Here is a 138001-nt window from a genome sequence, read left to right as displayed (position 1 = left end):
AACCTTATATCTGTTGAAATCTTGTAATTGAGATGTTATAGTCGCTTTCGTTGGTTGGTTGCCATGTCTCGTCGGTGCCGTGTATCGCTTCTTTAATTGTTGCCAAAAAAATTGTTGTGAACGTGATCACCACCTTGGTAAATATGGGTGATTTATACTCGGAACCAACTTTGATTAATCCATCCTCCTCTCGCCAGTTGGTTTAAGATTTATTTATACAATACAATGCCCAAATCAGAAAGAAATAAAAAAAGAATAAGAATATCTTTACAGAAAGGGTAAATTGTTAGGTGCTGTATGGATGAATTGTCAAGGTGATTTTATGAAATCAAAGGTCAGAAAGGTATGGCATACATGCAAAAGATGCGATTGTTACGGTGTATACTGTTTACATCATAAATGTGTGTCAAACAAGTCTAATTAATCTGATATGACTCTTGCAAAGGTTTAATCTAGGAAATTAATTAAATAAAAAATCTTGACACTGGGATATTTCAGGAGTATTCCTCATCAAAGGTCAGCTATATTGGTCCCCACAAGCCAATTTTGTCAGAATGACTAAGCATGAGTTGTTTAAATGTTTTTTTTTTAACCTTTCTTAATGTTGATTTTGAAATTTAAACATCAATCCATGGATTGGCAGCGAATAGGCGTCAGTTGAGAATACACGATGAAAGATCAAACTTTTATGTGTGATACATTTCTGAGTAGGTGCTTATAATTGTAACTCTACAGTGGCCCAGAAATAGTGTACAAATACAAACATACTAGTTATGGCTCATGGCCATATTTTGTTGGCTCTAGGCCCCCCTGGTCTTTTTTGTTAATATATGGAGGGGCTACCCTTTACAAAAGGTTCGAAACAAAATAATCAGAAAGTGATGTGAGAGAAACAAATATTGGCATCCCACCATTTTATTACTACGTGGGATGCATTTGTCTCTTGATTATTGCTGTCCCATTCATTCTCCATCTTCTTTTAAAGTTGATGACCGTTTTAGTATGTCTGCTGTGACAAATTGACACCACTTGATTGCATTTAGCAGTTAGTTCGAACCTGATTTTGGTTTAAATGAAAAAAAATTGAACACTCATTTTAACCTTGATGCTAATAACATAAACTTGAAAAAAAATGATATTAATTTAATTTTTAAATTAATTATTGTAAAATTCAACAATTTTTGTTGACATGATAATTTATGATTGAATACTTTACGTTGTCATGTATTCTAATTAAATTCAAAATTTTAAAAAATATCAATTAAATCTCAACATAAATGAACAATAGCTAAGGATTTTAAAGATAAGAATAATTTTTAGACAGATGCGTGCTAGTTTTTTTAAAGTAATCATTTTGTTAAATCACTGATGTCTTATAGACATTTGCAATGAACATAAAAAGGGATTAAAATTTTAGGTTCACATTTTGTTAGATATAAAAAGGGACAAAATAGCGAGGTAATGGATGAAATTTACAGTTAAATATACTCATTTAGAACATTATTAAAATATATTTTTTAATTATTGAGATTTTCATCTAAGCACATAAAGTGAAAATGAAAGCATTTAGGTGCATGATATGTAATATGCCTCAAACAAAGGGTTTTTTTTTTAGCAAGTTGATGTGATATGTTGTAAGATGAGATTTCTTTTTTGTGAATAAGATGAGAATGCTTTAACCTTATGTTTGTGCCTGTAGGATTAGGATTCTTACTTTTTTTCTGCTTTTTTTTTATTTTTATTTAAATAAAAATAAAAAAAAATACTAAATTATCATGCTTGTATATCTACCATTTGAGTTTCTAACAATTATTTTAATAATTATATATCTAATTTGACTTGTAGATGAATATGCAAGTATACGTTTCATACTTGCTTGAGTAATAATAACGAAAATCTCCAATATAATCGGGATTCTTACCTTTTTTAGTGCAAATTATGTTTCATAGTTAGTAATTTTTTGTATTTTTGCTTAAATAAAAATGAAAAAAAATATTAATTGTAAGATATAGTTATTATAAAGAATCTTTGTCCATATTAAGAATAATTGATTGCTTTCTCTTGACACGTTTTTTTTTATTGTTTTGGTTAGTATAATAAAAATTGCTAAAAGAAAGAAATAGCCACAAAAGAAAACTTTTTTTTTTTTGCATTTTTCATTATTTAGAATATCCAAGAAATTTATAAGAAAAAAAGCTTGAAGGCTAAAAGCGGAAGAATAAGAGGCCAATAAGAAAGAACTAAGCCCGAAATAAGCCCAAACAACTTTGCAAGAAAGCAGAGATTCTCGCTTCCATTTTCATTGCAAAATAGATTACTTCTATACTAAGTATCTTCGCGAACAAAACAATTATATATTATGATTATTATTATTATTTTATTTTAACAAAAAAGTATATGTTAAATATTAATTTAAATAAAATTTTATTAAGAAAGACATTTAATACAAAAAATTATAAATAAATTAATGAGTGCATATCATGCTTTAAAATTTTTAATCAAATTAAACTTAAATAAATGAGTTAAATTATGTTTTTTAAGTCAAACTTAAATTTTAAACCCTCAATTTATCTATACATCTAATAGCGTTAAAATGAGCAGGATTTAGTAAAATATTTTAATAACTGTTTTTATACTTACATTTAAAATAATACTTATATTATCATCGAGTATGAATTTAATCTTAGTTTTGAGTTTGACTTATTTAAAAAATTCAAATACTAGTTATGAAATATAATAAATATATTACGTATGTAAGAATATAATTGCGTAGTATAATATTCATATTGTATAAAAATGCATAATCTTATTTAATGTATAAATATTTTATCTATTACAATTAATTTTATGAGTTTTATTAAATTTTGATTTAATTGTCATTTTTTAATATGACGGAAGACGGGGCTTTAAAATATGATATTTTTCATAAGACTATTTTTTAACATAAAAATTACTTTGGCAAAATTCAGCTTTCATGACTTGTTGAGAAAGTGCTTTATATATATATATATAACATGAAAGAAAAAAATAAAATTTAATATTTTGATTCTTTAAGATTTATACAATACACTAATTTAATTTTTTTGAATACATAAAATTAATTTTTATTTTGAATAATGACTTACTAAATTAAAATTTTGATATCATTTAAAGAATTTATTTAATATCATAATTCTAAGATATTTAAATTGATATTAAAAAAAATTAAAATATAAAATAAAATAACAAGACACGATTGAGTGAGTATAAAATGCAAATGAAGTGAAATTGTTAGCTGAAAGCAGAAGCAGTGCAGTGAATTCGAAACCTAAATCCTAAATTGCAGAGTGAAGAGTGGTATCTATCGATCATCTATGGATGCTGCAAAAGTTAGAGAGCTAAAGCAATTCATAGAGGCATGCAAATCCAATCCTTCACTTCTCCACAGCCCTTCTCTTTCCTTCTTCAAGTCTTATCTTCTCAGGTTTCATTCTCTTCTCTTCTCTTCTCTTCTCTTCCCTTCTTTCAACTCTCTAACTATTAACTAACTCTTCTCCCTTTCTATCTTCTCCAGCCTCGGTGCTCGCATCCCTCCCCAGCCCAAAACGGTGCTTTTCGCATTCTGCCCATTTACCATTATTTTCTTCTTCTTACTTCTATACCAAACAATCAATTTAGGGATTTTCTGTTATTACTCACCCTAAATCTGATTATATCCAGGAACCAGAGGATTATGATGAGAAGAAGCCGCATCCTTATTCATTCGCACAAGATGAACATGACATTGTAGAATCTGATATAGAGTTGGATGATGCTGATGTTGTTGAACCTGATAATGACCCTCCTCAAAAGGTTTCTTATGTTATGTTATATGTATTGAATGAAGTCACTGTCACTGTCATGCCCAAGTAACGGAATTTAAATTTGATGGCAGATGGGTGATCTTTCTGCTGAAGTAACGGATGAACAGAGGGATGCTGCACAAATAGCAAAATCAAAAGCAGTTGATGCTATATCACAAGGCAATGCCTTTCAAGTTTGAACCATTATGAGTATTTTCAAAATTTCTCAATTCTTTTTTTTTTTTTTTCTTGGACATTCTTTTAATTCTTCGATGTTTTTACAGGTATGTTGGACAAAGCACTGGACCAACTGACAGAAGCCATTTTGTTGAATCCGCATTCAGCTATACTTTATGCTACTAGAGGTACTCTCTCTATGTGTGCCCGTGCGTGTACACATTCATGCGCATGAATGTGTGTTGTGGAATCAAATGTCTTTGATAAATTCCTCTCAGTATTTATTTTCTAGCTTTTATTGCGCGTTTTAGCTTCTGCATCATTCCTTGAAAACCTTAATTTCTTGATTTCAGCTAGTGTTTTTATGAAATTGAAGAAACCAAATGCTGCTATCCGCGATGCTGACACTGCCGTGAAGGTTGATTTATTCCTATCTTGGTTTGTAGAAAGCATGGCATAAAAGGAATTTCTGTGCCACGAATGTGTGTTCTCAAAGATATATTATTTGTTCCAGATTAATCCGGATTCGGCTAAAGGATTCAAAATACGAGGAATGTCAAGGGCTATGTTGGGACTATGGGAAGAAGCAGCAGGTGACCTTCGTGTGGCTTCAAAGTTAGATTACGATGAAGAGATTGCGATGGCACTTAAAAAGGTAATTTGCTTACTTTCTACAGATGGAACCTGAAGGAGGAATACTTTTTTATTTCGTAATTATATCTTTTGACTGGACAGGTTGAACCTAATGCGCACAAAATTGCGGAGCATAGGAGAAAATATGAACGGTTAAGAAAGCAAAAGGAGCATAAAAGAGTTCAATCAGTTCATATTAAGAAGGAGCAACAAACTGAAGCCTCAGTAAGTATAGTGTATAGTTTCCATGATTGAACAATCTTTGTTATAGTTAGGCTTTTTACTGGGTGACATATTAAGGATTAATTAATCAGCATCATTTGTAGAAAAAAAAAATTGTTGGTAATTTGGATCATTACCTTTTCTTACTTGGGTCTTCGCTGGAATTTGTTACTTTATGAAATAGAATTTAAGCAGAAGCATATAATTTCATCTTAGTTTAGTAGTCTGGTTATGTTCTAGTCTCCTTATAGTTGATTTTATCTCATACTATTATCATTCAAGGCTAAATTGGATTTACTTTCTCCAGGCTACTATTCATGTCATCATTGAGATGTAGGATACGACAAAACCTAATTTCCTATGAATTCATACTTCTATTGTAGTTGTCCAATTTCATTATTTCCTATCATGATGAGAATGCAATGTGTAGTGTTGGAAAGTTGTTGGCTTCGTCTGCACTTTAGTAACAATGCTACAAGATTATCGAGTTATAGCTGAAAATTCTTTTGTACTTTTTTCAGGTTGAAGAAGCATTATCTGTTTTAAAAGATGGTGAGTCTTTGTATTTTTGTCTGCCTGAATGTATCAAAATTTGCACTATCTTTTCGTTGATTTGCTTATCTTTTGGGTAAAGCAAAAAATAGAAGTGGTGCACCATACTTCATTTTCTGGTTCTATTCCTGCATCATACTCTTCCTGTGGTTCTGATAAAAGGGTTAGTGTGCAGATTTTTTCATAATTCCTCAATTGTATTAGAATTTAGAGCCTTAAAACTTCATTATTTTGGTTGTGGGGTTCAATTTTCAAGATAATGACTAGTGTTGGATCTTTTTTGGATATTCAGATATACGTTTACTCTATTCCCAGCAAATGTTGCATAAAAAATTCTTCATTAGAAAAAAACTTGCCTTGCTTCAGGCATTTCATTCATCGTTTATTAGCAATTTATTGTCATTTATATAGGCATTTTGGCCTGTTTTCTTTGTTGGTTTATGGAAACGCGTGTCTGTTGGCTTGAATTTTGTTTAGCACAAACCTTGCTTGGTTATGTGATTTGAAGAGTAGTTTGCAAATTGGGCCCAACTTTATGGTTATGGGATGTAGAGAGGAAAGATGTTGTATTGCCAAATTGAACTAAAAATTCAGTTCTATTAAACAAAATCCTAACAAGATATAGAAAAACTATACTTTTGACTCTTGCGGATCATTCCCAACATATTGGCTGATATTTTTTTTATTCCTAAAGAGTTATCTATTTTGCCATTGTCTTTATTTTCCATGTGTCCATTCCCCTTTTCCTTTGATCCATCAAGTTAAAAGATATTTTTGAGGTCCATATATTGCAATTCATTGGAATTTAAATTGAGATGTGGGTGATTTATATTATTAATTCAATGACATTACGTTTGTGGCATTCTAAAGGGCAAGTCATTGCTATTCACTCTACTGATGAAATGGAGTCGAAGCTGAGTGCTGCGTCAAAGACATCACGCTTGGTGATCCTGTATTTTACTGCAACATGGTGTGGCCCTTGCCGTTTCATCTCGCCTATTTATACAAGCTTGGCTGAAAAGTACCCAAAAGTGGTTTTCCTGAAAGTTGACATAGATGAGGCAAGGAATGTTGCTGCCCGCTGGAATATTAGCAGTGTTCCTACATTTTTCTTTGTTAAAAATGGCAAGGAGATTGACAGTGTGGTGGGGGCGGACAAAAGTACACTTGAAAGGAAGATTGAGCAACATGCTGGCCTTCTTTAAGTGAACACCTTATAAGAACCCTGAACATTAACATTTCCTTGCTGTTTCTTCTGTTTACATGTCCATAATGTCATACATAGGCAAAGATTAATCGAGAGTTTCAATGTATTATGGCTTGTTTTTCCTGTCTGATTGCACATAGAAAATGTTAATGTTGATTTGGTGAAGTTTCACATTTTCAAGCTGATTTTAGGTTTATGATGACTGTAGTGGGGGGACAGAAGTACTCAACTTTGTTGACGAGTACCTCTTTGGAAAGTTGTGGGTGGGTCAGTTTCACTTTTTTTTTTTAATTTTGAAGCCAGGCCATTCTGAAGCTTAACTCTTGTGTATGTGACTTGAGGATGCAAGATATGGTAATTGATAGGACTATTTTAACATGACTCACTCTTGAACTGTCGCAAAGTTACATCTTTTCCTGCCATAGCACACGTTCACTTATGATGGTGTTTTGTTCTTCCAAGAACAATTAACTGTGGTATTTTCATAAACGTGATGTAAGCATTGTCAATTTGCCATTCACTCTTTCAGTTTAGGACAGAAAAGTATAAGCTACAATCTTCAACAGAATATGATGAGTTCTCATGAGTATCATAGCAATAATACCAGAAAAAACGTGATTGTTATGACCTTAAGCTTTTTAGCAGGCCGGGACTTCTATTAACTAATAGGTCATCCAAATATATAAAAGGGTGTAAATGATTCATTTTCTCTCATTCTTAGAGTAAAATCTCAAAACCAAATAGAAGAACAGCCTGTAAAGAACACCCCAAGCTAGCAGGATGATGATGTCATACCATATATTTTCCATTGAAATGCCCATTGTGGACAGCACATCTTCTCCTACTAAGCAGTTTTCAGGAAGGCTGGTATTATGATGTTTGCTGTACTTCACGTCTCCTAATGGTCCAGGGGATAATTCTGCTATGTTTCCTGTGTAGCAGCCACGGTCATTCTTGAATTCATTGGTCAGCAATGCCTCAAATGGGTATTTGATTGCAGAAAGATAGTGGAGCCACTTCCAGTAAATGGGTATCTGGGTTCGCTTGAGGAAGAAACCACAGGTCAAAAAGAAGAGTGCTGTTGTGGCTATGACTACTGCATACCCTGTGATGTAGCTAGGCACAAGTGCACTAACAAGCATCACATATGCATTGGTGGTGATAAGTGAGGCATAAAGTATTAGCCAGAATTTCAAGAGACTGCTTTTCAAGTGGAGCATCAGTTTGGTTATTGCAGCAAATGTGAGGCCTTGAACAGCGAAAAATGGGAGATAAACAATGAGGGAAGAAATGACATATGAAGAAGCACGGTAAGCATTGTGGGAAGTCTCCCTGATGAAGATGAACCTTTCCATGATAAAAGATGGGACTGCATCATTGGAAGAAAAGAAAACAAGGCACACTGCAAAGATATAGAAATTGAGAAGCCTATTGATGTCTTTGAAAGTAGTATCACTCAGATTTCCAAAAATGGTGGACAAGATAACTGCCATAACAGTTAACACAATCTCACGGGAGAGGAAGAGTTCCGGTGTGCGAATTACATTGAGTGCTGTTCTCCATGAGAGCACTACAACCTCACGTAACCATGGGTTTGCATATTTGGATCCAAAGCTTGGCTCATCAAGCACTTCCTCAGTCTCAAACTCTTCATATGAAGTTGCTGAGTAGTCCAAAGACTGGTTAAACACTGCAGGAGTTTTGGGCCGATAAGGTTCCTGATATGCTGCAGAATATTGGTTGGAAACTACGCTTCTTGATCCTGACATGGGTGTTTTCCCTGGTGTCCATCCTGGAGTTCTTGCTGGAGTCCATGATGGTTGGCGACGCGGGGTTCCTACTACCCCATGGTAAAGCCAGACGGAGAAATCTTTGGCTGAGAAATCTTTGTAGAACTGAGAAGCCAAACGTGGGTATACACCACTGGTCATGGTCCTTGGTGTGTGACTGTGAACACTTTTCCTTTCAAGGGAGTTATCAAAATTCTCTTCATCGTTGTCCTCATCATGATAACTAAATTGTGCTGAATCTGGTTGTTGTGTTCCAGCGGTAAATCCTTGGCTGCGTAGGCTTATCATGTGCTTAGATGCAGGATGATTCCTTCTGTAGGGTGTTCTTGGAGTTCTTAGAACAGGTGTCGTTGCTACTGGGTCAGGTTTGAGGCCATCACGTTGGTATTGGACTAGAGGGTCAAGCCCAACCGTTGCTTGATCAAATTCACTTATAACATCTAGGAGATACTCAATGCTGTTTTCTCCATCTGGTACAGGCCTTCCAAATCCTGACATGTGAGCCTGAAGTGCATCTGGCCTTCCCATGTATATCAGTCTTCCCCTATAACCCATTCAATGCAATAGCAAATCTAGTAACGATCAATTTATTTTTGGACATGAATAAAATTGAGCATACAATGAATCTATTTGATTACATTGCTCCTATTATATGAGACTTTTTTTTATCAATTATCATAAAATTTATTGGAATAAGCTAAAAAAGGCTTTAAAAAAATTATGACACTGATATACTAATTTTTAAGTTTAAATAAACTCTCCAGTTCTTCCTAGCGCTTCTAATCTCTACCAAAATCCAATCTGCTCATTAGACCCAAGTGGATGTCGTGAATATATTATTCTAGTTCATCCATGTAAAATAACAGAAGGAGTTCCTCTTTTTTGACATATTAATCATATACCTATCATGCAACTTCAAGCTAAGGCCTTGGATTCAAAATGTGGACCTATGCCAGGAGTCCCAGAATGGTTTTCCTGTAAGTTTCTGAAATACAGTTATAACTTATTATCATTTCATAAACATGTTCAACATCTTATTTGGTCTACCCGTAAGTTTCAGATGGTCAATGTAATGAAGTTTACATATTCCCCATTTCAGGCTCATCAGTCAGTCAGATAAACATTATGTATGAGTTAGCTTATCAACTATAAGAATATATATAGGCTCTTTAATTTTCACCTTGCAAGGACGGTGATCTTGTCCAGAAGCATTTGAATTCTATATGAAGGCTGGTGTATGGTCATAAGGACAATGCTTCCACCCCGAGCTATGTCTTTAACCTTTTCTACCACACTGTAAGCACTTGTAGAATCAAGGCCTGAGGTAGGTTCGTCAAGAAACAGAAGTGATGGCTTATGGATAATGTCTACACCTATAGATACTCTTCTTCGTTCCCCTCCTGACACTCCTCTCCTTCCCTCGTCACCTATGTAGGTATGTGTAGCACTCTGAACAGTCATAGAGTCATTAATCTGTCATTTTATGTGTGTCGGTGTAAGTATGTTAGACAAAGGTTTATCTATACCTGTAAGCCTAGTTTATCAATGAGCTCGTAAACCCTCTTCTTCTTTTCATCCCTGGATATGGAGGGTGGAAGCCTAACTTCAGCTGCAAACAAGAATGTTTCAAAGACTGTCAACATAGGGAAGAGCTGGTCATCTTGCATCACATATGACGACACCCTTTTCATGTAGCTTGTAGTAACCTGCATGATAATAGAGCATATTCTTAAACTAAATCGAAAAGAAAAGTGAAAATATGACTTTTTTTTGGGTGAAAAGTACAAATTAAATCTATTTGAAAACACAGTAGGAGTTCAATATTTACTGGCTTTCCATCAATTCGAACTGATCCTTCTAGACTCCCTTTTGCAATTCGGCCAGCCAAGGCATCAAGAAAGGTGGATTTTCCAGCACCACTAGGCCCCATGATTGCCATAATTTCACTCTTTATTGCCTGGCCAGTGATATCATGAAGAAGATATGTTTTTTTGTTGATCTTAACTCCATCCTTCTGCTGCTGCTTTATGATACTATAAGAGAGGTTACTGAATTCTAGGCCATACCCAGGAATGGACTTCTGGGGTCTCAGTTGATTCACATTTCTTCCCATTCCTGGCTTGTCCAAAACCATTAGACTCTCTAGACTTTTATTTCTATCTTTTCTATCTAGCCTTGCCATTGCAATGTACTTAGCAAGCACTTTTGCCCCTCTCTGATTGGTGGTGTTAAGGGACTTTAAAGCGCTAAAGTTGAGATGTGAATGGTATAAAAGCAATGGGAGGTATGAAATACAGACAAAAGGTGGCGGTTAAAATGAAAGTATTTGAATGAGATGGAGAGTGGTGACTTGTGAATGATATTGAAGGAGAACAAAGCTTCAGACGGCAGACTTTGGAAGAGTCCATTTCCGTTTCCCCTTGGGTTTGTCGTTAAATTTGCTTTGGTTGTACCGAAGAATGGCTTAGTTTTGTTTCACTCGGCACTAGAGACGCCTTTAGCTTCCATTAATTGTTGCTTCTCATAAACTTTAATGGTAGCATTTGGAGCTGGCAAGGCGCGCAAGTAGCATGTTTTTCAACACTAATAATTAACAAAGAAAGAGGACAAAACTAGCATGTTTGTCATGCACGTAATCTATTTATAAAATATATAGAAGACTTTAAAATTGATGATAGGTTAAAAAATTGTTATGTCAAGTATATCTTGCTTTTATGCTACATTTATAAAATCTAAAACTATTCTTAATTTCTTTTCTGTTATCCTTCTAATTTATTTCACCATAGTTTACTTGACGCACTTAAATATTTGTTCAATACTTTTCATTCTATTTCATCGATCTCTTATTCTAATTTTAATCTTACAAATATCTTTTCAACAATTTATGTTGTTGACACTTCATTTTATAAATATCTTTTCTTTTTGTTAGTTACTCTTCTTAATGATATATAATATATTAATACATGATTTTATAAATACATGAAAGATTTAATTTTTACAGTTAGCTACGAGCACTTTAAATTTATGGAATCCAATAATCCATGGTAAGTTAGTGTGGAAAAAATATTATTAATCAATTTTCTTTTGAAAAATCTTATTAAATATTGTTTTAGTTTGATATAATAAACTTATAATTTGCAACATATGTTGCATTGTGTCTTCTTTTTAAAATTCAATATTTTTAACTTGATAATTTTTGTTCTATGTGTACAATATACACGATACTCAATCATAATAATAAGCATTATAAGGAAAATTTTAAGAAGCTTTTGATCAAGTAAAACCATAACATTATTTTGATTGAACATAATAGTAACGCATTAATAGTATTAATTATGATTTTATGTTTATATCTTATTTGCTTATTATTTTATATGCTTCAATAAATTAAAAACATCAACTTTTTTTTATATTTTATAATATTTATGCAACACACGTGTTTATATCTAATTTAATAATAAACTTGAAACAAAATGCATTGAATTTCAAGATTTACTCAAAATTTAGTTCAGCATTAACACGACCAAAAAAAAAAAAAATCAGCAATATTTTTATAAGGAAAAATCACTAATAAGTTCTTCACTTGCCTATAAGCATAGGCACATACAAGTCCCATAAAAGATGAAAAGGGTATAAAATATAAGTTGTGCAACTGTGTAATATTAGTGAGGGAAACAACAATAAACTTTGAGTAAATGCGGACTTATTGGAGCATAAAGTGGAATGTTAAGTACAGGTACAAAAGGATTCATGGAGTCTTAGTGCCCACTTTTGATTCAGGTTATTACTTTATGAGAGGACGCATAAACATTTGGAAAAATCTCACAGCTAACGAGTGAGGGAAGAGAGAGATTATCAATGATGAAAGGTGAAGAAATTAAGAGAATTAAAAGCCGGCTATAAGTAGAAGCTAGCCGGCAATCTTAGAGAGATCAGTTCAGTACACATTCCTTTTGGAGCATTCTCTTTGTTTTCTCAATCCACCAAATCAATGGACTAATCTCTACACTCATATACTAACATACAAATTTGGTGGCTACACTAACTATATATAATGGGTCACTTCCCTGTACAAATTGTGAAGCATCACTTTGTTCTTCAATTTCAGGTTCTGAAAGGACAAATTTAAGTTAGGCACCTACCCGAGGTGTTGGAACGGTTCAAACTGATCATAGTTTCAATCAATATGGCTTGACTCTGTGATCTGATTGAGCCGCGCCAATATCGCGTGCCTTTTGTTCTAATTTTTCCTTTTTAGTAGTCAAACTTCATCGTTATGTTTGAATTATATAGTCTATCAAGAAGTTCTTAGTGGCATACTCCGTAAAAACATCTGATTCAATCCCTCTAAATGCATTGGTGGAATATTTGGTTTCAATGTTTACGGCAAAATATTGAGATACATTAATTTCCTCTTATGTTTTATAGTTATGAATAATCTGCATGAAGTGTGATATCAGGTTTGCAATCAAACCTCACATTATTTTAAACTTATGCTAATTTAGTCACTGAACAATGAATATCTAGGAATTAGTACTGCAAATTGGTTCTAATTTTTTAATATCAAGTATCAACCATAAAATTTCATAATAATTAATTTTAAATTAATGTGCAAATCGATTTCATAAAATAAAAGGATCAATATTAAGTAACTGTTAACAGTAAAATCATTTTAACATAGAGATCTAGTTATAAGATTTTAGGAATAAGGTAGAATTAAAGGGTTATTATGTATAGAATATGTTAAAGTATCGTAATTAGGAAAGGGAGAAACAATGGTGCCTGTGGGGACATTTCGGCAGAAAATTCTGAGTATCTAATCTCATGTTTATCTTGAGAAGATGGCAGCGCAAAATCATTATTTAAATGTTCCAAAGGCCGGTTCCCTCTAATTAGTTCCACATTCATGAATCATGGTTCATGCACTAGGGAAATAGATTACTATGATTCATCAACACCAGCATAGGATATTGTCTTCCTCAGCTGAATATCATGGGATGGATTCAAAGTACTATCATATTCGGGGCATGCAGCTGAAGGCAGAGGGCAATGCAATGCATGCAGAACCATTCGCCACTGACAGAGTGTCTTTGCAATATCTTAACCTCCATCACTTGCTTCACCCCATCAAGCGAGTAATTGGTTCTTTCAGTTGTTTTTGCTTCTGACGATTCTCTTCTGGGGGCTTGGTTGAGTTGCTTTGATGAAAATCTTAATATTGAATAAAATCACAACTTTCAATTGCTCAATGCCTTTTCAATTTATAAATATGCAGTTGCAGATATGCTATTAATCACTCTGCAGTCCCGATTGATCCAAGCCCACTTAAGTAATTTTTTGGGGATCATTCATTCTTAAATATTGATATCAATATTCCAACTCTTATCTTGAACTTTGACGACTGAAAACTAGTGGTGCAATCATAAACTCCCCCTTCTCTTGATTTTGATTATTGCCAGCGACCAGATTGAATATGTAAGAAAGGAATATCCATATATATAAGTAATATAAGTAACGCAAAATCTAAAACAAAAAACAGTTTTAAAAACAACTACTTCTGAAGATAAAGCCAATTTGAATACTATAATAAAAATTCGACGAGGTACAGCAATTAATGTTTTAGTCTATGAAATCAAGAAAGTGTTTTGGAAAACAATAATCATACAAACAGAAGAGTGTGGGAGCATCTGAATGCAAAAACCGTACGGAAAGAACGGGAAATGCAAGCATAAGTGCTCAATCATCACTTTCGGCAACGTAAAGGGCTGAATACGCTATTCATCAAGCAATACGCATCAGTAACGCTAACCATTGCCTTTTCTTCCCTTTTCATAAATTCCTAAATTTAAACGTAATCAGTGTGACTAAAATAAAAATAAAAACATACACATTCGGCAGAATAACAGATCCATGAAACACTGCTAAAGAACCAACTCTGTCTCTTTCCGATGTGTGATACAGTACTACTAACATGCTTTTATAGATTCGTCGGAGGAGGAGGAGGATCGGAAACCCTAAGCAGGTCAGATTTGGGCCGTACTTGGGCCTATTAGAGGGCCAGGTTATGAACTAGATCTCATGTGTTTCTCGAAGAAATGCTGTTGCTAAAAAATAAAAAAAAAAAGAAATAGCAATACTATTTTATAAAATTTTGACAAAGTGGCGGCACTGAATTGGGATAATGTATAGGAAGATTTCATTCTGTGGATTTTTCCTTCTTCACCGTCATCTTCATGAATACGTGTACGTCTTGAACACAAATGTATTCTAGTATTGCATTCAAATGCACATTATGTCAAAACTTTAGGACTTGTTATACATATAATAAAATAGCAATACAAATTGCCATGTTGAAGATATCATCGACATTCCACGTTACAGTCTACGGGTTAAATGTTAGTATTATCTAGAGAAGAGGTTATAGACGGATCGTTGAGCAGCTTATCTTCATCAATGGGAGAAATTGACCCTCTTTCGTCCCAAGAATATATTCTTTTGTTTATAAATATATCCATCGTTTATCAATAAAGATTAGTTTGAGTGACAAACAGTTTGATATTTTAATCAAAGTCTTTAATTAGAATTTTTGTGTATATAAAAAATCTTTAGTAATAGACTCACCTACTACACCTAATTGCACGATTCGAATTAGATGTAAATTAAACTAGATGAGAAAAAAAAAATCTATCATTTGATATAACATACAATTTACAATTTCTAAAATAGTTTTAATAGAACATTCCATTGTAAATAAATAAAAACACAGTTCCTTCGAATATTCAGCATAGCTATTCATGTTGGAAAAAAAAAAGTACTTATTAATGGTTCATTTGTCATTGTAATTAAACTAATTTCTTGTTTCACATAGAGCTAGAGATGTTGGTAGTTTTATCATATGGTCTATCATAACATCACTTAAGTTATCGCTCACCAAGTGTAAGAGCCATTTGAACTCAACCGCATTCTTATTGACATAATTTCCTTTCGGTTCTTTGTTCTTATTCTTCTTTCTCCTCGTTAAAGACGTTTGTGTGTTCACAACATTTTAAAGAAGTGAACTTCTCAAACTTGTGGTTGAAACATTTCTCACTGTTGGATGGGTCACATATTAAATCATAATACAGCATGTACGCCTACGGACGAGGACGTTGTTTGAAGGAGTGAATGAAGTGTGACCAGAATGGAAATATTAATATGTACTTAAAATAATATCTATAGACTTACTGAGGCCCGCCTTCAGCCTGATATAATGCCAGTTAGCCCAAACCCATTAATATTTTCATTTTTTCAATAAAGAACCAACAAATCTGTCCTAGCACATTTATGAATATTCGAGTTGACGAGTAAGGAATTAAAAATATAAAATGAAAACGATCTGATCCACCAAAAAGAATAATTAACAATAATAATAACAACAACTTATAATATTATTAAAATCATATGTATTACCTTCAATGTTACAAGATGATCATTTCCTCCCACGACCTGTGACTCAAATTGATGTTTAAAATTATTCACAGATTTGCACGTTTAGTTTTAAATTAAATTAAATTGATTTTAAATCATTAAAGTTTTTGGACATACGTACATATATTAATTTAAATAATATATTCTTATTAAAATATATTTCTACATTAAAAAACTAAGAATTAATTTTCTCTCTATAAAATAATAAACAAGTGGATAACCACCGACATGGAAAGTAATTGATTGGGAAAAAAATAATATATACTTTCAATATGAGATTAGGTTAGGGCCATGGTTAAGAGAAAATTTTCCCATATAGTGTAATATTAAAAGTTTGCAATGCATCTCCACTTTTTTTCATTAAAAACATGTATCTAGTAATTCCTCATCTATTGTCCTACAATGATGGGCAGAATTGTTGGCAAAACTTTTATCAAGCGGTAAACATAACAAAAGTTGCATACAAGATTCCAAGATACCTTCTAGAATTATAAAATCGCAAGAGATTTCATATTATAGCCATACTCTATTCAAATCTACAACTATCATCCAATTAGTCAATATCTAAGCTTCATATGCCTAGGTGTATCTTAAAAAAAGAAACTGCAACATTTCAATTAAAATTTTTCTCATCACATTTTCTATCTGGGAAGAGGGCAGAGGATCAAGACAAACGGGGTAACCGTCAGTGATACTGTACAATTCTATACAATGAAAACCAAAAACAAAAAACACTGCGTGGATATAAAATCAAAGAATAAAACGATGCTACACACACTGAGCAGGCAAGCTAGTTAAAAATAAAAGGAATATGAAAAACAAAATAAAATCAATGAATGAATATCAACTAACAGAGAGCAAAAATGATTTACGGTATACAGCTTACTACCAAAGGAGACACCGTTTTTTCGGCATGAATTGCTTTCAACAAAGACATGAACTTCAAAAGGTTATCTTTGGAGAACCACTCAAGCTTCAATTTAAGAGGGCCTTGATCTGTGTTTCCATGATTGACAGCATCAAGGTTCGTTTGGGTAGGCTGATGGCATTCTGCCAGTGGACATGTCAGGCCTAAAGTCACATAGCAGCTGTCACTAACCTCAAAGACCTGGAAAGAGTAACATTAAACAATAAGCCAAGCAATAAATGGTCAATCAAAAGGGCGGGAAGGGAAAAAGAAGACAAAAGAACAAGCCAATGCTCCAAACTATTTTTTGTGGTGTGTTTGGGATATACAGTATACTTACCATCTCAGTAATGTCAGCAATGGAGCAACATAAATCAATCCTGAAATATGGAGAGACAGATGCATCTGAAGAAAATGAGTACAGCTGCTTAACATCTTCAATGCATAAAAGCACATACCCTCCAACCACAAACAACGATCTTGAGAGCCATGATTCCTCTGTAAGTTTAAAACTAAAGACAACTTTATGTCTGTAAATGTAAACTTGATAATTAATAAAAGAATACAAAAATTTCAAGATTTCCAATACTAGTACAGTTAAAAATAAAAGATAGTTTCCAAAACTTCAACGGGTGACAGTAGTAAAGGTAAACTTGAAGAAAACTCCTGCCATAAGTGGTTTCACATAATCTACCAACTGAACAGATTCTTCCTACGTCTAAAAACAATTTCTCACAATAATACTATTTCACATCTAGTTTTGGGAGACTTTTTAATAAAATATCATCTTCAAATTTCATAGCTGTATATTAATCTTGAAGAAGGCTTGTAACTTCACAAAAAAAGAGAAGAAAAAATTGACCAGTCATTGTCATTAAAATAGAATATAAAAGAAATATTACACCGTAAAATGACAAGAGAGAAGCATACCACTGCCATTGTTACAACAGACGAGCACCATTGCATACTGATATATGCTCACATTTGAACCATTACATACTTGGTTGTCAAACAACTCAACCTGGACCTGCTCCAAACTGCCATTTAAATTTCCAAAACCCCAGTCTATTATAGCAGCAAGAATCGAAAAAAGTAGAACAATAAATTCATAAATAATATCTGTAGAGCAAGTAGTAATATCAATACTTGCATAAAGCACTTTTTATAAACAAAAATATAAGGAAAAAGGTTAATCACCTTTTAATTGAGCATCTACCATTTCCACCACATGAATCATATACTTGTATGGTACATAGTAACTCTCTTGATTTCTCAATGCTTCTTGTTACAAAAAGGTATGTTTCCCCACCCTCAAAAGTTACCCTGACAAGCCAAAAGAATTACGTTAAGAAAGTTACTGTTTTCTTTAGTCCATGTAAGTGTACAAGTTCACTAACCTTAGCACTTGAAGTCCCATTCCAACAAGCACCTCACAAACTTCTTTGTTCTTGCGGCAACTTAATACATTCAAAAGTGTTCCTGGATGACATATTCAAGAGCGCTTTTAAGTTTGAACAGCTATAAAAGCAAAAACCAATGGAGAAAGCTTTCTGGATCTATTTTGTTGAATTAATAAGAGAGGGTTAAAAGTGATGTTCATTTTGCAAGATACAAAACATCAATAAAAACATTAGTAACTTGATGAGCATGAAATGCCATTGTTTGCAGTCAGAAGAAATGAAATTAAGCCTTTCATGGGCTCGTTTAGTTTAGAATTTTTGTAGAATTGATTTTAAAAGAATATATTTGTGATTTGGGAATGACTTTTTAAATTCATTTTAAAAGAACTGTTTTCGTTTGAATAAGATTAATTAAAATGAGTTTTATAGATAAAAATTAACAAAAAGAAAGTAATGTTGTAACCTTGAAACAAATAAAGAGAGAAATAAATTAGCATATTGTGGTAAATTATCAATGTATGTTTCAACATTCCTAAAGTTGCCTGGAGTTGTCACAAATTAATTCTGACAGAAGCAGTATCAAGTCTGTTTGCAGCCAAACATGATAAATGTTATGAAACCTCATTTTAGCAAAACACATAAGGCAGTTTGAGCCACCTAAAATCCAAAACAGGCACTAAAGCATGTTAACATCCAGAGCAGAAAAGGGGATATTCATATTTTACAGAAATTAATATGATAAACATGGATAAAAGGAGCTATACAAATGTACTAAAAACAAAAGAAATAATTGACTTCCTCTTGCTGACAAAACAAAAATGAGCGTTATGGACTAACCTGACCCATCAGGAGCAACATTGATCAGCAGCACATAGAGCTTCTTATGGCTGCTCAGCAATACTGCAACTTCTCTACATGAGGGAAAAATACATAAGCCATTACAGGAATGTGAAAAAATTTAAGAGCAGGAACAATAATCAGCACAACATGGATAGCAATACTTCCAGTAATAATTACTTTTTTCCCTATGTATATCGCAAGACTGTTTCATTTTATAAGAAACATCAATTGTGAAATGTGCTTTAGAAATTTTCACAATAATTTTTATCTATATGATTCTGCTTAGAGATAAAAATTAAGAAAACTAATGCAAATATTTAACAAATATCAATGAAAAATTCATACCTTTTCACTTCATCTAACATTAAAAAGGATTAAGTTTTACTCTGATTGCCAGCTAAAGCACAATCAGTTTCACATAATTAATAAAAACTATGATATTATCCACTATTCCTTTCAAATCAAAATAGAATTAAAAAGCAAGAATAAGTTTTTTTATGCCAAAAGGTTAAGTATTGAGATATTTAAAGGATGGCTTTAAGCCATTTTTTATGAAATTCTAATATCCTTTCAATTAAGATTAGGTTAACAATCCATTTTCTTTTTACAAAAAATAAATATAAATCCTTCTATACTTTGGACCTTTACACTTAACTAAACCACCTTCTGCATAAGAAAAGGGCCATAGTAGATAATAGAAAAGAAGTTTCTATATAAACACTTTAGAGAAGGAAGGACAATTAGACAAATCCAGATATTTTAGTAACTCCTTGTAGACACTGTTGAAACTTGTATATTACCAACAGTAAATCATAGGAAACGACCTCCATCAGTTGGTATCAAGGAAAAACTGGCCAATTTATAAGAAAGATTAGAAACAGATAGGTACCATGTATAAATAATAGAAGTGAGAATGTGCATGGTTAAACGTGGTAATTAGGCAACAAAATATTCTCAGAATTCAGTGAAATGACCAACTGAGGATTTCCTAATTTCATTTTGCAGATGAGTTGCTCACCATGGGAAAAGAACACCAAAAGTTTAAAAAGTAGACACAACAATTCTTAATAGTATTTGACTACAGTTACAGAAATAACAAAAGAGACCCAAGCAAACAAAACTGCTTAAGATGAAGTTATTCTCCATTTGATTCCTTCCATCAAATTCAGTTACATGCTACTGATGCTAATGAATCAAATCAATTGCTAATTACCTTTCTTTATAGCTCATCTCCCTCTGAAGGATACAACTACAGCGCATGCAATGACTACAGATCTCACTGGCTTCAGAGTCAGCAATACTTGTATTGAAATATGTCATAATAAAATCTTCATTCGCTTGAGTAAAGCAAGTATGCCCAGAAAATTCATTGAGATCAGCAATGTCCAATTCTCGTTTTAAATTTGTGGAAATCTGTGCTTGACTCATTTGCAGTTGTTCATGATCCCATGCATGACCATCTGAATTCTCTTCTAATATTGAAATAACTCTCTTCTTGGCCTTTTTTCTAGTTTTTCTTTTCTCCAACAAATTACTGTCTTGACTTTCAGCATTGTCAGCACTAGCAGCAAAATCAATTGAATGCTGATTCGAAGTTTGGTCACTGGATGAACCAAACAAGCAAATGCCATTTTCTCTTGCATGAAGAATTCCTTGTCTTGGGTTGTAAAATTTTTCCTTGAATTGATTTTGAGATATGTGATCTTCAACACTCCCATTGACATAACTTGGGAAATCATCAATTTTAGGCCCTGATGGCTCAAATTCACTGCAATCAACTTCACTACAGCTTGTGTTACTATCAGAAGATGCCACAGAAAAGGAATCTGCAGACAGCTGCAAAATTTCCTCCACCAAGTGTTGCCGGCGATGGAGAAGATCTTCTTGAAAATGAGGAGGGGATGTGGGGCATGCAGATGAACACTGAGACCCAGATCTATCATTAATGGTAGTCAGTGGTGAGATGTTCATACTTTCAGCCATTTTATGCAGTCCTTGAGTGACAATGGTATCAGAATGAGAACTTTTAGATTGTGAGAGTGAATTAATTCCCTCAAGAGAAATGGATTTAAGACGCTCCATGTTAACTCCTCCTCCCAAATCAGAAAATAAGGCCCCACCACTAGCATTGCCAAGTGAACCTCTATAGTCAAAGTACTGCTGTCTATGAAAACCAGCAGATGTTTCTACAAAAGAACTATCAGATTCTAAAATATTCATGCTACTGTCATCTCCTGAAGCTAGGACAGACTCTGAAGCATATCTTGAGACTTCACCATGTTGCTCCTGATTTGTCTTGCTTCTGATGTAATTTTCTTTCCGATGATGCAATGTAGCTCCACCTTCTTTCCTGGTTTCGACCAATTTATTAGAACCAATATCCATCCAGTCTTTAAACTCCCGTAGCCAAAGAATAGAACGCTCTTTCTTCATATGTTCAACTCTATTTCTCAAATCTACTATCTCAGATTCATCATCAGATAAATTAGGATCCTCTTTATTTTTAATTTCATTCGTGCATGACACAGACTCCTCATCAGAACATATGCTAGTCATCTCTTCATTCTCAATACAGGCAAGACGAGACATCTTTCTCTGCTTGAAAAAAAAAGAGAATATATGATGTTTCATCTGTCTGTAGAACAAAAAGAAAATTACTAGATTTTTCAACAATGCAATAGGTACATGTCCAGATGAATTTGGCCTCTCATGTTCAATATTCAGAAATGAATAATCTGTAGTTCTTCAATTTTACAAATACATAACCAATTTCACTAATTACATACCCTTCTAACATTGCCCCCTTCCACTATAGCCTCTTCCTTTGCAGGCACATAAATCCCAAAACTGGCAGGTTGCTTATGCATACTGGCAATAATTATTTGTCTCTTCCAAAAGTCGCCAGTGTTCATATCTTTCTCATCTAACTTCAACTAATCAAAACAAAAAGAACAAATGTAAGTTTAGCAAGAGGAAAGAATAAAATCCAAATGAAGAACCAGAACAATAACAATAGTCTAATCCCACTAGAAAAAAAAAAGATAGAAATGTGAAGATAATATTTCACTGAAATGCTGCAAACTTTAGAAATTAAAAGATATTCGAAAATGAAATTGAGTACAGTAAAATATAGAATCCCATAATATCACTCACACCAAATATATCAACAATCGTAACCTCAAATGAGAGCATGCTGCACAAAGCAACGAACAAATAGAGAGAGATGGACAGAGATAGTTACAGACAGAGTGAAAGCAGAAATATAACCTTACCCTTTCTGGGTTGGTGAAGAAGCTGAATACTTGTGCTCTATACCATCGAGCACAGCATAAAGGATTTCCTTCCAACCACAAGCTTTTAAGATATGGAAGCCCCGCAAGAAACTCTAGCTCTGAAAAATTGGAAATAATATTGTAGGAAACATCAAGTCCTTCAATCGACTTCAAATTCTCAATCCCACGCAAAGTAGTTAGAGCATTGTTCCTCAAAACTAGTTTAACAATATGACAGGAAACCTGCACGATCCAACAAAATTGGTATGTGGGTCCAGAGCTAATTCAAAATGAGAGGCATACAATTGAATCAAAAGATATTAAGAACTTCCTACAAATAATTTGCTTTTATTGCATTTTAGTATACAATGTAACTAGCCAACATCAATAGATGAGTTTTCAATTAGATTGCATATCGAGTTCTGAGAACAATAAACTTGAAGTCACAAGTAAAATTCATTGAAACACATACTAAGAGGATAAGAAAATAAGATGAATAAAGGAAGTAAAAACATAAAATGAATCAATCTTTCTCACAATTTAAAATCAACTAATGCACCTCAACATTTTTAGCAGTTCTCTTATTTAACTTCTCCATGTGAGAGATAGTTTTGTTCATTTTACTTTTACACTTTAATTCATCTTATTTTCTTTTATTAGTTTATCCAAACTGACTCATACAGTTTAACCCCAATACAGATTATAATAAGTTTCACTCAAAGCTGAATTCCACATAGTCAATGGTCCGGTCATGATCATGCTAGAAACATTCAGACTAATCCTCAAATGCTCTAAAAATAAAACGCATTAAATCCCACTAGATCAATTTTTTTGTATCTAAGTAAACCACAGGAATAGCAGAATAGTGATTATCAAAGACAGACAAGTCAATCCAAGCTTAATGGGTCATGCTTAGCTGATCTCACACCATTCTAGCTTCCACTTATACCATTACTAGATTGCTCATCGCAGGATCAGCAGCAGCTCAATACTGTATTTTTAATCTCAACGTAATTACATGAAGAACCCATCTTCAATTTAGGAAATTAAACTAAAAAAATTCCATTTGGGGTCCCATCAGTTGAAAATCACTAGTGTGCTGTTTGAGATAAGGACATTCTTCAGACTGCGCCAAATAGCCTAAGCTTTGGGGATATTTGATCCTAGACACCTTACAGAAAACCATATCCAAGGTGACTGATATTCTCCACCAAGGCGGCCCGAGGTAAAATCTTGTGACAACCAAGAAAAGAAGAATAAAATTATTTATATTCAAGTTCACAATCCCTTAAAATCTCAGACTCATAATATCACGAGCCCAATCTAAGTAACTAGAATAACCTGAATAGAATTAGTTCAGTTGGCTTTACTCTTAACAATTCCATGAATGACAACTTTAACAGATCTACCCAAATTTTCAAACCAAAACTCCAACAGTTTTGTGTCCTAGCATTTGAAAAATTACTTCAGATTCAGAAAATTCAAAACAACCCAAGTAAAATAATGAATATTTAACCATATACCTGGCTGAAGGGTGCAAACGTTCTCAGGTGATTGAAACCAAGGTCCAAATGCTTCAACTTCGTACACTTATGCAGATTATCTACCTTTGCAAACTTGTTCCTGCTAAGGTCGAGCGTTTCAACAGCAGGAAGAAGCTGCAAAGACTCGTCCATGAGAACCAAACCATTACATGCACAAGAAACAAACGACAAGCGGTTCCACTGCGGAGAATTCTTTATCTCCGTTATCCTGCTAGCAAATACATGCCGCAGAGCATCCTAAAGAAAAACACACAATTCCAATACTCACTTCACTCACCACTAAATAGCAAATAAAGCAGTTGAAAAATCAAAAGCTCAACAAGCAATCGAAACTCACGGTGGAGTTGTGACAAATGATCTTCTCCAGAGTATGCCTAAGCTCGAGCAAACCTTTGGCGGCGGAAGTTGACAAGTCGCAACCCCTGAGCTCCAGAACCTTCAACCTCCCAAATGGCAAGAAGGAGAGGGGTGTTGGATCCCTAACGGGATGAAGCAACACCGAAACGACCTTCAGGGAGGTAAGAAGGCGCAGGATCCTCCGGAGCTGTTCCAGCGCGCGGTGATCGCCGAGGTCGGACACGTAGGCTCGGAGGTAGTCGACGGGAGCGCCGGCGAGGAGGCTCTCGAGCTCGTGCAGTGCTTCCAACCTCGATTGCACGTAGTGAAGCCCTGCCGGATTTAGCTTCAACACCAAGGCTCCTTCGATTAGAGGACCAGCCTGTTCCTCCACGAACTGCACCAGCTTCTCCAGGTACCGATCTCCGGTGACAATCGCCATTTTCGATCTATGAGGTTGCTGCGTACGCGTTTCAACGCCTAATTAGGGTTTTCTGAGAGAAGCCAGCAATCTTGGGCGACTCCATGGAAAAGCGCGTGAACACTGAAACGGAGGAACAGAGAGAGACGCAGGAGAAGAACACGAAGATGAGGAATAAAGAGAGAATATGGAGACGAAGATGGCAATTCAGAGGAGGGAGAGCGAGAAAGGTGGTTTGGTATTGGGAGGGATGGGCGGAAGAGAAACGGCCATGGGTACGGATGAAGCGTTTGAGAGAGAGTGTGACGATTTTATATTTTATTATTTGTAATTAGAGTTTAGTGCAAAGGAAGAAGCACATATACTCGAGGCGAGTGAATTGTTATGATTGAGTTTGGTGTTTGAATATGGAAAATTTTTCATAAGAATAATATTAATGTGACGAAAGCATAGGACTAAAATGACACGTGCCCTGCATCTAGATGCCTTTGTGCCTGTTTTCGTAACTGATCTGTCAGTTTTTCACCAGTTTAAACTCTCGATGAAGGACAAGCGTAGGAGGGAACCCACTGCCCAATGTACAAATATTCTATTATTTTTCCTTAGATAATTAATTTCTTGCTTTCAATGAAGTGTCTTGTTAGTTAAGTCTTTCATCTTTCACAAGTAATTATCGTGCTTAATGCGGTGAAGAACTGTTTAATGTTTATATAGTCCACCACCACACCAATTATGCATTCAACTGGCAAAACTGTTCACTACGTGTCTTCAAGTTAAGAGAACACCAATTTATGAAACCAAAAACTTTTAAAAACAAAACACTGTTTATGTGAAAGTGAAATATTTAATTCTTACTATCATCTCATTGATTTATAATCTCTTTTTCTTCTCTTATCTCCAGGACACTCACCTAACCATATGCTCCTTAAATATTCAACAATGTTTTTCCCCATGTCATATGCCAATTCACGATAAGAGGGAAACACATCAATACAAAATCTTATCCTTAGAAACCGAGTAATTATGACAAACGGACAGAGGAATTAAGGGGAATCTCTCTCAAAATTAATTTTTGATCATCTATACAAGATTGAATTGTCCTAATCTCTCTTGAAATACTTGGAATTTATATTATACCTAAAAAAAACAATTTAGATTCTACACACGTCATATAATATGCACAACTATATATTTTTTAAAAGAAAAATTTTCTTAATCTAAATTATATATAAATTTAAAAATTATTACACTCAATTTAATTTTTTTATTTTATTTACATTTAACTGTTAATAAAATAATAAATTATAATTCAATAAATAAAAGTTAAATTAAATATAAGAGTTTTTAAATATATATTAATATGAAAAAAATTTGTTCTGTTTTTTAAACTTACAACAGAAAATATTATTTATTAATTAAAGTTGGAAAGTTAAAAGAAAACAAACTTTTTTAAGTTAATGTTTTGTTTATATTGAACAACTTTAATCGGTCTTATTGTATAAGAAATTGTTATTTTGCATTTATCCGTCAGAAAAATAACCAGTTCATTCTTTCCCTGAAGAATACGTCTGCTTGAGCTTTTAAACAGGTTTGCGGATCAAAGTCTGAGCACAAATAAAAAAAGATGTAACATCGAATGTTAACTTTGTAACTCAATATCTCATGGTATTGTCGCCTTGATTTGGCTTATAGACGGAACTGAATTAGCTCTGCATTCCCCACTTAGCTTTAGTTTTCTAAGGGTCGAAGGTTCCTTCAAGCGTTCGTGCACGTTAATGGTTCAGTCATACATGCCGAAAAGGCTGAGGGACATATATGACTTCCCACATGCCCTTTTTAGGTGCATAATGTGACTTGGTATAATAATTATCAATTAATATTAAGATGTCTATGTTGGTCAGAAAGATGTCCCTTGAATCACTTTTAAGGTTGAATTAGACCTGATTCATTTTTAATATGGTATAAAAAGAGATTTATTTTTTTGTCTACTTCGGATAAGAAAGCTTCCTCATTGAGACTTCTATTCTAAATACATGTCCCCAAAATGGGAAAGAACTTACACAGAGAAAAGAAAAAGGGAAACATTCAAATTTAGAGCAGTCCTGCGGAATTAACGTCTATTTACTTATTTTAGTAAACAAATGTTTCAACTGAAGGACATGCAATTCGTTTTCTCCTAGGAGCTAGGGAACATAAGACCAAAAAGTAAGCTACTTAATAATTCAGGTTATGAGGAAAATTGCTGGGCCAAGCTCCAAAATTACCTTCAACATTCTTCATTATGGCATGAGGTTCATAGGTGAACAGCACAGTACCAAGGAAAACCACAAAATTATAGAATTCAAAAGCATTGTCATGCTACCTTAGAGACTTACCTTATCTGGAATTTCTGGTGAACAGAATACTATGGGTTTTGAAGGGTCATCTTTTTGACTGTGAGTAAACTGAAGCAAGCATAGGTAAAAATTTTCTAAACTAGTTTCATTAGATTAAAATTTCTATTTCAATTACAGTGGAAAAATTTCAGTGTATATATACAAACAAGCTACTTCAATCCACCTTTGCACCACCAGCTAACGACTCTTCTCTTCCTCAACTTCTTGAAGCAGTGCTTCTAGCTCCGCTTCTGTTAGGGACTCTAAACGCTTCTGCAGATTCAATAGAGGCAATATTATTCAGTGACATGTTATATTCAGAAACAATGTGAGAACACAACTTGTTGCAGACCCAAGTTTCAAGATTCAGCCATGTGTTCAGAAAGAAATATTTTACTATATGACATTTTTTGAGATGTCTAGATGTGTTTCAGACTATCTGTCTCTCAAGCTCAGTATAAAAGAGAAAAGTAAAAGTAATACTTTATCATATGGAATGCAGCTGCACCCAATTTGAAAATTTTCAACCATATCCACTGGCATTAAGTAAAGAACTTATTCACTTAACATGTAAAGAAAAATTTGAAAAGTGTTGTAAATAAAATTGGGCATCTATCCAACTCATTTTAGTCCTAGACATTCTAAAGAACAGCTTCCCCAACAATGAAAAGATATCATAGCCGGTGCAAATAGAGAGCGGCTGTTGGACAAGAAGTTGGGCAACCTCATATTATCCTAACCAATTTTAGGACTCACTACTTTGTTTATAGCGCCCATGTGGTAGCAACAATATATTGTCCTTACATAATTTTTTTAAGCCTCTCAATTTCTGACAATTTAAGCACCGATGAATTATCTTATTTCATTCATATTTTTTAAAAAGAAAAAAGGTACAATAACATAGCGATTTGACCAATTTTCAAGATGATGAAAAGAATTTAGGAAAAGGACAAATTGACCCCAAAGCATCATAGTCAATACACAGACATGCACTTGCAGTTCTTGTGGTAAATCAAAAAAATAATAAGCTTCAAAGATTTGGCTCCTCTAAAATGAAAAGGAACCTTGTTAATACTACTTTACCTGCATCACTTTGTCTTCATAGTCACGTAATTGTTGTACATATGTCATATCCTTGTTTGAAACTCTGAAGATATATGTTGAGATCCACCCAACGGTGAGGCCCAAAACCAGCACCAACTGTACTACATTTCCGGCTTGTAGTGAATCAACTCCAACAAACTGCAAAAAATATTCAAGAACAGTTACATGAATTAATCGCAGCACATAAATGTCTGTATGGTATCCATTACATTATGGACAAACAATTACAAGAATGTACACTGATTTAATTGTAAAAAATCTTGACAATGTACTGTCTCATTTACGAATCAGAATAAGCTAAGTGCTAAGATGTTGAAGGGTAAAAAAATATAAGAAACTGAAAAGGGAAACATGCATATTACAATAATTGTGTAAGAGAAAAATGCACGGTACCTCCAATCCACTTTTTAAGCCAATGCCAAGTAAAGTAATTCCAAGTCCAATTAATAGGACATCTTTCCTTGTGTATCCAAATGGTGTCTTCTATAATATCCAAAAAATAATATGCATCAGGTATCTCATTTTGTTATATCCCTGAGATAGCAAGGTTGATAAAGCAAGCTGAGAATTTCAGTGCAAGTATATGCCAGATGACAACAATAAGTAGTCATTCTATTTTCCATTGTTTAATTGAACCTATTTACACAACCAAAACACTAATTAATTACTACTTGACTGGTTGTAATTTTCAGAAGACAAAAACATAACATATCAAACAATAAGGAAGCTAATCCATCAAATCAAACTGTTATACATATAATTACCAACGAGAGAAGTTTCTAAAGAGAATAATTATACTCATTTCCACCACCTGAAAATGTGGAAAAATCTTCCTCATCTTCCAACCTTCATCAAAAGTAGCCATTCTTCTATTAGTTTATGGTTCTTAAAGTGTAAGTTTGAAATCGACCATGGCACTAAACATATCACCGTAAAAAAAGTAATTCCCCTTCCAAAAGGAAAAAATAGTGGATTTATGGCACCAAGCAACAAGCAATTAGAATATGCATTTGGGGTTTGGCAACCATGTTTTCTATAAACTTCTAAAGATTTCAAGTTTCATGGTCAGAATATAAGGGGATAGCAATGTCAAGTCAAAAGCCATTCGCTAATAGTATCTGAGTACGACAAAATCATCACATCAGCGTTACCTCTTTCTCATCAGATTGTTCATCCGTATTTCCATTTGAGTTCGGAGAATTACTACTTCTAGGAATATATAATCTCTCTTTCTTCGAAAACTTCCAACTAAATCTCTTTTCTGGTAAAGGAAAACTCCTCTTTCCATTCAAGCACTGGGGACTGAGTGTTCCTAAACATTTAGAAGAAATAGGAACAAGAAATGAAACTAAACTGAGAAATCGAATAAACAGCAAGTGCAATATTCAGGAAAGAAAAGAAGTATATCCACGTTAATGAAGCCGACAAAATCACGCAAGTAGTTCAGTAATTAACGGACCTTTGTTAAAAAGTGTACAAGATTTTACTCCAGGTTGCAAGAAGGGCAAAGAAGAAATACCCACATGGGAAATTGCACATTTTTGGAATAAAAGGGTACAATTTGCATTTTGATGTGGAACACAAGCCATCGCTGAAGAAAAGAGGAATCAGTTGCCGTAGCAAACTTTCAAAACATAGAACCTTAAACGAGTCTCCTAGGAATTATGGTCGGAAGTGATAAGCACAAAGACGTTGCAGAAGGAATACCTGTGGAAGGAAGCAGGGACGAGTGGAGAACGATGATTCGTTGGAGATGAGACGTTGAATTGTTCAAGTTAATTCTCCAAAAATGTCGTTAATTTCTGCTCCTCCATACGTGTCGTTTAATCATTGGGTTGGGTCCCTCTCTACGCTTGTAACGCTAGAAACTAATATGGAAAGATATTTTGTAAGACTGTTGATCTGTCCAATATTTTATATTTTTATAGAATAAGATATAATAAAATAATTAAAAGGAAATAATTTTTTGTATCACTTCAGATAAAAGGGTATCAAAAATTAAATTTTTAATATATTTTATTTTTAATTAAAGAATATTGATTAGTATTTGTTATATTTTAATGTTAAATCGAATACTAAATTTAAATAATAGATCAAACAAAAAATATAAATATAATAGGTTAAATTTAAAAAATTAAAAATTAATTATTTAAATAAATACAAAAATACGTTTTATAATATAATCTAATAAATATAATATTTTTATTATATAAAATATATTAATATCAAAACAAATTTAAACAAAGTCACAATTCCAAACATTTAGAATTTTTTGGGCGAGAAGCAAGTATTTTTAAAATATTTAATTCAAATACTGGATTTTTTTCTATCACTTGTTAGTTAAATTTCGCCTTTAATTTAAAAAATATTTAATGTGACAAGTATTTCTAATTACTTGTAAACAAAATTATGCTAATATTATTTCAAATTGGAGACAAATTTTTAAAAATATTTACTAAAAGTTAAGTGCTTAGCATGCTATGTGCTGTCTTTATACATAAAAAAATGCCAGTGATATGATTACAAATGGAAAGAATTAAATAACTTTGTTGAGTTTTTCTTTTCAACCATAATTAATCAGTAGATATTTGGAATAAATTTTGTTTTAATGGTTATTATTCCAAATTGTATCAATGTCATTTATAACCTTATGATATGATGATTGTATAACTTCTCAAAAAATAATTTAACGATATTCTAACGAAATATTGTAATTTGATTTCAATAAAAATCTCAAAGTTGATTGATTCATCTATTATTTGCCAACTAAACATTTTATTAATGTTTAGTGTTTGACCATTTTTTTTTCTTAGCTTGAAAATAATACCTAAAAATTGGTTTGTTATTGTTTGAAAGCTCTTGCAATTGAATATCCCTCCTGTGCTTCCCTTCTTCCTTGCTCCAAAAAGTGCTAGGAAAGTTATGCTGAATCTTAAAAATGATTCATATCAGTTAAATAAATTTGTCATGCACGAGCAAACAATCAATCCCTATATAAGGTGCTCAAAGAGGGAGAAAAAATTTATATAAAGAACCTGTCTTCAAAGTAAATATATATGTATATATCACTAATTTAATTTTAAGTACATCATATTTTAATTCAAAAAGTTTAAAAGTGAATACTTTGATCCGTTCACTTCAAAAGGAAACTTGTCACTTGCACAATTTTCTTTATAAACATTTGTGGGTTTCACTTGCACAATTCTCGATCTATCTGGTCTTGAAAATTTCCTCCTCTCTGTTGTTGCAATCAAATATAGTCGGTGGATACTTGCATTTGAGATTATAAATGTTCATTCCGATCATGAAAAAATGCTTGCTTGTAGAAATGAGCAAGGAACGCTAGTAGTTTAACGGTGTATGAACTGTTTGTCTTTGCTAATGTTGATGTCAACCATTTAAGCAACAACCGAACCAATGCTTGGAAATCATTCCTTCTGTTCGATAGGACTAGAGCAGAAAAGCCATCAAATCAAACATTCAACCCCTTTGGACAACTAATTATTGGCTAAGTCCAAATTGAAATTGCAATCATTTAGTTGTCCTACTTAAGATTCTCCATTTGTGAGTTAAGCAAGAAAATTTAATACCACTGACTCTGTTTACCAACTTGTTTTAATCAAATTTTATGCCCAATGACTTTGGTTTTAATCACCTACTCTCCCGAGAAACTTGTTACATGAAAACATCATTTAAAATATTGATCCTTATATTATAAAATTTTATGAAAAGAAGGTATCAAATGCCAAAATGATTGATTTTCTCTCAATTATTCTTTAAGATTTGACAAACCAGAGACTGTATCTAATTAGTTGCGTGTTCGACTAATTATGCACAGGAAAATATTAATAGAGGAGCTTATGACAAACCAGAGAAATGTCCGCGCACTTAATATAATATGAGTTCATGGGAATATATTGCAAGCTAGCATTGGATAATGACTAGATACCAATCAAAAGATTTGACGTTCGCCATCAAATGCAGATGTTCCTTTCATATCATCCAAAATGAAGTGCATGTGTAAATATTAGAAGATATTAGGTGAACCCTTTGTTAATGATATAAAATGCAAGAAATTACTTGGTACCATATCTAATCATTAGTTTGGTAGTGTCCTTAAGTGAGGTTATCTATTTCCGGTAGCCTTTTCTTCATCCCTCCCCATGTGCACCCCAATAAACTAGTCTTCAATCCTTTAAACCAGAAAGACACTCATAAATACAAAATTAGACTAAAAGAAAAGTTAAGTGCATTTGATTTTTCCATGCACTGAAGTCAAAATAGGCCAAATTTGCCAGGTTGGCCATATTTCCTTCATTTGTGGCTTTTTTCCAACCTTGAATTAAAAAACATGACGATCTTTAAAGTGACACATTAGATTATATGCTTTAAAGGCGCAAAGACATACCAACTTTCCCTTAACTACAAATCTGCATAAAAACTTGGCTACTGCCAGATGGAAAACTTTGTTTTAAACATATATAACTTGGAGTATGACAAACTTCAATATTAAAAAAATAAAACTAAAATATCATAATAAAGATATGCCAACTGATTACCCAACGAAGGACCTTCAGCCAGAAAAAGACAATCAACTATTTCTCTTTCTTTCTTTCTTAACTGCCAGGTTGCTTCCCCAATAAATACAGTAACATTCTAAGCACTGTCAAGTATCAACCTTCTCAGCTCTAACTTGCCAGCATTTCTAGGGGAAAATAACAAATTTTCAAATCCCTTGTCTCTCTCTGAGAAATGGGCAATGCAGTTTCATGCACTCCTTCCTTGATACCCAATGGGGTCTTCAAGGTCTTATTCTTAGATGGGAGACTAGAGGCCTACACAAAACCAATGAGAGCTGCAGAACTCATGTTAGAATGCCCTGGACAATTTGTTTGTGACTCTAGCTACCTCAAAGTGGGTCACCGTATTCATGGGCTTCTAGCTGATGAAGAGCTTGAAAGGCGCAAATTTTACTTCCTTCTACCAATGGAGCTGTTGTACTCTGTGCTAACCCATGAAGAAATGAGCTCTCTTAATTACAAAGCATCCAGAGCAATGAAGCATGGAAGTTTTAACAATTTGGCCAAGATTTTTCCGGTGTTTAGTGAGTTTTGCATGTTCCCCTCGGAGCTAAAGAGATTAGAATGTGATAATCAGGTGGTAAGGGAGCCAGAACCAGTGGAAAGGTACTCTAAGCAGAGATCTTGGAAACCTGCACTTGAGACCATTGATGAAACTCCATGAAGGCCTTAAATGAAGATAAATGTTCTTTTTTCTCAATTTTCTTCATTTGTATTTGGTAGAAATTTTTCAATTTTTTAAAATTTTTTTTGTAACCTCACGTTAGAACTAGTCCATATGATTTGCATCTTGCACTACTAGCATGGATGGTATATATACTAAATGAAATATGTAAATCCTTCCCTGCAATCTCCATAGCTTGTTTATGGATCAATTAAAGGAATTTTTTTTCTCAGGAGAGTAGCAAAATATTGTGGCTGTGTGGAAGTGATAGTAGCATATTTGTGATTATCTGAAAATGTTTTGTCAAACCAAACATGACCAAAATTTGAGATCTTGAATTAAACTTAACATATTTAAATAGTGGACATACTGAAACGAAGTTGTTAACAAACCACTGTAGAGTGGTGAGTGCTGATCACAGTTTATGTAGTTTATGTAATTCAGTCTTGACATTTCATTTCTAATACTATGCTAAAGTTTTGAACATTAAAATTAGGCATGTATTACCCGATAATTTGCTTACTGAAATAGATTCATGACCCTTCTGTATTACTTTCAACAGAACTAAAATAAGGCTTCCTAAACTACGATTCTTCTACATAAAATTTGGACTATTGTAACTAGTAAGAGTTAGAGAGGAACCTAGCAAGTACCCCTGTGTTCTGCTGTTGTCCATTCTGTGCATGTTGAGTTGTTATCCTTCTTTCATTTCTTGTTAAGGATTAATTATCAACAAGAATCTCTCAAAGACTATAATTTTATTTTTATTGTTTGAATTTTTGAATATTAATTAGTCAATTAATTAGCTCTGTTCTTTGTTAATTACTCAATTTTAATAAATAGAGTATAATTTAATTATTCAAACTTGAATTTAATCAAAATGTTTAATGAATTCTAACTTTTAAATGATTAATAAATATAATTTTTAAGTATTATAAAAGAATTATATAATAATACATTATTTATATTTTTTAAAACAAAAATTGATTTCTCAAACTTAAAATGTCTTTTAAATTTAACATGTTTAACAAAATGTGTCCTTTAAAAAAACTTATTTAATAAATAAGCTCAAGTAAACCATATCTAATTCAAAATTGGTCAACTTCATGACCTGTTCATACCTTTATTTCCTACACTAAGAATGATGTTCCTTTTTTTTAGTAATATTCAAAACTATGATAGGGTTTTTTTTGGGTCAAGAAGATTTTGTATTTAAAAAGCATAAAAAATTCCAAACTTTAAAGTCCATTGTAAAAGTTCTATTCATTTCATTTATAGAAACCGCAGAGCAACAAGGGAGAAGAAATGAAAGCGACATTGACATATTTGATCCAGCTGTTAAACAACATTGCTTAACATTTTGCTTGAGCAAATGCATGCTTAACGTTGAGTCAAAGCCATATTAATTGCACTGTCAACTATGTATAAAAAATTTATTGTTATTCAGCAAGATACTGATACTTTATTTGTTTAAAATCTTATTATCTAAACTCATGTTCAGTCTTTCGTAATTTGAGTATAATTACATAATTTAAAGTAACCCTTTTTTTATTCACAAGATTGATATAATGGATGTTACCCAAAAAAGACTGATTTAAGGATATTTGAAAGAATTTATAAATATTTTATAAAATAATTTATAACTTTAAGATTTTTTTCAGTAATTCTTTTAGTAGTTTATTAAAATAAATTACCTTTTACTTATTACAATAATTTTATGGTCAATTATACCCTTAATTAAGTTATAATAAGAATTTATTGAATAAATATTTAATAATTTATATATTTCAAATTTACTTTTAATAAAAGTATCTTATTACTTAACATTTATTTTACCACGTGATATGAATTTAAGCTAAATATTTTTTAGTTTTATTAGCTTTAAACTTTAGAGCTAAAAAAAAGTAGCTAATAATATTAAAATTTTATTAAAAACATATTTTTTATATTTTTATAATTTTAATATAATAATTGTATTTTTTTTAATAAAATTTTTTATTTACAAATGCTTTAACTCAATTTTAAGATAAATATATTATTTGATATTACGTTTATGCCAATTCAAAATAAACACATACAAAACAGTTTAAATTTGTTTAAAATTTATTTGAAGCTTTTTTAAAATTTAAATTTACTTCTTAGACCTAAAAAATGTCAATTGTGTGTGAATGTATATATATTTTGAGCATATAATATGAATAATAATGAAAAATATAATAAATTTATAGTTGGATAGTATTAATTGATAGCCCTTAAGTTAATAATCAAAACCTTATATGAGACTATACAAAAAGTAGTTTGTCATTAATCTGACATCAATTGATTTCAATTATACATAAATGATTAAAAATAAAGATATATTACTTAAATAGTTTGTTTAAATAACTATGTGTAGAGGATTAACGATTGAGAAGCTCCATTCCTCATTTGATTGTTCAAATAAAAGGACAGAATTCAACAATAAATTAAATAAACAGAAAAGGAAAAGTAAAGCCTGAACTGTAAAGGCAAAAGCTTATTTGGTGTGATAGGCATCAATTAAGCAAGGAATTACATTTTTTTAAAAAAATATATATATATATATAACATATATGGAAAACAACTTTTATAGTTTTTACCAAAATTTTAATTTTGAATATGAAAGAAGCAATCCCTTTCAAACTTCCTATTTGAAAACTACGTGGTCCCTTTTAAATAAAGTTCAAAGTCACTTTTGTTTGGACATTGATTTTTATTCATCAACCACAAGCAGTTTCCAATCCATATTATTCGATTGGGCTTGATTTGATTTTTTATTTATTTATTTTTGCACAATCGAAGTATATGATTGACATTTAACATCGATCACCCATTTGTCTGTGATTATGTTAATATATCAGCTTAAATATACTTTAAATTATCACAATTTACTTCCTTTTTTTTTTTCATCTCTTCCTGCTCTTCATGATTATCACATCATAAAATGTTATATTATTCTTTATGAAAATGTACATAGTAAAAGCCAAACCATGCCATTGGCACGTAAATCACAGGCATAAGAATGGTAATAATAGACTAATCAAATAAACAACCAACCAAACAATCCTAAAAAAATTGTAACAAAAAAAAATCCTAAAAAATGAACCATTTTCCCTTTTTTGTCTTTAATTTATTAGAAAAAAAAAAAGAATCAAAATTCAAACTCGATCTTATCCAGCACCGCCGCTACAGATCCCGGTGAGCGAAACCGGAAATCTCCCACAAAGACTCCCCGCCGTCGATGCTCCGTCGTCGACAACCGCCGGCGGAAGAACCCTCCCGTCGGCAAACAACGCCCGTCCATGGTTCCTCTGCGGATCCATCACCATTCCTTCAAGCTCCGCCGCCGTGCCGTAAAACGCGCCGTCGCCGAACCGCCGCTCCACCGCGAGAAACTCACCCAGCGAAGCGGGCCTCGCATCGCCATCCCTACACAACCGCCACCACTTCCTCCGCCGCTCCGCCACCACGATCACCGTGTTGGCCTTCTTCTTGGACTTGGCAGTCCTCTCAGAGCCACCCACGGCTACGGAGGCGGCCGCGGAATGTGGGTCCTGGTTCTGAGATGGCGCTCTGAAAGCAATGGCTGGGAAGCTCACACCCATGAGAGTACCCAGTGTGGTGCTTCTATCATGGAAGAATGATCCCGTGGACTATCAAAAACCCAAAAAAAAAAAAAAATCTAATTAATTCATAAAAAGATGAAACTTTAAGAAATTTGAGAATTGGGTTTGGTTTTGGTGATACCTCGGTGTCAAGATCAGAGGAGGAAATGGATGAGTTGGTGGGTGAAGATGGTGGTGGCACCAATTCAGTAGCTGGATCTAGCATTGTTGTGTGTGTGGGAACTTCGGAATTAGGAAGGAAGCAAAATTTGTTGGGTTGTGGAGTTGTGTGAAAAAAAATATAGTTGCTTATTAATAGTGGTTCTATATTGAGTTTGTGGTTTGTGCTGTGATTACAGTTTGTGACTACAAATGATAGAAAAAAGAGGACAGAAAGGGAGAGAAGGGCTCAAAGACGATTGTGTTTGAAATTGAAATGATTGTTGCTACTTGCGACCCAGCTGGTTTATGCCCTTAAAATCCTATGGTTTTGAATTACCCAAATTAGATGAGAATAAAAAAATATAGAAATCAAATAGATTGAATGAAGTATAAATAGTTTTAAAAAATAGTTTAGAATTTTATGCATTATTCTAATTTATGAAATAAATTATTATTTACAAATAATTTATTAAATAAGTGCTTAATTAAACACTATTTTCAAATACATTCTTAATCTCATTATAAAACTAAATTATTATAAAAAAATATTCTATCACCTTTTTTATATAAATAAAATATATTTATTATTGTATTACAAAACAACTAAACAATATTATATCAATTTTATTTTATATTATTTCACTTAATTAAGCCCTGAAAAGTCTATCATCTTTTGAAGAAGGACAAAATTAAGGCACAGTAATAGGTGATGTTGTTTTCAAATTAAAGTTTATACTTTATTTCAGTATTGTTTTTTCGTAATAACTAAAATTGATAATAATTATTGAAATAAAATATTAATTTCAACGGGAGAACAGTAATAATATTTGTTGTATCTAAGTTTTTATTTCAATAAATGTCGTGTAGGAAGTCTTGGTCTTTTTAATTTAATATTTATCACTGTGACCGTCAATCAATGGGAGCCAGAGTCATTTTTTGAACTTTTGAAATCCTTATTTTAAGAAAGAAGAGAACAAGGTAAAATGGATTAAATCACTCATACATACATACATATATGATTAATTTTAAAAAGTTATGCGATTTTTAAAGTATTATATCATTTTTATGTTTTAATTGTAATTATTTATGATAAAATTTAATAGTTAAATTTTTTATTTAATATTTTTTATGTGTGCATAAAAATTAAGTTACTCTAGTAAATAATTTTTTACTTAATAAACATTTTGGTCACCGTAAATTCTTGCATTTTGAATTTTAGTTTTTCTCTTTGCTTTCAGTCCATTTTTTTTCTCACTTTTTTGTTTAAAATCCTTGTCTATTGTATTTAAACCCCACTTTTTTGGTATTTTATTTTTAATCCCTTGATTCTCTATAGTATGTAATAGTAAAAAGGAACTAAAAAACGTAAAAGCCAAAACTGAAAAAATTTACAAGGACCCAAAAGTTATTGGCTATAAATTTATATATTTACAAACGTATGGTTTATTTAAAATTTAATATACAAAATAACTAACATATATTAGTATTACATTACTCACCAATTATCTTATAAGCTTTGATTCGTTTTCTTTTAAAAATCATTTGTTTACTCATTCTCCTCTCCACGTTAGTTCAATATGTTTATTTGATTTTCTTTCTTAATTTGTTTATAAACTCAAATTTTAATTATTCAAATAACAGATAACTTTTACTTGATTTATCAGGAAAAACAATGGTAATGATGAAACTTACCCAAACTAATGGTGATCGCTTCCTTCTCATTCCACAGCTTACTCCTCCTTCCTTTGTCGCTCAACTTTTTAGATTCTTGTGGGTTAAATTTGATTAAAGATGGAAGATAAGTCAAATTACACTGGTAAGATGCCTGAGAATTGTCGGGAAATGATGGTTAACTTCCTTTTCTTTTTCTCTTTCTATATAATAGAATTTCCTTTTCTTTTAACTATTGATCAGAATAGTTAAATGCAATAAGTGATAATTGTGTGATGGAAAGGAAAACATTCGTCATTCAATTGACTCGTTCACTTGTTCCTCATTCCTCTCTCTCACTATTAAATCCATATCCTTTTATATCATGAAGATTAACCAAATGCAGTAATTGAAAGAATTAGATCTTGTCATCGTTGAACTGTCGACCATGATGATGATGCCATGATTTTATTTTTCCAGCCATTAGTATTTTTTTTATGCAAGATAATTTTACTCAAAAAAGTTAATTAGTTCAAAAAAATATTTAAAAGACTAAAATTATAGGAATAAAAAGCTCAATCAAGCCTACGTTTTAACATTCATAAATTAATGTTTGTTATAACATGGAAATATAAACTGGATTTTGTCTCAAAGTTTTCAATCTCCTTTGTTTTAAAAATAAAGTGAGCTACCAAATTGAATTTAAGGCAAAGTTAAGTGGAATTTGTGGCATAATGTAATGGGTGAACCGAACAAACATGTGTTGTGTTGTGAGCCTTATCAGCTGTTGGAAGCAAGCAAGAGGTGCCTCCAATCTTAACGTTCTCTGTCTCTCTCACCACTATCCAAAACGACAACACACCCCTTTGGCGTTTAACTAGAATAACTCCCAACAGTTCTAAATTTGATTAACACTAGAATCAGTATGAAAACAAAACAGCCGCAGCCACAGGAACATGGCATCTAGATTACGAAAGAATTAAATACACAAGGTTCTGAGGCCTACCACTGCACATCACCCTTTAAATACTCCTCACACACACACACTTCTTGGTGTAGTAATTTCGACTATACTCGTGGGTTTGTGGGTCATCTTTTACTTTACAATTCATTTTAGCTTGCAAATTCACGTGAAAAGTTTCAGTGCAAGGAGCACTCATTCATTTTGAACAAAAAGTTCATTATTTTAGAGGGCAAGGAAAGGTCTTCTTCATTAAAATTGATTAGTGATAATTAACATCTTAAAAATGTATTGGATCCTTTCACTTGAAGACTTTATCCTACGTTTGTTTCTGAGATTTTAGTGTATGAAAAAAAAAAAAAACTGTCTTAAGAAACTTCCACGTTAACTCTGCAGTTTGCACTGTATCTTAAACAAGTGAAAAGAAAATAAAAGAAAAAAGAAAAGTAAGGGGGAAAAAATTAAAATTGTTTAGATATATTGTTTGAATCAATTGAAAATGAAGAAGAAAATGATAATTAATTTTATATTCACTGTTTGGTAATTTAATGACATTAATTAGTAATATTTTTTTTTATCCATGGTTGCTAATATTTAAACAAGACATTATTCATTTAATTAATTTGATTTGAACTAAGTAACAGTGTCATAATTAACAAAAATTAGTAGAGAAGTATCTAATAAATTTTATTAAACAGTTCCAGTCACTCAAATAATAAATATTATACAGTTTTTTTTAATTATATTAAACACTTCTATTTTTATTTCCTTAAGCATTGGTCAACATTTTGTGAAATTCACTAGTATAACTATTCTTGATATCTGGAACTACTGCATGTTGAAAAATATTCTCCACTAAATATACCTCTATTAACTAAAAATATTATATTATGACAAAACCTCGACCATGACATTTCCATATCAGCCAAGAATGTCATGAACATGTCTCGAAAGCAACATATAGAATTAATATAGTCGATTGATACAATGATATTTATCGAGGTCCACTAATATGGCTGATAAAGCAGCAAGTAGGTCATCTTGTCTTGGACCGATTCAAAGTTCTAAATCCCACAAGCGAAAATAGAATTTTACAACGCATAAGTTAAGACCCCTAAGAACTGAGTTGAAGAAACCTCTGTGCCATTGGATGCTTGGCTTCAGAGAGTTTATCAGGCTTGAGAACTTCAACAATTTCACCATCAACAAGCAAACAGACTATGTCAGCAATCCTCTGGATTTGTTTGATGCTATGAGAGACCATGATCACTGTTATGCTCCGATTCTTGTTCAGCTTCATCAGGGCATCCTCTATGTTTTCCGTGGATATTGGATCCAACGCACTAGTTGGCTCATCCAGCAGCAAAACCTTAAAAAAAAAAGTTCCAAATAAAAAACATAAATACAAACACAAACTATATATATATATACACTACAGTGTTGTTGTTACCTCTGGTGAATTAGCTAAGGTCCTGGCAAGTGCTACTCTTTGAGCTTGACCCACAGAGAGTTCAGCCCCGGATTTATCCATGAAAGAAGCATCTAGGTCCGCCATTATCAGCAACTTGCGCACCTCATCATCGGTTAGCTTTTTCCCTCTCAGTTGTGGTCCATATCTCACATTGTCTGCAACCGTGCCTGAATAAGAGATACCCTCCCACGTTAGTGCCACGTTCAATTCAAAACAAAAACGAAAAACTCAGAAGAATTCTAAATTTCTTCCAAATCGTAGGGTCTAATTAAGATTACTGAGTTGAAAGAAAAGGGTGTATGAAAATGAATAAAAGTTGTGACCTTCGAAGAGAGCAGGGAGCTGAAAGAGCATCCCAACCTTACGACGGAGGGAGAGAACGTCGTGATCGCAGATGTCGGCGCCGTCGAGGAAGACGGAGGAGGAGGGTGGCTCCCAGAGACGGTTCAAGGCCCTTAACAGCGTTGACTTGCCGCTTCCACTGGGACCTATGACACCCACGATGACACCTTTGGGGATGTCAACGTTAATGCCTTTGAGAATGAGAACACCATCATCAGAAACTCTGGTCAGATTTCTTATCTTGAATTTGGGCTTTGCGAGGTCCGTGCCATTTCCATTGGCGTAGCCATCCACATCCAATAAGTGCTCTGTGCAATCATCTGTCAAAAACAACAAACCAGTGAGTGAGGGTAAGTTGAAATGAAATGAAATGAAGAATTGGGTTCTAAGGTGAAGATGTTTGTGATTGAATGGTTGAAGGTTTACCTAAGGGAGAAGACATAGTTTGATGTGAGGCAGAGAGAATGAGAATGAGAATAAAAAGGATGAGATGGCATATGAATGAATGAATTGGTGAGAGCAGAAACAACCTGCCCCGGTCAAGCCAGATTCTAACCCCCACTTCAACACTAGATGAGTTCTCCCCTGCATCTGCAACACTCATTCTTTTATTGTTATTTTAATATTGCTCAAATATAGATTTTGTTTTTATTTACATATTTTTATTGCAACAGCAACTTTATCTGATGTTTTTAAGATAGTTAACTGTTTAAAAACACTAATTTAAATATACCACCTTTGAATAAATTACCATAAAATATTTTTTATTAATATAATTGCTTATATGTTATGAAGGTCCAAGTCCAAGAAGTAATTGGGCTAGCCCAAAAGGTAAGACTTAAGATGATGAATTTCTTGAAAAAAAGAAAAAGATGATGAGTTAAGTATGCTGAGTTGGCAGGTTCCTAGTGGTGAAAGGGGCAGAAGAAACGTGGCAATGACAAGGCAGCAATAAGAACATGATTGTAATTCCAGAAATGCCCCTGCGTTTTGCATCCTCTCCCAAATCGTTTTGCGCACTGAGATTGTAACCCTTACGACACAGTAATAACAAACAATGCAGAACGCGAAGCTCTTCTTCCTCTCTTTCTCTCTCCTCACTCTCTCTCTCTCCGTCGCCGCACGCCCCTTCGTCCTCGTTCTCTCTCAAGAAGACTTCAAAGACGACGCTCCCTCCGATCCCGATTCTGCCGCCGAGTGGGACGAGTTCGGCGACTCTGACACCCACAAATCCGAAGACGACCTCGACCCTGGCTCATGGCGCCCAATCTTCGAACCTTCCTCCGGAGACCCCCAACCGTTATCAGAATCCGAGGCCATGTATTACTCCGCCGTCGAGAAGCTATTGTCCGCCGACGCCACCGTCATCGAGGAAGGCGCCGGGGAGATCGAAACTGCTGCTGAATCTGGCTACCCGCCCGCGCAATCGGTGTTAGGGTTTTTGTGGGGAATGGGGCTTTTGAGAGAGAGAAGCAAGGGAAAGGCCTTTCTCTACCACCATTTCGCCGCTGAAGGTGGCAATATGCAGTCGAAGATGGCTTTGGCTTATACGTACACGCGCCAAGATGTGAGTGAGTTCGATGTTTTTCTTCTTTTCCCGTTTATGGTTTCTCTTTACTGTAACTAGATCTGCGAATGTGGAATCGTGAAATTGGACCGTTGATGTTGGTGGCAGATGTTTGAAAAAGCTGTTAAACTCTATGCTGAATTGGCTGAAGTTGCGGTGAATAGTTTTTTGATTTCGAAAGATTCGCCGGTTATTGAACCCGTTAGGCTTCACAATGGAGCTGAGGAGAACAAGGAAGCGCTTAGAAAATCCAAGGGGGAAGAGGATGATGACTTTCAGATACTGGAGTATCAGGCACAGAAAGGGAATGCTGCTGCCATGTATAAAGTTGGTCTCTTTTATTATTTTGGATTGAGGGGATTGAGGCGTGATCATTCGAAGGCGCTCTCTTGGTTTTTGAAGGCTGTGGAGAAGGGAGAGCCGCGCTCTATGGAGCTTCTTGGAGAGATCTATGCTAGGGGAGCTGGTGTTGAAAGAAACTACACCAAAGCCTTTGAGTGGCTCACGCTTGCTTCTAGACACCGCTTGTATTCTGCTTATAATGGGATGGGCTATTTGTATGTCAAAGGCTATGGCGTCGACAAGAAGAATTACACTAAAGTAAGATTGTGTTTATTTGTCATTGTTGGGCTACCCTGTGTGTGGGAGTATGTGTTTGTGATTTTATGTAGGTTTATGTTTACTTACGATAATATCTTTTATGAATTACAGGCTAAAGAGTATTTTGAAAAGGCTGCTGACAATGAAGAGGTTGGCGGACACTATAACCTGGGTGTCATGTATCTCAAGGGGATTGGAGTGAAAAGAGATGTTAAGTTGGCATGTACGTACTTTGTGGTGGCTGCCAACCATGGTCAACCAAAGGCATTCTACCAGCTGGCTAAGATTTTCCATATTGGTGTTGGGTTCAAGAAGAATATTCCCTTGGTATGTTGATTCATTCATTATTTACTTCTCTGTTTTATTGAGTGCTGTGAAAACCATCGGTTAATGTTTGCAAGAGCCTGATGTCTATATGATTCTCTAATGTTAATTTTAATATAATGTATTTCAGAATGTGTAAAAGATATATTTAATGGAAAATTTCCTATTGTCAGTGTATTCCTATCAAATAATGTTTATGATTACTGCAATTTTGTGCTGAATTGCTGATGATCCTATTATTTGTTGTGCTACCCTGGAACTGGTAGATCTGTGTGGTTCATTAGTCTACTAGTATAAAAAATTGAACCTGACATAATTATTTTTCAATGTTAGTATGTTACTGAATCCTGTTTTGATATGTTGTGGAATTGATTATTGTAATATGGTTATGTTATGTTCTATTTATTGTTCAAGATTGTGCCTGTATTACATACCAATGAAAAGGACTTGTACTACTTTCTTAGATAATAGTTTTTTAAACTGTCTAAACTAAGAATTCAATGTTTGAGTGCATGAGGATTTTCTTCCTTATCCTTTTTCTTTTAATTCTTACTTGGCTCACCCATTATATTTATTGGTTAGTGTAATATTTCAAATATTTGAAATTTTGTTCTACTTAGTTCTTGCAAGTTCTGTGTGAGTGGTGCATATCATCACATAACTGATAAGCTACAGGTAGTTTTTACTTTGCTTGTGTTCTTGAATACATCCCCTATATGTTATACAACAATGCCTCATGTTTTTATTTCAGGTGATACCATTTTAGATTCCATGTATAATTCATTAGAATAAAGCACAATGACTATTACGGAAACTTGATTTTTGAGTACTAGTCTAGAATTAAGTTCATGAAAAGTCTCTGCTGTCAAATTTATTTGCTAACTTTTAATTTTTGTGGTCTTAGGCTACTGCATTGTACAAACTAGTTGCAGAGCGGGGTCCATGGAGTTCTTTGTCTAGATGGGCTCTAGAATCATACTTAAAAGGTGATGTTGGCAAGGCATTTATGCTCTATTCAAGAATGGCTGAGATGGGCTATGAGGTGGCACAAAGTAATGCTGCTTGGATTCTTGACAAATATGGGGAACGAAGCATGTGCATGGGTGAATCTGGATTTTGCACTGATGCAGAAAGGCATCAGCGGGCACATTCTCTGTGGTGGCAAGCCTCTGAGCAGGGTAATGAACATGCTGCTTTACTCATTGGAGATGCGTATTACTATGGTCGGGTATGTGGTTTTGGGATGAATTAGGCATGTGCATGCTGTGAATTCAATTTAGGCCATTGTGCTCTCTTTCCCTACATCTTTTAACTTTCTTATGTTTTCCTTTTTCCTTCTGTCAGGGTACTGCCAGGGATTATGATCGAGCTGCTGAGGCCTACATGCATGCAAAATCACAATTCAATGCACAAGCCATGTTCAATCTTGGCTACATGCATGAGCATGGCCAAGGACTTCCATTTGATTTTCATCTAGCAAAGCGTTACTATGATGAGGCTTTAGAGCATGATCCTGCAGCGAAGTTGCCAGTTACACTTGCTCTTACAAGCTTGTGGGTTCGTAAGAACTATGCAGACAGTTTCTTGGTGAGTTTCTTTGGTATGCCTGCTGCAATACTGCATAGTTACAATCAATGAATGGAACTATGTTAATTCACTGAAAGAGAATGAAATGTTAATTTTCTTACCCTTCAGGAGCCTCATTAGTGTCATTATCTTAAACTTGTGATCTGTAACTGTGTTTCTTCAATTTTTTTCCATAATATTTCAGATTTTCCATTGTTCTTTAGTCCAGACCCTGATGGCAGTGTGCTTATTGTTTCTATTAGGTTCATATGATTGATTCATTGCCAGAAGTCTATCCTAAATTGGAAGCTTGGGTGGAGAATGTGCTTTTGGAGGAAGGAAATGCTACAATTCTCACTCTCTTTGCATGCCTGCTAACTGTGCTCTATCTCCGTGAGAGGCAGCGCAGGCAAGCTGCTGTTGTAGCTGCAGAGGGGGCCCAGCCAAATCGCCCTAACGAACTAGGCGTTCCCGCACCCATGTAGTTCATGGCACCGCTAGTTTTCACAAGGTACAAGAAGACTCTCGATGGTGTCGATGTCATGTGCTATATATTTTACAAGGTGTCAGGTTTTCCTTCCTTTTAGGTGGAAACAGTTTTCTAGCTGTAGGCCAAATTGTACCATAGTGAAACTTATAGTGGTGGAAATAAGTGCATTTGTAGATAACTAGATATTCATTTGTAAGCTAGGAACACGCATTTCACACCTGTTCGTTTACCCCAAGAAATGAGAGCCGAAGATGCATACAGTGTTGTAAGATTTTGTATCTCTTACGGTAGACATAAGAGAACTTACTAACCAGCACAGAACCTCATTTGAGTGTTAAAGATGTTACTTTAGCCCAAATTTTTCTGCTTGCGATTGGCATGATTTCAATCACAAAAATAAATAAACGGAATAATAAATTGATCACAACTTTCCACATCGGGAGACAAGGATCCATTCTGATAAATAAATCGTGCGTTTATTGTAGTAGCATACGGTGACGCCCACAAAAGATCAGTAAAGTAAATAAAATCCTGGGCATACGTAATCTGTGCAATTCATCTATATATTTACACTATATATTTACAATATTCGAGGTTCAAATCTTGGTTTGTCCCAATTTTTTTCTTCCTGGTTCCAATACTGCACGTAAATTGCAGTCATTGCTAAACAGTCGCTATCAAAACAAATCTAAATATTTAGATTCAAAATCCAGTATAATGGGAGCCCTGGAAGATTACAAAAAAGGGACTAGGCATGCTATGCACACGGGCACATTCTATCTTACCAAAATATAGTTGCGTTTTCAAGGGTACATATGGTACGACTTTTCCTCTTAGGAGAAGAAACGATGTATCATGAATCTCCCACTATTTTGGTGTCAAATATTCTGAAGTGCCGACTGCCCCAGGCCTCGGTTTTTGAGATATAGTATGACTTGAGACAAATAAAAACCCATGGTGGATTTCTTGGAGTATCCTTCACCCCAGTACTATCATCACATTCAGCTACTCCAAGCAATCTGTTAAGCTTCATTGTCAACTTGTAAATGCCTGGATAACCATCAAAAAGGGTCTCCTGTCATGTATCAACAGAAAAAGGATCAGCCAAGCATAATGCTGACAACAAATAAACAACATATAAAATAATAAGGCAAAATTCTAGTAATGGTAGAATGGAACATTGAGTAAAAGCTATACGTGCATATAGTAATTGGTGCCAAAAACAGCAAATTAAACGGAGGAAAGTAAAAATTTGTTCTGACCCCATCCTCAGCAACTACAAAAGCATGGATCCTCGCTGTTGGATCCTCTAGGGTTAGCCGCATTCTGTATATCCCAGCAGGAGAGCAGAGACTGTCTGCTTGGCATGGCATTGCTGCTACCACACGAACAAGGCACTTGAATTTAGCTGTCACCTTCAACACATGAATTGAGTCATCAAAATTAAAAGTATTAGTGATGTTGACAGATGTAAGGAGCACTTAGAAGAACTTATAGAAAGCTTACGAAAAGAACTTGTGATTCTCATAAGCTTTTTAAGTTTTATTTCAATAAACTTAATACAATTTATCAAAATAAGTTTTTTAAGCTTATTTTCATGATCAAATAAGGTCATGAACTCCCGTGTGAAAAAAAGCTTATTGAATAAGCATTTAAACTGTTTATCCAAATGCACCTAAAATTAATAGGAGTTTAGAGAGGAGTGTGGGCACAAGTGAAGGAAATGAAGTATAGTACCTCTGAATGAGTGAGGACATCCATTAAAGTAACAGGTGTTGCAAGATCATGATTAACCTCTGCAAGGATAATGCAGTGTTATCTCGTAAGAAAAGCTTAAATTTATAATTTTCAATAATCAGAGACCAATATTAGTGCAATATGTGTGAAATACCTGTAATACATGACGGCACAGAGAAGCTGCAAGAAGGTATTCTTCTAGATTTCAAGGATATCCGCTCATCAGACAATCTAGAACATAAGACAAATATATCAGTTCACTGATCTAATACATCCACCAAACCATATTGTTGTGAGTCAACTAAACTAGCAAACACCTTTGGCGTTCTCCAATGAGACAGTCCTCATTAGATGTATATCGAAGCTTCGTAAAAGAGGTAAAAACACCACGCCACAGTCCAGAATGCACCTCAAGACGTATATTGACAAACTTGACCCATTTACCAACGTTTAGAAGGTGGAAATGATTGTTCTCAATACCTAAATCAAAAGTTATCCTCAAGATGGATCCAACAGTAGGAAAAGTACATAATAAATCCCTTGGCAGAGACAAAGGTTCCAGTTGTAATGGGAGCGAATCATTAATTTCATCTTCTAGCCTGCACTTCCAAAACAAGTAAATAAATTTTCTATTAAGATACTACTGTAATTTTGTAAATTAAAATATTATATACAAGCATAAAACTAGATGTCCATTGGCATCAAGTCTAATGATTACCTAGAGGCTAGAACAAAAAATTAAGGACCTACTAGCAAAGGATCAATGTGTTGCCCATTATGTCCATATAACAAATGATCATACAAACGCGCTGCATCAAATATTCTACTACACTAACAAGAGCCTTCTATGCTCATCTTTATGTCAATATCCTAACCTTGCGAAATCTTATTATAATCAGGTTTCCTGCTTGGGATTTAGATTAAAGACATAAATGTAAGGATAATTTTGAGACATTGATGATCCCAAATTGTTAAGAGTTTATTTTATAGAGTTAATCATAAGAATTTTCCTCAAAATCACCTACTTTACACCCAAAATCAGTTTTACTCACTGGACAAGTAAGTTATGATAGTGAGATAAGGCTTAGTTGCTGTTGACAAGAAAGCAATGAGTCATTTCATTATATTCAGTTCTTGGGAGTTTAAATCAATCTCATCCAAAGCAGGCCAGGGGCCCTGTTTAAGGTCCATGTTTCTCTCTTCATATGACAGGAAACTCGAATGAGGATTCTTTCCACTTTTATGCTACACAATGCACAACATTGAAGGAAATACTTTGCCTCAAACGTGATTCTATATGGTGAGGAATCTAAACCAAATAGCTCAAAGACAATTAAGTGAAATAAGCATTAATCCAATCTAAAGATGGACAGTTATAAGGTAGCCTTTGGCAGACAAACAGAGTTGGATTAGTTTTGTTCTGTTCAGCTTGGTTTCACCCTTCAAGTCAAATAAAAGTTGTCATTTTTTAACCTATAGCTAGCTTTTCGGTTCTGTATCAAACATAAGTTTTCTATTCCATCTTTAAACTTATAGCTAGCTTTTCAGTTCACCTAGAATTTCAGTTTTCAATTAAATTATCTGTTAGTTTTGCTAAACACACCCTTTATCCAACAGAATTCTTGGTAGGTCATTTCCTCTTAAACATCTGTAAAAACTACATTTCCCAGTCAGCCTAGAACAAAAGAGGAGAGGATTGGAGAAGATAAATTGCATAATCAGAGGGAAGAAAAAGGTTGTCATTTATTTTTCTGTATAGAGATCACTAAATCGCCAATAACCATTATGACATTTTTGTGCATTCGTCAAGTTACTGGTGAGTACTAGAAAATATCATTGCTTCAGTTAAAAGAAATTTTCTGCAAGAGACTTGATCACAATTCTATCCAAATTCAGCATGTATATTTGGGGAAAAGGAAATGAACTCACAATGGAAAAGTAAATTTGTATCAACTCACTTTGACCATATGGCATTTGGTGGGGTATCACTACCATCCCAAGCATACATAAACCATTGATCTTTTGCAGCCCCGCAGCAATGAAGTATCTTATAGTGCAAAAGAAAGTAAGCATTTGAAGGAGGATCAGCACAAGGATCAACATCTTCAAATGTAACAACTAAAATGTAAGACTTAAAAAGCTCATATATTGAAATTATTGATCTTTAAAACTCAATCATGCAAAATATTAGAACTAAAACACAGCTGAATTACCTTGCATGCCAAATTGATGTGATTTCCTTCCTTGATTTCTCCTAACATAGGAAAATTACTCGGATCTACAGACATCGAAACTTAGGATCAAAGTAGCAAACTAGATGATGAAGTCGACAATAAACCAAAAACTACAGAACCACTTAATTAGAAAACGATCAAACATACATTGATTCCATTAGAGATAATTCTTGATCAAGCTAATCAGCAAAACAAATTCATAAACACATGCTAAACACCTTAATTAAATACTAATTACTTTATAATAAACATCAACTTAATCCTGCCAAAAGCAGCCCAGCTCAAAGTAGCATTGCCTGACAAGCAAGTATTACCCACCACCAAGCCATCCTACAGGCCAAGGCAGAACGCAACCTACCTCAAAAACGTTTCTCTTCAGTTCAATTCCTTGTTCATACCAAGGATTCAGATTTCATAATGAACACTTTAGGCAACGTCTAAGGCAAAGGCTTCATAATTAATTCAAGAATAGTTATTGAATAGTAACACAAGATTATACACTGATCAAGTTCTTTCTACCACAAGTTACAACTGTGTGTATGTATGCATGTGCCAATTAAGTTTAGACTAGACTACATAATTAAAGATAAATAAAGTGAATACAAGTTATATCAGAACAGAAGTCATAGAATACCATCCTGAAGCCGAAGATTGACCAGCCATTTTCTAAGCTTATCTATGAACCCCTTGTCCTCATCTCTGGGGTGAAATTTAGAAGAAACTTGATATGGGGCAAAATCATCACCATCTTCCCCTTTATATAAAGCAAAAGAGGAGAATTTTTTGTTGAAAACGGCATTTACTTCCCCACCATGTGCTTTTACCTACAATAGATAAAAGAAAGAATTTCAAAGAAAAAAGACACAAGTTTAGTTTATCTACACTAGACAAAGTTTATTTCCATTCAATTTGCAGAGCAGGAAGCAAATGAACATAGAGCTGGCATTCAATGAATTTTCAGTTTTATACAGAATTATGAAATAAATGTGCATATAAATCAAGTGATCAACGTTAAAGCCTCTTTAATCTTTATAATGTACAGGACCAAATGATATATTTTAGAACCACCAAAACAGGAAACCACAGCAAAACACATCTCTACATAAAGAGATTACTATCAACTAATACCGCAACATGACAAAGCTGAATTACATCCCCAGCAGCAGCAACATGAGGAAGTCTTTCAGCATTTTCAGCAAAAATGTTAACAGCCATGCCGGTTTCATGATGTGTTTCATCAATTATTCGTACGGAACAGCAGTAATCTGCACAAAGTTATTTATACAGGATTAGCAACAGTAGCAGAAGATAATACACGCCTATAACTAGGAGAGACCTCAAGCCAAAAGTAAAAAACATACCTCTGAACATTAAGTGTTCATTAAAATTAGTACCCATAAAGACAGAAGATCATGATAAGAAACATGTCAACATTGTTAAAAAAATAAAATGTAAATGAAATAAGGAGTGAAACTGGCTCAGAACACACTTTCACGAAAATATTCATCAATCTACTACCAAGGAAGTAAATGGCAGCCGTAAGCCCGGCCTTTTAATCATCATTGCCAGTGAAACTCGGAAAAATCCAAACTTCGAGAGTTGAAATGAAAAAAATAAAATAAAAAAAATAGGGAAAGTCGAAAATTACCAGTGCCTCTAGTTGGCCTTGGGAAGCCGAACTCAAGAATGACGGCAATCATGTTAACTTTCTGGTTGATAGATGAATACGCATCTCGAAGTCGCAAAAACTTGTAATCATCCCCCATTCCCATTCTCTCTATTTCTCAATTAAGGTTTTGATTTTAGTCAAAGCAAATCAATTTAAATCCTCTCCTCCGAAGTATAATATCCATATTAATATAAAATAAAATTACAACTGTACAAACTACGAAGTTCTCAACCACCAGCGGTTCCACTATACGCCCTGTTAGCCACCGCCCAAAACCACAGCAGAGAGCGCGTGCTGGCCTAGGGTTTTGTGGATGAAGAGTGAAGACAGAAGTTTTGGGAAAGTTTGTTAGTGAGTCACGTGAGTGATTAAAAGTGTATTTTAATCTCAATCATTTATTTGAAACTGATGGTTGATATTCAATCCCCTTGCTCTCAGGTATAAGAACTCGTTCGCACCGAATACATTCCCCCTCTCCCTATGTTCACGGTATTCTCTCGACTAAATTTTGGATGATAAAATTTAACTTACCTTCTTTTACACTTTTACGAGAGAAATAATAATAATTATTATTAATTTTATATTAATAAAGTTAATAATTTAATTTTAAAAAAATTTAATATTTTATAATTTATAAAATAATAAAGAAATTACAACTATTTATATAAAGAAGTATAAAATACTTTTTTAAATTTATTGATACCGCAATAAACATTATTTTAGATTTTATTTTAATATTTATTTTATAATAATTAATATAAAATATAAAATTTTATTAAAGATATTTTTAACATATAATTTTATTTAACTAATATAAATAACAAAAATGTCATCAAATGTAATCTAATCAATTATTTTTAGGGGAATATAATATATAATATAATTGTTTGTACATATATTTTGGGTGCTATTTTACTTTTGAGTTTATTCATAAATGTGCATTGGTGAAATAAAAGTTATGATTTTGTTAAATTGAAATAATGTCTCTTTTAATCAATAATTATGACCGTATTATACCCTTTAAATTACACCATTCACACTTAAGACACTAAATTCAAACTTCACAACTAGTAAAATTCTAATTAATATTTTTTAAAATATAAAAAAAAAAAACCAATGCGAATCATAAAAACCAAGTATATCCAAAGTAAATCAACCGTATTTTAACACTTCCAAATTTTAAAATAAACATGTACACTATGCTGGTGTATTCACTTTCTCCCTTAACATTTTGAAGTTTAAAAGTAAATATATATTTTAAACCTTAAGGTATCTCAACATTATTTTTAATAAAATTTTGTTATTTATTATTTCTTTAATCGGTGCATTAAAGACGTGATTAGTGACAATATTTTAAAGTAATATACTCCCTATACTTGATGAACGAGCCTTTGTATCAAACACATCAAAACGTAGTAAAGATTTTCCACTGAAGACCTTGACGGAAAACCATTGACTATGTCCCCGCGGCCATCCTCATTTTCCCACCGTTGGAACTAATCCAACACTTCCACTGGTTAAACTTCGTAACCCACTATTTGTCATAAATAGCATTACTCATGTGTTCTTCCACTGATTTCAGTGGAATATATTCCCAGTGAAAACTGTTAATTTTCCAAATTGAAAGTTTACGGCGCATTTAATAAACAATGGGACCAAGTCGTTCTTGCGCTAACAAGAATTTAATTTTTTGGAAGCACAATCCAGTTAGCACATTTTAAAAGCCTACAAGAGGACACTGCCATGAAATTGGTTAAGGGGAGAAAAGAAAGGAAGAAATGAAAAAGTGACTCGAATCCTTAAAGTTTTTCTAACAGAAGGCAGGAAAAGGACGAAGAGCTTTCTTCTCAATGTTCCAAATGAGAAGAACAATTGATATTGGCAAACTGACAAACTGTGTTTAACAAAAACAAAAGACATTTAAATTATTTTTTGGCGCGAAGCCATAATACAATGCCAAGTTAAGAAGCTACAATCGAAGAGCATTCTCCTGAGATATCATCCTATTTGAAAGCGATAAATTTTAATCCAACATAAATAAATAGATAATTATTCAAACAATTAAATGGCAAAGTCCGGTCACACGGGACAAAATATAGCTAGCGGAAGGCATATATGATAACAATAAAGCATGTCATTTTTTACTGGCCACGAACAAGCCCCACATTTGCTCTCTAGACACACCCCTTCTCTTCTTTGCTATCCATCTTTCGACAATTTCATTGTAATCTTCCTGAAAGCAATGAATCCAGCAGGCAGTGCTTTTAGCTTAAAGAGAAACCAATTCCTTAAAATAAACATCAGTAAATCATCTTAAAAACATGAGAAACCTACCTCGCCGAAGTCATCAATAAAATCGTCCTTCTTGTTCTCAAGGGCACTTAACTCCCGCTGTAGTGTTTTAACGAACTAAACCACACAAGTAATAAAGTTATTTGAACTTTCGAACCACAAAAATGCAAAAATACCAAGCAAGGTATAACATACGGTCAGACAAACCTGATCTGTTCGATCCTCAGCAATGACATCATCAAATCCAGCATCCTCGAGCATCTGTAGATGATTTAGAATACAAGGATGTTGTCAAGCAAAAGAAATGTTAACTCGTACAATTTCGGTTGAAACCAAAGGGTGAAAGAGAAGCAAGATGATGTCACTAATAGCAAAGGCACCATACCTGCCTATACGCTTTCGTGTCATGTATATAATATCCTCCTTTTTTTATGTACTCAGCAAATTCTGAAGATGGACTTCCAGCACTTTTGCAGTAATCTGTAATTAGAAGCTTGCCTCCAGGCTTCAACCACTTGTAAAATGATCTAAATAATGTTGGTTTATCCTGCATTGATCCAGAGTAATGTTTGTTTCTTCTCAGCACATCACATTTGATAGGGTATTTCATGGTACTTCAAATAAATAACCTAGATACTTTCAGTGGCATACACCTACTATCCTTTCAATGCTATTAATCTTTACACAATTAGAAGGATAGTTCCTTACTTTGATGTGTAACATGGCATCACGACTGTAGATCACATCAAATGTATTCTCAGGATATGTTTTTTTACAGCAATCCTCACAAGCAAATTCAACAGCATATTTCAGTCCAATAGCACGTTCAATAGCAAGAGAAATCATATTTATGGAGAGGTCAATGCCAACGACCTCAACATCAAAATTTTTAGCCATGTAGAAGTCACCTCCCCCAACACCACAACCAACATCAAGAACTTTCTGACCAGGCTGTAGTCCCAGCTTTGCCACAAATTCCTTTGTCGTTTCTACCCAAGCAATAAGCAACTCATCGTAAGTTAGAAACACAAAAGACAACTATGCTGAACACACAGCACATAACCTTACATATTCTGACCAGTACAATAAAGACTTCAAAGTATAAAGAAAAAATTCCCGAAAATGGTACAACATATTAAGCAGTCTAACAACAATATATACTGCCTCTATTTTTATTTCTGTCCAGAGAAAAAATTATAGACTAAAAAACCTAATCATTTTGTTAGAACTAATTGGTAAACTTATTTATTTATCCTTTATTAATGGATTTCTTTTTTACTCTTAAACTACTCAAATATATAAATATTTAAATAAAAAAAGGGCACTAGTGGAAAAATAGAAATAATTAGGAACAAAAGCCTTCTCTTATTAGACAGATAAATAAGAACAAGGTAATATTATCTTAATTAGAATAATATTAAGGGACAAAGAACGGTGGGAAACAAGTTTGACTAGAAAAAAACAATACTCATATACTATGGGCAAAAGCAATAAAACATATAAATATCAACTAATATGTTAATGACGATTGAAGGAAGTAACAAAGGTGTAGAATTACATATTCCCATAAAAATTTAGATTAAATGTAAATTATATTAAATTAAGGGAGTGATGAAATGCCACTTTGCAAAAGTTTATGAAATAGCCCAAATTTAAAACTAAAAAAAATGTAGAGCTGTCCCAGTCACCAAAATCCTCCACCACTGACCAAAGGAACTACTTATTCAGAACGAAAAGGTAGGAAATATTGGCTAATCTCTTTCTTGCACATACTATGCTTGCTTTTACAAATCCAAAACCAATCTAACACCATGTTCCTAGGCAAGAGAGGTGTAACTCATAAGACCTTGTAGTAATGGAGTAACGAATCACTACATACCAAGTCAGCCAATTATGTATGGTGGGTAAAATCCTCCCATGCCAATTCTAAGAAAAAGGAAAGATCTATGTGATAGCAAGATATAACTATAATATAAGAAGGAAGGAAAATATGAAGGCATACCAAGTCCACCAGTGCTCACAAAGCCTGGGCCATAAATCCCCTCATATCGTAAAATACTCTTATGGCTATATTCAACTCTATCTAAGAACTTCTGGAAACCCCTATCATCTTGTGACCTAACCTTCTGCCATATCCAGCAAATCTGAGAAACAGACATTATTGTACACATATATAGTCAGTCAATTGGATAAGCAGAAATTGGAGATTAGAATTAACATAAATGGAAACAATTTTTGTTACTTGGTTTTGATTCTTCTTATTTCGGACATAAGCTCCAATGCATTTACAGCCCACAAGAGAAAGTTCAAAGGAGTTCGCAGTATCATCACTCATATTGGACTCTTTAAATACCTGATTGAAAAAAAAAAGGGGGGGGGGGTTGTTGACAGATCAAAGGCATCAAAGCAAAGTTTTAGACAAGGTTGTTTGCACTGTAAATTACAGACAGCACTTCATCAACGTCATGTGTACTTAGAAGTTAGAACAGCAAAATCATGAAACTTCAACATAAGGCATCAAAGACTTTTTTGCAGCCCAGCTCAATTAAGTTGCTAGCATGTGCAACTATATTTTATTTTATTTTTCTATAAAAAAATCTCTAGGAAGTAAACTGAACTATGATTACTTACAACAACTCAGCACTTGTAATCCAGTGAGTACTTTTACACTTCCCAAACATTTTCAGAAAGAAAATTTAATTTGAAATGAATTTAACATGAGACAAAGAAACTAACTAAGGGGCTGTTTGGTTTCAGGAAATGTTTTCTGTTTTCTGTTTTCATTTTCTATTTTCATTCTGTTTTCTGTTTTTAAATATTAGTACAGGAAACATTGAAAACAACTTTTTTATGTTTCCACTGTTTCCTATACAAATCTTAGAAAACATGAAACAAAATGAAAACAAAGTGTCAGTTTTGTAATTAAAAGTGAAAAATGAAAATGAAAACAGAAAATATTTCCGCAAACCAAACATGACCTAAAATTTCGGAGAGTAACTCATGACCTTTGGTCTATATTACAATCACAAAAGCACTCCCATTAAATGGTTCAATTATGCTTTTAAGATGCTTTATTTAATCTAAAGGTTCTATCTCCATAAAATAGAAATCATACACTCCAAATGAGCCCAAAGTTGATGTCAATCTCATTTTCAATCAAACAATTATTTGGCACAGACTTCGGGAGAGATGTAACTACACTTCAAAGAACAAACCTTGGTGTAAAATCTGGGTTCTCGGTAGTGTGTAGGGTTGTATTTTCTCTTGGAATCTCCAGATTGGTGGAAACAAGATTCTCTGAAGAATATATATCCACCATCTTTCAACCATTTCATCATCCTTTCAGCTAAATTCTCAACCTGAAGCATCAAGGGTTAGGAGAGGGTAACTTCAGCAGGTCCAAATTGAAAACAAAATCATGAAAATTTAGAAAAATTGTACTCACTAACATAAACAAAACTGACCTCGTTATCTGAAAGATACATAAGTAACCAATTTGAGAAAATCACATCAATTGATCCTTCAGAAATATGCAAGTTTGGAGATGTAACATCTGCACACAAAAATTTGACATTCTTGTGGTGTCCATTGATGCTTTCATTCTGCAAATCATAGAGATGATGAGTGATTCAGGTAACTTCACTATATGTGTGTGTATTAAATTGTAATGCATTAACCATATTAATTATCACAATGACAAAACATTGCAAGACCTTCTTGATTGCACTCTCAATGAAGTCTACAGCAAGCAACTGACCAGCTTTCTCAGCCAATTCACCAGTAAATCTTCCAATACCTGCTCCAAGCTCAATAACCGATTTTCCTTCATATGCTGGTAATAGGGAAAGCACCTGTGTAAATAAAAATAGAATTGATGAGTTGCAAAAGCACTGACTCTGCCAAAAGAAAGAAAGAAAAGGATTTGAGGGGGAGGGGGAGAAGAAAGATAAAATATACTAAGAAGGATACATAAAGAAAATTGCAATCCTCTTTTGCTGCATGGAATATCAAGGAAAAAATTTACTAATGTGAAAAGGATGGATCTAAACTAAAGATGTGCTAGAGGAGAGGCCACTTTTCCTGAAAAGACAAAAATAGAACTCTACACTGCAAGGTGAAGATTTTCAACATGGGGGAAAGACACAACACAATACTACAGTAGTGTGTTAACGTAAAGTATATCGGTATACAACAAAGAATATACTGGGTATAACAAGTGCTCTGCATATTTGAACGACCACTCTTTTTGTTAGAGCCAACAGATCTTCCTAATCAAATCTTATACAATTCAAGTTGAAGGTGAACATAATTGAACATTTTTCACATTTATAATTATCTTTCAAGGAAAGAAAAACACTGTTAAGAAATTTAGTCAAACTATAACTTAAGGTTACCACATACACATATAAAGTATTAAGGGAATAGATTAATTGACACTGTTGTTTATTAAAACCACCCTCATATCATTAAACAGCTTTTGATTAGATAGCTTATATACAAAATCCATAGTTTGACTCAAGTTCCTATAGTATATATCATACTAATAAATGTTCAGATTGATCCAAAACAGCTATGTACTTTATTTATCACATCCAAACTATAGAAAAACATACTTCCAAATATATGTAAATATGAGCCATTTAATTACAATCATATTGATGTTCAATTTCTCAAAATGTTACTCAAATGATCAACGCAATAAATAGTTAAAATTTTCAATTAGATCAATAGAAATTACTTACTATACAAAGTTATTGGTTGGTCAAAGAATATAAAGTCTTACAGCAGTGTGAAAAAAAAATAGATCCTCCCGTATATATTAATATATGCATACACCAGTGGAACACATACAAGAATCTATATACTAACCCAAGATTACAACAGCAGCAACTTTCAAATCAGAGATGTTAGAACGCACGTGTAATAAGAAAATAATTTCAGTGACAATTTTATGAAGTAGGTAAAACAATCAGAGAGCCAAGATAACTAATTTATCTGAGTAAATTACTACTTGAATCCCTAACTCTGTAACCTTTTTTTAGTATTGTCCCTGACTTAATAATGATTTCATTTTAGTCTCTAAATTATTGAAAAATCTGTAACATTAGTCCCTGTCATTAGTAAATGTAATAGCATTTAACAAATATGTTCAGGTGGTACATTAAATGTCAATTTAGCATGTTAACTATCAATGACGACAATACTGGAGGCTTGACAATAGATATCAATGGAGATTCAGGGAAATGTAGAAGAAAATAACAACTTTAGAATTCTGTGAAGGGGGTGAATTTAAACATAAATTTTAATAATTACCCTCTTAAGAATCACGCGATGCCTTTAGAATATGACATGTCACTTGATGTGTTAAGTTGAATTTTACGTGCCAGATACATGATTCTGTTGATTCTTATTAATGTTGGCCGGTTGTAAGAACTAATTTGAAAATTTATTTAAACAAGTTAATGACTAAAATCAAGTATTATTAAATTAAGAATGAAACTGAAAAGAATAAGTAAGAGGCTAAAGTAATGATTTACTCTAATTTATTTATTTTAAAAATTTAAAAATATGATTGACATCCAATATCAATTTGATGGAAAAAAAAAAAAAAGCCATCTCCATTTATTGGATGGTCGATTAAGAGAGGGAGAAAAAAGCATGAATTTTTCAGGTCGCACGACATTTGTGAAAGAAAAATGTGACACCCTCTTTCTATCTCAGCTTACAAAACCTTCTTCTCGAGTGTAATTTCTTCGCAGTTTTAAATCTAACCATTAAAATATATTATTTAATAAAATTTAAAATTATCTTGACATAATTTTAATGGATGGGATCTAATGCAGTGAAAAGGGATACCGGATTATGTAGCGGATACCGGATCTATTACGTTAGAAAGAAAAAAAAACACGAGACGAGATGCATTGGTATATTCATTAAAGCAGAGAAAAGCTAAGGATGCAATTCGAAGAAAAAGAAGGGAGCGAAGCGAGTGAAAATGGAAATGAAGATGCGACCTCAGGTCTCTCTTCCTTGTCGAGATCAGCGGCTTTGGAATCGAGCATCATTGCCTCGACGGACAGATCAGCGGAATGCTGAATCCAATAAGATTTCTGAACGGAACGCTCATCCGATTCTGCAAAAGAACAATTCAATTGAATCTAATGCAGGTTGAAATAGAAATGGAAGAAGGAAAAAGAAGGCAAACCTGAAGCCATGACGAAAAATGGTTTGGTTGGGTTGCAGAGAGAAGAAAAATGAAAAACAAGCGTTGGCTTAACTTCCTTCAATAGCGAGACGAGACCTTGTGAAACTCCTGGATCTACGGTTGTTCGCTCTTCCTCTCTGCTGCATTACCCTCACTCTCCCCTTTTTCCTCTCTGCCTGCTTTCTCTATGACTCCACCTTCGCCTCCGTTTATATACACCCGCTTCTCGGGTTCTCCAACACTCAACTTCGCCCTTCATTTGTGAATAATTTATTTATTTCACTAATATAAATTAAGAGTTTCATTATTTAAATCATTCAAACAATAATATTGTCTTTTTGTTTTATTATTTATTTTATGTGTATGTGTTTTAATAATTTTTGCTTTTTCTTTTAACTAAAAGTATTTTTGAATGGAAGCAATTCTCTTCATGTTAAGTAAAATTACTATGAAGGCAAGGTTTTTCTCAACACAACTGCATTTGTTTAGCGATGTAAACTCGTGTTTAATGACACGCATTAAAAAAATAAAATATAATATTTAATATTATAAGTCTATTAAATTTTATAATATTTTATTATTTTAAAAAAATAAATCAGAAGTTATGAGTTGTTAGAAACAGTGATTGTAATAAAGTGTGTGTAATAAACCAAATTAGTGAAGAGAGAGATTGAAAAAAAAAAGAATAAAGTGTGTTCATTAACTTTTTATTTTTTATAGTATGTACAAATAAATCGTTAAAAGGGATAATTTTTAATAGTTTCACATAAAAAAATATTAGTTTCTAACTATAATCTAAATAATACCTTTGAGGAGAAAAAAAAATAAATATATATATTAGACGCACCTCTCCTTTTTCTCTCTCATGAATTTATGTACGGTTACAGTAGAACTGTCTTTTGCTAAAAAGAAAAATAAATAAAAAGGCCAAAGTAGAAGGGCCTGATAAGAATCTTAGCTGAATCTGTGTGGGATCTCATTGCATCAATAATCTTCCGCCACGTGTCTTCGTGTCCCATCAGACATAGTATTAATAATTATTTGTTCTTCCTTCACTTAAAAAAAAAAATAGTATTATTATTTATAAATTGATGTTTGGTTCAGCTTTTTTTATATATATAGAACAAATGTCCTTTTAGGTTTTATTAGGAGTGTATGAAAAACTCAAACTTGGACACAACAAAATTTACAGATTGAATAACCTTTTATTACTTACCTTATAAGTTTTTATAAATCTGAAAATTTTTCAAAATATTCGTTTATTAGTTTATAAATTTTAATTACTTATTCTATAATTTTTATTTTTCAAGTTGTAATACCAAAATAAGTAATATAATACTATCGTTTTAGACAAAGTTTCATGATTCATCCGTCGATCGAGGTACAAAAGACACGAAAATTTTGGCTGGCTTTAAACAATCAATCTTAACTCGTGTGATATAAAATAAACCTAATTTAACTCCTAAAATAATTGAGATTTGTCAGCTACTGCTGCGGACAGTGTCTGTGGATCTGATATGTGGATAGCATAAAAGTGATACACTTTTCCAAAGTTGCATCTACCAATCTTTTATTATGCATCGCGATGCTGGGTTACGTGGGAAATCATTAGGTCAAATATTGTTTAAAATAAGAAACCCTAATTTATTATTGCAGATGAAGTGATTTCAAAGGTACTTTAATGTTTTTGGTCAAGAAGACGAACCCACTCTGAAAAGCATAGCATATTTTGTTTTGTTACGCTGATTAAATTATTGTTAGCAAAATAATATCAAATGATCGATATTATATGTAATTCCGTATAATTTTTCATATCATGTTTTCTAAAAGTTTATTTGTTAATTAAAAGGGATGACAAAAATAATTTCAGTTGTATAAAATATATTTATTTAGATTAAAGGATTGATGTATAAAATCAAATTTGTTTTTACACCAACTGCATTTTGTTTTTAGCAAATTTGGCAATAGCTGTATAGTTTATATTTTCTTTGTAATGAAATAACTGAACATAATTAAAATATTTGGTATTGAGAGATTCTTATACATTTGAATGAATTGTATTTTGACAAAAACGACAAGGGGTTTCAGATTCAGATCCTGGAAATAGAAAAAGTTGGGCATGTTATGCAGTTCTGGCATGAGTCCGAGATATCATTGTCATGTTGTCGCCCCACCGCTATGCCGCGCGTCCCGTGGTCTCTCTCATCGTCTTTGTCGTAATCTCTTCAATAATTGAGAGTGCAACACGCCAATATCCCACGGAACTTTACTGTCTTCTGACGCGTAATGCAAATGGTGTTTGCTTTTTTGGGGTATATCGAGAAATTTTACATGTTGGCCCAATGTTTTTAATTATGTGACTCTGCGCAGTGTTAGGACAAGCTCTTTTTTCCATTTGGGATTAACTACAGATAAATAAAAACCATAGCAGAGAAGGCCCAACGACGGATGATAGTGCACTCACTCCTTGGGTTGCCCAATTGAAAAACAAGTCTATTAAAGTTTCAACCCGAAAACAAAACAGTACAGAAGCCTTGTGAGACTAGTTTCTTCCTTTAACCATGGTGACATTATACCAGAACTTCTAAAATCAAAGGGGGTTGGGAAAAATTTGCTTTTCCATTGAAGGTTTTGCTTGCAAGTTGAAAATTGCAAGTGGTGGGAACTAAAACCGAAGTAAAATTATAGGAATCAAAAACTAAAATTCTATAATATGTGAACCTAAAGTAAATTGGAGGTAAAACTGCATTTAAGAATAAAAAATTGTATGTAAATAAATTTTTTATGCCACATTCCATTTATCATAGAAGGGATTTAATTTATCTAAAATGAGAGGTTTACTTTAAAGAGTAAAATGAAGTTATAACTTTGAAATGATTTAAAAAAATTTTAAATCATCATGAACTTCAAAACTGCTTATTTTAAAGAAAAACGTTGAGAGAAATGCAAGAAAATCTATTAATGCATAAAGGTCAGGTAGTTGAACTTAGCTACTGCACCGATTCGCAGAAATTAACTAGCTAAATAAATTGCTAACCCACAAGCTGGAATATATATATATATATATATATCAAGCGTTCCAAACATGAAGTAGAGGATGTATGACATGAGCTAGGAGCGAAATGTTTGATAAAAAATAAAAATGCATAAAACTTTAGAAGTAGAGACAATGAATGAGCTGATGCAACAGGGATTTCGCACCTTTTCCTGCACAATATGGCAATTTAGTCAAATATCCTCTGTACAATTTCGAGAAACTTAATTTGCAACAACGTGATAAGAAATTGATTGTCACTGTAAAGAAACACGTGTTGAATTGGAAATGCCGAGGTCCTGTAAAAGAAAGACTAGCCATTGTGACTCACAAGTAACTTGTGCCTCCAATAGTTGATTGCTTCTTACTTTTCTATGATCTCATTGAAGTTCCTAAAAGAAGGCATAATCCTATTGCTATAATAAGTTTAGTATTCTTCTTTGTGTATATGAACATATAAATAGTCTGCACCTCGTGAATTTATTAAACAAAACCTTTGAATGCTGTCTAACTTTATTTTGCGGGATAAGAGATTACTCCCTTTTGATGATGATTGATGTCAAAACAAAATACAAATTTGTTTAAAATGTAGAAGTTATGCACATATCAAGACTTGCTTTATATGACAATCATTCTACTCAATTTTAAAGAGCCAACTCTTAAATGTTTAGCCTAATTGGATGTCTTGAGTGACAATAATATAGTTGGCTGCACCACAGTGACAATAATATAGGGGAGCATTATCATTGTATGTACTTTTTAAAATAATGCTGACAACTTGGTCATGATCGTGATAATTTTGGTCGCGAAACTGTAAGGTTTAGGTGTGCATCATTTTGTACGTGTCAGTTTACTATAACTTCTGAAAATTTTGGTGATGAATTATTAGAAGCTGATAACAAGTTTTTTTTTTTATAAGAAAAACACTTTTAACTTCCGATGGCAGTAATACAAAAATGCTGTAATTATATTAAGATTTTTACGCTTAGATTAATCTCGTCTTCAATCTTTCAAACATCTCTGGAGTCCCAACTTACACGATGCAGAAATAGCTTCAGACGCAACATTTTTCTCTCGGGCCACAACTTCATGTTTGAATAAATTATTAAAATAAAGTATTTAAATAATATCTGAAAAAGTATTGGACAGACTTGAACTATGAATTTTTTCAGATGGATGCAAAGCATAATAGGTATTGTTGCAGTCACACTTCGGCTATGGTACTTTTTATTATCTGACCCACCCTGCATGAGACTACAATAAGAAATTTCACATCAATACATTATATAATTAAACATTAAAATTTAGCTGAAAAATGTGGAAAGAAAATATACTACTCTGATTAAAATAAAATAAATTGATCTTACTCTATTTGTTTTAGAAGATATATATATATATATATATATAAGGTAGCATTAAACTTTTTTCACTTCATTATCTCTTTTTTATGACATTATTCGTTGTACATTTTTTTTTCTTCTACTTTTTTCTACATAGTTCTCTCCCTTCCTTCATCCATTTCACACTCATTATCATTTTTTCAAGAATTAAAGGGCAGTTTAATCAGATAGAATTCTTAATAATTTAAAAAAAAATAGTTTGTCACAAAAAAAAAAACAGCTTTTCAGACGGCCTGTTAAGATTTCCCCCCCAAAATCCTAAACTTAACGGGTAGAAAACTTCTGAAGCACTTATAGAACTGTGGAATGAGTAATAAAACCAATCCAATAAAAGTACTATGCTTACCGCATTCGATCATCAGCTAAATTAATTATATCCGTCAATTTGACTTTCAGCCGAATTTTCTGAAAAGAAGTTGTGAATTACACTATGTAGCATTCGCAATTTCAATTTGCTTTTCAAATAATACGAAAGTATAGCTTCTTTAGAGAAAAAGTTCATTGGGATTGAGAGGCTGATAAGCTTATAGAAGACAAAAATTAATGATTTGAGGATTCAGAATTTCGGGGTTTGTTTGATATTTACATTTATATGATCACCTCGACAATTACTCCTTTGATTAATCCAAGTCTTTAGCCGCCCATTTTGATCATTTTCCACTGCTGAATTCAGAAAGTTAAAGAATGAGTAAGTAATTTTGCCCGTAGAGGGACCCATACATGTACCATTATGGCCATTTTGATTTATATATATCTTTTAGGGACAATGCTGTTCCTCTTTCAACTTTCAAGAGGGAAGGGACAACATGCATGGTTGCGACTGCTTGCTAGAATTCCAAATTCGTCTTGGATCCAAGTCATGCATGCATGTAGCTTTCACTTTTTAACTGTCTCCACGATGATTTCTGTGAAGTTAGTCTACTTTTTTTTTATATATTCTCTTATGTTTATTTATATGATTGAAGTCCAATTAGTTACCGTGATTTGCAGATTCTAAAATACCAGGAACACTGTCAAAATCCAGGTGAATTTAATTATTTTCTTTTTGAGAGTTAAAACACTAATTATGTTGCGCACCGGTTATTCTAGAAATAAACATTACACCCTTTGGACCATTAAACACGTAAATCAACTAAAAGATACTGCTGAATAAATCTTACTGGAAGATTTTATGAATTAATGAGTGTAAAGTGCATGTATAATAATGTTGAACAAAAAATTGTAGACAAAGAAGTCTCACGTAATATGAAAATAAACAGGTTGAGTAACACATTTATAAAAAATGCATATAATTTGATAAAGATTTTGTATTGAGTGTAATACTCGATTTAATTATGTAATTTGATGGAGATATATTATAATCTTTTTGATATTTAAACCCTCTCAAATTTCCCAACAAGCACCATTTGTCATACAATATAGGCCTTCGTAACCGCGGATAATGCAACCTTTCAAACAGTGAAAGAGTAAAACAGGGTATTGCCAAGAGAGGTCCATCCAACTCCCGCGCGCATTGAATTATTTGATTCAAATTGAAAAGATATAAATTATAATTCAGAGACTGCGAGTGCGTATGTAGTTTGTAAGGGTTGATTCTGACAGAATTCCAAGTGCACCGAGTTTTCAGAGTAGGACTCAGAATATATCTTCTAATTAAAGCTGGGATAAGTCTCAACACTCAAGGTACTTTTTATACAAGATTTGGTGAATTGCCATTCATGCAGATCCTCAAGGCTAAAAGTTTGGAAAGGACTTATAATTAATTCTGATGAGAAGTGGTGATGTGGTTGCCAGCTAGGCCTTTAACCTGTTATGTGGGTAACTAGGAATGGCGAGATCAAGGTTTGGATGGAGATATATACAAGCTATGTTATAAACTCTAAGAATTAACTATGCACAAATGAAAATTATACAAATTAAAATAGAAGTTACAATAAATAAGTGGAATAACCAAGGGACAGAGAAAAATTGTTGGGCAAAGTTTATTATGAAAATAAACAATATATGGACTTAGTTGATGCCTCTTGTTGACCGGGATCATTAATGAGAAGGTTTCTTTTGTTTTAAATTATCTTCTTAAATATAATGATATATTAAAAAAAGCATAGTAAGCAAATAAAAAAATAAATTTTTTAACTTGTATAACTTTGTACAGGACAAACTCTAATAAATATACTATCTAATGAGGAGAGAATAAAAAAAAAATTTTTTTAGTAAAATCATAATAAAATAATTAATACAGATTGGTTAAGTGGTGTACAGGTTAAAAAATTCCATAAAAAAAATTATTGAAATAAAATATTTTTAAGTTTTTAAATATTTAAAATATAATATAACAAATATAAAAATAACAATATATAATATTATATACGGTAATTGAATTAATTTAGGAACAAACATCCACCAATGACCAAACCAACAAACATGTAAGAGAAAAAGTGAAAAGGTAGAGCAGAGTAGAACCAAGAACAAACGTGACAAACCCACAAAGCATTGTCCAGGGCTTGGCCGACACAACACGAGTTAGTGGGAGACATTTGAAACGTTACCCACAGCTTTCTCTTTCTCAATCACAAAACTACATACAGTATCTTCCTTCCTTCCATCTGATAAAGACAAGACCACCTTGTTTGTTTTCTTTTGTAAAATATTTTTGCATGTATAATGCCATCTCTTTCTCTGTGTCATTGCGTGATTCGGCATTTCCTCCACTCACTAAGTCTATTTGCCTTCTCCCATACAAGTGCGTGCATAGTTTAGATTTTTCTGGTCATTTGTGCGTGTGTCTGAGTATAAATATATCATCTTCTAGAGATCGGTGTTTCAAAGTTTATATCTCCCAAGTCCAATATATTTTTAAGATACTACTTTTATACCCTTCACCATTTTCTATTAATTCAAATCAATGTTTGCAAAAATATTAAAATTCTGAACTTTATCTGTCATGTTATAGGAACAAATATATTGTCCTTTTTTTAATGTTGTAGTTGAAGTTTGCATTTTAAACAAGTCATATACATTATTCAGCAGTCCTATAGAATTGAAAAAATTATTATTATTATTATTTTAGATTACCTTATTGTCATTAGATTTTGTGTGAAACTAAATATAGCTATATTCAGTGCTGTTTCATCTATACAATGCTTCCAATATTTGTCAATGTAAAACCTGTAGTATTTTAAATATCTTTATAAAAAGCAACAATTACTTTTTAATTATATATGCCGGAAAGTTAGGTAAGGTACTTGTTTTAATAATTTGTTTTTAAAATAGTTTTCTACAATTTATTTTTTTAATATATCACTTTTCTCAGTTTATATTTTTTTATTAGATTCTTATCTGATATTTTTCTATTTTTTTACTCTTGTATTATTAAAAAAAAAGGTTGTGAAAAACATGAATAAAAATTTAACTTATCTTGGATTAATAATCATAGAAGTGAGGTGACAATGGTAACGCTTAAAAAACAATGGTAATATTTTTTTGTAGGTTTTGGTTTTTCAAAGACTCTCTTGCATCTGTTTTTTTATCGCTTTACTCTCTCATTACTTCTCCCGTAGTGTGTGCCAATACAATTTTAATGGCATTCATTAGGGAAAGTTTAAAGTTGTTTCTTTGTATCAATCCCTTGATTCATGCTCAAATAAAAGCTTTTAATTTGTTCCTTAGACGCTGAGGGATTTGGCTTGCTAGGAACAGATGGATTGGACATCATCAACCGTGACCCACTGAAATGAGAATGATCATGGGAGTGGATCAAGACCAGGCATATAATTTTCTGCGTGACTATATAACTAGTTTCGAACACTTTGTCGTTTACCCATCCCGCAACTATATGCGTTTTTGGTCTTTATTAATGCTGGTGAGAAAAAGGTTAAATCTACCCTGCTTTTGCTAGCTTATATTGACTTGTTTTATTTTGTCGTTCATATCTATTGCTCAGGGCATACATAGTTGTTCTTTTCCGAAATGTTTTAGATTTCTAGCGGAATGGACACGAATGTTTATATATAGGACACAAGATACTAGGTTCGTGATAATATTAGACGCATGCATACAGACATACAAGTTTATAGAGAATATATGAACATATGAAAGTGTCTTCCATTACAACTATGTTCAATTATTTATTCATTTGGCTATATATAGGCCCACCATATCGAAACGATAATTTAATTACTTTAATTGATTGTTATATCTTCCTACTACTTGAAACAATGAAGCTCAATTATATACAATATGTGGCCTTGCTTTTAATCATAGGACGTCATTTGGTATATGCACCATTGAATTATAATTATAATTATAATTATAATTATATATATATATATATATTATTTTAATTATTTGGTTCAGGGAATGACAAGATCAACATATAACGCAATTGGATTTCCGGAGAATATTGCAGTCTATGGTTCTTTGAATGAGTGTCTGCAATATGGATTCTAAATATAGACCTGTGCTGTATAACTATCAGTAACTGAGAAAAACTTGATAGAATAAAAACTTTAATAGATGCATGCACGTACTTGTGTGATTTTGCATCCACACATACTGTGTTCCCATATTTAATGATCAGAGGAGACAGAGACGTTTATCTAAGAGTCTGAGTCCGATAGCTCTATTAGCTATATTCTTTATTCTGAATGTGAAGCTTGATTAGTATTTTGAATTGAACCACACAAGAATCTTCAAGGGACCATTCATAGAGCACTGTCTACTTTCCATGCCTGCAAGGATGTGGACTATTCACAAAGTGACTGAATCTTGGGGAGTATATGTCAAACTCAAGAAAGGTGAATACTTTTGTTCCACTGTCTATATGTACGTGCTGCGTCATCTACTACTCATTTCAGGGAAGAAGTTTAAACAATGATGTGACTCTAGAAGATTACACATCACACACCAAAAAACCCTGATTTCTTTTTTAAAATAACTAAATTCAAATATCCATTAATTTAAAAAGTGCTATTTATTTTTATCATCGAAAAAGTGCGTTTGGATCAGATAATTTAAAAAATAATAATTACTTTTTAAATATTGTTAGAGAATTTTTGAAAAAAAATATTCAAATAGTTATCTCATTACAAAGTATAATCAGAAAAGGATGCAGTAACCCCAATTAGTTGATCAAGTAGAATAAGTAAGGATCTTGCAATAACTTGTAAAAGGACAACTAAAATTGAATGATAACAATATTAAAATATTAAAAAGTAATAATTAATGAATTTTTTTCATAATTGTATTAATTTGAATTGAAGGTCTACTACGATGATTTTTGAATTGAAATCCCACAGAAGAAGAAAAAAAATTCATAATTTTTAATAAAAATATCCAAATATAATACTTCAGACTATACCACTTATTTATCGTTTTGTTTACACATATTATCAGAGTTTTATATAACGGAGATTAAATAGTTATTAGGATTATTATGAATTTATATTTATAGTAAAATATATTATATTAATAATTGATGTAGTCAAGGTATATACATATCCAATTTTCATAGTAGTACAATTTTTATTAATATAATACACTATATTGTCATTAGTATAAAATTACAATATGTATATTAATAGTTTAATTTTTGTTATGTAAAATTTTACATTTGAGAGCACATCAAACGATAAATTATTAACAAATACATTTTTATAATATTAAAAATAATATATTAAAGTGAAATATACTCCAGACTAAAAGTGTATTACATGATGTTAAAAAACTAGTGATGCTAATTGTCTAATTAATGTGATATTTAAAAATGGATTAATGTATTGGATAATAATACAAAATAGAGAAAACTAAGATCCAATGGTATAAAATATTTATTTTATCAGTGTATTTTAAATTATTATGTTCAAATCCTATTGCTAACATTTTCAGTTTTTATTTTAAAAAATCTAATTAAATTTAATTAAACCAAACTAGTCAACGGTTAGCCTGAATATAAATATGATAATTTTTACAGTATCTTAATTAATCAAGAGAGTATTTTATATCTTCTCACACTTGAAATAGTTATCACCATTACTTTTATGATTGATAGATAATAAAATTAATAATGTTAAAAAATATATAAATATCTTTTAATTTCTAAAATTAATACTTTTAAATTTAAAGCACCATATCAATCATATATATATATATATATATATATATATATATATATTATATCATAATATCATCAAGGTGGTTTTTTTTACTATACAGAACTTAATTCCAATGGTTTCTATTCTGTAAGTCACTATTTTCTCCTTGTGAAAGTTTAGCTCCAAACTTTCATTAAACTTTTCTTATTAATTAAGGTATTAATCTCAAATTAGGGACTAGACTCATATCAATAAAAATTTAATAGTTTAAATATATTGAGCTTTAATTTGTTCTAAAATAAACGTCAATTAACAAAAGAGGGTCACGTTACAAAAAAATTAGTAGGGCAAGATTGAGAATAAATATTAAATATAATAATTTGTTTATGACATACTTCTTTTTACTGCCAATCTTTTATAAAATAGATTAATGATTGACTATATTTAATCTCAAAAGATAACAACGGGTATTTAAATTAAAATGGATGGAAAATTTGATTCAGATAGATGAAAAATAATATCAAATTTTATTTATGTTATAATTTAGAACGGCAATAAAGTTCTGTTCTTCTTCATATTACCTTTTTAACAATGTAATTTCGAGAATGCGAGTAGACCAATTTGTGAAAACAGACACATTTATATATGTTAAGATCTTTCTATCTTAGTTTCTTTGCAATTGAGCATTCTGATAACAAGATTACATACTAGATAATCAGAGTATTAAGAATGAACTGAAATAACTCTTATTTTCAATATATATATATATATATATATATTGTGATTCACAAACCCATATAATCGCACAATTACGTGGGTAAGAAAATAACAGATTATTAATTCAACCTGTTTTCATAAAATTAAATCTACCAATTATTAGAAATTTAAACTCAAAAATCTAACAGGTACTTCTTGTGACCTAGATCATAAAATTAACGCTAATGCAATTATATTTCTCTCAACAAACAATATATTTTCTGGTTGTACACCAAAAAGAATGAAAAAAAACACATTCTATAAAAGTTACAATTTCTGTAGTTGAGTGAACATCTTGCTATTTTTTATATTGAAGGAATAATTCCAAATTAAAAACATGTGGTGCACATCATAAGGTATCAAATGAAAACAACAGAAAGTTTAGAAAATTGAAAGAAAGGGAAATAAAGTGAAGAGATATTTATGTCACTTAAATGTTCTTTGTTAAGTTTTACTTTCCCTGTTTTAAAATTGAAGATGGGGAAAATCTTTTACTAATTCATTACGCAAAAATGTTTTAAAAATCAAAGAATAAAAAGAAGTAAGTAATCGATGAAAGCATTTCATGCCACGGTGCAGTGTTAGTTACTTTGTTTACACATTTTCATTTTAAAAAGACAAATAAATAAACTCATGCCGTATAGTATTTTCTTATAAATTTTTGTAGATTTTAAAAATGTTTTATTTAAATTTATCTCATGTCTCTAAAGAATTCAATAATTAATTTCTCTAAATAAATTGTGTATTACATTATGTGGAAAACATAAATAAAAATATAAAACGTATTAAATATTTTTCTTTTCTAACTAAGAAGACACGTAGAAATAAAGATACGCTAGTTCCATTCTAAATGAATCCCAATCATGCAGTGCGACTCGCTGTCTGTATATAATTTATAAACATAGAAACGCTAATTTCTATTTCACCTAAACTTGTGTAATTGAGGATATTACACCCAAAACTAACGTGTATTCGATAAAATTTCGATTCTACTAACGTCGCTAGTAACATGATTGAGTGGTGGTGCAGTAGAGGGTGAGTTCGACGCTTGGCAAGTGGTTTTTGTTCGATGCTCATTGATCACTGTCTTGGATGGTAGCTGTTAGCAATGATTCGTGCAAGCAACGTCGTCACTAGCTAGTGCTAGAATGTGGCATAGTGTTTCATGAGAAAGCATATAAGAAATGGGCCCTTTCCCCTTATAAAGAAACACTGGGTCACTAGCCCTGGCTTCATTACATTGTGTAAGTTTTTAAGTAGGAATTAATTGGAAGACATTAACTGATCTTATATATGCTTTGGCTTCTATTTATCTAGCTCACAAGGGGTTTGAAAAGATGTCATGCAAAGCACCAAACAGATAGGAAGACTGAAAAGGAAAGGTGTCACAAAAAGGCAACGTATGTTAAAATAAAGAATAGTGATGAGAAGAAAGGAGTGAGAAAAAAGAAGAAGAAACTTGAGATTGTGAATGTTGTCTCCCAATATTCCAAACAAGTCCACATCAAATCAAACCCCAATCTTGTAATGGGGGGTCGCTTTTTGCACTACGTTCGTATATTTCCAAACGCATCAGATAAAAAGCTCCACCCTCAACTTAATTTATTTCACATTTGGAATGATCCTTTTCTACTGTTTAAAAGCTTCTACCAAGGATAAATCAACGTGCAAGTAGACTCAAAGCAACGTTGCCCATGTAACACACGTTTCTTGCTAAACTATTAGTAAATCTTAAATCCATCTTTTTCTAATATTATAAATATTTTTAGGGTTACATTTTTATTTAAAATATTATAATGCATTGTTGATTTTTAATGTCAAATTTTACTGTATAATTTATTATAATAAACTCAAATTTTAATTAAAGAATAACACTAAAAGTATATATAATATTACAATTAAGTTTTTTCTTTTTTCTAATTTGTATATATATCATTATACACAACAAAAGTTTATATATAATAATTTTTTTAATCAGAAATTAGATAACTTAATACAATTCAATGCATTGATATTATTATAAGGTTACATTTTTCAATAAAATTTACTATTTACTAAATTTTATAATTACATTTAATATTGCACGTAATAAAAAATATATCTTAAACTTATCATAGGATGTGGTAAAATGAACGATGTGGGAGGTTCTACTTGAATTTATCCTTTGTTTTCCTCTGATGTTGTCAAATAATAAAATTTCAACAAAGTTTTGATTGCTTTCTTTTGCTACTTGGCGTGACGAGTGATACAGAATCTGAGGAGTTTTTGAGTTTGAAAATTAACGAGATAGCCATTTTATAAATTAGCTAGAAACATGATTTTACATTTCACTAAGGAAGGACAATTCATTAAAAAGAACGAAAATAAAAAATGAAAACTCATCCGTCAATTCCTCCTATTCAATTATGTGATGCTTTTCTATTTCGTTGAACATCTGTTCTCTTTCTCTAAGAAGAGCTTTGCATGGATGCCACATGTAATCTTCACAATCGTCCATCTTTTTCATTCACTCATAACCCGAGCAAGATGTAGTACACCAGCGTTATGGGCAATGCAATCAACATCCCAAAAATAACACTGCATTTAGTTCACCAAACTAATTAGTTTCATCTCCATAATTGCATCAGTTATTAAACAGAAATGAGTTTTCCTATCATGTGTATTAAGAAAAGAAATTTTATAGTTATTTGATATATTAAAAAGTTAAAAATGTTCTTTATTTCATATTTCTTACTTTGTTCAAAACACATATTAGGAAAACAGTACAAACTATAATTACACTTACCCTGTGCTGAGAATATCAGGATGTACATTGTATTCCTTCGCAAAGACAAATGGGACTATTCCTTGGGGAAGAGCTGCCTGCATATTTTGACAATCGAATTTCAGACAGGAAAATTAACAAACTTGTCAACTACGGTTTAATATGTTTGTTGTACAATCACAAACTCTAAAAAGATATTTTCCAATATTGAGATCATCTTTTGGGAGTGTGTAAGTTTTGTTCTTGCTTGTTCTTGTCTTTTTTGAGGTTTAATAATATTCACATGCCAATGCTTTCTTTTTATGAGAAGCAAGAAAAAGTTAAAACAAAAAAAATATGTAATAAAAGTTTAATTATAAAATAAAAATGATTTTTCCCTCATTTATAATACCAAACAGAAGGTTAAACCAATCAACACCTATAGTTATTTTGACCAATAAAATAGCTTATGTTGGCAGAGCTATAAGCTATATGAGCATATTTTAATCGAATGTGGTGGAATTTTTTGACCTTAGGTAATTTCAATATTGTATTGGTAGTGTTAGAAGGGAGCAGAAAAGAAAGAGAGAGGAAAACCTGAACAATGGCAACGTGTAAGAGAACGCCTCTGAGTCCAACAGCTATGGAAGCAGCTGCCATGACAGCTGGACCTGTAAGGAATCTCACGGCCATAGAAAAAGCTGCTACGGAATTTCCACATGCTATGATCCTTGGTTGCAAAGCCATGAACAGACCTATCATTCACATCAAAAGCACCCATCATAAGTAAAAGCAAATCAAAATCAAATCAAATCAAAATCAAAGCATGCCCCATCATCAGCATCACACCACCACCCTAACTCACACTGTTAGTCAATCGTGAAAGACCTTTCATCATCATCTCCACCAACACAAGCTTAGCAAAAACCAAAAAGTTATCATAAAAGCACCCTCATAATTTCATAACACGAGACTGTTTACTCACTTTGCTTTTTACACACTTGCCGCTTTCTTTTTATTAAACAAAGCATTTAAAAACAATAATCAAAGTTAACATGGAATCGGAAAAGATTTTGTGTTCCCTCTTTTTCTTTTTCAAGCAAACAAAGGTCAGAACAAGTTAATTCCCACTTTTCATATTTTTTTATAATAATTAATTAAACTAGTATATTTTCTAAGACAAGAAGGAAGATCTATGTCTATACTGACCAAGACTGAACATGGCCATGCCAAGCCCTGCATCTGACAATATAGAAATAGACTTTGCAATTATTGCAGGCATTTCAATATTCCACCTGCAAACAACACCCGACCAAAACATAAATCAATAAAAATAAATGAATTAAAATACCCAAAACAAGAATGAACAGTAAAGAACTAAAATGAATTGAAAGAAAAAGACCTGGTACCTGAAGGAAACGAGGGACCAAGTTAGGCCAATTAAGCTGGAGTAAGTGTTAGGGTTTCTGATAAGTTTTCTCCAAACCATGATCAATATAAGCCTTGTCATTACACTAGCTGGAGGCATAGCTGTTGGCTTAACGCTTCCAATTTTTTCACCTTCGTGCTGATTCTCAATTCCTCTGTTTCCAAAGCTGAAATCATCCTTCTCTAAATACTCCTCTTGACCATCTCTATGACCCTCCACTAATTACCAAAACCAATCAACCACATTAACAACCAAATAAGAAAAAACACATAAAATTTCTTTTTTTTTTAATTGAAAACAAAAACCTTTTCCGGGAGATACATTCAACTTCACTTCTTTCTGATCATGAACTCCGTATTCATGGCCGCCGAACACATCCGAAACTGGAGAAGCACTTGAACTCCAAACAAACATATGAAGATCCTTATTCCCATCCTCGGGTTTCTGCGGTGCTTGACCATTGACCCTCTTTGCATTGGCAGCAACATTTTTAGACGCGGTAGGAGAGAACATGCCTGGGTTGGGCGCAGGGTAGTGTCCTGTTCCTGAAGCAGAGTAATGGTACCTCGGCTTCCCATTCCCACCTGCGGAAACATCCTCGTCATAATTGGAAGGCCTCGGAGTTGGTCCTCTTGAAGCAGAGAGACCGTAAACATCGGAAGCACCGAAGTTAGAGTTACGACCCCCAGCCATCATGGAATAGAAATCGGTGTGGTTGAAACTAGACCCACGTGGGGTTGGGTTTCGAGAGGATTGCAGAGAGTAAATCTCTGCATTGGTGAGGTTAGAAGGGCGAGGGGTTGTTGAAGAAAGACCCTGAGACCTTCTAGAGAAGATATCAGATCTTGAAGCATTGGATTTTCTCACTGTGACATGAAGTTTACCGTCTTCTTTGATTTCAGCCTCGGTTTCTAACTGTTGTCTTCCATCGAGTGACATCACATCAGAGTCAACATGAATGGAGACAATGGTACCAGCAGTGTCTGGGAACTGCTCAGAGATCAGCATTCTGGCGCCTCTGTACTCGAACATGAACAGCATCAGGGTGTACCAGATGATGCATTGAAGGACCACAATTTGGACCATTAGACTCCCAGAGAACTCACCGTACATTCCTTTGAGCAAAGGGATTCCCATCACTAACGTGTTTGGGAGAGTGGAAATGGAGAACAGGGTTATCGTCCATTCCAAACAACCCCTTTTGCTCACGTTCGTCCAAACGGCGAGGACCACCAAGACGATGATTTTTTGGAGTGTGTCGGCGGCAATGAAACGGAGATTCATTTGGTAGGGGTTGTTGGAGGCGATGAAGTGGAAAGAAAGGAGAGGGACTGCGAACAGAGCAACGAAGCGGTTGATGCCAGAGCATTGGTCGGGGGAGAAGATTTTCCACCATTTTACTGAACCGTAGGCCAATATCATGGCCACGTAAAGTGGCACCATTGCGGTCATCACGTGATAGAAGTCCGTTAACGTTATCATTTTTGGCTTGTTTTCTGAATGCTTTGTGGGATGAGAGAAAGAAACAGAGGGTTAAAGGAGATGTAGATGGGAAGAGGAGGGGTTGTGATGATGGGAGAGCATGTGTTTTGGGTTTTGAGGAAGTGGGTAATAAGCAGAAAACAGAAAAAATGTTTTTTCAGCTTTGAGAGTTGCGAACTAGCTTACTTGCACTTGCAGTCCCCAAAGCAGAGAGGTTTTTTTTTTTTAATTTTCTTTTGTTTCTGAAAAAAAAAAAATGGTTTGTTTTTTTGCCTTTTGTTTTGAACTGTGTTTGGATTTGGGGTTTGGAGAGGAGTGGGGGTGGTAGTATTTGATGAGTCGTAGACTTGGGGTTTGAGGCTCTACCTTGTATGGGACTTGTTGAGTCTGTCACAAAAGCCTAAAAGGCATGGAAAAAGCATTTTGGCTTGAGGTGGCATGGGTGTGTCTCCAAGTACTTGTTTTGGAGAGAGCCTTTTAAGCTTTGCAAACAGCCTCTGCCTCTTCCCCCCTTTTTTAGCTCTTTCTCTTTGGATTCACTGTTTCTTCCTCATGAGCTGTAGTTTAGTACAGCCCATGCCCCTGCCTAAATCACACCCTCTTCCTGTCCATTCCACTTCTCTTTTTTCTTTAATCTTTAAATTATTATTTTTGTAAAAGATATTATACCTAACTAGTAACTACCCACCTTTCTATTTAAATCTTCATTTGACACCAATAATATGCTATACAAATGTTTTGGTCAAGAGACAAAAATACTTAGTAATTGAACGAAATTATACATGTTACGTAGGGAACTAAAGATATACAAATGTAGGATGAAAAGAATTGAAAGTGGCACTGAATGGGGATACGGACAAAAGAATCCATTTTGGAAAAAAGTATAGATTAATCGAGAGGGGAGGATATACTAGTAGTGCTATAGGACAAATGCATGAGATGAAGAGGGTAGAAACCATCACGTGGCCCTAAATTGTCCCTTCCCAACCGTATCTAATAGGGCTTGCCATTGCCAAGAGCTTTGGGTTCGTTTCGTTAGGTGGGATTACAGGCCACCCCTTAAGGCTGATCCTGTGAAATGGAAAGCAATTTCATGTTCCGTGTTTCTTGGAGAAAAAAAAATAATCAACTGCAATAGTAAGTGTAATTTTTTAGGGGTGAAAATAACAATTATGGGTAACCAATTTCAAGTGCTTCAGAGATTGGAAAGTATTAATATAAATGACTGGTTATGATTTTTGCAGGATAGAGATGGAAAGAAATATCAGGTGCAGTTTGAGATATTGGACGAGTGTTTATATTATTTTTTATGTTTGATTATCCTTTTGCGTCTCTTTTTAATGGGAATGAACAGAACATTTGTAGCTCAAACCCAATATTGGTAATGTTTTATCCGTGTTAAACATCCTTCGTCTAAAACACGTAAGATTGTCTATGAATAAATTGAACATAACAAGGGTTAGAGAGAATTTCCTTTATGGTATAAGTATTAACAAAGTTTATTAATTCCTTCTTCACAGGCACAGCATATTGAAAACAAAAGTCTTCTTAGCATTAATACTCTTAGTAAGAAAGACATAACAAGGGTTAGAGAGAATTTCCTTTATGGAATAAATTTCATTTGCTATGGATTTGACAGTCACTCTGTACATATTGCTAAATTTTAATATGTTCAACAGAGAAACCACCGAAGTGGATACAATTTCTCATAGTAAAATATTTTTCACATACAAACGATCAATAGTCAAACCTTTATCAACCTGCTTAAAAGATTGAGTTATCCACGAATTTGGATTATCTGCAATCATGCATCCTTCTACAGCAATTCAAAAATGATAAAGTATTATAATATTTTATTTAGTCAATAACACATTTATCTGTAGGTAAATTTTTGGCCGAAAGTAACTGCACCTTGCAAAGGATCTTATTTTTGTTATCAATCGAGGTGAGGCTCTATTGGTAAGTAAAATATAATGTTAATTTTACATAAAGATTAAAGCACATTGGAAGACTCACATGCCACATAATTATTATTTTTTTGTTGCATGCATATATTTAACAAGCCCAAATGATGGATACAAAAATATAATGTTAATTCCGTGTAAAGATTAAAAATTTAGAATTTTCAGACTGACTAATCCATAAACAAACGTTAAGTATAAGAAATAGATGAAATTTTAAACCTAAAAGTAAATAAAATAAATTGAAAATCAATGTTAGGGATTAACTTTTGGTGAAGAACCTTTGCTAATTACTCTAACTCAATGTTTGAGCCACTTGTTTTAGTGTTTCTTGGGGAGGGGGAGATCTAATAAACCAAATTATAAATAGTACCATACAGAGATAATACTTTTAAAACCTTACACATATAGATATATAGTAAACTCTATTTATTTATTTTAAAAAAAGAAAGGATTCTGAGACTGGTTCAGAACTGTTTATTTGAATCTTTAAAGCTGTCAAGTGTGAGAACCAAAAACAAAATAGTTTTATAACGGAGTTCAAAACCATCTTTGATTCCGGGCAATTTTTATTAAATTGTACGTATATATTAAACTTCTGCCAATTGCAGAAGCTGAAACAACTCAAACAAGCAAATTGGTTGGTACTTTTCATTAAGATACTGAGCAACTGAGGCATTTGTTAAATGATAATGTCTACGTACGAAAAGGTATAAAAGATAATACTGGTCTGAAGCAGCATATGCTGAGTTCCCATCATTATGTTTCTCCCAATTAGCTTGACCTTTCGTAAAACATCATCATACTAAAATATTACATTACTGATCACTGGAATATTTGCAGAATCATGCCTCCTGCAATTAATGGAGCCGATATCAAATTACATACTTCATTAATTATCTTGGCAAACTAACAAAGGAAATGACGTTTAACATATGTAGTATATGATTACAGTAATGTCTTTTATACGAACGTAATATTTTTCTTTCCCAGATGTAAATCACAAGCTAAGAATATTTTTCTTTTGTTCTCTCCTCACAACTGTTCTTCTTCTTTTTTTCCCTTTCAATTGCTTGGTCTTCCCATTACCCTTCCATAATTTCCATGTAGCATATTACGGCTATACAGACTTTAATTATGAGTCTATTTAACTGGTGAATAGGATGTACAGGAATGCTTGGTATGTTTCATGTCACAATTGTCTTTACTTTTATATGATATAATTACTCTCACAAAGAAAAACACAATTACCCATAAACTTTTTTATCCCTCATATTTTTATATGAAAAATATTTGTAAGTATTCTCAAAATTTTTATTCTGACTAATATATCATTCTAAAAATTCAATAATTCCTTAATCAATGTCTAATAGTTCTTCCAAGATTTTTATTCAAGTTCTGGCATCTCATACAAGACATCATTCATCAATAAACTGCCACCCCATGGAGGTGGGTTTTATTTGATAAACATGTAAACCGAAGTCTAGACTTAGTGCATGGCAAACTATACAATCACTCACCATCTTGCACGCAACCTATGAATGTGAGAGATCTTCACAGTAATTAATCCTTTACCCAACAGAGCATGAATGTGATGTCGCATTTGTATCAGATTCAAACCAGAGCTAACCGCTGAAATTTTTTTAATAGCAAAAGTAGTAATAAGACTCGAACGGAACAGAGCAAAATAGTAATATAATTAAATAATAGTGATAGTCGTAAGTTGAATAATAATGCATGAGTTAGACAGTAATATACGAATTGTCTTGTATTAATAGTAAAAAGGAAACAACACTTTCTGTAATTGTATTGCCGAATTTTGTTCAGAGGATTTTTAACCTTGTAAGAGAAAAATATACATATACAAGAAACAGAACAGAAAATGTCATAAATTCATAGTATGAAAGGCAACACTAACAGAGTAACAGTGAAAAGAGAATGTTACTGGTAAAGCATACAACCTTTGCCCTGCTTTTTAAAAATACGCTTAAACAAATTATCTAAAACCTTTTTTAAAATAAATAAACCAATTTGTTAATTGTTAGGCTCCTAAAAATATCATGAATTTTTTTAGTGCATAATCTACGATGAAGTTAAATAATTTTTTAATTGCCTCTTAATGTTCCATCAAGCAACACTTATAGATTAGGCTATTAGCAACTACAACACAATTTGTAGGAATAGGCATGATGAAAATCGAGAAGATTTCTTTTTAATTCAATTAAAATTTAAAATTACATTTTCTTCCCATTCAAACAAAAAAACGAATGGTATAGATTTTAAAATGTCAAAATATAAAAACAACTTGAAAGTTTTAGAATATAAAAGTTTGTGATTTGATATAAAAAGGATATGAATTTGAAAATATCCATTAAGAAAAGAAAAAAGAATAGTCCCTCTCCTAGAAGTGATAACTGGAGCATGCGTGGAAGTTAATGATGGGCGTGTCAGTCATACAATTCATAGATATTCAAAACCCCAAACACCATGCTTAGCTGCACGCACTGCCATGCCTTTTTATGTTTCCTAAGAGCATAAAAGGAATGCATGCATTTTATTTCTTTTTTATTATCTCTAAACTTGTTTGTCCTATTTACCTCTCCATTCCTTCAATCAATGTGTAATTTCTTTTTATTAAAAGTACAATAAATTTAGGAGTAAATTTGTTTATTGAGGATTAGGCATAATATTTGATATGATTCTGTTTCGATAGGTCCCAATAAGATGATCACGACCTGAGTAAGGATAGAATTTGTTACAGAGTTGATGTTTAAGTCAACATTTGCACCAGTGAAGTAATAGTGGTGAAACAACATGTATACAGAGTTCGAATACAGGTGATGCAGGATCAATGTATTATAACAGTTCCTGTGATGAAAACAAAACAATAAATGGTCCAACATTATGTGATTTTGACAACTTACCTTATGACATGCAGCTATTAGTGCTTTGGTGACCTTAATTGGATCTTAAATCCGATTGAATTGTGCATTTGTGTTGCCCTAATTAAGCATGTGTCCTTGAGTTTTGGACTTTCTAAATTGACCCAAAACAATATTATAAAATTCAAATATGTGAATTTGTTTATTATTCTTGATATGTTGTTTTTAATTATTTCCTTATATAAGTTAACCATCTCGTTGTTGGCTTTGAATATAAAACATCTAACTAAGAAATATTTTTGTATTGCATGGATATTGATAAAAATAAAATAATTTCCATGCATGGAACATTTTATGAGTGCTTTAAATCAATTTTCCACTTCTGTTCTCACAGACTTCCTTAGTTTTGCAGATAAAATATAGAAAAGTAAGATAATGTAATCATTCGGATGCAAAAAATGAAGAGATCTATAAGACAAAAGAAGCAAGCAATGGGATAAATTCTCTTGCACATGAGCTTCATTTTGTGGCAAGGAAATGAATTTGCGTTGGTGGGCAAGAAAAGCATTTAAGATAAAAAGCTAAGCATAAAGCTACTTCCATTTAAATCAAAGTTGTACAATTTCATTGGTTTAGAAAGAGTATAAACAAGTTGCTTTGTTGGGCAATGAAGCATATATGTGTGGATTCACATCGAATTTCAAACACATTATCCAATATTGACTTTGCTTAGGATTTCGTAAGGGATGCTTGATTAGTCGATTTCATCTAGATCACACGTCTCTTTTTGATCTTGGAAGAGTTTAAGAAACATGGGGAAGCTTATTTACCGATGTAAATTAAATAACCACTTCGTAAAGTATTCCAATTTATATTAACTAAACATTCGATTGAATTTATTTATTCAAATAAATAAACAAATTTATAAATTTAAGTACAAGTTATTTAAACATAACATTAATAATTTATAAATAACCCCTACATGTGTGAATCACTTAAATAATGATAATTTTATTTATTGAATATATATATATATATTTTTTTTAATTTTGAAGAATAATGTTTTAAATAAATAATCATAATTTTATTGAACTCAAACTTCATAATTATTTTTCTTAATTTCTAATATGATCCAATCTATTCAATCATATATATGTGTAAGAGAAAAGCTGGCACTGCAAACCATATCTCATCCCTTAGCTGCGTATTCATTCGCGAACTTCTCCTATCACATTGGCCAAACAAATAATTGTGACTTCAAATGATGACTATCAATTTGAGCTCTTCTTCTGTGTTCTTCTAATTGATTCCTCTTAAACAATATACGATTTCTTTGTATCAAATTTTATTTATATAGTGACCAGAAAAAGTTGTCTGTATTTTCATTCTCCCCATTTCATATCATTCTTCAACCTAATTAGAATTAATTAAAAATAAAACGAGATGCTCTCAACTTTCAGCTTATTAAGAAAATAATTAATATAAAATATTTTTTAACAACAAAGGAAAAAAGTTGTACGAAGTGTTTCGATAAGCAACTTAAAACCTGTCAAAATCTAAATATAAATCAATCATAACATTGTTGTTATTGTTTTCTTATACCTAACAGTTATATATAATATTAAATTAATATGGTATAATTATTTGAATTGGTAACTAATATAGCATTTGTGAAAGTTTTAGACAATTCAAAAACAGCTTTTAAGTATCTAATTTGAAGAAGTGTTTGACAACATGCACCTTCTGGATCATGCATTCATGCTAATGATTAATCATTTTATCTAAATAAATCACGGTATATTGTTTGAATTAAAGTCGATTAGGCAACGAGCATAAAATCAACAATATCATTGTAAGAAGGCAGAAGTTAACGTCGTCTCATATGGGGTTTCCATTTCATCCCTTTTCAAAACTCACAAAAAAAATTTTCCTTTTTTTCTGTGTGTGTATTAATGGCGTTCACACTCAAAGTTTAAGACTAATCTCTTTTAAAAATAAACATCACCCAAATAACTAATAAGTATAAATTTTCTCAGCACAAAATATTTTTTATATACATATGAAAAATCAAATTGATGTATGCTCTTAACAAATTGTGTTAGGCCATGTTGGTTCTCGTTAGGAATGGAAATAGGTCAAATTATTCAACAAAGCCTACAACTTAATTTTTTTAAAGCCTAACTCAGTTTAACCTTTTTAATTAATATACTTAATTTAAACTTTTTAAAAAATTTAATTAATTAAATAAGTCAGGCTTAACTTAAAAAAAAAGCTTATTAAGCCTATTAAAAATGACCTATTTAAAATTCATAAAATTTATAATAATATATTAAGTAATTTTATATAAAAATAATATAATAATATATTAAATCAATTAAATTTTAAAATAATAAAATCTTAATCTTTTTTTATTAAAGTTAAAGAATATTTCTACTACATATTCTTTAAGAGAGAGAGTCCTGCTTGTTAGAGTTTTTTGCATATCCTATATGAAAAATATTGTTATTCATACATGTTAAATTTTTGTTTATTATATTTGTTAATTTTAGGTCTAAAACTTATTTAGTTATATTGTATTTGTTGATTTAATGTGTAAGACTTTAATACTATTAATTTGCTTAATGATTTATAAATTGATGTTCATATTATTGTATCTTTTGTATATGTAGTGATTTACTTATTTAAATTAAATATATGATTTGAACATGATAAATAGGAATATGTAATTTTATTATACATATTTAAAATGTTGAATAATTTTTTTAAATAATTTATTTAACTTTATGACTTTTAAAACACATACTTATTTAAATGATTTAATAATATAACTTAATGATTTACTTAATGTTTCGATACAAAGTGGACCGTTAAAAAAGCTAATAGGATAAATTAAGTTTTTAAAAAGGTTAATATGGACTTAATAAAAAATCTATAATAGATAATAGGTTATATTTATACTTTAAAATTATTAATCAGGCTAAGACTATTTATGCAAAGTCTAATCTAACTTATTTCCATTCTTAATTTCAGTTCACGTCATTCAAATATCACCTCTTATGGACCATCATTTGAGAATTAAACATGGCTTAGAACATGGAAAAATATACAAGAAATAATATAAACTTGCTCTTACAATCAACAACATGATACATTAATTGATAGGCAGTCTCGCCCAAAAAACAAATTAACCTAGAGAGAAGCAGCCGAGTCCCCGAGAAAAAATGAACAAACAATTGCATCCCCCTAGTGCACTACAAATATGGGATAAAAAATGAATAAATATATAAGCAACCACACTCATAATATTGTTACGCATACTTCATAAAACCCTTGTATGCATGAAGCAGCTATATATATAAATATATCAAACAAATCACATACCCTTAGCGCCAGGAAGATCAATCCATTCCAATTGGATTTCAACTTCACCACATTCCACGTGTCGCAATCTAAGGACAACATCTTGCACAACTTTGCCATCGTTAAAAGTGATGCAGCTCTCTTCTGCTAGGCAATTTTGCCTGCTTGGTTGTATTCTTGTAATTATAGTACCTGTTGGGAGGTCTTCTAAATTCATCTTTAAGGCCTCTATGTATGGTGAGATGTCTAATTCTGCATCACCCATTTTGTCATCTTTGGTGAAAGTGTCGTGGTCATACACAGTCTGCAGTTAATTACTCAACCAATTAATTAGAATTTAACATGATTAAGAAAATTAATTTGACATAAGTAGATAACTAATTAAATAACAGAGGCAAAAGACATAAACCATTAATATTTATAGGCTTACCAATACGATTGAGTGAAGGTGATCCGTGACAGAAAGCGTAAGGTCTTCATTCCACTCAGGATTAACATCCTTTTTAATCACACGAGTCTTGAGTCTCTGAAATGCAAGTTACATGCAATTGAACATAATTAAAAAAAGAGAAGTGTGAAGTCCGGCTCTTATAATTCTCTTGCCTACAAAAAGAAAGTGACATATACATTATCTTCTTTTTTCGTTTCATTTTTCTCTCTTACTAAAACATGTATCACTCTGTTAAAAAATAACGCTAAAAACTCACAACTTTCACGTAAGTTTGATCTTCTTTGTTATTGTACTTTAACATTGAAAAGATTCATGAAAGGAAAATAGAAAAACCTGCTTGCCCATCTTAACAACGACGTAAGGATCGCTGGTACTGACATCTCGAACGGCGAGGTTGACGCCACGCTTGATGTGAATCCTTAGAAGGCCAAGGAGGTCTTCCATGCTGGGTGAGTCTCCCATTCTTTATCTCCCTCTCTCTCTCCCTTTAATATCCCACAAATCAAACTTAAGTAATTCTTCTTAAATAATTCTTCTTTTCACAGACTATTTGGTTGTTTCACTCTTGAGAAAGAGAGGGAGAGAGAAGGGGCTTCAGGATGGGATTATTGAAGATACAAGTTAGCTAAGCTTCTTTTGTTTTGTAGAATACAAGAAGTTCGTAGTTGCATGCCACCATCAACGTGTACGATACTCCTTTCTACTCTCAGCTAATAACGCTCTTTACCCTCCATTTTTGTCGCCACACTCAAAAACCATTAGTTTTATCTGTGTTTAATTACCTCCATAAAAAGAATAAACGAACTTGGAAATAATTTGATTTGATGTTTATGCTCAGAACTCGTTAAAAGTTCTTTGTTTGAAACTCATTAAAAAGAAACAGACTTAATTTTATTTTAATATTTACATTTTTTTTTTTGTTTTATGATGAGTTAACGAGGGATACAACCATTTAAACTCAAACTAAAAAAATGCGTAACATTTATGAAAATTTAAAAAACTAAATCACGTCTTTCTATAACATCTTAAATTATAAATGAATTAATTTAACTTTAAAATCCGTCAAACGATATGTCTGCATGTATTGAAATTTACTTGAAAATGGTAAGAAAAGAATGGTACGAAACAGTTTCCATTTGCAAATTAACATATAAAAGGAAAGAAAATTTTGCACCATTTGGGAAGAATCTTTCTAAGGTAATTCTTTTACTTACATTTTCTTTTATATTTAAAATATATTTTAAAATGTATATAATTAAAATAAAGTATATATATAACTTTTAATTATTTGAATGATACATTATTAAATGTGCGTTTGAGTTGATGTCAAATAATGTGCTCCATAGACTAAGAGGTTCTTGAATTTGCTTTGGCAGTTATGAATTCTCTGTGTTTTTTTTTTGGGCGGTGGCAGTTTTGAAATGAATTGCATGTACCGTAAAACAGAGGTTGAGACCCGGCCCGGCCCGGCCCATGAGCAGTGCAAACCAACAATCAGAAGAAAGAAAAAGTGTTCCCGCGCGAGCGAGTAGATTGAATTGGGAATTGGGAATTGTTTGTGATGGAATTGGAACCATGGGAAGCCCTCGACGTTGACGACTCTGATATCTCCACCTTCCTCCGCCCTTGCAAACGCCGCAATAACTCTTCGTCTTCCCTCATTCCGGGTCCCGCCGGTGCTGTTCAGGCCGCCATGATGAACCGCACCCGCGACGACCCCCTCCCCACTCAACAATTCCTGAACCGAGTTCTCCAAAACGGCCATAAAAACGACGGCGACTTCAACACCAATCCATGGCTTTGTGCCTTGCAATTTCTTCGCTCACAAGGTCACTTTCTTTCTCTCTATCATTGCGAATACCTTAAACTGTTGCTCATTATTTTCTGTTTTATTGTTTACAGGCACGGTGGATGGTGATGATGACGTGGCTCAATCTACCCCTTTGAACTCTATCAAGAAGCATTGGGATGCTGAAAGAGTGGCTCAGGTATTGAAGCGTTCTTGGGAATCATTGTTTTTAGTATTCCTAAAATTTCACGAGTCTCTTTTGATGGTAAGCAGGTGGTGGCTGTCATCGAATCATGCACCCCCAATGGTTTTGGAGACATGATGGTTACCCTCAAGGTATTACTGTAACTGTCATTGTGTTTGAATTTGATGACTTGCACATTCATATTTGTTTGAATTTCAGGATCCTACGAGCACGGTTAGTGCCACTGTCCATCGCAAAGTCTTCACGGAGGGAGAATTTGCGAAGGATATAACTGCTGGTTCAGTTGTGGTTCTCCGGAAGGTCCTTGTGTTGTTAAACTATTTTTTTTTTTTACTTATTCGGCCACTAGACAACTTTGCTTGCTTGAATTTTGCAGTTCTTTACTTTGCAGGTTGCTGTGTTCTCTCCCACTCGCTCTACCTGTTATCTGAATATAACATCGCGCAACATTTTAAAGGTTTTCTGTGCTTTACATTTCGGGTTACCCCAATTTTTGAATGAGTTCAATTAAATGGAATTTATATCGTTTGCTTTGATTAGGAACTTCTAGAGTGTGTTAAGAATGGGATTGCATTTCAGAACTGTTGAATCGGAGGACTGATAGATGAGTGAGGCCCGTTTATTTATATGTTTATTGTTGAGAGATGTTAGTTTGCGAAAATCATCATTCTACACTCACTAGTACATTATACTAGATTCATACATTTAGTGAGGGATAAGAAGCGAAAAAAGAAGATATGATAGTTGAGGTGATGTGATGTGATCTACAGGAAGGAAAAATAGAAAGAAAAATGAGGTCGAGAAGTAGAAGTACGTGTGTATGAATATTGTTGTTCATTTGTTTGTACTCATTGCTTGTTAACATGTTACACAGGTCTTTTCCAAGGACAGTGGACCTCCATCACAGCAACAAATTTATCCTTCACGCTCAATGATACACACTACACCTAGCATAGGTATGTGACCATAAATGGCTCAAGTGCTTTTATTAGATCGTCTTTCCTTTCCGTGGGCCAATTTTTATGCCTAGTTAACATAACTGAGTTCTTGGAAATCCATATTTGGCCTTCCTTGAAACAGAAAGACATGAAGGGTCATGGATACCAGGCTCTCTACCGCAGGAAAGAACAGAAGGAATCATGTCTAATCTCAGATTAGATTCGAGGTTTAGACAAGTAGCAGATAATGGCAAACAGAGGAGTGAAATTTTGGCCTTAACGAACTGTCACTTTGATAATGGAAACGATCGAAACCCAAAAAATGTGTTGGATAGAGAGAACTTATTACTGAGCCAAGATAATGCTAGACCTGTGGAAGTAAACTGTGGTGTTAGTGAGCTTGAAAGTGGGATGGAAGATCAACCCAACCCTCCTGAACTGGATGGAGACAGTTTAGCATGGATTGCTCAAGGCAATAGTTCAACAAACTCCGTTCATACATCTCATGGTCAAGAAACTGGGATGAAAACTCACTTAGAAGGTCAGAAGCAATTAGTAAATCCAAAAAGTTCAATTCCGCATTGGACAGAGGAGCAGTTGGATGAGCTTTTAGCGTTTGATTGAACATGGCAATTTCGTTTTGTCAACGCGAAGAATGACAATAGTTTTCATGCATCTTAGTGGTGATATTTTAAGCATTTTAAAGGTGCATGCCTTTTGCAAATATTTTCAGGAATACATTCATGTGGAAGAAACGGCTCGTCTCTAACTCGGTAATAGGAATGATACCGCCGTTTGGTTCCCTGCCAATGTTAATCATGATCGTTCTTTTATCAAGACATGTGAAGCAATAGATTCCATTCATGTTCCTGCTCAAAGTTTAATGCACTATTCTTGATTTTTAAGGCCCCACCATGCCCAAAACCTTTGTTTTTGGTCTAAAGGATATCATATTATGATCCACTTTATTACTGCCCAAGTAACCTTGAGCCAAAATTTTGTGTTCTTATCCCCGTATTACCCAAATCAACCTCAAGCTGCTCCAGCCGTAGGTCTTGTTTAAGACTGATGACTGACCAACTCAACTAATATGGGAATCCATCTCAATAATTCAGAATGAGAGTAAATATAGACTGTCAATTGTATCAAGGTTAGATAATGGACATTAATAAAAATTTAGGCAAATGAAGGAGAATATAACTACTACAAAATTTTGTGGGGGATCAATTTGAAGGAAAATTTTAATTATTACCCACATCATAACTTTTGAGGTGTCACGTGTCACTTATTGCATCAAGTACAAGCTTAGTATACCAAAAAGAATTTCATTAATTTTTACAAATATTAATCCCGTGGAGTAACTAAATATATTCAAACAAGTGAAGGACTTAAAAATGAAATCTTGAAAAGAGAATATCTTACAAATTTTAATAAGTAAAAAAGAATAATGCATTGTAATTTAAAAAATAAAATAATGTTATGCTTTAAAAGTTAAAATCGGTGATGATTTAATATTACAAATTTTTAAGTTTAAGTATTTGATAATTCTACTATAGAAAAATTATTCATGGTATTAATAGAATAAAAGTTGAATGGTTAAAATGAAGAAAATTATCAAGAATTATTTAATTATAAAATATTTATCAAGTTAAAAATATTTTTTTTTACCAAATTGCTATATATAATTACATGATAATAAACGTTAAACATAAAAAATAACACAAGAAAAGTGACAAATTAGATAAATAAATAGTGATACAAAATGACAATAAAGAATGATGATATTATCAAGAATATTAAATAAAAATTTATTGTAAAAAAATAAAAAATAATTAAAATAGTTTGAATATATTGATTGATCATTGAAAACATTAACAAAGAAAGTGAATGACATAACTTTTGATACAATGAAAGGAGATAGAAAAATTCTCAAACTTTTTTAGAAAATATAACAATAAATAATAATTTATAAAATTTTATTTTTAACATGACCATTTACATAACATAGATGAGCATTATTCTTGTTCATTCCAGCTTTCTACAATGTAGTAGACTTTTCCATCCAGAGTATAAAGGCACTTTTGTCAGTTTTGAAGGTCAGTGAGAAAATGAGATCGCAATTTCCTATCAATTCTGAGGATTACACCCCCCATTGAAAGACAATCACTTCTTGCCGTCACAAATTACTTTCGGCATTGCACTGTTGCAAGACTGTCATTTAACTCGTCATAAGTTCCTTTTTTTCTTATAATAACCACCAACAAAAGTACTTCCACCGGACAAAGAATAAAAAATCAGTGAATTACGATCTTGTTATTTTGGAGAAAAAAAATTGCACAGCTGAAGTCATAATAAGCATACGCCTTATTTGACTTTACGCACTAACGAACGGAAGTACATTCACTGCGCACATATTATAAAATTGTGAAGTACAATCTAATTGGAAAAATGCATAGCTCAATATCTAGCTATAGTCATAAGCAACCTCTTAACTCGGCTAACATTACAATCCGAATATATTTACCTCAAACAAAATTGGGACTCGTTCTGGCAATAACACGTTACTTTGTCACAGAACCTGAAGAAAGGTTGTGCAATACATGGTTTCCATGTCTAAAATTTGCCTTGCCTCGAAGGACAAAAGAATCATTATCATTTTGCAGAAATCACATGTCGGATTACTCTTGTATCACTATTGTAACTAGAAACTCATCAATCTTAGTGCATATAGGCACCAGCATCATGATTCTGGGGTGCTCCGCCAACGAAGACAAATCTCAGCGCTTATATCCCGTGTCACAATTACGTACCTACTGGAATAGCTTCCTCAACCTCTCAGCAGCTGCAGCTGCCCTTTTGTTGGTTGGCTCAAGTACAAGGGCATATTTAAAATCTGCAAAGCAAAAATTCCATTAGCCAAGGCTTCGGAAATGAAGATGAGAACAATTGCAATAATAATAAAAGAAGACGAACCCTGTTAATATGTACCTATCTAATTTGATAGTACAACCCCAAAATTCATCACAAATAATTTCAAATTACAATCTCATATTAAAAGATGAAATACTTAGAAGCACATAAATTCTTACAGAACACAATTAAAGCACATAAACCAGAAATCAGCTAAATATGGGCATTGGAACTAAATATTAATCCCTTCACCTTTAAGGTGTGGGAGACTATAACATGAAAGCAAGTGTGTGACTAGTCATTTGCAGTATATTTTTATTTTGGAGAATTCTAGGAAAGGACAAACCCAAGCATGACTTCAACAAAACGGAAATGTGAGCCAAGCCACTCTAGTGATTAATAGCTTCATTTTTTTACTTAGTAGTACAGATTGGTACTTGACTTTAATTCCCTCTTAAGTTTAAGTTTAAGTTTTAGTAAGGAAATGATAAAATGCATACACATGTCAATAGAACGAAAGATCTTACCATCAATTGCATCCTTGTAGTAGCCTAACATCTCTCTAGCCGTACCTCTACGAAAATAGGCTTTCACATTCTGGGTAAAACAGACAACACAGAGGTGTTACTGTATAATGCTCATGACCATCTCATTTAAGGAAATATACAATAAGCAGGAATCTGAACAAGTTTGATAGAACATCATATAAAAATATACAGATTAATATCCTACCCCTCTTTTTCTCATTATTATTCTCACAAAAGCAAAATAGAGAAAGTTTATAAAACCAAGAATGTAAACTGATGCACCCATTAATGTATTTGTAATTACATAAAACAATTTAATTTAGTATACTAAATAATGGTAATTTAATTACAAAGCCTTGAAAAAGTTATCATAATCTTTTAATGAAAAAGTCACCTTTTTGTCAAGATTAATTGCTTTTGTACAATCTGCCTCAGCTTGGAGATAACTGGACGAATGAAAAGAACAAATCAAGATGTTTGCAAGACACTTTTTAGGAGTAAACAGTAAACTAGCAAGAATGAAACGCTACCTCCCAAGTTCTAGATACGCTTGAGCCCTATTACTGTAGTATGTTGCATTATCACTGCAGAGTTTGATAGCTTCGGTATAAAATCCAATGGCTTTCTGCCACTGCTTATCTTTGTAGGCTTGATTTCCCTGAATCGTAAAGCAATAAACCAAAAGAAAAGAAGGTTGAGAAGAACATGCACAAAAGTGAGAATTAAACAATCAAAATTATCCTATGCAGCTTAATAAAAATGCAGAAAACTTGCAGAGAATGATGTCAAATCACAAATATTCTCAAAAGGAACTGGACAGAAAATATAAATTTTGTGATGGTTGCAGCTTCTCTAGTAACAGTTTAGCAAAGGTTGATACATGAATGCAATTCCAACTCTGCTAAAACAGATAGTTAAACCTCAAACAGAAGGATAACATGGAAGGATGTCAAGGCATATTTGTAACACCCCAAAAGGATTGTCAAATATATATCTGATGAACTAATGAAAGTTTCTATACACAGTTTTGGCATAGAGTATCATCATGAGGACACTAAATATAATGTTAATCAAGACCTGAGGGTTTTGTCCTACATGTAAAAACTAATAGCACCAGGCTTAGAATTCATAGTTACTATTTACTTGCATTGTAACTGTCCTCATGAGATGTGAAGGACTGGAGATGATACAAGCTTGGCTTTAGCTATAGCCATAATGATTATATCAAATATATGTTGTAAAAAATTCATCCATTTATATGCATCAATATTAGTTGAAATACAGACATACAGACATCCACCGCAAATAAAGGAAAAACAAATTTGATACCTATATCCAACAGACATGCTGAGAAGTTTATAACAATCCAGTTTTCAAAACCACTGGTGCTTTAGAAGTAAAATCATACCAGATATATATGGCACAATAACAATCAAAAGCAGGTAAGTGCACAATTCATCAGATGTAACAACAGCAATACCTTCTCTTTGGCCATTTCAGCAGATTGTTCCTTACTGACAACATTTCTAAATGATTTACTTTTTGCGGCAATATCAGCCTGCTCTTGGAGAGTTGTATACATGGTTTGTAGTGTATCAAGTAAAAATCGATCACCCCCATGCCTAGCTATCAAGGACACTGAAACAGGATACTTATCGTAAAATCCTAATGGTATTGAGACCTGAAAGGAAAAATCAAGGGAATATGAATGAAAGATGCATAACCACTACCACCACCACCACGCCCTAAGCCGTCTGCCACTAGGTTCAAAAAAATCAATTTGGGAAACAATTTTCCATGAAAAGAAGTTCTAAATATGTAGTCAAGAAAACTACCAGAAAACATTATGCCAGTTTCATGAGGGAGAGAATTTTACCTGACAGCAACCTGATATGCTTGCAATGCTAAGCAGACTAAAAGCACGATTCTGATAATCATCTGATAGGATCTCCTTCCCACCTAATTTTGGAGGAGGATCAGCTACAGTAGGGATCACCAAAATTCCTTCATCCTAGAAAGTGTCAAAATTTATTAAATTCAGCACAATTATGTCATGTTTATAAAAATTCAGAACATACTTTTTTAATATATCGAAAGGAAAATTTAATGTCCTCACATAAGACAGTCTGACATGCATTTCAAAATATGTTTTCAGCAGCTTGGTCTTAGAAAGGTTTCTACTCATTCAATACCAATATTCCGTTCACCATAAGTTTGTTCATAATCAGCACAGCTTCAAACCTTGAACAATCACATATTAAAATCCACCAAATATGCACGCTCTTCATCTGAATTTTTTTTCATTTTTTTTTTAAAGAAAGTGACGAAGATTATTGAAACTCCATCAGCTAATGGTTTCATTATACTCTAAAAACACTGTTAACATATAATGTTTTAGAAGATGAAAGCAAACTTAGAATGAGACAACATGAAGATTGTCACTAAATAAGGAGGATTCAAGAGAAGTAGGATGTAGAATGGTATAAAATCATAACCTTCAAAAGCAAATTTACAGCAGCACGCATCTCACTTCTAACGGATTTAGAGTTTTCAATTTCTACATCAGATGCCGCAAATTTTCCATGCAATTGTGTTGAGAGAGCAGCATGAAGATCAGGTTTTACTATGTTCATCCACTCATCATGGGCTAGTCCGAACTCATGTCTGCACAAATAGATTCAGAAAATAGTCACAATACTATTGGAGACTTCCACAGACAACCGTAACACAACAAATATTAATTATGCACATCCACAAAGAGGAATACTAGAAAGAAGAAGTTATGGCATGGTTATCTGTGAGTTAGATAGAACATTAGTAGCAAAACTGCTGTGAATGTAAAACATCTCTAACGAAAAGAGAACCAAATGACAGCATTCTTGCTCAAGCTAACATTAAGCACAAAATTGCAAATTATAGTAGCATTTCCATATTACAGAATCTGACCAACCTTTGTAGGAATTGCATAATGTTAGCAAGTAATTTTAACGAAGAAGCTTTCAATTCACCATTTGTTTTCTGACCAGAGCACTCCTTCAAGCTTGGAACTTTAGAACTTATATAATCCTCAAGATTTATATGCTTCAAAGCTTGCCCTGAAGACAATTGATGTTAGCAAAAATTAATGTAGTAGAATTTCTAGAACAAAGTAGAAGTTAGTAGAAAACAAACACACACAAGGCAAGAGCTTTTAATGACAACCAAAACAAGATGGATCATTTTAAATTGCAAAAAATCACACAGAAAAAGTAACTTACTTCCAAAAAGCTTCTCAACTGCTTTGATCACAACTTGAGAACTCCTGTCCAGAGGAACATTTATATGTTGAAAACAATCATCTGCTATAATTATTTGCCGAGGACTGCGTTGAATTACAAATGGTGCTTGTAAAAGTATATGGCCAACTTGACGTAATATATTAGGATCCTTTGCAAACCAACCTGAAAAGGGCATTTCAGAAAGAATTACAAAAATGCAGTAAATGGTGTAGCAACTAGCAATAGCATCCATATAGAAAGACAGTGCCAGCAACTAAAGAAAAGTCTGAATGAAAACAATTACACTCGAACAGTTCTTTCCATTTCTTTATGTACTTAGATTAGCTTATTTTGTTTTCAAAATAGTTTGTAATTAAGATATACTGAGAAATATTTTTTAAGAAAACAAAAAGACCCAAAATAATGAGCAAATGCAAACAAGCACTTGATCCTGATACCACATAAAAATACTAATCATTCAAAAGAATAAATAACAGTCACTTGAACCCTCCAGCCCATAAATCAAACCGTATTAAAAAATTGAATCATCCATACCAACAGCGTCCAGACTTGTTGAAATAGGTATGATTCCCATATGAGAAACAGCACCATATGAAGGCCGAAATCCAAGAATGCCACAAAATCCAGCAGGTACTCTCACCCCACCAATAGTATCAATACCTGTTATACATGATGGTGTCACAGTGTCAGAAACATTCTCGTATCAGCATATGGTGATAATGAAACAAAAAGTATAAACAGACAAAATAAAGATAACACAGTGGTTATTAAAATTGAAATATCTTACAGTGATGTGGCAAGAATACATAGGAGTAAAACAATGAATTCAAAGTTAAAGATATACCTTCATTAATATCTTAATCTACTGAACATGCCAAAGCAAAGACATGGAATTTCCCATCAAGAAGTGTTACTTTTGACATAGTTAAACAATTAAATGGATGGATTTTAAATGTTTTAAACACCTTTTTGTTAAGGTTTGAATTAATTTAAACTGCAAAATGAGATCATGCCTATTTTTGATTCTAAATAGAAATTAAGAACAGAAGCATGGACCAAGAATAAAAGGCAGACAACACTCTCAGTGTTAAAAGCTCACCTCAATGTAAGAAATAATGGCTGTTTCCTCTTTACCAACCTCAAATTCAGCATGTCAACAACCAAAATAGATAAGGTGACAACCAAGGTCATGAACCATTGGATTTCCCAAGAGGAAAAATTGGCCATATTGTATTTAGTATTTATTCTATTTCTGTTGACTGATTAATCACTCAACATAATCCAGTAAACAGATATATAAAGAAAACATACATGAAACAAACCACCCCTGGAGGTACACTAACACCACTACATCATGAAAGCGTGATGCTCTAACATAACCAGGAAGATAATTTTATAAAAGTATATTATCCTGCTATTAAGTTACTTGGTTTCTGCAGAATACCCGGCCAATGAAGGAAGACACACACAAACACATCAAAAAGAGACATAAAATTGCCTATAAACCTTTCAGCGACATAAATAAGTATGCCACTTGTCTTTAGAATAACAACAATCAAGAAAGAAGGATCATTAACTATCAAAACGATATCGAGAAGCTCACCCAATGCAAAATCAACCAAATTGCCAGCAACAGCCACAGCTGCGCCCCCGGAGGAGCCACCGGGTACTCGAGCAGGCACAGCAGGATTGGTCGGCGTTCCATAATGCTTATTTTCACCACTAATACTGGATAGAAAAAATGAACAAAACAACTAAATTTTTTTTCTCAAATCCAAAGTTCCAAAAGATCAAACAGTGAACCGAAATCGAGGCAACACTAAACCCTAGCCCACCACTCGGGCACACCATTCACAATCCTTAATCGCTTATACAACACTCTGTTACCAGGTGGAAAAACGTTGCATGACATATTTACAAACTAAGCACACAGTTGTATCAACATGCAAATTTTTGGAAAAAAAGAAAAGAACGAACCCAAAAGCAAAGTCTTCGATAACAGTAGTTCCCACACAAGTTGCACCTCCTTCAACAAGAGCAGAAACTGAAGGAGAAGTGGAAGAAGCAGGTTCGTGAGTCCGAGCCCACTCGGGATGCCCAAACGTGGATACATGACCTTCCACGTCAAATCTGGTAACAAATTCATTTCAATATTTCAAAAGAAAAATAAAAATAAAAATCTTATCATAAATTCAATAACAGTAACAAAAAATACAGAAAAAGAAATTGTGGTTAGGTTACAGGTCAGAAAGTGCGAAAGTGAGAGCAGTGAGTGGATGAGGAGCTTTGGGAGGAGCAGGTTGTGGAGGAGGAAGAAGCTGAAGCTTGCGAATGAAAGCGCCAAAATCTTCTTTAACAGACTGCTTCAACTTTCTGGTGATGAGAACAATTCCAGCCAAACTTAGCCCCAACAAAACCCATAGGTTCGCTGATTGAGACGCCATTGATTGATTCTGCCACACTCAGCCACAACGGTTGAACCTTCACAAACACAAACAACAACACCAACAGAACAAGAAGAGGATAGGATTCTCCAACACTCGCCGCCTCAGCTTCTTTCTTCTGCCTAAACTCTATGCTCTCCCCTCATAAAAACCTTCAACAAATAAATAAATAAATAAATACTATATTATTATTATTGATGTCTTTTTTAAAATTATTATTTAATTTATAAACACTCAATCATATTTACATTACTTATATTTTTCCTTTCGACATTTTTATGAATTTTAAAATACCATTTATATTTCTATAGAAAAACAAAAATGTGCAACATCAATACAATTTAATATTGAAATCGTGTACCAGACGGATTGTTAATTGTAACATGGGACCAACAACAAAATCAATATTTCAAACAAAAATGCCTTCGTCATTCCTAAGCCACCAAGCTTTATTTGTCATGTCAAGTGAATAGTTTGTAAAGTAACAATTATTAGGTATACATTATGAAATTTTTTCAATAGAAGTGAGCTTTGAAATTTATAAATTAATATACATACCAAAAAATCATTAATAAAAATATTGTATTCATAATACAGATATAAATAAAATATAAATTTTATATGTTTAAAAAATAAATTATTGAAAATATTAAAAACTAACTTAAGAAATAAAAAAAATTAATTCAGTTTCCTCATGTGGGTCTCATTGTATATTAAATTAGTTAAAAATTAGAGTATTAATAACCTGTTAATTTAAATAATTAATTGTAGATAAATTATATAACTAAACATTAAATTAGAAAATATGCATTATAAATTGAAAAGAAAATACAAAATTATGTGGAAGCATGTTTGCTTTTTAAATAAAGAATCAAATTTATTATATAATAATAATAGTAAGATTTTGTATTTAATTAAATATATTTATAGTTATAAAACTAATATACATAATTAAATGGGTTATTTAATAAATTTAATGGTAGAATTTATTATTGATAAATTAAAAATAATTTATTAAAATAAACTTATAAAAAAAAGTCACATCTCTCATAGCTACAATTTATTTATAATAAGTTATAACTTATTCATCCTCCCTATTTATAATATAAATTACATATCTAAAGGTAATTGAGAGAAAGTAAAAGCATGAAATAAATAAAAAAACCAAATTTTGGTATTATTTATATTGAATGCGTAAACATTACATGGTTAAAATTAATTAATTAATAATAATAAATTTACCTATAAAAGAAGACATGCAATATTTTTAATAATTTATTTAGTTGACATCAAACTCGTTTTGACTTGTGAGTGCACAGGATAAAAAAACTTTAGGGTGCACAAGAAAAAAAGAGTTAAAAAAAAGGAAGAGGAGCATAGAGTAGAAAGCTTAGAGTGATTGAAGAACTGAAGAAAAAATGGAGACTCCTCCTTCTCAACAAGGCATCCTGAAGAAGAAGGAAGTGAGGAGTCGAAAACCTAAGTCCATATGGGAAGAGAAAAAGGAAGAACAACATGGGAAAACAATTAAGGAAGGAAGAAAGACGCAACAACAACAAAGGCAGAAGAGGAGCACAGAAAGGGTAGAGGGATTGAAGAACTGAAGAAAAGATGGGAAGAACAACATGGGAAAGCAATGAAGGAAGGGAGAAAGAGGCAACAACTACTCGGGAAGAGGAGCATAGAGAGGTAGAGTGATTGAAGAACTGAAGAAAAGATGGGAAGAACAATATGGGAAAGCAAAGAAGGAAGGGAGAAAGACGCAACAACTACTGGGGAAGAGGAGCATAAAGAGGTAGAGTGATTGAAGAACTGAAGAAAAGATGGGAAGAACAATATGGGAAAGCAACGAAGGAAGGGAGAAAGACGAAACAACAACAGCAACCTTCCATGGATGAGAAGTACACTCAATGGAAGTCCCTTGCTCCTGTTTTCTATGACTGGTTCGCCAACCACAGCTTCATTTAGCCCTTTATAACTAACTACAACCTTAATCTCATGTTTTGTTAACTCTACACTTACATTTCCTACATAACAATATGGAAAGGGAGAAAGATGCAACAACGTGAAAGTCTCTTGTTCCTGTTCTTTACGACGGACTCGCCAACCACAACCTCGTTTGGCCCTTTATAAACTAACTTACATCTCCAACACTGCAGCCTTCTTCCACACCTTCCATGCTATTTTTTTTCTCTTCTTTCCCAAACTCTTCCTCACTTCTAACCTTTAATTGCATCACTATGGATTTCACCCATGGATTTAGTGAATTTACCTTGACCACACCTTGACCACGACCTCTCATTCCGTAGAGTAATTGGTGTCCCCTCAATCCCTCAAAAGAGATGGAATACCTGTGCATGATTTGTGCAATCATGTGCCATGCATTTTGAAACAACATGAGTGCATACATTGAATAATTAATTTTATTTTAGTCACATTTTGAACTAATAAAATAAAATATTAAGATAATCATTAAATTCTGCAAAAAATAAAGACACCATATAAAAATTAATTTAAAAATTTAAAACTTAAAATTTTCAAATTTTAAAATAAAGATAACTAGATATTTTAAAATTTTAAATGAGTGGGTTGGTGAATAAAAATTGACTTAAAAAAATTTTGAATGGTTAAAAATGCTGAATAAATTATTTAGAAAAATAAATAAGGAATTATGAAATTTTGGAAGCCTTTATTTAAAAAATAAATATAATATTAAATAGGATTTAAAATTAAAAAAAACAATAGTATCTTAAAAAAAAGTATCAAAATAATTACTTTTTATATTATTATATTTCTAAATAGTAATTATTTTGATATCACTTAGCTCAACAGTAATTATTATATTTCTAAAATAAACTCACTTTTTCTTTAATATCACTTAGGTTGTAAGAAAATTTATTAAATAGTCATGAGATAAGTTAAATTTTACTGCCAAAAAGTGAGTTTATTTTCAAAATAAGATAAGTAATTTTTTTAATAATAATTTATTCTCAATTTAAATTTAATCTTTCTAAATTTTAAAATATGTTTCTTTCATTGTTTAAATTAGTTTTTTTCTATTCAAAAATTAAAATATAAGACTAAATTAAAACATATTTTTTAAAATAAAATTAATATTTTTTAAAAATATTTTATAAGTAAAAAATAATCTTCATCGCAATCTAATATGAAAAATTTTAAAAATCAAGTATAAAAATAATCAAAATTAAATTTTCTAAGAACAAACAAAAAATTAATTTTTAAACTTATTCCTGATTATTTTTAGAAGAATTTCATGACTTTAATTTTTTCATTATCTTCAAGTAATACGTAAGAGTATAAATTTAACTGTGAAGTTTAAATCATTTTTTAAAAAATATTTTTCCTAAATCTAAAACACCAATAAAACATATTTTTTTTATACTTTCTCAGTCTATTTTTAAATTTTAAAAAACAAAATAAATTCAAAATCTTTTTTCTTCAAAAAATGAAATTTGTTACTTTTTTTTAATTTCATTATAAAATAAAGTATCAAAATAATAATTTTTTAAAATTTATCTCTTTTATCCAGAAAAAATTTATCTCATTATGTAACTTTGACAAACTTTTTAAAATAATATATTTCATTAGACTAATAATTAAATGTTATATCTTTAATTTTTCTAATTAAGCTAGTGCTTCAGTATGATAAAATATTAGTTAAATGATTTGTAATATTTTTATTTGTTAATTTTATTAATTATTTTAATTATTACATAAATTTGTTATATATATTTTATGAAAATAAATAAATATATTTGTATTTTAAAAAATATTTAAAAAAGTGCTTGCTACTGTAAAATTACCATAAAGCTGACATCAGCCTTTGCAGTTTCAATTGCAATTGTCTGCGAGCCAAAGAGTGCAACTCAAATTTTCTTTCACAAGATAATACCCCAATCCCAATCCCAATCCCAAAAAGAAATTAAAATTTAAAAATAATAGTATAAAAAATCCTTCGCCAATTGATTCCCATTCTCCAATTCTAGTTTCTCAAATAAAAACAAAATCAAACATCTACTCACCCACCATAATAATTCATTCTCTTCAGGTACCTTTCTTTTTTCTCTCTTCCTTCACCCATTGTGTTTGCCTATGTACCATCTCTAAATTTGATCGAATTTTTCCTTAGCTTTTCACAAAATTTCTTTCCGCTCTGTTATAATCGAGTGATTTTCTTCTCACCCATTATGCCTTTTGATTGATTGGTTATGTTGTTTTGTATTGTATTGAACTTTCTAGATTCTGGTGGCTTTAAAGCACTCCATTTCAAACGTTTTTTTGATGGGTTAATGGCGGTTCACTAACCAATAGACCATCTTTCAATTTTTTGCCCCCAAACATGACCCAGATTCAGCTTTTCACTTATGTTAATAAAATTAGCTTTTTTTTCTCTTATCCGTGGAATTTAGAACCGTGCTCATTTAAATTTTCATAATTCCTGGTTTATAGTGTTGCAAGCCAATTGAATATGTTATTGTCTGCTGCATCAGAATTTATCCTTTTCAGATGTTCACTCGAAGATTAAAGAGGGAAGACGACTTCTCCATAACTACAATGCGAGAGATTAACAGTTTCATGTGTGTCAGTTAATGTGCTTGAGGTGGCAGTCCCTTAAAGCAGGTTTTCCTCACCTACAATTTGATTTGGTGTGGACCAAACTGACACAGTAGCATATTCTCTGTGATCTTAAATTTTCATCGACCTGATTTCCTCACCTACAATTTGCCTTGATGAATGCATGTAACAATTTGTCAAATGTTTATGCTTAGCTTCATTGTTACTTCAGCCTATATTTGATTTCTGTTAAGTCATAGTGTGTCCTTGGCTCTCTGTTTGCACATGTTTCAGTGCATGCAAACAGAGAGGCATGTCTCTTGGTGCTTTTTGGCAACATTCATCTGAGGCTGCACCAATAGAAAAACAAACATGTACAAATCTGTGTAGTCACATGTATTGATGTCTTTTCTTGCTAACTAAGGTTTTATTACATATGCCAGGATTGGAGGGAAGAGACAAAAAATGGTAAGATCTACATATGAAAGATTTTCGAAGGATTTTGCAATGGGAGGAGTAGCAGCAATTGTCTCAAAGAGTGCAGCGGCACCAATTGAGAGAGTGAAGCTTTTATTGCAAAACCAAGGTGAAATGATTAAAAGAGGCCAACTCAAAAAACCGTACCTGGGTGTGTCTGATGGCTTTAAGAGGGTCTTCATGGAAGAAGGTTTGATTGCCTTTTGGAGAGGTAATCAAGTCAATGTAATCCGATATTTCCCCACACAGGTGTGTTTCTCACTTATCTGACATTCTGATTGATGTTAAAGACCTGTATGCCCACCCTCACCATTTGTTTTCTCTTTCTTTCAAGCTGTCATATCTGTGAGGTTAACGGACTATCACCTATTATAATTTTGTAGTGTTTATATTGCTTTTTATGCAACTTCCATAGGAAGATAGAAAGAGAAGAAGAAAAGAAAACAAAAGAATTAACATGACAAGTTATCATGGAAATTGAATGACGTTTAGCAATTTACCCAATAAATATATTGCGGTAATTATTTCTTGTGCATCACACCAAATAATAGATGGAAATCCTTTTGTTCCTGGATTTTGTATCCTGTCATCTATGGACCTTAAATATTCAAATTATAGGGATTATCTGTTAGCTTACTTCCCTTCCATACTCAGTTTTTCTCCCGCATTCTCAATTAAATTGAAATATATATTATTTCAAAGCCTTTTCTTTTCTCAATTACTTATACAAAATCATTTCATGGCATGATGCAATATTTCCTATGCATGTCCCGCTTGTTCTTCGTTCCTCCTTGTGTGCTATTCCTGTCAATCCATGTTAACATCATTAGTCGGGTCTCAGCACATGCATAAAATAATGGCCCATACATATGCAAGGGAAACCACCTGTTGGTTTTTACCACTTTCTGTTCCCATCACTTCCTGTAGTCGTATGTCTCAAATAATGATTTCTTTTTTGTGTTTATTAGAAATAATGTTTGAGTAAACAGTTAATTGGTCTATAGGCTTTCAATTTTGCATTCAAAGGTTACTTCAAAAGCATTTTTGGGTATTCCAAAGAGAGAGACGGGTACATTAAGTGGTTTGCTGGGAATGTGGCTTCAGGCAGTGCTGCAGGAGCGACTACTTCACTGTTTCTGTATCATTTAGATTATGCACGTACACGATTGGGCACAGATGCAATAGAATGCCGTATGACTGGTCAGCGCCAGTTTAAAGGACTAATTGATGTATACCGGAAAACCTTATCAAGTGATGGAATTGCTGGCTTATACAGAGGATTCAGTATTTCAATATGGGGAATCACCATGTATCGAGGGATGTACTTTGGGATCTATGACACCATGAAGCCTATTGTTTTAGTTGGGCCTTTGGAGGTAAGCATTTGCACTTTCACCAAAGAGATCTATAGTTCACGGTCAATGGGAAAATATATTGCTGGTACTCGATACTTAACTGAGAAATTTTGCTTTCAATTGCTACTGGACTGGTAATCTCTTTGGTCTAATACACAGTGGTATGTGGGCCAAATATTGAAGTTACCCCAGACTCTGGAATGTTACATTGACAATTGAACCCTTGAATTTGAACATTCATCTTCTAGACATGTGATAAGTCAGATAACATTATTTCAGAAAAAGAATTTACTGAATTTTCTTGTGATAAACTTTTCATAGATGCACCTCTTGATTGTATATTTGCTGAATTCAGAGGATTGGTTCTGTTCTCTTATACCCTGCCCATCAATGTGAGTCTCTTGCTTTATTTTCTGCAGGGGAACTTTCTTGCTTGTTTCTTGTTAGGTTGGAGCATCACAACTTTTTCAGGGTTTTGTGCTTATCCGTTTGACACCTTGCGCCGACGAATGATGCTTACATCTGGACATCCAAACAAGTATTGTAGTGCAATACATGCATTTCGTGAGATTGTTCAACAAGAGGGTTTCTTAGCTCTATTTCGAGGAGTTACTGCAAATATGCTTCTTGGTATGGCAGGAGCTGGGGTGCTCGCTGGATATGATCAGCTGAACCACTTCTCATCTAGACATAATCAATATAATGAGACAAACCAAAGAGTTTTGAAATGAATTGCCAATTTGTGAGGGAGAAATGCCAAACAAAATGGCTTATTCATCATGTAGAATGAATATTATGCATGTTCATTTCAAAAATTTGGTTTTAAAGACCATAACAATAAACAAACTTTTGGACATGATAAGATTTATTCTATAAATCAAACTCTTCAATAAACACATTTTTCATGTCCAAAAGAATTTTTTTTTTTCGGGACGGAGGGGGGGTGTTAATGTATTTAGGGACCTTGAAAATCGTATTTATCATTTAGAATGAAAACTATGGCTGTTCATTTTTAAAAGTTCGGTATGAAGGATCATAACACAATACACAAACTCTTGGACATGATAGATAGCCAAAGGTATTTGTGCTATAAATCCAACAGTAGTTCAATCTTTGAACATACTAAACTTGATTTTTAGGTCCTTAAATTAAGTTCACCCTTCCTAGTGGTGAATGTTTAGTGTCGATATCCTCTACTGCATTATTGTAAATTTATCTCCATTTTTAAAAAAAATTTAGCATGCGGGGAGGGGTAGCTGAAACATAGGAAAGGGCTGTTAAAAACGTAACCAAGACTTCAAAATCAAGCTATCTGTTTTCATGGATGCTGTTTATATGAAGTTTACAATTTAAATAGCTTACATCCCCAGTTTCAGTTATTTTGTTAACATGATTATGCAGATCTTATCTCGGGAATTTGCCTACAGTATTCATACATATCAGAATTTGAGGTCTTATACTTCTTTCTACTGTGATATACAATTTCCGAACACGAACTAATTATTAATCGTTATAAAAAAAAAAGACAATTTTTGCAAATATATTGAATTGGAATAATTTATGAATAATCCTGTCGCAAACACCGTGCACTTGCATGCTTGCCTAAAAGTAGCGTCCAACATTATGATGAGTGACAGTGAGTCGTCTCCAAAAATGTTTTATCATCCAAACTAATTAGACGATTAAATTAAAGTAATAATAATGATAAATTTGAGTTGAAATTTTTTCTCGTCAAAATCGATCTAATAACAGTCTTCTTGATATGCTTGCACTGTAACAAGTTTCCAGCATTCTTCGACAGAACTTCCTACCCCCATCATTCAAGTTTCAGGCTGTAGCAAGAAAAGTACTCTATGATGGTCAACTTAAATATTATAAGATTTAAACAAATTAGGTAATGAAATAAATTCAAGCCTTCTGATAAAAATATCGAGAATGTAAAAACTGGTATTGAAGGGGTACCCTTCAAAAAGGTGAACTGAAACATGTAGAGCTGCAATCATTGCAGCAAACCACAAACTTCAAAAGCCAAAGAACTGAACATTATCGATTAAATACTGCTAGTAACATGCAAAGCATCGAATTGGTCTAACATATTCAGCTCTCAGCACCCTCATCATCTCCTTCATAATCACCATCTTCATCAGCCGGAGCATCCTGGTACTGTTGATACTCAGCAACAAGGTCATTCATGTTGCTCTCAGCTTCAGTAAATTCCATCTCATCCATCCCTTCTCCAGTGTACCAGTGCAAGAAGGCTTTCCTTCTGAACATTGCTGTGAACTGCTCACTTACTCTCCTGAACATCTCTTGTATGGAAGTTGAATTACCAATAAAAGTTGAAGCCATAGAAAGACCTCTGGGTGGGATATCACATACACTAGACTTAACATTGTTGGGAATCCATTCAACAAAGTAGGAAGAGTTCTTGTTCTGCACAGTCATCATCTGTTCATCCACTTCTTTTGTGCTCATTTTGCCTCTGAACACTGCTGAGGCTGTTAGGTATCGGCCGTGGCGCGGATCAGCCGCACACATCATGTTCTTGGCATCCCACATCTGTTGTGTGAGTTCTGGGACAGAAAGTGCACGGTAGTTCTGTGATCCTCGAGATGTGAGGGGAGCAAAACCCACCATGAAGAAGTGAAGTCGAGGAAACGGAATCAAGTTCACTGCTAGCTTCCTCAGGTCTGAGTTGAGCTGACCCGGGAATCTTAAGCAACAAGTAACTCCACTCATTGTTGCTGATATCAAGTGATTCAAGTCTCCAACTGGAAGGAAATTAACAAGACATAGAATCCATCAAGAAGAGAAGGGAGAAAAGCAAAGTCCTTAATATGTAGTGCTTGCTCATGAAGATTGCCATAGGCCATAGCTATATAAATTAGGAAAATGTTTTGTTGACAACAAAATGGGACAACTAAAATTTGTCTCCTTTGGGGTGTATTTTCATATAAAAGTACGCGAGAGATAGGGATATTATATACTCTATTAGGTACAGGGTCAATTTTTAGATGTTCCAATAATGGATTAGATAAATTATATTATACTTACAGCTTGGTGTAGTGAGCTTGAGGGTCCTGAAGCAGATGTCATATAGTGCTTCATTATCAAGGACCATGCATTCATCAGCATTCTCCACCAACTGGTGAACAGAAAGAGTAGCATTGTATGGCTCAACAACTGTGTCTGAAACCTTTGGAGATGGAAACACAGAGAATGTGAGCATCATTCGATCAGGGTATTCCTCTCTGATCTTTGAAATCAGCAGTGTTCCCATTCCGGAACCTGTTCCCCCACCCAGGGAGTGGCACACTTGGAATCCTAAATTGAAAACCAAAAACATAAACATATAAATATCGCATTAAAAAAAAACCTAGATATATAATAAAAAATGGAATTTTCAGGTAATAATTGTCTCTTAACAAATATTTTGAAAGTTAAACAGATTCCTAGTCGTTCAACAATGTTTCATGTTTTGTTCAAGTGATAGTGAATCAAAATTACTATACCGAAGCACAATATTGCATATAACAAGAATCTGTGTATAATATATTTTTATAAAAAAATAAAAAAAAATTAATGCAATTCAATGCATTTAAATATTATAATTTTTAATAAAATTTATTGTATATAAATTTTTTATCATATCTGATGTTGCACCATTTGGTTTCTTTGTTTATTTTATTTTATTTTATTTCAACGGAACAGTGTCCCATGATGTTTGGTTATGTTTATTTTACCTTGCAAGCAATCACAATTCTCAACCTCCTTCCTAACAACATCAAGAACGGCATCAATAAGCTCAGCACCCTCGGTGTAATGACCCTTTGCGAAGTTGTTTCCGGCACCGGACTGGCCGAAAACGAAGTTGTCAGGTCGGAAAATCTGACCATAAGGGCCGGTTCGGGCAGCGTCCATGGTGCCAGGCTCAAGGTCCATGAGCACTGCACGTGGCACGTAACGTCCATTGCTACCCTCATTGTAATAAACGTTCACTCTTTCAAGCTGAAGTTCGGTGTTGCCTACGTACTGTCCTATGGGGTCAATGCCATGCTCATCACACACCACTTCCCAGAACTTTGATCCTATTTGGTTCCCACATTGCCCTCCCTGAATGTGAAGAATCTCACGCATTTTCTGTCTTGGATGAGGGGCAAAAGGGGAACTAAACTAACTCTTTTCAACTGTCACTGACTCTCCCTGCAAGGGCTTGAACTTGGACGAAGCAAAGGTAATTAGTTACATTTATAGTAATTGTAAATGAGTGCTCTTTGAAAATGAAGAGTGAGGATGAGAGGTTGTGGATGAGATCCCACGGTCAGGATTGCTCGTCTGCTAGGGAAACGAAGGTTCGGTTGCTTGGATGAATGAGGGAGAGCCATTTGTAAAACGCTATTTGCAACTTCGCCGGCTTAACAAGGCGGTTTCTATATTAATATTGCTTTGGAACATCACATTCTTCAAACAATTCAGTAATTGGAAACGCTTAAAAATTAATTTATATTTCACGTAATAACGAATATGATTAAAAATGTCATTTTGTACATCAACTAATATTATTTAACATGGTCTATACCAAACATCTATAACTACTTTTTAATTTATACAGAGTGTTTGGTATAGATATCTAAAACGTGTATTAAAATAGTATTAATTTTTTATATATTTTTATTTTTCTTGCTTTGTTTTGTGACAATATTTTTGTATGAAATAACATTACTGTATGTAATATTATATAGCATTTTCATTTTTTATTTTTTTATACATACATGACAAAAACACACTTCTAATATAAAGAAGTTTTTGGAAGTGCATTGAAAGATTTTTCATGGTAAATTAGAACTGAAGGACTCATTTGGAGTTTCTCTTGCCCTATCTCTTAGTGTAGTCTTATAGTAGAACATCAACATCATATTTTGACAATATCAAGGGTTATGCCATTTGAGGGACCTAAATGACGTTTTTTGTCTCTTTACATTCGAAAGTGACTGAAACTAAAGCTAAAAGAGAATTTTGGGGATGAAAGAGTTTAAAATAAAAGGGTGAAGTAAAAAAAGGATATTTTTGGTTGGTGGGTTGAGGGGTTGATGCCATCAAAGCGAGAAAATACTTGTATGCTAAGGCCAGCAGGTTCAACGACGTATACCAGGTCCAACTTCCTTCCTTTATTGGCTTCAACCCATCTAAAAACGGAACCTACAAAATATTATTTAGACGCAAAGTTCCCTTTCAGGAAGTTCCTTTCTCACCCGATTTCTTTGTTCAAATATATCAAAATCTCTTAGTCTAATATGCTAATAAAAATCTTATAAAAGGTTGCTTTTATGGACATTATAGTTTAGAGGGCAAAAACTTGACTTCTACTTTCTATTCCTCGAAACTAAATCAAGCCAGCAATTTTAAATAAGCGGCGACATTCTAGCAATAAATGAACCAACAGAAAAAAAAGAAGAAAACATTGAACATTTGTTCATTAAGCAGTATCCCTAATAGCAGCTGCTCCAATATTCTAGCTGATGGGTGCTTCTTTGGATTGATAAATGCCATTCGCTCAACTGAAAGACCATCCCAAAAATTCATATTGTTATAGAAATTTTTAAGAGAAGAATAATGAATGAGAGAGAGAGAGAGAACAAGGAGGAATCTAAACTAGAAAGTATTTATAATTTCAGTACATGATTTCTTGATAAATTAAGTGTCTGTTTGAAAATGCATTAAAAAAATCTGTAAACATAAATTTAATGCAAAAATAACAAGTAATTGCGTTGAAGTAAACATGGATTTATGCCAATTCAAATGTGAACCCAAATATACCATTTAAGTATCATACAGACACGCCAAGACAATGTGGGTAAAGAGAACTATACCACGCTACATTTTTACCTATGTCAGAAAGATAAATCCTAATTTTCCCATGAAAAGTTCAAGGGGACTTTGAGACTTCGATCTTGCTCAGCCATGTAATTGACACCAGCGTAGCAAAAAATTTCCCATTGAATTAGACCGTGTCCAAATCACCAAAGATGATTAAGAAGGAGAAGAGATCGTTCCAGTCTTAGAGAACAATTATGCTTAATATAGGGACATTTCAGTATGTGTCTATAGGTGTCATCCCACATTCTCAATCACCAATCCTGGCCATCTTTGAGTAGTTCAACAAGATTATGACCATCTGCGTGTGAACACACTTCACAAAGTTCTTGTTTTATGCATCATATGGTTGGCGGTTGCCTTGAAGAACATAGTGCTGGAGTTCATTCGTTTCATATTTATAGCATTGTTTGCAAGATTTGCATATACATATAGATGATTCGCAACAGTGTTGGCATTTCTAATGAACTAGATCTTGGATCAAAATATCCATTCTTTCTTGCAGACAATCAGCAGGTGCCATGCAGCTTAACCAGCCTATCTCCACTCTCCAGTAGCAACTACACAACATGCCCTCGGCTTGAATAAACAATCAAAACTCCCAATGATATCAAATCAAAGTATTACATCCACAGCAAACAGAAGGTCACAAATCTTTCCTTCTGTGCCAACACTTTCCTGCGAAGTACTATTAGCATGTAGGTTCTTCTTTGCTCTCCTATAAAGTTCTGCTTCAGCATATCTACCATTTCTCTCCAAACCAGCTACTAGTACATTATAAGTACCTAACACAGGACAAAATCCTTTGCTGCACATGATTTTGTAAAGTTCAAGTGCCTTTTTAACTCTTCTAACGGAGAAGTAAACACTAATTAAAGCAGTATAGGTGGCAGTGCATTTAAGGTTATCAGGTAATAGGTTGAAAATCTTCGTGGCAAAAGTTTGCTGCCTAGCACAACCAAGCCTATAGATCAAAAGTGAAGCCAGATAGATTCCAAGAGAATGCCCAGCTCTAGTCATTTCCTTGACAATTTCCACTAGTTTTGGAAACATGTTTGATCTAATCAGCAAGCCTAATAAGGACAGATATCCTGCTCTCTCAATATTTATTCCCATTGTCACACTGTACTGGAAAGCCATCAAAGCACCTTTGGGTCGACAATTACTACAATTTACCTCAATAATGGTTGAGACATCCTGACAATCTAAAGATATTTTCTTATCCATCATCCCTTCAAGCAAACGGTCAATAGCAATAACATTTTTATTTTTCAAGAGAACAAATAGAAGCTCTTTATCTATATTAGGAGGAGAATCTGCTGCAACTGTGACACTATCATTTGACTTTTTCCTTATGCTACAGTCCATATAAAATTGAGGATTGACTTTCCTTAGAAGGGTATCACTCTCCCCAACAATTTTTAAAGCTTCTAATGCTTCCACAAAAACAGGGTAACGAAGAACAAGATGGTTTTCTTTCATATACTGAAGGATTTGAGTCATGAACATAGTCCCACCAACTTTAGAACACCTCTCAATCAAAATATTGCAAGCAGCTTTATCAGGTTGCACTCCAGCTTCTTGCATCTTTTCAAATATCTCAAGGGCTTCTTTACATTTTCCTAAAATACACAAAACAAAAATAACCATCACTGCCTTCAACTTCATAATAAACAAAAGACAGTACAAGTCAGGATAGGTGATAAGCAGTAGCAAACAAATGAGATTGTTCCAAAAGTACACTGCATAGAAGCTACCATTCTAATTTGTTGAATTTTGTAAAGCCAAGCAATTTGTTCTTGATTTTGTAAATGATACAAGCAAAGCAAATACCTCATTTTAATTCTTTTCATTAAGACTGAGATTAGATGGTTCTCAGTAAGTCCTATGGTGGAACTAGCAAATGCAAATGTCAACAGGTTACTTAACCTCGGGCTGCTTCCAGCAAGTAAAACAACCCTTCTATCAAACTCGTAAAGCAAAGAATCCCGAGAGTTCAGATGGTATTCAAGTCCGTTTATCTATAAAAAGGTGGCATCACCAAAGGATATCATAAAAGAAACAATAAAAATTATACTTCTACATAATTTTTAACATCCACCATTTTATAACTAAAAAAGACAAGCAAAGAATGCCCTCGTACAAAATATAACAAACAGCTTAAAGGCACACTAACCAGACCCAATAAGATACTCCATTAGAATAGTGTAAGTGTGGCAATTTGGAGCAACGCCAGATCGAAGCATCTCCTTGTAAACATCAGTAGCCTCTTTCACTCTTTGATTATCAAACAGAATCTTTATATAAGCAGTGTAAGAAACAACGGTTGGGTAATATCCCTTGGACTTCATTTGTTCCCACATTTCCACAGCCTCATCCACATTCCCTGAACTCGAAAGCCAATGCATCATGGAAGTGTAGGTCACAGAATCAACCTTGATCCCTTTCTCTTGCATTTGGTGGAAAACGTGTTTCATGGAAGAAATTCTCCCAGCCTCTCCAAAAATATCGAGCATTGTAGTGTAAGTGTATTGGTCATGTTTGAAACCTCTAAGCCCAGAAGCCCAATTGAAGAACAACCACGCTTTCTCCATTGGAGGGTGGGATTTGAGAACCTGGTTCACCGTGTAAGAGTCCCATTTTACGGGGAGATTATTAAGCTCTTGTTCAGCGGATTCCCAAGTTGAAAACTTTAGCGTTTTGTAAATTTTCCCAATTACGTTCCTCATAAACTCTCTAGGAGAAGACGAATTGTTATTCTTCTTCTTCTTCTTCTCCTTCAATTTCACTGGTTTCTTCATGTTATTGTTGCTGCTGCGAAATGGAGTAATAGGTTTGTTGTTTTGTTTGGGTTGATGTCGATGTTGACGAAGGGAATGCATGCGTTTGGTGGAAGGAGAAGGAACAAGGTTTGTGAGGAATCCATGGAGCCTCGTTATTCTGCTTCTGCACATCGATCACACTGCAAAACTTTGATGCCATAGCCATGTTAAGCATTCAACCTTCATAATGGGCCGTCAATTTTGTGGACGGCCCAATGATTACAAGGTTAATCATAAATTGATGAAAGTTAATGCATTTAATTTAGGCATTTTTTTAATTATAATTAGAATGTTGTTTTACTAAAACGCAGAATAAAGTTCAGTTAATATTAATTAATTATTTCTATAAATTTTTTTAGTTCAAAATATATACTTGAAGTGTTACATGTAAATTTCGTCTTCGTATAAATTTATAAATTACACTAATTTTGTACTATAATAAACTTTTCTTATTTAGGAATTGGAGATTAAAAAAGTACTTTAAGTTAAAAATTAAAGTAATAATAATAAATAAATAAAGAAAAGCAAAAGAGATTTGGGGGTTTCTTGCACCGAGAGAAGCCCCCAGCCCTAAAGACTAATGTTAATGTTTTTAAAATTATATTAATCGTTGATTCAATTGTGATTCAAACTGATAACAATGATAAAATGTATATTTTTATGAGTATATAATATATTAAGTAGTAAATAAATATAAAAACAACATTGCATACAGTTTGTTTTGAATTAAAATTTATTTAAAAGTCCATTAAATAGATTAAAAATAATTTTAAATAAATCAATAAACTTAAATTTATCTGTAAATTAATGAACTTAAGTCTATAAATAGACCAATATGTATATAGCCTGAAAATGACAGTATAAAACTATTATTATTATTATTATTATGTTTGTTAACTTAATTTTTTTAATATCCTAAAATATAATTGTTTTAAACTTGATTAAATGTGAATTGAGTCGTAGGCTTCAACGAAGAATAGAGTTATGTATACCCTTAATTAGACCCATAAGTTACCATTTCAGAATTCCATTTCAAAATATGGAAAACAGGTTGCTACTTATTACATTCAGTGGTCATCCATGAAAATGCTTTCAGTATGTCACTTAATTAATTATTAATATAAGGTTAATAACACTTTCAATTTCATTAAAAGACATTACTAAATGAAAAGAATTTTAATTGAATTTAATGTAATGCAACTATACTATAGTATTTTCTTATTGGATACATTAACACGTGAAAACATGTCTTTTTCCCCCCTACACATTGGATAGATAAGAACAAAAGTTAAGGCCAATAACTCTCGTGCGTCAGAGGAGCAAGCTTGCATTTAAAATGTTCATATAATACAATACATGTACACTGTCACTCTGTTGCATTGATAAATTAAATAAATGTAAACAACATAAAATATAAGTTGCTTCAAAACTATATTGAGAGGTAAATAGTTTTCTAATTAACCTTGACCGTGTCATTCTTCAAAATCTGGGTAACACGTGCTTTTTAAGACCACATTTGGTCATACCTACTCAACTAATGCTTATTGGTTTAAATGATGAAAATAGCAAATTTTTTAAATAAGATTTGAAGTTTAAGACTTATCAATGAAAAGACACAGCAAGAATTTCAACATCTTAAATAAGTTTACCATATTCAAATTATATTAGTTTTAATCTAACATGTTTTTTTAACTTTCAGATATCAAGGATTTCAAACTAGTAGAAAATATTCTTCTCTATTCAGAAATTTTGAACCATTTTTAAACCCAAATCAAGCCATACTATAATATGTATATACTTTGTTTAAATTTTCATGCTTCGTTTGGTTCCATTTTTTTAAATTTTATTAATAATCCTATATATCACGTTAATTAAAAGCATGATAAACACAAAATATACATAATTAGTGTATAACAAGAACTTCATTACACTCTATTCCTAGCGAAAACTTTTTGTCTAACCTAAACATATTACAGATTGTGACAAATATGTCGACAGATACAATCAATGAAAATGTGTGTCCATAAATCCACAAAGTAACAGCTGATTGTCCGTTTTCAAAATCAGCTCTGATTATTGAGTTAATAAATAAATATATATATATATATATATATATATAATATTTTTCACTTATTTATTTATATTTTTAAAACATCATATGTTACATTTTATATATATATATAGTCCATCAGATTTATGTATACAAGCATAGAGTGGAACATTCTTGATCAAATTGGAAAGGATCGAAATAATTATACAGGACAACATCACAATCATTTCTCAAACCGTGCAAAAAAAAAATCATCATTTTTTCGGTACAATACTGTAATTATTTTCATGGGTGATGACACATTAATGCAATTAAAAATATTTAGATACAAAGGGCTTCCATACATTAAAAAAATATAATGACAAATAAAATTTAAACAGTTTTTTCTACAGTTTTTGAAGTATATAGTTTTAAAACAATAATAAATTAGAAGAAAACAATTTTGGAAATTTTAAAAATGTCAGTGATATGATTAATAAAAGAACATGTTAGTTAATTTTTGCTAAATGAAAAAGTTAAAATTAAGATAGCAAAAGTAGTGAATAAATTTATATGAGGAGAGTGATCAACCTGTAACATAATAAAAATTATATTAACATTTTATATCATCATAACTTTATTTTAATATCTACTTAAAAGTAAATGTTTTGAATTTTATCACGAAAAATGTTTATCTCTCTTCTTCGAAGCATGATTTTTCATTACTATTCATAATATGAAGGACAGATAAGAAAAGAAAAAGTTAAATTTTTTGTGCTAATTAGTTTATATAAAGTACATAATTAGTATATCAATTTTTTTAATATACGTCTAAACTACACACTATATAATTTTTTATTAAAATTATAAGACCTACTTTTTTTACAATATTAAATGTTATAATTTTTTTAATAAATAACTTATTATTTATTACTTTTTATTATATATTTTTAACAGAAATTAAAATAACCGTTAATATATTTGATAGTATAACACGTCAATACATTAACATAAACAGTATATGTAAAGTATATGTAAAGTATATGCTGAAACATAACAAGTAAGAAGGAAAAGGAATCCAATTCAGTGTGCAAACGCTATTATATTAATTTGTATTGCGAAGAATTACTTGGAGACTAGGACGGGGTGAAGGGAACAAAAACTATGCTATGTCTGGGATGGAAGAAGGAGTACACGCTGAAAAGAAAAAATGATTTAAATAATATTTTATAATGAAAAATCTTTAATTTTTTACAGTCCTTTTTCCCTTTACGGGGGAAAAGCTCTAGCTGTTCCCTCTGAATCCTTGTCCCTTCGAGTGTGATTGCTTTCATCATGTTTTGTCGTTGCAAGATTGAGAGTCTCTTACTATACTCTTGGGAAATAGAGAAATTCTTGAGTAAGACTAAGACCAGTGTCACCTGAATTTTTATGAAAACAATGCATGCCGATGCGTGTATATGTGGACATGTATACAATCATGTTTCAAATATTCGGCTTAACTTTTAAAACGATACATACTTGCTCTAATTATCGAAGAATCAGAAGTTGTTCTTGTTAATTCCTAGTCCTTCCTTGCTTCCAAGTTTTAACTGAAAATACATGCACTTATTTTGCCTTTTCACCTTATTTTCTTCATCTATCCTTTTCCCATAACACATACCAATCATATATAATCTTGATTTGTTTTAAGTCGTAAACAAGTTGCACGTTTTGCAGATTGGAAGAAAGAGTAGTTTGAAAGTTGGCATGATTCCACGACGGGTAGGCAAGAAGCCATATATGTGAATGATGAAGATTCACGGGGGTAACATTATGTTTGATATATATTCCGTTATGAAGATATATACCAAAAATAAAAAAGAACACATTAACTATGACATGACTAGTTGGGTAGATTGATGATATGTTAGTTATGGGGTTTGTTTTATTATAGTTTAAACGTACTAAAAGACGAGACATCCTTGGAGAAGAAAACATTCCCATACACATGGCTCCGAACTCTCGCCATTGACTAATTGGAGCTGAAGCCTAGAGGACAGAACAGTTTAAGGGGCCAATACCAAAGTTTTGACTAGCTAGGTGGGTGGTTTTGGTTTGGTTTTCCCTAGCCAGAAATGACAACTGATTAGGGCTTTTATTGGCACAGCAGTGGTAAGAAAATGCACAACATTACAGACTCACAGTAGATAGTGGATGCATTGTTCTGTAGTTTGCATGGTACTCTCATTACATATTTTGCATGCACATCTCATAAATAACAGACATACAAATAGTAGGGATTCAGAATTTGCAGGATGTAGGCCCTCTACCCAACGAAAAGCTAGAAATAATTAATCAATTATAGCTTTCAAATTCTATATCAGCCGTGACAGACTTGCTCACTAACTCGAGAATTGAGTCATTCCTTCATAATGACCAAGGGGTTATACCTAAGAGGCAAACAGTGTGAGAGAGAGACAGAGGTAGATGCAAACCAAGCCAAGCCACGCACAGAGAGGACATGGACAGATTTGCTTATTACAGTACAACCCCTCCTTGATCAATTTAATCCAATAAATGGGTCTGGACCATGCAAAGAAGATTCCAAATGGGTGGTAACATGCAGTAATTTTTCTAATTTCCTACCTCCACCCTCAAGGGTGTAAATTTATGATCATGTCTGGCTTCCATATAGCTATCGGATTTCATCATAATTACATACGCAACTCCTCAAAACTTTGGTTTATATATTCCTTATTATTAATTTATTTACTTAATGTAACACGTAAATTATTTTAATTTAACTAGTGGGAATCAAAATACAAATGTTGTGGAACATAAGGCGGTGAAAAATGAAGATTTGAGAGAGAGAAATCCGTACAGTAGATCTGCAGAGGGGGTGGGAGAGAGAGAGAGGGGATGGACAGCATATTAGACAAAGAAAAGGTTAAGAAGGAGCAGAGAGGGAGAGAGGGGCAGTTCGGATTGAGAATTAGTGTGAAAGGCACGAGACGTGAAGAGAACAATAAATGAGAGAAGGGAAAAGAGAAGGGGTGATGAGGCTCATGATAACCCTCATGATCGTCACGTCGTTTTTCATTCGCTACTCCCAAAAATCTCCCAGAATTCCACGCTTCCTCACTGACTCCCTTCTTTGCTTTTCTTTTTTGCCTTTGTCCTCTCTCCCATTTTCTCTCTCTAAATAGCCTAGTCAACCTCATGTCCCCCTCACTTTGTCCCATATTAAACCAACACCATTCTCTCTCTCTCTCTCCCCCCATATGCTAGTGAGAGAGTGATCAATCCCCATCTCTGAATGTCTCAGACACAAAATACTTCACAGTTTCAGCTTCAACTAACTCACTTTCAACCATGGCCTTCACTTCTTTGTTAGCATCAACCTATGCCATATATAAGCCTTGTCTACTTTTCATTTCAAGTAGCTAGGCGTTACCATTTTTTGGGCCACCTTCACATCACAATCTTGCATGCTCTACCCTACACACACACCCAACCCCAACCATCCTTTTTATTTTTCTCTCCATTCTAGTACTCCACCATTTCAATTCCCACTACCCAACTCACAACCAAAGAAAATTCCATCAAAGCACTCCCACTTTTCCTTTCCATTCCCCTTAATTATTACATATCTTTCACTTCATTGCTTTCTTATACTATATATAGCTGCTAGGTTCATTCTGCTGTTTATAAAGCCTTTTCCACCTACCATCACCCCAGCACTGAACACGCTGAGTGAAAAAAAGAAACCCTAGCTTTTGGTTTTTATCAAGTCCTGCAGCAATGTGGATGGTAGGTTATAATGAAGGAGGCGAATTCAACATGGCTGATTATGCATTCAATGGAAGAAAACTCAGGCCTCTCATGCCAAGGCCAGTTACTTCTCCCAACAACACTTCAACCACAAACACTCCTTGTTTGAGCCGGATTCATCATGGCAACGATTTCTTCTCACAATATCACAATCTGGGTATGCTGTTTTTGTCTCCAGTTTTTGCATGTGCTTGTCATGTTATGCATGTGAGACATGGTGTGTAAAAAGTTTCTTGTTTTAGCATCAGTGGCTGAGCAAGGGAAGAGAGAGTTCAACACCCCACCGGTTGTGGTGAGTTCAAGGTGGAATCCAACCCCGGAACAGCTTAGAGCATTGGAGGAATTGTACAGAAGAGGAACAAGAACACCATCTGCGGAGCAAATCCAGCAAATCACGGCACAGCTTAGGAGGTTTGGAAAAATTGAAGGGAAGAATGTTTTCTATTGGTTTCAGAATCACAAAGCAAGAGAAAGGCAAAAACGCCGCCGTCAAATGGAATCAGCTGCCGAGGGTCATCACACCCGTGACTTTGATAGTACTCTTGAAAAGAAAGATTTGGGTAAATAAAAACCACATAGCATAACATAACATAATTATCTCCATATATAATTGTTTCTTTGTATAAAAAAGACAAAAAAAAAAAAAAAGGAGGTTCTGATGCCTCTGTTTTGTAATGCATGGCTAATGGCTCCTTCTTTTTTTTATTTTTTTACAATTGAGTTTGGTTTGGTGTAGATCCGTATTACTATTACATGTGTTGCTTCTTTTTTTTTCTCATTAGGATTGTTGCTTGAGATGGATGTAAAGTTATATTCTTTTTTGTTTTTCTTTTTGTCTGCAGGCGCAAGTAGGACAGTGTTTGAAGTTGAACAGACCAAGAACTGGGCACCCTCTACAAACTGCAGTACTCTTGCAGAGGTCTATTATTCTATATCCTGCTTTGTCTTTGTCCTTGTTCATGGACTAATCCTTTTTCTTTCATTTTTTTTCTCAACTTGGGATTCACTTAATCGCCAAAAGTCTTTAAGGAATATATACTTTAAGGATCCATTAAGCAAACTGATTAATTATTTGCATATGATTACTAGAGAATCATGTTGATGTTGGAAACGTTATAGAAAGAAAGATATGCACTAGCTAGTAGCTAGCTAGAGAAAGGACCCTAACAAAAGCTTTGTTTGTTGGGAAATGAAAAGGGCCTAAAAGCTGCATTCCTTCCTTTCTGTCGGGGCTGCTGTTATGAAACTTAGCTGGGCTTTTGGGGCTTGTGCATATTCATGTCATTTAGGCCAGTAGCTTTTGGACAACTCCATAATATTCTATGGAATTGAGCACCCATATTGATGGTGGAAAAGACAACTCTCACCCTACTTTAATTTGACTTCTCAGACCATGTACCTTTATTTGAAAATACAAACTTGGAGTGTGCCCATTTGAAAACTGTGCACTCCCAATGCCTTTTTTACCTGTGGTTTTTTGGTTTTTTACCACACATGTTGAGGTTTTCATGAGTTTGCATGCCCTTTATTTAAATTCCTCAGGAATCTGTTTCAATACAAAGGGCAGCAAAAGCAGCGGTTGCAGATAGTAGAACAGATGGATGGCTCCAATTCGATGAAGGAGAATTACAACAAAGAAGAAACTTTATGGAAAGGAATGCCACGTGGCATATGATGCAGTTATCTTGTCCTTCTCCTCCTACAGTTACACCCCACCTCATAAACACACCTCCTATTATCTCTACTACTAGCATGGCCACCACAACCACAGTAACAGCAAGAGTAATGGACCCAAAACTCATTAAGAACCATGATCTCAGCTTCTTTATCTCTCCTCACAGAGAAAATGGTATTATACACTTAAGCAGTATCAACACTCAGGATGCTAATTGTGTGGAATCTCAAACCCTTCAGCTTTTCCCAACAAGGAATGGGGATGAAAGCAGCGATAACATTAACCAACAGAAAGAGACAGACACATCAGTTTCAGCAATGAATGCTCCCAGCCAGTTTTTTGAGTTCCTTCCATTGAAGAACTGATTAGAGATAAAAAAAAAACAAAAAAAAACTTGCTGTGTATGTAAAATGATGGGGCTGTGTTTACATATTGTATTTTGTTGGAAAATAGCACTATTGTTATTGTTATTGATGTTAAGTTTCAAGAAATTGGTGCTGTAATAGGACACTCAGTTTGAATGAGGTATTTTGCCTTAAAATGCATTTGGACTATGTTGGTTGAATCAAAAAGAGTATTTAAATCTAAGGGGTTTAGTTTTTATAGGCCTTATTTAAGTAACTTGATATATATGTATACATGTTGCTTCTGATATGAAGAGAGAAACGGGAAAGGGAATGGGGGAAGGGAGGGATGACTTAAATAAAGAATGTATAAGGAATTTGATGTGAGGGTTTGATTTGAGACATAGTATCCGAAATGGGAATAAGATGTGACAGACTAGGATGTTGAAGTAACTATGAGCATGGGTTGGAGAATTATTTTGTACTTTTGTTGCATACCTGGAAAAAATGCTGTTTCATTATGCTGTACATTACAATCAATGTTTCTGGTGGAGTAAACTCTGTAGTCCAATTTATGACATTAAAGAAATCACATCAATGCACCAAATTGGGGAACAGCGGGTGCATTTAAAGTAAAGTTCATGAATTCAAATGAAAGATGATTTAAATTACACTGGCAAGTTTTAATACATGCTGTGTTTATTATTATTATTATTATTCATTTCCGAGTTAAATAGTAATGCTTTTATAGTCAGTAGAATTTGAGCTTTACGAAGAGTATATCCACGTATCATCCTTCAACAGCGACAATATACTGAGTGTAAGAATTGTAACATGAAATATAGTTTGTCCATGTACTACTTTGTTAGTTAAAAGTGCTCGTTATAACTTGTCTATATTCCAAACCTCTACCAAGGCTAACCATCTAAAGCTACACAACACTTCTTGAACTTGATTATATTTGTTTGTATACACAGTTGAAATATTATTTCTCTTGAATAAATTAAGATACAAGAAGTGCCTTATTTGCTCACAGTATGAATTCTGAGACATTAATACAAGACACTAATCAACACAACATAAAATTTATTCGCTTTATTTATTTATGAAAAAGATTGACTAATTTTTAATATATTGCAAGAGAAATAAGAAAAGAAAGTCCAATGTAAATATGAAACACCTAACATACAACAAATCCTGATGATTGTTTCATCATCAATGGGTATAGCTGAACCTGTCACCATTTGCCTAGCTGTATCTTAAGGTATAGCTTATTACATTAGGGTATGATCCATTCCACCTTTCAAAATCCTTAAGGGCTAAGATTAGGACGTGTCACTCAAGAGGCGTCAAGCATCACCAGGGTAAAAGAAGGCCAAAATATTCCCTCTGCAGCCATTGAAGCCGTGAGTGGGGGACCATAATTTAAACAATATGCATGCACTAGAAGTTTCACAAATTGGACCATATATTTGCATGTTTCGTTTATAGGCCCAGATTTAAACCATATGATATCATTAATGATAGTTTCATCTATACGTTTATCAATCATAACACTCGGATTTGGCATTATATAATCAGTTTTGTTAGGAAAGAAAAAATTGTGAAACATCAGAAGCATGTTGGCAATGGCTACTTAAACAATAGAATATTTTTCTGCTGTTTGTTTTTTGCTGAGTCTTTTAAAGTAAAAATGAACTTTTGAAGTGGAGGATGATTTCATCCACACTGAAACGCCAAATATGTTTTGTTGCTATTCACCAATCACCAAGCCATGGCGTATAATAGGGGAATGAAAAGAGATTGGGTAACATAACAAAGTGTGAATTTGATTATAATATCTTGAGATACAGATCAGTGATCACGGGTGGTATTTTGTGGGTGCAAAATAACTGTAATAATAGTTTGTATAAAAGGGTAATTTCCAAGCTGGTTTTTCTCTGTTCCTCACCTACCTATTTGGTACTCTCTTAGTCCCTACAGCATCTAGTTCACTGCTGCGAAAACAAAAATCCAAGCCAGCCAGAGATCCATCGCTATAAAAGCAAAGTCCACAAACAATAGGGACTCAGAGAGAATACATTTTCTTTTGTTGCTTTGTCTGTTTCATATGCTCCCATTTAATTTAATTCAAATAGCCATTCAACTCAACTCCATGCATTGCTTTGTCTGTTTCATATGCTCCCATTTTCTTGTTTGTGAGATTCTAGTACTCTCAAATTATTGCATTTCATTTCTGGGCTCGATTATGACCCACTTCTATGTGAGGCATCTAATCTTACATTTTCAGTTGGGCTAAGTAGCATGACCAAAAACGAGTTGGGCCATTCTTCAACCTTTGTAGCATAATCAAACTTCATTACGTTAGCAATTTTTTTATAACAATAAATATGAGAAATTTTGGATAATTATTTAATTAAGTTCATCATATTGTGTAATAAAGGCAAAATAATAAAAATATGAAATATTTACCTGGTCATTCATCGTATATATAAAACATTTTCCAAAGTTTTTTTTGCCTTATTATACACATGTTTACTGAGAAACAAAATGATTATATAATTTTTTTTTTCTTGTCAATGCTATTAAACAAGTATATTTATTTTGAAAATAAAAAACGAGGGTTAGCCATTAATATAACAACGCATTTAATCTGCTTTGCCATAGGCTATGATGACTTTTGCTAAAGTTTATAAAAGTTACCGAACGTTAAGTAACCGTTGATAAAAGTTCTTCAAAACGGAATAGTGTAACATTGACAACATATGAAAAGCATTTTCGGTTTTTCTATTTCAACTTTTCTTTGACTACTGTGACTTTTTGGTTTGAACTTGGGTAAGATTATTATTGCTAATATTATTATTGATATTTTAGGGATGCTACAAATTGAGCATCAATTTAGGGCTAATTATGAACAAGAAGTTACATGTGATTGGCATATTTGACTTTCTGGACACAAGTAGCTGAAGAGAAAGTTGTTGTTCCCAATATTTTTCTTTTACCTCAAACAGTATAAGACTTACATGTGTTAACACTGTGCAGGCTTCATCTTGTGCCATTGCCTTTTTGCCTTGAGCACTGTCTAATTTCTCTTTAACTTAACCTTTTATTTAATAATAATTTCTGCCTCAATGAGTATAAAATCAATTTTATTCACTAATAATTTACCAGTAGATCTCTGTAACCCCTGCAAAGTAAACGACAACAATTTCAATATGATAGAGTCTATGCGTCACAACTCACAACTCGAACTATTAAACGACAAAACTATAATGTATGTGTTGACGTGCTGTTTCGGCATTGTGTAACACAAAATCATCCTAACCGTACAACCCACCTCATTCCAAGATTTTCACCGACTGAACCGGACAGTGTGACGAACGTGCATGCATGAGCGCGTGCCATTCCTATCTGATTTGTACCAGACATTAGACTCAGCGCTCAATGTTTTGTTCTGTACATTGTAGGAGACTCCATGTAACTATTTTCTCACGCGCCTTTCCAAAATTCTTAATTTCAAATATTCTGTACATTAAGTAATCTTTTGAAAATATTAGTGGTTTTTTAAATTATAAACAAATTTGTTAGTTTACTTTATTTTATAATTTTAATATAATTTAACTTTATTTTCAAACAGGAATATCCAAAATAATTTCAATGTTTTGAAGTGAAAAATTAAGGACCTAAAGAGAGAATGCATTGATTTCATACTACCAACGTTAGTAGCAATAAAATGCAGTATTTTCATAGATTATAAAACTGAGTTCTAAAAAAATTATTTTTATAAATTATATTTTAAAATAAATATAAATAACATACTTTTTGTTAATTTTTTAAAGTATATTTATAATAAAATTAATTTAATAAAAAGTTATTATAATTTATTTAAAGTTATTAACTTAAATTATACGATTTAACTTGACATGAACAGCGAATATATATTAAGTCGTGTTTTACAGATTCATAATTATTTAAATTTTTAAAATAACAGTTCAAACTTTATTTTATGTGAGTTTGAATATATAATAAATTTAATTCAACAAACTCAAACACATCAAAATTCAATTTCATCTTATTTAAATGTATCAAAAAACTTTTTTTGACACTCCAAGTCCAGATAAATTTATAGAGAAATAATTATAAAAATATAAAAAATAAATAATCTTTTTATTAATTAAAAATAATTCATGTTTGTCTATTTTTTTAGTTTTCTCTTAGATTTCTGTAAAATTTGAAAATATAATTTGTTTAACTTATAAAATAATTTTTGTTATTTCTAATATACTGTTCATCTTAAACTAAAGTCATCTGCTGCTTTTGAATGATTGCTTGCATAACTTCTGTTGATCCTTATTCACAACTCTATTGTCATCCCATGCCATTTCCATTATTTTCCTTCCAACAAAGGGAGTGCTACTTTGAAATTTGAGCATTGTATCTAACAATAAACACATATAAGAATGATATAATAATAATCTATGAAGCAAGAAACACAAGTTGAAAATTAGAAAAACACAAACCCAGATAAAGTATTAAAAAATCTGCTTTTTGTTTTTGTGGTTTCTCTTTTATCTTGTTCCAATAACTTCATTCATTGAAGTTTTCGTTAACAATGCCTTTGTCCATCATCTTGTTGACCTTAGCTGTAGATAAGATGCAAAGGGAGAACAAATGGATTTAATTTTTAAACCCACTCAGAATGTTCAACAAACTTAAATTTAAGTTTTTAAACATAAAAGGAAGACAATAGTATTTGAGAAATTAAAAGGAGAAGCGTGTATTAGAAGCTCTAATAAAAAGAAAGCTATCGGGTAAAATTGAAGGACAAATAATCAGTGGGTTGCAGTTCACTAGACAAATTTAATATAACTAGGAGTTTTACATAGAGTTAAGATTAAGGTAAACGTTAACAATTAAAATATTAGTTAATAAATAAAAATATATATATTTTAGAAACATGATTTTTATAAATTTTAATGTAGTACAGCATAATTTTATTATTTTTAAATTTTTAACTAATATTCTTAAGACACTGGATAGCAATACTTAAATTTAAACAAAAAATAATAATTTTATTATTAAATTTTTTTTATTATCTAAAAACTATAAAAATTTGATAATCTTTTATTTTTATTTATTATAATTTTACTATCGTCATATAATTACACTTAAAAGTGTTTTTAACTTTAATTAACTTAATTTTGAATAAAAAATTTATCTGATCCAATTATAAAATTAAGATTTATAGTTGTGATATCCCATGAACAAATGAAGGAGGAAGTAGGCTGGGTATGTTCTAATTTTAGGCGCTGCTTAGGATGGGGAGTAATGGCTGGTGTAATGAGGTGAGAAGTGGTTTTTAGCATATTTTCAGCAGAACAAGCACGTGAATGAGTAGAATATGTAACAAAATAAGAAGAATTTAAAAACGGCATAGGTACAAGATTACACAATTAAAGATAATTTAGAAGAATTGATTAGCACTACTTATATTAACAAAATGTTTTTATTTTTTAAAAAATATAATATAATATAATTAAATGTGATTTGGATTGATTGAATAGTTGATTTCTTACAAATTTTAATTGAATTAAAAATTAACAAATAAAATATTTTTTGTTAGCAAAATTAATAACTATAATATAATTAGTATAGTTAATGATTTTATAAAATATTTAGGAAATAAGAATGCATGACACAATTTATTTTTCAAAAAACAATGACTCAATGTTTGTTTGTTTATTTTGTTCCTTTTTCAATCTCAACATGATGTTATCACGTTGTGAATATCCTGTTTCCAGTGGCAGGTACAGTGTTGGAAAAGATTCTGAGAGAGTTAATGAGATTTACGTGGAAAAAAGAAGGGGAGTTTTTGGAATGGGTTGGGAGTGGTTTGCACTTATGAGAGAGCATAATCGATGAGGCATCTCTATATTCTATCTATTGTTCTGAAATGAGGACAAACCTTCCCTTCCCCACTCCCTCTCTTCTCTCTCACTGACAGTTCTACCTCGGGACCTGACCATTAACCAAAACCATTTTCCATTTCTCCCAAATCACACCCTTCTATATACTCAACGGCCTCTTCTCTCTTCATAGTTTTCATGTGGGGTTAAGGTTAAAAAAGAAACACTAGAAAGAAACTTGACAGCAGTGACTCAGTGAGAGTGAGTGAGGAAGCCCATTTTTGCACTTTATAAAAGCTGTCGTTGCTCATTTTATTCAACATAATACATATTCCTACAGGGCCCGCATTTCAACCCACTTCATTCATTCACTCGTTATTTACTCTGTACCAATCAAACCCAAAACCCCATCATTTCTCTCTATAAAAAGCCAACCCTTTGCTCCACTTACTAATAAGCAAAACAGGGAGGACATAGCCCAAGCCCAGCCCACTCCATCCTCCTCCATGGCCTCAATGCCCGGACTCCTTCTCACCGCTCTCTTCCTCAGCACCATCCTCCTCTCCTACATTCCAGGTACTGTTCTCTCATTCCCTCTCGCACACATTCTTAACCTTAAAAAACATTGCTTTGTTTCTATGGGATCTACTTGAAAAGATGAAACCAAAGATCAATGTGTGTTGTTCGTTGATGTGAACAGTGATAAAGGTTTCAGCAGCATCAGTAATACTATACAACAAATGCCAGTACCCAGTGTGGCCCGGGATCCAGCCCGGCGCTGGAAAGCCCGTTCTGGCCCGTGGAGGCTTTAAGCTTCCACCAAACAAGGCTTACTCTCTTCAACTCCCGGCCCTGTGGTCGGGCCGCTTCTGGGGCCGCCATGGCTGCACCTTCGACGCCTCTGGACGCGGTCGATGCGCCACCGGAGACTGCGGCGGTTCCCTCTTCTGCAACGGCATCGGCGGAACCCCGCCGGCCACCCTCGCGGAGTTCACCCTGGGCAACGACCAAGACTTCTACGACGTGAGCCTCGTCGACGGTTACAACCTCCCCATCTCCATCACCCCTTTCAAGGGATCTGGTAAGTGCAGTTACGCGGGCTGCGTCAGCGACCTCAACACCATGTGCCCAGTGGGCCTGCAGGTGCGATCACGCGACAAGAAGCGCGTGGTCGCTTGCAAGAGCGCTTGCTCAGCTTTTAACTCCCCCAGGTACTGTTGCACTGGTCCCTATGGAAGCCCACAGGCCTGCAGGCCCACGGCCTATTCCAGGATCTTCAAGACCGCGTGCCCTAAGGCTTACTCCTATGCCTATGATGACCCCACCAGCATTGCTACTTGCACTAGAGCTAACTATTTGGTCACTTTCTGCCCCCATCATCGCTGAACCCAACTATTCATCCATCGTCTTAATTAGCTAGCTAGGCTTATATTATAATATTTTAATATTTTACATTTCATTCCTTACTTTGGTATCACACTTTTGTGCTTATGGGTATTAGATATTTTGTAATGTTTTCCTCTGTATGACAATTGATATTGTATGGTAGTTGAGCTTTGGTTCTTATTAAGTATTCACGGGGCTAGTGGGCTTGGACAATCTTGGATCTATCTATAATCTATGCTATGTGACGGGAATGGTGTGGCACAATGGAAGGTCTTGGTTTTACGGGTTATATAATTGGATATTACCCTTTTTTTGTGAAGGTGCGTTAAGGGTGCCACATTGGCATTATATCATTAATCTCCATCCATTCTGTTTTTATTTCCACATGCGTGTAATGGATTCGTACGTTTATTCATCGCTAATAGGTTCATGATTTTGTCTATTTCGCAAATGCGATGCCAATTTGTCTACTTGGCATGAGAGCCGATACTTATGATATACATGGATTTTGCACACTCTCACCTTAAATATATTATCTTCGCATTATAATAAACGGAACTAAACATATGGATATCATGAATCCTTTTCTGTTTGGACCTTGGACTCAATCTAGCTTCAGATTCTTAATGTACCCTACCTCCAGAATTGGATAAAGAACTTGAGGAATTGTAGATCGATGCCCTCAACGTCGAAAGCAACGTCTAGTTATTAAAATCTAGTGAGTTTATAGTTGAACATTTGTACACATTAAGCTTAAGGTTTAAGCATAATAAAATTCAAACAAATTAATGTTAATTGAGATGAGTGCTTAAATTAATCTAAGTCATTTATTTTCATGAAAAAGTGTAAGACTTCATGAAAAAGTGCTTAAATTAATTTTAAAACAAAAGGCGTCTTCAACTGTTCTTTTGATAATAACTAGATAGTTAATTACGGCTGATTTTAAGGAGCAGAACAGTGTAGTTGTGATTGTCTGTTAAAGTTCTTAGTTCCTTTCCATGAGATGCTGGTAATGCCTGTCGGTAATGGTTGTTCCTCAATTAGAAGAAATGTTTAGTTTACCTTGCTAGAGCAACCTGATAGTTCAAAGCATTATTAAGCTTTAAGTTGAATTATCTATCATAATTTGTTAGACCCTGCAAATTTTTAGTAGTGGAAAAACCCCTTAAAACACTGTCACATGGTTATAAAACTTTTATTAAAAGTTAAATCACAGCTTTTATTTTGCCATTAGTCTGTTCCTAGTTGTTCTCAAGAATTTTATTATGTGGGATCTTTCCCATATATGCCACCCATCGCCTTTGTTGTCAGAGAAACGGTGAAATGTGACTTCATTCGATTTGAGAACACACTGACTCAACATTTTAATTCTTACATATATACCTTTGATATTGAGTGACTTTGTCCAATTCTCGGGCACAAGAAAAAGTAAAGTCAGTTGATAATGCTGGATATATTCTCTCTGTTCATTAAGTAGTATATATCGTGAGTTCAAACATATTGTGTAGGACGACATCTACTAACTACAGAGGCATCTCTAAAGTAAAGAAGCAGTGTTTGATGATGTTGATGAACTATAGCAATTATAACTAATAGCAGGAGCCTATTATTGGTTTAGTGCTGATAGTAGGATCATTGTAACAAGGAATGGACGTAGGTGCTATATCGGATTCTAAATCGACTAAACTGAGCATGGCTTATGCTGCAGAAAACGGTAAAAGAGCAAGGAATTGTATCAATTGCTTTCCACCACATCTGAGTTTAATTAACTTGAGCATTCCTGGACACAAGCACACCAACTTCGGCATAAAACAACCACAAAACTTAGCTCTAAACTTCAGCATCACCACTGCTTTTGCTGTCAAAATGTCTGTCCTAAATATCTCACAATATAGCACTCCTTTGATTTAACCTTGAAATCCATGTTTAATCCTACCAGATTCAATTATTTAAATGTATTTGTCACCAAACTGGCTTTTAGAGCTACAATGAAATAAACCAACTTAACCAGAGTTTGGAAAAGTGCATGTTCTTCTCATTAATGATTGGTTAATTTTTATTAACGTGATTAAGATGTTGTGAACCCCTTACTAATATTGTCGCGTGACACAAATATTTTCAGTTTTAATCAACTTGTATAATCTTTTCTTAAAAAAATAACAGTTCAGAAAAAAAGGAAGTTTTATGAGATCAATGGAGGCTCAAGAGTTTTTAGGACCTAAAGCAAATTTAAAAAAGAGACTTTTTTATTAATAAAATAATTTATTATTATTATTTAAAAATTATAGTTCATTAAATATTATTTGTAAAATTTTCTATATGCTTAGTAATTAAAAAGGTTTGATATTTTTTCCGTAAATCAATTATTACTATTAATCTTATGTTAATAGAAAGTGAAATTAGTAGTTTAATTGAAAAAGATGTTAAATATTTTATAATTTTTAAAACATCTAATAAATTAGATTTGTCTGTCTAAAAAGGATATACTCTTAAATTTAAGTATCATAGCAAACACTTTATTTTTTCCCACTAAAGTCATTAGTTTGGGGCCGGCTCAAAAGATGGGCCTGATATTGGGCCCAATAAACACGAATAGTAATGGACTCCATTTGAGTATCGTCCTCCTGCGAAGTTCTATGATTAATGAACTGATGGACCCTCGTCATAAAAGCTTACAGTGGAGCTCGTGGGTTTCAATCCATGATTGAAGTTGTCCCTTTTCTTCTTGACAAAAAATAAATAAAATCCCCTTTTCCTTTTGAAGATAAATTATATTCATACAATAAAAATATACAATATTTTATATAAATAAGAACAAAATAAAATAAATAACGTGACCAAAAATGTTATATGAATTATACCAAATATTAAATCAGTTTTTAGGACTGTTTTTGAGTAATTAAATGTGATACAATTTGATTAAAATCATTTATTATATTAAGAATATAAAAGTAAAGATGTAAAGATCTAAGTTATTTAAGTTTGGTTTATAAAATATTTAATAAATTTGCTTATTTATTTAATCAAACAAGTTTAAAATTTAAAATTAAGCTCAGTCAAACTCAAACTTTGTAAATTTAACCCTATTAATTGTAATTATTATCATTTTATATACACATGATAATATTTTACATAATTCCAAAAATTAAGATTTGAGTTCAAACAAATGATCGTAATATATATAAAAAAAATACCAGTTTTACAATAATTTTTTTAATTCAAAGATATTTCTATATAAGTGAAATTATATTTTATTTTATTTTATTTTACTTTTTAGCATTAAGATATTTATTAAATACTAAACTGATATCTAAAATTGTTAAAAAAATAAATAATAAATCAAATTTAAGTTTTAAATTTAACTTATTTTTAAAAAATGAGGCAGGTAAAGTTGAAATTCAAATATTCAATTTGAAAACTCTCCATTTTGAAACTAACAGATTTTATTTTATTTTTGAAAAATCAGATGAAAGTAAAATATTTATTTTCAGGTATGTCTGCTGTCATTTTAAAATAATTATCAAAACTTTAATTTAGTTTTATATATTCATTAATAATAAAAATATTAAAATAAAAGTAATACGAGAGTGACGCTACTATCCTTTTCACTGTTGAAGTTAGAACCGCGTTCAAACCGTGTTCTTACCCCCCGTGTGGACCCACTTTAAAAGGGTCCACAAATAATTTACTAATAAAATTAAAAACAAAACGCAAGTGCACACCGAACGCAAAACCACCTCTACAATTTCCTGGATTACCACCTACGAACCCCCTTGTCGTCGGCTACCCGTAACTCTCCAATAAATTGACACATTCAAATATCCAAATCATAATATTAATTTATAATAATATTCAAATATAATTCTAATACGTTATTACGTTATTATCTCACTATTATTTATGACACTTCACTTCAATGATAGATAGATAGCTCACCAAAATGAAAAAAACTTGTACGATACCGTCTTGAAAGTTGTTACTTAGAGTGATTATGTTGTGGGATTGAAAACTACAAGTTATCGGATATGAATTCTCTCTCACTGTAGAAAACTAGGTAGGTGAAATCATGGAGGAAGTGCCAATGGGAGCTTCTAAGGTCAATATTGAGTAGTATGTAAAAGGGGATGCAATGACAGTTGTAGAGAATGCTCGAATTTACCGTCAAAGTTTGTGTCTTGGGTGTGAATTTTCCTCAGATAGAGAAGCTTTCTCAGTTGGGTGTTGTTGAATTATTTAACACAGTTGTTGCTCCTTCTGTTGATCCATGGTGGAGGCGTTAGAGAGGAGGGAGACTGTGGAGTCAAAGGAGCTGTGGAGGTAGAAGAAATTCAATAGCATTACAAGGGACAGTTTCAAAATTTTAGTACAATTAAACCTAAAAACTATCATAAACGTGACTTTAAAAATAGTTATTATAAAAATTAATAATTCTCAATCACATATATATCACAATTTATAATTAAATAATAATCTAACAAATCTTTACTCTATTGATATATATATTTTTAATTAAATTTATTTTTTAATTTTTTACAATAGAGATATAGAAAAGGAATAATAATAATAATAATAATAATAATGATGGAAACCAGTCGAACTTGTATCTTCAGATTTCATGCTTTATAGTTAATCAATTGAATTGATTTAAAGAAACAATTATTACATCTTTTAACTGGCTACTGTCAAACACTTACTCTTAGTTTGTCCTCATTGTCATAAGTTGTTTTCTTTTTGGGTTGATTTGTAAGCTATTGTCGTTTTATCTTCTTTTTGTGAGATACTATGTTTGGCATTGTCTTTACTTTTAGAAAGGGGGCTGGATTAAAATGTTTAATTGGAGCAGAAAATACATAAGTGCCCGTTTGGATATTACTTCAATATATTATTTTCAATCATGTTTCACAATAGGAAATTGATTGTACATAAAAGCATATTCATTTAATTGTAAAATCATCTTTGTGGTTGGTTAAGTGTTTTATTGGACACATCAAAATTAATTTCTAAAATACCAATTAACAGTTGAAGTATTTGCTGCAAAATTTATATGGCACAATATATAAAAGTGATTATTATTATTATGATGGCTATATTAGTGTTCTTCCCTACTTTACACTGAGACAAGCCTTCTCTCAATATATAATTTTAAAAGTTATTTATTAAGAGAATATTAATTTAAAATTGCTTGCTTAACTGAATTAATTTAACTATTTTTTTAAAAAGCAGAAAAATCAAATACATAATAAACTACAAATTGTACGTGCGATGCAGCCTCACAAATGTTGCCATTTAGCATCCATTGTAGGTGTCGTCCTTCCAAGCTTTGCAACACATTATGAACACGACTGTGTTGTTTTTACGTGAGTGATTCTTATTCTCTAAGCCTTATATTTTAAAATATGATACGTGTCATGTTTTGCAATGCTATATGTATTTTAGTTTTATCGTATATAATGTGTTAGAGAATAATGTTTTGTTAGTGGGTTTTTTTTTAAATTCATTTGATCTTTGTTATTCTATTGTTTGTTGATTAATCTTTAATAATATAACACAACACTCTTCTATTTACTGTTAATTTATCATAGTATTACTTTTGATCTTAAGTGAAATATCCTTTTAGGAAATTTGTCATGCTTCCTTTTATAAAATATTTCATAAGTTTTTTTTTATTAATAATTTAAAAGCATCTTCAATGGAGGCAGATTTATTGATTAGATAGAAAGAGAATAAAACAACAACTTCTAATAACTTAAAGGATATTTTTTTAAAATGTTTAAATTGTTGGTAAATAAAATATTACTAACTTCAAAGGGATTGAGAAAATATTACTTAGTATAACAATTTATTATACTCTTATTTAACTTTCTCTTTTTTATTTAATTAGTTGAGATGATTTGAATAAATTATTTATACAGTTATTAAAGAAGTAAATGATTGGAAAATTTTGACTAAGCCATAATTTTTCAAAATGACAAGTTTTGAAAAACAATAGTTTTTTTTTTCGGTAACTGATTAGAAATTTAATAAATAATAATTACATTTATTTTACACTAAAAAAATTTTATTTTAATTTCTTTAATCAACGTGTTTTCACATGTTATTCATCTTTTATCAAAATTCATATTTTGTAAAAAAAAAATATTAATTGCACAAGTTATTATGACAAAGTAACTTTAGTTAACCAAAATACCATTTTTACAAGAGTTAAAACATAGCCGTGAATTTATTTAAATATTTAATAGAGATAACAATAACTGAAAGTACTATTAGATAACCATAATTGTGTTTTTTTTTTTTTTTTTGGGTAGGATGATAAATGTTTTAAGATAAATTATTTTCATTAAAATATCTCATAAAAAATGTAGAAGTTAGTGTAGTTGTTAACGGGTAAAAAGTATTCCTCACATAATATTAAAACTATAGTGAATAGTTGGCAAATACTGTTATTAGTAAATAAATATATTAATTAAACAGTTAATATTTTAAAATATTAAATAACTTGAGGCAAATAAAAAAATATTTAAATCAATTCTAAAATGAGTAAAAAATAGTATATAAAATTGTTTCTGTTCACATTTATATGTTCAACGAAAACATATTATATATATATATATATATATATATATATATATATATATATATTAGACATTTAATTATTTTATTATAATTATTTAGTAAAATTTCCAACTCTTTCCTTCGGGTTTATTTCGACCTTTAAGCTATGTACCTAATGTAAATATTTTATTCGTTATATATAATATTTTTATATAGGAAAATGATATTATTAAATAGGAACACAACTCATTTTCTTTCTGTGACAAATAAATAGGAAGAAGTGGTAACACTCTAGGAAATAATATATAATAAAAATTTTCTAAAATCTTTATCTTGTATTTCTATCATTTTTCGTAGTTATTACACAAAAAAAAAAAACATTAACTATAATTTCAAGATAAAAAATTAATATATTTTTAATCAAATATTTATTGATAAAATAATAAAAAAACATTAAAATGATACGTATGAAATCTCATCAATTATTTCGAAATGGAAAAAATATATGTGGTAGATATTAATATTGAGAATTTGCCAAAATTAAGGTGTTTAAAAGAACACACACATACTTTTAAGAATAATTTATGGTTCTGATGGATTATTTTTAATTTATTTCAATAAAATTTTCAATATACTTTGTTTTAATATTTTTTCATTTATTTCAAATACACATTATAATTTAATTTATAAGAAATTTTTTATTTGAAATAATTTATTAAACAAAATGTATACTCCAAATGCACCTTACTAATACTATAATGTGAAAAAACAGATTAGATTTGTATTTATATATTATTAAGTACATAATGCTAAAGTAATAAATATATTTTTAAAAAAATTAAATTATTAAAAGGAGTAAACATTTTATTATTTATAATATTTTTTATTTCTATTTTCTTTTCACGTATTTTTTCTATCTTTTTTATAATTATTTATAGTAGTTTTTGTTGATATTTAATATAATATCTTTTACAAAAGAATTTAAAATATTTATTTCTATTTTTATATAATTATCTTTTACCATTATTGAATTTTTAACTTATTAATAAATAATATAATAATAATATTTAATTGTAATTATTTTTTAAAATTAATACATTAATCACTTGTAATAATTTTTTAACGTATATAATTCAATTTGAAAATTATTTATAAAAAAGTCCCGAAAAGTTATAATTTATCCGTCGTAAACATATTAAAAAAAACATGTACAAATATCTGCAAAGACTTTTAAAAATCGTCAATTTTATTTATTTTTTTAGTTTACAGTAAAAGTGGGTCCACCGTCCACCCCCAACGCGAATATTAATCCAAACCAAAAATGTGTATATAAAGCCCCAAATGCCACCGTTTCATTCAACTTCCTCATTTCGATCCCTTCCTTGATTCACCGTTAAAAACAAAGCGACCCCGTTTTTCTTTCTCAAACGCTCACAATGGCGACGAATCCAACCGCAGCGGAGAACGTCGACACTAACTCAAACCCTAACGGGAGTACCAAATCCTCCGTCTACCTCCAAGACATGGAAGAGCTCAAGCGAGTCTTCAGCCGTTTCGATTCCAACGGCGACGGCAAGATCTCCGTCTCCGAGTTGGACAACGCTCTTCGCACCCTCGGATCCGGCGTTCCGGTGGAGGAGCTTCAGCGCGTCATGGACGACCTCGACACCGACCACGACGGTTTCATTAACCTCTCCGAGTTTGCCGCCTTCTGCCGCAGCGACAGCGCGGACGGCAGCGCCTCGGAGCTCCGCAACGCCTTCGACCTCTATGACCAGGACAAGAACGGCCTCATCTCCGCCACGGAACTCTGCCAGGTGTTGAACCGCCTCGGAATGAAGTGCTCCGAGGACGAATGCCACAACATGATCAAATCCGTCGATTCCGACGGTGACGGCAACGTCAACTTCGCTGAGTTTAAGCAGATGATGAGCAACAATTGCGCTAATACTAGCAATGGTGAAGGAAAATAGATTAGGCACTTTTCGATTTGCGTCTTACTAGCTAGGCACTTTCCACAATCTCTCCCAAACAGATCTCTGCTTCTATTATGCTCTGTTATTACTGTTCTACTATTTTCTTCTTTATATTAATAATTGTGTTCAATCCCTGGTCAGAATTAGAATTAGAAAACCTAATGAAAAATTGCTATGGTTGCCGTTTTAGTTAATCGTGAATTTGTGTTGCGTTTTTCGTGATTTTGTTACGAGTCGTGCTTGGCGGCGATGAAAAGTTGAATTCGTGAGAAAACGCTCGAAGTTAATCTGTTTGTTGTCGCAGAATTACGCTGTGAAGTTTTTATTCTTGTTGAACGAAGGTGAAAAGGTTCTAACAGGAATCTTGCTTTACTTGAGGCACACTGTGGAATATATAATGAAGAAGCTTTGTTGGTTTAAGGCGAGAGAATTGTGTTCACAAGGCGTGGGGGGGCCGTGGAATTGGGATCGTGACCTCGGCTTATGTATTAATCTTGAATACGATTTCTCAATACACGTTATTTTGTTCGAGTTCTGCTATTTTTTTCCCACACATCATCAACAAAACGTAAAATCACTTGTTTTATATTTTTAAATAATTACAAATTCTCCTATTTTTTATTCCTACAAAAAATTCTAATTATTAAATAAAAAAGTATTTAATATATTTAATATTTTTAATACAATAATAAATAAATATGTTCATTTATACTTACGACTTCATAAGAGAATGCAGCTAAGCTCGAAGCTGTCGTTTGATCACACACAGATGAATTCATGCAATAACCGTAAAGTATATATTCCAAATCTCTTCTCATGCTCAACCCATAATTTCCCTAATAAAAATGAATTATGATTATTATGTGATTCCAATTATCCGCGGGAGAAAGTATTGATAGGGAATTATAAGATTACTAAAAAAGGTTTATATGTTCAGACATAAAGAAAAATGCACGTGTTAAGATGGATTTTATCATTTTTTATTTTGGACTTTCGTTGTCGGTTTTACATCGGTGGCTAACCTATTCTCTACGTCAATGGTTAACGTGTAATAAACGATGTTCCATAATAATAATAATAATATATATTTTCATTACAAGTATAATATTCAATATTATTTATATTAAAATTTGTTGTTTTTAAAAATATTATAAATAATTTGTTATTATATATTTTTAGGCACATTTTTAAAAATTATTAATAAATTTACATCAAACTTTATATTTACAACAGAACCGTCCCTTTTTCTTTTGGTCCACCTCATCCCTTTATTCTAAAGCACTTATCCGACATGCTTATTTTCTTTTTGAACAATCAGCTGCATCCATGAC

At 32.7% G+C, this 138001-nt stretch overlaps 20 protein-coding genes and 1 non-coding gene across 43 annotated transcripts; 8 read left to right on the top strand and 13 right to left on the bottom strand.

The window, feature by feature from the left end:
- The first annotated feature begins 3267 nt into the window (after nt 1–3267).
- Nucleotides 3268–14499, top strand: LOC113853880 (TPR repeat-containing thioredoxin TDX). The gene is made up of 11 exons (XM_027484565.1): nt 3268–3463; nt 3554–3587; nt 3700–3831; nt 3914–4001; nt 4106–4186; nt 4352–4416; nt 4513–4653; nt 4734–4856; nt 5375–5405; nt 6276–9379; nt 9502–14499. Exons 1-10 carry the CDS (start codon nt 3354–3356, stop codon nt 6608–6610), a joined length of 1140 nt encoding a protein of 379 aa, XP_027340366.1. The 5' UTR covers nt 3268–3353; the 3' UTR covers nt 6611–9379; nt 9502–14499.
- LOC113853879 (ABC transporter G family member 17-like) lies at nt 5761–10584 on the bottom strand. The gene is made up of 4 exons (XM_027484564.1): nt 10231–10584; nt 9929–10108; nt 9583–9851; nt 5761–8946 (listed from the first exon to the last, which is right to left on the bottom strand). Exons 1-4 carry the CDS (start codon nt 10582–10584, stop codon nt 7314–7316), a joined length of 2436 nt encoding a protein of 811 aa, XP_027340365.1. The 3' UTR covers nt 5761–7313.
- Nucleotides 14500–16485: 1986 nt separating the features above from the next.
- LOC113853899 lies at nt 16486–24922 on the bottom strand. Of its 8 annotated transcripts, none has more exons than XM_027484592.1 (11): nt 24170–24922; nt 23812–24069; nt 22289–22531; nt 21803–21949; nt 20230–21611; nt 19014–19087; nt 18174–18255; nt 17974–18099; nt 17707–17813; nt 17117–17274; nt 16486–16977 (listed from the first exon to the last, which is right to left on the bottom strand). In XM_027484592.1, the coding sequence occupies exons 1-11, from the start codon at nt 24608–24610 to the stop codon at nt 16738–16740; spliced, it is 3258 nt and encodes a 1085-aa protein (XP_027340393.1). In that variant the 5' UTR covers nt 24611–24922; the 3' UTR covers nt 16486–16737. The 8 variants fall into 8 exon arrangements, 7 of the variants coding, with proteins under 7 accessions (XP_027340393.1, XP_027340395.1, XP_027340394.1 ...); XM_027484594.1 differs by having other exon boundaries at nt 16490–16977; nt 17117–17288; nt 24170–24912; XR_003502707.1 differs by having other exon boundaries at nt 16515–16977; nt 17707–17803; nt 24170–24912.
- Nucleotides 24923–26769: 1847 nt separating this feature from the next.
- On the bottom strand, nt 26770–29803 carry LOC113855178. 2 transcript variants are annotated; one of them, XM_027486695.1, is made up of 6 exons: nt 29528–29803; nt 29220–29380; nt 28877–28879; nt 28462–28551; nt 28048–28206; nt 26770–27237 (listed from the first exon to the last, which is right to left on the bottom strand). In XM_027486695.1, exons 1-6 carry the CDS (start codon nt 29655–29657, stop codon nt 27163–27165), a joined length of 618 nt encoding a protein of 205 aa, XP_027342496.1. In that variant the 5' UTR covers nt 29658–29803; the 3' UTR covers nt 26770–27162. The 2 variants fall into 2 exon arrangements, with proteins under 2 accessions (XP_027342496.1, XP_027342495.1); XM_027486694.1 differs by lacking the exon at nt 28877–28879 and having other exon boundaries at nt 26775–27237.
- Nucleotides 29804–32820: 3017 nt separating this feature from the next.
- Nucleotides 32821–33312, top strand: LOC113855826. The gene has a single exon (XM_027487456.1). It carries the CDS (start codon nt 32821–32823, stop codon nt 33310–33312), a length of 492 nt encoding a protein of 163 aa, XP_027343257.1.
- Nucleotides 33313–36500: 3188 nt separating this feature from the next.
- LOC113855825 (uncharacterized protein At3g17950) lies at nt 36501–37230 on the bottom strand. The gene is made up of 2 exons (XM_027487455.1): nt 37078–37230; nt 36501–36983 (listed from the first exon to the last, which is right to left on the bottom strand). Exons 1-2 carry the CDS (start codon nt 37159–37161, stop codon nt 36501–36503), a joined length of 567 nt encoding a protein of 188 aa, XP_027343256.1. The 5' UTR covers nt 37162–37230.
- Nucleotides 37231–40375: 3145 nt separating this feature from the next.
- On the bottom strand, nt 40376–42140 carry LOC113853641 (ABC transporter I family member 17). The gene is made up of 4 exons (XM_027484128.1): nt 41948–42140; nt 41503–41841; nt 41159–41346; nt 40376–41077 (listed from the first exon to the last, which is right to left on the bottom strand). Exons 1-4 carry the CDS (start codon nt 42123–42125, stop codon nt 40823–40825), a joined length of 960 nt encoding a protein of 319 aa, XP_027339929.1. The 5' UTR covers nt 42126–42140; the 3' UTR covers nt 40376–40822.
- Nucleotides 40758–46490, top strand: LOC113853639 (ERAD-associated E3 ubiquitin-protein ligase component HRD3A). 3 transcript variants are annotated; one of them, XM_027484126.1, is made up of 7 exons: nt 41515–42352; nt 42423–43088; nt 43197–43688; nt 43800–44015; nt 44917–45240; nt 45357–45599; nt 45842–46488. In XM_027484126.1, exons 2-7 carry the CDS (start codon nt 42579–42581, stop codon nt 46061–46063), a joined length of 2007 nt encoding a protein of 668 aa, XP_027339927.1. In that variant the 5' UTR covers nt 41515–42352; nt 42423–42578; the 3' UTR covers nt 46064–46488. The 3 variants fall into 3 exon arrangements, with proteins under 3 accessions (XP_027339926.1, XP_027339927.1, XP_027339928.1); XM_027484127.1 differs by lacking the exon at nt 41515–42352 and having other exon boundaries at nt 42459–43088; nt 43197–43491; nt 43621–43688; nt 45842–46423; XM_027484125.1 differs by having other exon boundaries at nt 40758–43088; nt 45842–46490.
- Nucleotides 46491–46502: 12 nt separating this feature from the next.
- On the bottom strand, nt 46503–52125 carry LOC113853638 (protection of telomeres protein 1b). 2 transcript variants are annotated; one of them, XM_027484124.1, is made up of 11 exons: nt 51688–52032; nt 51168–51304; nt 50674–50863; nt 50019–50083; nt 49764–49852; nt 48397–48404; nt 48123–48285; nt 47960–48036; nt 47806–47864; nt 47331–47483; nt 46695–47143 (listed from the first exon to the last, which is right to left on the bottom strand). In XM_027484124.1, exons 1-11 carry the CDS (start codon nt 51809–51811, stop codon nt 46922–46924), a joined length of 1287 nt encoding a protein of 428 aa, XP_027339925.1. In that variant the 5' UTR covers nt 51812–52032; the 3' UTR covers nt 46695–46921. The 2 variants fall into 2 exon arrangements, with proteins under 2 accessions (XP_027339924.1, XP_027339925.1); XM_027484123.1 differs by having other exon boundaries at nt 46503–47143; nt 48123–48404; nt 51688–52125.
- On the bottom strand, nt 51513–51607 carry LOC113856738. Its single transcript, XR_003502972.1, has one exon. It is a non-coding gene; the product is annotated as a small nucleolar RNA snoR113 (small nucleolar RNA).
- Nucleotides 52126–53653: 1528 nt separating the features above from the next.
- Nucleotides 53654–60399, bottom strand: LOC113854878 (phosphoethanolamine N-methyltransferase-like). Of its 2 annotated transcripts, none has more exons than XM_027486168.1 (12): nt 60206–60399; nt 60015–60133; nt 57714–57851; nt 57465–57602; nt 57216–57359; nt 56243–56353; nt 56003–56144; nt 54709–54989; nt 54386–54547; nt 54208–54261; nt 54043–54117; nt 53654–53941 (listed from the first exon to the last, which is right to left on the bottom strand). In XM_027486168.1, exons 1-12 carry the CDS (start codon nt 60213–60215, stop codon nt 53843–53845), a joined length of 1473 nt encoding a protein of 490 aa, XP_027341969.1. In that variant the 5' UTR covers nt 60216–60399; the 3' UTR covers nt 53654–53842. The 2 variants fall into 2 exon arrangements, with proteins under 2 accessions (XP_027341969.1, XP_027341970.1); XM_027486169.1 differs by having other exon boundaries at nt 53654–53937.
- A 13385-nt stretch (nt 60400–73784) lies between these two features.
- Nucleotides 73785–78597, bottom strand: LOC113853660 (probable auxin efflux carrier component 1c). 6 transcript variants are annotated; one of them, XM_027484163.1, is made up of 7 exons: nt 76244–78597; nt 75965–76204; nt 75640–75877; nt 75440–75525; nt 74828–74985; nt 74273–74349; nt 73785–74064 (listed from the first exon to the last, which is right to left on the bottom strand). In XM_027484163.1, exons 1-7 carry the CDS (start codon nt 77139–77141, stop codon nt 73998–74000), a joined length of 1764 nt encoding a protein of 587 aa, XP_027339964.1. In that variant the 5' UTR covers nt 77142–78597; the 3' UTR covers nt 73785–73997. The 6 variants fall into 6 exon arrangements, with proteins under 6 accessions (XP_027339964.1, XP_027339960.1, XP_027339961.1 ...); XM_027484159.1 differs by having other exon boundaries at nt 75959–78597; XM_027484160.1 differs by having other exon boundaries at nt 75640–75862; nt 75959–78597.
- Nucleotides 78598–85357: 6760 nt separating this feature from the next.
- LOC113853662 (protein C2-DOMAIN ABA-RELATED 4-like) lies at nt 85358–86239 on the bottom strand. The gene is made up of 3 exons (XM_027484165.1): nt 86129–86239; nt 85775–85870; nt 85358–85648 (listed from the first exon to the last, which is right to left on the bottom strand). The coding sequence occupies exons 1-3, from the start codon at nt 86237–86239 to the stop codon at nt 85358–85360; spliced, it is 498 nt and encodes a 165-aa protein (XP_027339966.1).
- Nucleotides 86240–87290: 1051 nt separating this feature from the next.
- LOC113853661 lies at nt 87291–89446 on the top strand. Its single transcript, XM_027484164.1, has 7 exons — nt 87291–87624; nt 87698–87783; nt 87858–87920; nt 87988–88089; nt 88181–88246; nt 88664–88745; nt 88870–89446. The coding sequence occupies exons 1-7, from the start codon at nt 87357–87359 to the stop codon at nt 89349–89351; spliced, it is 1149 nt and encodes a 382-aa protein (XP_027339965.1). The 5' UTR covers nt 87291–87356; the 3' UTR covers nt 89352–89446.
- Nucleotides 89447–91519: 2073 nt separating this feature from the next.
- LOC113856680 (translocon at the outer membrane of chloroplasts 64) lies at nt 91520–98032 on the bottom strand. Of its 2 annotated transcripts, XM_027488640.1 has the most exons (13): nt 97684–98032; nt 97420–97572; nt 97046–97170; nt 95977–96102; nt 95422–95604; nt 95115–95259; nt 94660–94828; nt 94041–94175; nt 93645–93845; nt 92695–92822; nt 92559–92610; nt 92165–92234; nt 91520–91620 (listed from the first exon to the last, which is right to left on the bottom strand). In XM_027488640.1, exons 1-13 carry the CDS (start codon nt 97884–97886, stop codon nt 91538–91540), a joined length of 1773 nt encoding a protein of 590 aa, XP_027344441.1. In that variant the 5' UTR covers nt 97887–98032; the 3' UTR covers nt 91520–91537. The 2 variants fall into 2 exon arrangements, 1 of the variants encoding a protein (XP_027344441.1); XR_003502915.1 differs by lacking the exon at nt 92559–92610 and having other exon boundaries at nt 97684–98024.
- A 3905-nt stretch (nt 98033–101937) lies between these two features.
- LOC113856683 (ADP,ATP carrier protein ER-ANT1) lies at nt 101938–105185 on the top strand. Of its 4 annotated transcripts, none has more exons than XM_027488645.1 (5): nt 101938–101955; nt 102414–102527; nt 102905–103187; nt 103943–104314; nt 104713–105185. In XM_027488645.1, the coding sequence occupies exons 3-5, from the start codon at nt 102927–102929 to the stop codon at nt 105022–105024; spliced, it is 945 nt and encodes a 314-aa protein (XP_027344446.1). In that variant the 5' UTR covers nt 101938–101955; nt 102414–102527; nt 102905–102926; the 3' UTR covers nt 105025–105185. The 4 variants fall into 4 exon arrangements, with proteins under 4 accessions (XP_027344446.1, XP_027344444.1, XP_027344443.1 ...); XM_027488643.1 differs by having other exon boundaries at nt 102398–102527; XM_027488642.1 differs by having other exon boundaries at nt 101944–101955; nt 102398–102484.
- Nucleotides 105186–106288: 1103 nt separating this feature from the next.
- On the bottom strand, nt 106289–108430 carry LOC113856682 (tubulin beta-4 chain-like). Its single transcript, XM_027488641.1, has 3 exons — nt 108037–108430; nt 107348–107617; nt 106289–107064 (listed from the first exon to the last, which is right to left on the bottom strand). Exons 1-3 carry the CDS (start codon nt 108428–108430, stop codon nt 106391–106393), a joined length of 1338 nt encoding a protein of 445 aa, XP_027344442.1. The 3' UTR covers nt 106289–106390.
- Nucleotides 108431–110066: 1636 nt separating this feature from the next.
- Nucleotides 110067–113122, bottom strand: LOC113855214 (pentatricopeptide repeat-containing protein At2g01390). The gene is made up of 2 exons (XM_027486752.1): nt 112344–113122; nt 110067–111789 (listed from the first exon to the last, which is right to left on the bottom strand). Exons 1-2 carry the CDS (start codon nt 113119–113121, stop codon nt 110783–110785), a joined length of 1785 nt encoding a protein of 594 aa, XP_027342553.1. The 5' UTR covers nt 113122; the 3' UTR covers nt 110067–110782.
- A 5679-nt stretch (nt 113123–118801) lies between these two features.
- LOC113854406 (WUSCHEL-related homeobox 1) lies at nt 118802–120871 on the top strand. The gene is made up of 4 exons (XM_027485365.1): nt 118802–118988; nt 119074–119391; nt 119674–119750; nt 120374–120871. Exons 1-4 carry the CDS (start codon nt 118802–118804, stop codon nt 120869–120871), a joined length of 1080 nt encoding a protein of 359 aa, XP_027341166.1.
- A 6253-nt stretch (nt 120872–127124) lies between these two features.
- LOC113854407 (thaumatin-like protein) lies at nt 127125–128424 on the top strand. 2 transcript variants are annotated; one of them, XM_027485366.1, is made up of 2 exons: nt 127125–127332; nt 127457–128424. In XM_027485366.1, the coding sequence occupies exons 1-2, from the start codon at nt 127263–127265 to the stop codon at nt 128140–128142; spliced, it is 756 nt and encodes a 251-aa protein (XP_027341167.1). In that variant the 5' UTR covers nt 127125–127262; the 3' UTR covers nt 128143–128424. The 2 variants fall into 2 exon arrangements, with proteins under 2 accessions (XP_027341167.1, XP_027341168.1); XM_027485367.1 differs by having other exon boundaries at nt 127174–127337; nt 127465–128424.
- A 7634-nt stretch (nt 128425–136058) lies between these two features.
- LOC113855437 (probable calcium-binding protein CML26) lies at nt 136059–137199 on the top strand. Its single transcript, XM_027487080.1, has one exon. The coding sequence runs from the start codon at nt 136131–136133 to the stop codon at nt 136665–136667; it is 537 nt and encodes a 178-aa protein (XP_027342881.1). The 5' UTR covers nt 136059–136130; the 3' UTR covers nt 136668–137199.
- Nucleotides 137200–138001: the final 802 nt, after the last annotated feature.

This window comes from Abrus precatorius, unplaced genomic scaffold, assembly GCF_003935025.1.
Source record: "Abrus precatorius isolate BTA unplaced genomic scaffold, Abrus_2018 Scaffold11, whole genome shotgun sequence".
In the NCBI taxonomy this organism is placed as follows: domain Eukaryota; kingdom Viridiplantae; phylum Streptophyta; class Magnoliopsida; order Fabales; family Fabaceae; genus Abrus; species Abrus precatorius.
The sequence above is the reverse complement of the archived record's forward strand: the minus strand, read 5'-3'. Positions and strand labels throughout refer to the sequence as shown.

Bases quoted from the DNA above. Each gene is read 5' to 3' on its own strand.
- LOC113853899 (XM_027484592.1), bottom strand. From the start codon at position 24,610: ATGGCGATTGTCACCGGAGATCGGTACCTGGAGAAGCTGGTGCAGTTC. The intron at 24,070-24,169 runs GTGAGTTTCGAT...GTTTTTCTTTAG, and splicing joins TCATTTGTCACAACTCCACC to GATGCTCTGCGGCATGTATT. The intron at 22,532-23,811 runs GTATATGGTTAA...TGGATCGTGCAG, and splicing joins CGTTTGCACCCTTCAGCCAG to GTTTCCTGTCATATTGTTAA.
- LOC113853660 (XM_027484159.1), bottom strand. From the start codon at position 77,141: ATGATAACGTTAACGGACTTCTATCACGTGATGACCGCAATGGTGCCA. The intron at 75,878-75,958 runs GTTTTCAATTAA...TTTGGTAATTAG, and splicing joins ATCTCCCGGAAAAGGTTTTT to TGGAGGGTCATAGAGATGGT. The intron at 75,526-75,639 runs GTACCAGGTCTT...TGTTGTTTGCAG, and splicing joins TGGTCCCTCGTTTCCTTCAG to GTGGAATATTGAAATGCCTG.
- LOC113853879 (XM_027484564.1), bottom strand. From the start codon at position 10,584: ATGGCAAGGCTAGATAGAAAAGATAGAAATAAAAGTCTAGAGAGTCTA. The intron at 10,109-10,230 runs GTAAATATTGAA...ATTATCATGCAG, and splicing joins TTCGAATTGATGGAAAGCCA to GTTACTACAAGCTACATGAA. The intron at 9,852-9,928 runs GTATAGATAAAC...ATGACTGTTCAG, and splicing joins TTGATAAACTAGGCTTACAG to AGTGCTACACATACCTACAT.
- LOC113856680 (XM_027488640.1), bottom strand. From the start codon at position 97,886: ATGGCGTCTCAATCAGCGAACCTATGGGTTTTGTTGGGGCTAAGTTTG. The intron at 97,573-97,683 runs GTAACCTAACCA...ATTTGTTACCAG, and splicing joins ACTTTCGCACTTTCTGACCT to ATTTGACGTGGAAGGTCATG. The intron at 92,823-93,644 runs GTATTGCTGTTG...TTTACGATTCAG, and splicing joins CTGAAATGGCCAAAGAGAAG to GGAAATCAAGCCTACAAAGA.
- LOC113855178 (XM_027486695.1), bottom strand. From the start codon at position 29,657: ATGGCTTGTGTTCCACATCAAAATGCAAATTGTACCCTTTTATTCCAA. The intron at 28,207-28,461 runs GTACCGTGCATT...TATTTTTTGCAG, and splicing joins GCTTAAAAAGTGGATTGGAG to TTTGTTGGAGTTGATTCACT. The intron at 27,238-28,047 runs GTAAAGTAGTAT...TTGAATCTGCAG, and splicing joins ATGAAGACAAAGTGATGCAG to AAGCGTTTAGAGTCCCTAAC.
- LOC113854878 (XM_027486168.1), bottom strand. The intron at 54,990-56,002 runs GTATGCCTTCAT...TTGCTTGGGTAG, and splicing joins TGTGAGCACTGGTGGACTTG to AAACGACAAAGGAATTTGTG. The intron at 53,942-54,042 runs GTAGGTTTCTCA...CATTGCTTTCAG, and splicing joins TTATTGATGACTTCGGCGAG to GAAGATTACAATGAAATTGT.
- LOC113854406 (XM_027485365.1), top strand. From the start codon at position 118,802: ATGTGGATGGTAGGTTATAATGAAGGAGGCGAATTCAACATGGCTGAT. The intron at 119,392-119,673 runs GTAAATAAAAAC...TTTTGTCTGCAG, and splicing joins TCTTGAAAAGAAAGATTTGG to GCGCAAGTAGGACAGTGTTT. The intron at 119,751-120,373 runs GTCTATTATTCT...TAAATTCCTCAG, and splicing joins ACTGCAGTACTCTTGCAGAG to GAATCTGTTTCAATACAAAG.
- LOC113853638 (XM_027484123.1), bottom strand. From the start codon at position 51,811: ATGGGAATGGGGGATGATTACAAGTTTTTGCGACTTCGAGATGCGTAT. The intron at 50,084-50,673 runs GTATTCTATGAC...CGATGTCTGTAG, and splicing joins CAATCTTCGGCTTCAGGATG to ATCCGAGTAATTTTCCTATG. The intron at 49,853-50,018 runs GTAATTCAGCTG...TTGCACTATAAG, and splicing joins ACATCAATTTGGCATGCAAG to ATACTTCATTGCTGCGGGGC.
- LOC113855826 (XM_027487456.1), top strand. From the start codon at position 32,821: ATGGGCAATGCAGTTTCATGCACTCCTTCCTTGATACCCAATGGGGTC.
- LOC113855214 (XM_027486752.1), bottom strand. From the start codon at position 113,121: ATGTGCAGAAGCAGAATAACGAGGCTCCATGGATTCCTCACAAACCTT. The intron at 111,790-112,343 runs GTTAGTGTGCCT...TGTGTATTTTAG, and splicing joins GGAGTATCTTATTGGGTCTG to GAAAATGTAAAGAAGCCCTT.
- LOC113855437 (XM_027487080.1), top strand. From the start codon at position 136,131: ATGGCGACGAATCCAACCGCAGCGGAGAACGTCGACACTAACTCAAAC.
- LOC113853880 (XM_027484565.1), top strand. From the start codon at position 3,354: ATGGATGCTGCAAAAGTTAGAGAGCTAAAGCAATTCATAGAGGCATGC. The intron at 4,417-4,512 runs GTTGATTTATTC...TATTTGTTCCAG, and splicing joins ATGCTGACACTGCCGTGAAG to ATTAATCCGGATTCGGCTAA. The intron at 4,654-4,733 runs GTAATTTGCTTA...TTGACTGGACAG, and splicing joins TTGCGATGGCACTTAAAAAG to GTTGAACCTAATGCGCACAA.
- LOC113853641 (XM_027484128.1), bottom strand. From the start codon at position 42,125: ATGAGTGTTGCAGATGCAGGGGAGAACTCATCTAGTGTTGAAGTGGGG. The intron at 41,347-41,502 runs GTCACAACTTTT...TCTCTTATTCAG, and splicing joins GCTCCCTGCTCTCTTCGAAG to GCACGGTTGCAGACAATGTG. The intron at 41,078-41,158 runs GTAACAACAACA...TTTTTTTTTAAG, and splicing joins CCTTAGCTAATTCACCAGAG to GTTTTGCTGCTGGATGAGCC.
- LOC113856682 (XM_027488641.1), bottom strand. From the start codon at position 108,430: ATGCGTGAGATTCTTCACATTCAGGGAGGGCAATGTGGGAACCAAATA. The intron at 107,618-108,036 runs GTAAAATAAACA...TTTTCAATTTAG, and splicing joins GAATTGTGATTGCTTGCAAG to GATTCCAAGTGTGCCACTCC. The intron at 107,065-107,347 runs GTAAGTATAATA...ATTTCCTTCCAG, and splicing joins CAAGCTCACTACACCAAGCT to TTGGAGACTTGAATCACTTG.
- LOC113853639 (XM_027484125.1), top strand. From the start codon at position 42,579: ATGCAGAACGCGAAGCTCTTCTTCCTCTCTTTCTCTCTCCTCACTCTC. The intron at 45,241-45,356 runs GTATGTGGTTTT...TCCTTCTGTCAG, and splicing joins ATGCGTATTACTATGGTCGG to GGTACTGCCAGGGATTATGA. The intron at 45,600-45,841 runs GTGAGTTTCTTT...TGTTTCTATTAG, and splicing joins ACTATGCAGACAGTTTCTTG to GTTCATATGATTGATTCATT.
- LOC113854407 (XM_027485366.1), top strand. From the start codon at position 127,263: ATGGCCTCAATGCCCGGACTCCTTCTCACCGCTCTCTTCCTCAGCACC. The intron at 127,333-127,456 runs GTACTGTTCTCT...TGATGTGAACAG, and splicing joins CCTCCTCTCCTACATTCCAG to TGATAAAGGTTTCAGCAGCA.
- LOC113855825 (XM_027487455.1), bottom strand. From the start codon at position 37,161: ATGCTAGATCCAGCTACTGAATTGGTGCCACCACCATCTTCACCCACC. The intron at 36,984-37,077 runs GTATCACCAAAA...GGTTTTTGATAG, and splicing joins CCTCTGATCTTGACACCGAG to TCCACGGGATCATTCTTCCA.
- LOC113853661 (XM_027484164.1), top strand. From the start codon at position 87,357: ATGGAATTGGAACCATGGGAAGCCCTCGACGTTGACGACTCTGATATC. The intron at 87,625-87,697 runs GTCACTTTCTTT...TATTGTTTACAG, and splicing joins GCAATTTCTTCGCTCACAAG to GCACGGTGGATGGTGATGAT. The intron at 88,090-88,180 runs GTCCTTGTGTTG...TTTACTTTGCAG, and splicing joins CAGTTGTGGTTCTCCGGAAG to GTTGCTGTGTTCTCTCCCAC.
- LOC113856683 (XM_027488642.1), top strand. From the start codon at position 102,414: ATGTTCACTCGAAGATTAAAGAGGGAAGACGACTTCTCCATAACTACA. The intron at 102,485-102,904 runs GTGTGTCAGTTA...TACATATGCCAG, and splicing joins CGAGAGATTAACAGTTTCAT to GATTGGAGGGAAGAGACAAA. The intron at 104,315-104,712 runs GTAAGCATTTGC...TATTTTCTGCAG, and splicing joins TTTTAGTTGGGCCTTTGGAG to GGGAACTTTCTTGCTTGTTT.
- LOC113853662 (XM_027484165.1), bottom strand. From the start codon at position 86,239: ATGGAAGACCTCCTTGGCCTTCTAAGGATTCACATCAAGCGTGGCGTC. The intron at 85,871-86,128 runs GTTTTTCTATTT...CTTGCATTTCAG, and splicing joins TTGTTAAGATGGGCAAGCAG to AGACTCAAGACTCGTGTGAT. The intron at 85,649-85,774 runs GTAAGCCTATAA...AATTAACTGCAG, and splicing joins ACCTTCACTCAATCGTATTG to ACTGTGTATGACCACGACAC.